Genomic DNA, 144,179 nt, shown 5'->3' with positions numbered 1-144,179 from the left:
CAGCAGATCTAGCAGTCTCCAGCAGATCTAGCAGACCCCTAGCAGATCAAGCAGTCCCTAGCAGATCTAGCAGACCTCCATCAGATCTAGCAGGCCTCCAGCAGACCTAGCAGGCTCAGCAGATCTAGCAGTCCCCAGCAGATCTAGCAGTCTCAGCAGATCTAGGAGACCTCTAGCAGATCTAGCAGTCCCCAGCAGATCTGGCAGACCTCGAGCTGATCTAGCAGTCCCCAGCACATCTAGCAGTCCCCAGCAGACCTAGCAGACCTCTAGCAGATCTAGCAGACCTCTAGCACCCCTCTAGCAGATCTAGCAGTCCCTAGCATATCTAGCAGACCTCTAGCAGGTCTAGCAGTCCTCAGCAGATCTAGCAGACCTCCAGCAGATCTAGCAATCTCGTGCAGATCTAGCAGACCTCTAGCAGATCTTGCAGTCGCAGCAGATCTAGCAGACCTCTAGGAGATCTAGCAGACCTCCAGCAGATCTAGCAGACCTCCAGCAGATCTAGCAGTCTCAGCAGGTCTAGCAGACCTCTAGCAGATCTAGCAGACCTCCAGCAGATCTCGCAGTCTCCAGCAGATCTAGCACCCCTCTAGCAGATCTCGCAGTCCCCAGCAGATCTAGCAGACCTCCAGCAGATCTAGCAGTCTCAGCAGATCTGGCAGACCTCTAGCAGACCTCCAGCAGACCTCCAGCAGATCTAGCAGTCCCCAGGAGATCTAGCAGACCTCTAGCAGATCTAGCAGTCTCAGCAGATCTAGCACACCTCTAGCAGACCTCCAGCAGACCTCTTGCAGACCTGTAGCAGATCTAGCAGTCTCAGCATATCTAGCAGACCTCTAGCAGATCTAGCAGTCTCAGCAGATCAAGCAGACCTCTAGCAGATCTAGCAGTCACAGCAGATCTAGCAGTCCCCAGCAGATCTAGCACTCTCAGCAGATCAAGCAGACCTCCAGCAGATCTAGCAGTCTCTGGCAGATCTAGCAGTCTCAGCAGATCTAGCAGTCTCCAGCAGATCTAGCAGTCCCCAGCAGATCTAGTATACCTCCAGCTGATCTCGGAGTCTCAAGCAGATCTAGCAGTCTCCAGCAGATCTAGCAGTCTCAGCAGATCTAGCAGACCTCCAGCAGATCTAGCAGTCTCAGAAGGTCTAGCAGACCTCCAGCAGATCTAGCAGTCTCAGCAGATCTAGCAGACCTCTAGCAGATCTAGCAGTCTCCAGCAGATCTAGCAGACCTCCAGCAGATCTAGCAGTCCCCAGCAGATCTTGCAGACCTCCAGCAGATCTAGCAGTCCCCAGCAGATCTAGCAGTCCCCAGCAGACCTAGCAGACCTCTAGCAGATCTAGCAGACCTCCATCAGATCTAGCAGACCTCTAGCAGTTCTAGCAGCCTCCAGCAGATCTGGCAGTCTCCAGCAGATCTAGCAGTCTCAGCAGATCTAGTAGACCTCCAGCTGATCTAGCAGACCACTAGCACTTCTAGCAGTCGCCAGCAGATCTAGCAGTCTCCAACAAATCTAGCAGGCCTCTAGCAGATCTAGCAGACCTCCATCAGATCTAGCAGACCTCTAGCAGTTCTAGCAGTCTCCAGCAGATCAAGCAGTCTCCAGCAGATCTTGCAGTCTCAGCAGATCTAGTAGACCTCCAGCTGATCTAGGAGTCTCCAGCAGATCTAGCAGACCTCTACAGACCTCCGGCAGACCTCTTGCAGACCTCTAGCAGATCTAGCAGTCTCAGCAGATCTAGCAGACTTCCAGCAGATCTAGCAGTCTCTGGCAGATCTAGCAGTCTCAGCAGATCTAGCAGTCTCCAGCAGATCTTGCAGTCTCAGCAGATCTAGCAGACCTCCAGCAGATCTAGCAATCTCCTGCAGATCTAGCAGAGCTCCAGCAGATCTAGCAGTCTCCAGCAGATCTAGCAGACCTCTAGCAGATCGAGCAGTCTCAGCAGGTCTAGCAGACCTCTAGCAGATCTAGCAGACCTCCAGCAGATCTAGCAATCTCCTGCAGATCTAGCAGAGCTCCAGCAGATCTAGCAGTCTCAGCAGATCTAGCAAACCTCTAGGAGATCTAGCAGTCTCAGCAGGTCTAGCAGACCTCTAGCAGATCTAGCAGACCTCCAGCAGATCTAGCAGTTTCAGCAGGTCTAGCAGACCTCTAGCAGATCTAGCAGACCTCCAGCAGATCTAGCAGTCTCAGCAGGTCTAGCAGACCTCCAGCATATGTAGCAGACCTCCAGCAGATCTAGCAGTCTCCAGCAGATCTAGCAGTCCCCAGTAGATCTAGCAGACCTCCAGCAGATCTAGCAGTCCCCAGCATATCTGGCAGAACTCCAGCAGATCTGCTTTACCCTTCCCCAATGACATCAAGTACCAGGATGTTTTATACACAGAATGAAATCCTTGATATTTTCTTGCAATGCAGATTCGATGTCACACAATGTCAGATATTTCAAAAGGTGGGTTTGTCTTGCTAGCTCCAGAGCCTTCAGACCGAGGTGTTCCCGAAGTGGTCCTTTTACTCACAAAGCATGTGTTCACCCTTGTTTTGCAGTACGGACAGCTGGATCTGTTGTTAACAAAACCAAGAAAAGATCCTTCCCAGGGGGAAATTAGTGACTCTCCTTTCCCAGTTGTTATTAACACTTTACCCCCAGCTTCAATCCCATATACATCAGGAATCCCAAAGGTGGGATCTGAGACCAGAACAAAATTAAAAGTTGCTTTCTGGGCCTCCTCTACTAATAAGGGCCGCTGATAAGCAAATTGTCCCTCACCTACTTACAGAATCTAATAACTTGGAACAATGCCCTATAGGATTTTTACTTCCAGTCCAGTCCTGGGTCAACACCCCATAGAGATGTACAAAAAGATCAAATGATTTGTCCATGTCAGGCAAATTTAAAACAGAGCATCAATCAACATTCTTTTTATTTATCAAATCACTCATCATCTTCTGGACTCCATTTAATATTACTATTGAGGGCTAATTTATCATATAAGACTTCTACCTCTTTTTTTTTCCCTCTCTATCCATAATCACCAGTACCCTTACAGCAGTTACCAACATTCTAGCTTTTGCTTTCTGTTTCTCTTCATCCCTACTTACAAACACCTTCTGAGCTTCACGTAGTAATTCCTCTAAACCTCTGTCTTGCCAATACTCAACCTTTTCCAATTTCTAATATCTGCCCATGGTTTTGCCACAAACTGTATCCTGAGAAGTATCACCCCATCTGCAGAACTGGGATCTATTCCAGATTAGAGCTGCAAACTTCTCTTTAATCTTACCATCCACTCCATAGGCGGCTTCCTCTGATGCTCACTATAGGCTTTATCAAAATTTCTGGGCACAGCTTCTTCAATTCCTTGTATTACTTCCCATGTTCTGTCTCCCTTGAAGCTGTTGATGGTCCCACTGAGGATCTTGATTAGGCCACTTCTGATTTCTTGGTGGCCCCCCGACTCTGATTTTACCTCTCCCATATTCTCATGCCAGCATGTCTTGCCTTTTCCTTGTCTTTGTCCTTAAATATGGGAACAGGGGTAGGGCGTGAAGCCCTAATCCAAACAGCAGCATATTCACCTTCTTCCCTACTAAAACATTTTTTCAAAGCTTGGCAAATCAAATCATCAAAAGATAAACCATTTTTTCTTTTCTTTCCCTTTTCTCAACTCATCATCCCAAAAATATAATATGATCCCTAACGTAGGGTTGGAAGGGTAAGGCCCAAAAAGCCTCCTCCCTCCCCCCTGTAAAGTAAAGGGAAAGAAAATTGAAGGGAAAGGGAAGAAAAACTCACAGCTGAATTAGCAAAGCAGTGGAGCTGAATATTTATAAAGCAATGTAGGATATGCAGGGGAATATATACAAATTTACAATATTTACAATATATACAAAGATATACAATGAAGTAGCACAGAAATGAGAGTTCCCCCCTCTGCTGAGGGGGTTCCCCACCTCCGCTCTTCCCTCTCTCCCCCTTTCCCCAGAGTGGGTTAGAAAGAGAGAGAGAAAGAGAAAAAAAGGGTAGAAGCTGTTGTGTTAATTGGAAAGCAGTTAATACAGGCCTTTATCGGTTTCAAGGACAAAGCCTTGGCCGAAAGCCCAGGAGCTGCAAGCTGCTGCCCGAAGGAGAAGCGGAAGAAAGACTGAAGATAAAGTGCTGGAATGCCCAGGATACCTCCTGCACTCCCAGTTCAGAAGGTGCTTCCTCCCACTCTACCAATGAAATTAGTTTAGATTGTTTTTTTTCATTTACCAACTTCCGTCCACCATATTCCCTTTCTTAAGGGGACAGCCCCAACCGGTGACAGTCCACCCCTTCTAAAGAATTTCATTGGCTGTTCATACTGTCCATCCAATCCAAAACGATATTTACAGTTCGTGAGTAAAGTTCATAATCCATTCCGGCTATGCTCAGATGTAGATGATTCAAAAGTCCAAGAAAATCAGACAATGAGAAAAATGGAAAACAGTTCATTTCTTCGCTGACGAAGCAAAGAAAAGGGAAACAGGGATTCTCAGGGTCTCTTAGTTGACTCAGAGCTCTCAGGGATCTCAGGGTTCGTGCACCATAGATTCCTCGTTGATTCTTCCTTTGGAAGCGATGTAGCTATACAATAGTTTGAAATTAACCTCTTTCAGCTAAAGTTAAATTTCTTTGTGGAATACACTGAATTTCACCATTCTCTTGCATTACCCAATAAGTCTGACCCAGACCTTCAGCTGAAACCACCCCTCGGACAGGTTTAGCCTCACCTGAGGGTGAAAATACCCAAACAGTTTTACCTAACAGATTCTTTTCTCTAACAACAGGAACTCTATCACCTTCTACTTTCCGTAGCAAATCTGAATGTGCAGGTCCAGCTCGGTTCACTGAACCTCTACTATTTACCAGCCAGGTTGCTTGTGCTAAATGTTTTTCCCAGTTTTTCAAAGATCCACCTCCCATGGCTTTGAGAGTGGTCTTCAACAAACCGTTGTAGCGTTCAATCTTCCCTGAAGCTGGTGCATAGTAGGGAATGTGGAATATCCACTCAATACCATGCTCTTTTGCCCAGTTCTTTACAAGGTTGTTCTTGAAATGAGTTCCGTTGTCTGACTCAATCCTCTCTGGAGTTCCGTGTCTCCACAGGATCTGTCTCTCCAGACCGAGAATGGTGTTGCGTGCAGTTGCATGTGGAACTGGATAAGTTTCCAACCATCCAGTGTTTGCCTCTACCATAGTAAGCACATATTGCTTACCAGAATGAGAACGTGGTAGAGTGATGTAGTCAATCTGCCAAGCTTCACCATACTTGTACTTGGACCGTCTGTCACCATACCACAAGGGCTTAAGTCGTTTTGCCTGCTTAATAGCAGCACAAATGTCACAGTCATGGATGACTTGTGTGATAGCATCCATGGAAATGTCTATGGATCTGTCACGAGCCCATTGGTATGTTGCATCTCTGCCTTGATGTGCTGACGAATCGTGAGCCCACCGAGCTGAGAATATCTCACCTCGGTGTTTCCAGTCGAGATCAAGATTAGAGTCCATGTCTACTTGAGAAACTCTTGCAGCTAGATCTGCCTGATGGTTGTGTTGCTGTTCCTCAGTACCTTTGCTCTTAGGAATGTGACCATCGATGTGTCTCACTTTCACTGGAATTCTCTCGATTCAATCAGCAATGTCCTGCCACAGGACGGCTGCCCAAATGGGTTTTCCTTTCCTCTGCCAACCACTCTTCTTCCAGTTCTTTAGCCAACCCCATAGAGCATTGGCTACCATCCATGAGTCGGTGTAGAGATAAAGTTTTGGCCATCTCTCATGTTCGGCTACGTCGAGAGCTAGCTGGACAGCTTTTACCTCTGCAAACTGACTGGATTCTCCTTCTCCATCCTTTGCCTCTGCAACTCGGCGTGTTGGACTCCACACTGCAGACTTCCACCTTCGCTTGTTCCCAACAAGACGACAGGAACCGTCTATCAACAAAGCATATTTCTTTTCATCATCAGAAAGGTCATTGTAAGGAGGAGCTTCCTCAGCACAAGTTACTTTCTCCTCTGGAGGTTTAGCACAGTTGATACCTTCAGGCCAACTAGAGATCGCCTCCACTAGACCAGGTCTTTCGAGATTTCCCATTCGATCTCTCTGTGTTATCAGAGCCATCCACTTAGACCATGTTGAGTCTGTGGCATGATGTGGTATGGAGAATTTGCCTTTGAACATCCAATTCAAAACTGGTAATCTGGGAGCTAAGAGAAGTTGTGATTCAGTTCCAATCACTTCAGAATATGCTTTTACTCCTTCATAGGCAGCTAGAATTTCTTTCTCTGTTGGAGTATAATTAGCCTCTGAACCTCTGTAACCTCGACTCCAGAAACCAAGAGGTCGTCCACGTGTCTCACCTGGAGCTTTCTGCCATAAGCACCAGGTTGGACCATTGTCACTTGCAGCCGTGTACAAAATGTTCTTAATGTCTGGACCATCTCGGACAGGTCCCAGACCCATTGCTTGAATTACCTCTTGCTTTATCTGGTCAAAGGCTGCTTGTTGTTCAGGTCCCCAGTGGAAATGGCTTCTCTTTCGAGTCACATCATACAGAGGTTTCACAATCTGACTGTATCCAGGAATGTGCAGTCTCCAAAATCCCACTATCCCCAAGAAACGTAAGGTCTCTTGCTTGTTTGTGGGATTTGCCATGGTAGAGACTCTATTTACCACATCCACTGGAATGTGTCGGCGTCCATCCTGCCATCGCACTCCCAGAAACTGAATCTCTGTGGTAGGTCCTTTCACCTTGTCTCGCTTGATGGCAAAACCTGCATTCAGAAGAATGTCAATGATTTTGTTACCTTTCTCGAAGACTTCTTCAGCAGTTTTACCCCAGACAATGATATCATCGATGAACTGGATGTGTTCTGGAGCACCGCCTTTCTCCAGAGCATCGTGGATCACGGCATGACAGATGCTTGAGCTGTGGATCCAGCCCATTGGCAGTCTGTTGAAAGTGTACTGGATTCCTCTCCAGGTGAAAGCAAACTGAGGCCTGCATTCCTCTGCTATGGGAATAGAGAAAAATGCATTAGCAATGTCTATGGTAGTGTGGTGGGTGGAAGGTAAGGCCGAGAAGCCTCCTCCCTTCCCCCTTGTAAGGTAAAGGGAAAGAAACTTGAAGGGAAAGGAAAAAAAAAAACCTCACAAGCTGAATTAGCAAAGCAGTGGAGCTATATTTACAAAGCAATGTAGGGAATGCAGGGGGAATATTTACAAATTTACAATATCTATAATATATACAAAGATATACAACAGAGCAACACAGAAATGAGAGTGGGCCCCCTCGGCAGAGGGGTCCCCCACCTCCGCTCTCCCCTCTCTTCCCCCCCTTTCCCCAGAATGGGATAGAAAGAGAAAGAAAAGAGAGGAAAAAAAAGTTAGAAGCAGTTTGTGTTAATTGGAAAGGAGTTAATACCGGCTGTTATCTGGTCTTCAAGGCCGAGGCCTTGGCAGAAAGCCCAGCACAGAAAGCTGCTGCACGGAGAAGAGGCGGAAGCAAGACTGAAGATAAAGAGCTGGAAAAACCCAGTATAGTCCCAGCTCAGAAGGTGCTTCCTCCCACTTTACCAATGAAATAGTTTAGACTATTCCTTCCGTTTACCAACTTCCGTCCACCATATTCCCTTTCTTAAGGGGGCAACGTCAACCGGCCACAGTCCACCCCTTCTAAACAATTTCATTGGCTGTTCACACTGTCCATCCAATCCAAAACGATATTTACAGTTCGTGAGTAAAGTTCATAGTCCATTCCGGCTATGCTCAGATGTAGATGATTCAAAAGTCCAAGAAAATCAGAAAATGAGAAAAATGGAAAACAGTTCATTTCTTCACTGATGAAGCGAAGAAAAGGGAAACAGGGATTCTCAGGGTCTCTTAGTTGACTCAGGGCTCTCAGGGATCTCAGGGTTCGTGCACCGTAGATTCCTCGTTGATTCTTCCTTTGGACGCGATGTAGCTGTACAACAGTTTGAAATTAACTTCTTTCAGCTAAAGTTAAGTTTCTTTGTGGAATACACTGAATTTCACCATTCTCTTGCATTACCCAATAAGTGTGACCCGGACCTTCAGCTGAAACCACCCCTCGGACAGGTTTAGCCTCTCCTGAGGGTGAAAATACCCAAACAGTTTTACCTAACAGATTCTTTTCTCTAACAACAGGAACTCTATCACCTTCCACTTTCCGTAGCAAATCTGAATGTGCAGGTCCAGCTCGGTTCACTGAACCTCTACTATTTACCAGCCAGGTTGCTTGTGCTAAATGTTTTTCCCAGTTTTTCAAAGATCCACCTCCCATGGCTTTGAGAGTGGTCTTCAACAAACCATTGTAGCGTTCAATCTTCCCTGAAGCTGGTGCATAGTAGGGAATGTGGAATATCCACTCAATACCATGCTCTTTTGCCCAGTTCTTTACAAGGTTGTTCTTGAAATGAGTTCCGTTGTCTGACTCAATCCTCTCTGGAGTTCCGTGTCTCCACAGGATCTGTCTCTCCAGACCGAGAATGGTGTTGCGTGCAGTTGCATGTGGAACTGGATAAGTTTCCAACCATCCAGTGTTCGCCTCTACCATAGTAAGCACGTATTGCTTACCAGAACGAGAACGTGGTAGAGTGATGTAGTCAATCTGCCAAGCTTCACCATACTTGTACTTGGACCATCTGTCACCATACCACAAGGGCTTAAGTCGCTTTGCCTGCTTAATAGCAGCACAAATGTCACAGTCATGGATGACTTGTGTTATAGCATCCATGGAAATGTCAATGGATCTGTCACGAGCCCATTGGTATGTTGCATCTCTGCCTTGATGTCCTGACGAATCATGAGCCCACCGAGCTAAGAATATCTCACCTCGGTGTTTCCAGTCGAGATCAAGATTAGAGTCCATGTCTACTTGAGAAACTCTTGCAGCTAGATCTGCCTGATGGTTGTGTTGCTGTTCCTCGGTAGCTTTGCTCTTAGGAATGTGAGCATCGATGTGTCTCACTTTCACTGGAATTCTCTCGATTCGATCAGCAATGTCCTGCCATAGGTTGGCTGCCCAAATGGGTTTTCCTTTCCTCTGCCAACCACTCTTCTTCCAGTTCTTTAGCCAACCCCATAGAGCATTGGCTACCATCCATGAGTCGGTGTAGAGATAAAGCTTTGGCCATCTCCCACGTTCAGCCACGTCGAGAGCTAGCTGGACAGCTTTTACCTCTGCGAACTGACTGGATTCTCCTTCTCCATCTTTCGCCTCTGCAACTCGGCGTGTTGGACTCCACACTGCAGACTTCCACCTTCGCTTGTTCCCAACAAGACGACAGCAACCGTCTGTGAACAAAGCATATTTCTTTTCATCATCAGAAAGGTCATTGTAAGGAGGAGCTGGTAATCTGGGAGCTAAGAGAAGTTGTGATTCAGTTCCAATCACTTCAGAAGATGCCTTTACTCCTTCATAGGCAGCTAAAATTTCTTTCTCTGTTGGAGTATAATTAGCCTCTGAACCTCTGTAACCTCGACTCCAGAAACCAAGAGGTCGTCCACGTGTCTCACCTGGAGCTTTTTGCCACAAGCACCAGGTTGGACCATTGTCACTTGCAGCCGTGTACAAAATGTTCTTAATGTCTGGACCATCTCGGACTGGTCCCAGACCCATTGCTTGAATTACCTCTTGCTTTATCTGGTCAAAGGCTGCTTGTTGTTCAGGTCCCCAGTGGAAATGGTTTCTCTTTCGAGTCACATCATACAGAGGTTTCACAATCTGACTGTATCCAGGAATGTGCAGTCTCCAAAACCCCACTATCCCTAAGAAACGTAGGGTCTCTTGCTTGTTTGTGGGACTCGCCATGGTAGAGACTCTATTTACCACATCCACTGGAATGTGTCGGCGTCCATCCTGCCATCGCACTCCTAGAAATTGAATCTCTGTGGTAGGTCCTTTCACCTTGTCTCGTTTGATGGCAAAACCTGCATCCAGAAGAATGTCAATGATTTTGTTACCTTTCTCAAAGACTTCCTCAGCAGTTTTACCCCAGACGATGATATCATCGATGAACTGGATGCGTTCTGGAGCACCGCCTTTCTCCAGAGCATCGTGGATCACTGCATGACAGATGCTTGAGCTGTGGATCCAGCCCATTGGCAGTCTGTTGAAAGTGTACTGGATTCCTCTCCAGGTGAAAGCAAACTGAGGCCTGCATTCCTCTGCTATGGGAATAGAGAAAAATGCATTAGCAATGTCTAGGGTAGCATACCATTTGGCCTCTTTGGATTCCAGCTCATACTGTAGCTCCATCATGTCTGGCACTGCTGCACTCATAGGTGGTGTCACTTCATTTAGGGCTCGGTAGTCTACCGTCAGACGCCAGTCTCCATTCTGCTTCCGCACAGGCCACACTGGACTGTTGAAAGGTGAATGAGTTTTGCTGACGACTTTCTGACTTTCCAACTGACGAATCAGATTCTGAATGGGCAACAAAGAGTCACGGTTGGTTCTGTATTGTCTGTGATGCACAGTCTGAGAAGCAACCAGCAATTTAATGTCCTGTATCTTATGTTGTCCCACAACTGCAGATTCATCAGAAAGTTCAGGTCTAGCAGACAGCTTCAATTTTTGTCCATCAATTTCTATTGAAGCTACTCCAAAAGCCCATTTGTAACCTCTAGGGTCCTTGAAACGCCCTTCTCTCAGAAAATCAATTCCCAAAATACAAGGTGCGTCAGGTCCGGTCACAACTGTATGCTTCCTCCATTGTTTACCAGTTAAACTTATGTTAACCTCTACCTTACTTAACTCTTGAGATCCACCAGTGACTCCCAGAATAGTTATGGACTCTGATCCCTGATAGTTTGATGGTATTATGGTGCACTGAGCTCCTGTGTCAACCAAGGCCCTGTACTTCTGAAATTGTGAAGTGCCAGGCCACTGGATGTACACATCCCAATAGATTCTGTTATCTCTGTTATCCCTCTCCTCCCCCTGGCGGGAGGCAGGGCACCCCTAGTTATGGGGAACATGCGCACATGTGCATTGCACATAGTTTGCAGGGTTATAACTTTGCATGTTATAACTGGAGCAACTGTTGGAGCTACTATGGTTGTTCTGGGGAACTGTGCAAATGCGCAAATGAGCACGGTATTCAGTGGATATTTGTCGTAGGGTTGGAAGGGTAAGGCCAAGAAGCCTCCTCCCTCCCCCCTGTAAAGTAAAGGGAAAGAAAATTGAAGGGAAAGGGAAAAAAACCTCACAGCTGAATTAGCAAAGCAGTGGAGCTGTATATTTACAAAGCAATGTAGGATATGCAGGGGAATATATACAAATTAACAATATTTACAATATATACAAAGATATACAATAAAGTAGCACAGAAATGAGTGTTCCCCCCCCCCCCTGCTGAGGGGGTTCCCCACCTCCTCTCTCCCCCTATTCCCCAGAGTGGGTTAGAAAAGAGAGAGAAAGAGAAAAAAAAGTTAGAAGCAGTTTGTGTTAATTGGAAAGGTGTTAATACAGGCCTTTATCAGTTTTTCAAGGCCGAAGCCTTGGCAGAAAGCCCAGGAGCTGCAAGCTGCTGCCCGAAGGAGAAGCAGAAGCAAGACTAAAGATAAAGTGCCAGAGTGCCCAGGATACCTCCTGCACTCCCAGTTCAGAAGGTGCTTCCTCCCAATCTACCAATGAAATTAGTTTAGATCGTTCTTTTCATATACCAACTTCCGTCCACCATATTCCCTTTTTTAAAGGCACAGCATCAACCGGTCACAATATTCCATATTCCCTACTATGCACCAGCTTCAGGGAAGATTGAACGCTACAATGGTTTGTTGAAGACCACTCTTAAAGCCATGGGGGGTGGATCTTTGAAAAACTAGGAAAAACATTTAGCACAAGCAACCTGGCTGGTAAATAGTAGAGGTTCAGTGAACCGAGCTGGACCTGCACATTCAGATTTGCTACAGAAGGTAGAAGGTGATAGAGTTCCTGTTGTTAGAGAAAAGAATCTGTTAGGTAAAACTGTTTGGGTATTTTCACCCTCAGGGGAGGCTAAACCTGTCTAAGGGGTGGTTTCAGCTGAAGGTCCGGGTCACACTTATTGGGTAATGCAAGAGAATGGTGAAATTCAGTGTATTCCGCAAAGAAATTTAACTTTAGCTGAAAGAGGTTAATTTCAAACTGTTGTATAGCTACATCGCGTCCAAAGGAAGAATCAATGAGGAAATCTACGGTGCACGAACCCTGAGATCCCTGAGAGCCCTGAGTCAACTAAGAGACCCTGAGAATCCCTGTTTCCCTTTTTCTTCACTTCGCCGGCAAAGAGACAAACTGTTTTCCGTGTTTCTCATTTTCTGATTTTCTTGGACTTTTGAATCATCTACATCTGAGCATAGCCGGAATGGACTATGAACTTTACTTACGAACTGTAAATGTCGTTTTGGACTGGATGGACAGTATGAACAGCCAATGAAATTTTTTAGAAGGGGTGGACTGTGACCGGTTGAGGCTGTCCCCTTAAGAAAGGGAATATGGTGGTCAGAAGTTGGTAAACGAAAAAGACGGATCTAAACTAATTTCATTGGTAGAGTGGGAGGAAGCACCTTCTGAACTGGGAGTGCAGCAGGGTATCTTGGGCTTTCCTGCACTTTTCCAGTTCAGTTCTGTCTTCCGCTCCTTCAGCAGCAGCAGCTGTTTCTGGGCTTTCCGCCAAGGCTTGACCTTGAAAACTGATAAACTGCAAGGCCTGTATTAACTGCTTTCCAATTAACACATAACTGCTTCTAACTTTTTTCTCTTTCCCTCTCTTTCTAACCCGATTCTGGGGAAAGGGGTAGAGAGGGGGGAGCGGAGGTGGGGAACCCCCTCAGCAGAGGGGGGAGCTCTCATTTCTGTGCTACTTTATTGTATATCTTTGTATACATTGTAAATATTGTAAATTCTGTAAATTCCCCTGCATTTCCCTGCTTTGTAAATATGCAGCATCCATTGCTTTGCTAATTCAGCTGTGAGTTTTTTTTCTTTCCCTTCAATTTTTCCTTCCCTTTACTTTACAGGGGGGAGGGATAAGGCTTTTTGGCCTTACCCTTCCAACCCTACGACAACAACCATGAAGCACAGAGATAGAGGAGGTTTTAGCTGGATTCTGGTTTGGCTGGCAGGTGAGGAGGTCTCACTGTGCATGGAGGACTTGAGGGTCCTCTAAAGCAGCTCCATCCTGGGGGAACAGGACCCTTCCTGCTTGCAGTGTGCTACTTCCTTACCCCAAGGCTTGTCACCAGACCCATACTGGGTGATGGAACATCTTCCCTGAAGCCCCCATGATGCTGATGTCCATAAGCTGACACACTCCTGACTTGTATCTCACCTGGGTGGGGAGGATGCCATGCTTGATCCCAGTGTTGTGTGTCCCTGTCCCAATCACACCAGCTGCTGTCACCTCAGAAACGGCTCATAAGCTGGGGGCAGATGAAGGGGATGGGTAAGAGCCTCGTCTGAGAGTGCATCCCACCATGGCAGGTGCTACATCATGTGGATGGCCTGCAGAGACCCCCAGGAAATGCTCCCCTACCCCAACAAGAAAGGTCTTCCACCCTTCAAGGTAGCCTGCAGCAATGGGTAGGTAGCTTTGGACCCCCAGACCATCACTTCTGGGGAGACATCCCAAAAGCACTGTCAGGGGAAGGGTCAGCTTAGTGGGTACAGTGAGAATAGAATAGGTGTGGGGATAGAGGTTGCCTTTGTCCAGCCTCCCACTCTAAGGCAGGATCAGCTACTCCATTATGGACCTGTGAAGGTCAGACCCTGAAGTAAACATCCCTCTTCTGCAGTAAAAGCCCTTCAAACAACTCCATTTTGCCATCTCCCAGAACCTGATCTGGGGCAGGGACAGAAGGAGGAGGCACAGAGAGGGGAGGAGGAGGCACAGGGATGGGAGGAGGTGGCACAGGGATGGGAGGAGGAAGCATAGGGAAAGGAGAAAGCACAGGGACTGGAGGGGGATGGGAGGAGGCACAGGGATGGGAGGAGGCACAGGGAGGGGAGGAGGCACAGGGAGGGGAGGAGGCACAGGGAAGGGAGAAGGCTCAGGGAAGGGAGGAGGCACAGGGAGGGGAGGAGGCACAGGGAAGGGAGAAGGCACAGGAAAGGGAGAAGGCTCAGGGAAGGGAGAAGGCACAGGGACGGTCCCATGCATGTGTCCCACTCACTTGGCCAGGGCCAGCCCATGCTTGCTCAGCTCCACATTCAGATCTGAGAGGAGAATCCCACCTTCCACTGTCACTTGTTGCTTCTCCTTGTCCACCTGCAAAGGATGGGTTGGGAGGAGAGAGGGGAAGGCCACACAGCTCAGAGGAGAAACACCCCACTGAGAACAACTCTGCTCTTACCAGAGTAGGTGATAATGTCCATACAGGAGAGCCACACACCACGAAGGACTTGCTCCATCCTGAGATGCCACCTCTCAGACCTTCAACCAACCCAAGCCTCCTCCACCCCAACGGTGCTGCTGGCTCCTGCTCCCGGTCCATACCCTGTTGCTCTGTGCTCTCCCTGGTCTCAGAGGTGTGTAACCTCTCCCAGGTGTTGATCAAGGCAAGAAGACCCTTCAAAGCTCTGCCCTCAGCAAATCTCTTCACTCTGGCCTCCTGCCTTGCTCAGGCAACTTCAGCCAGCCAGGAGCTATTCATCCTGCTTCTGACAGACAGAGCTGTCAGGGAGGGAGCAGCTCCTTAATGAATGATTGTTGCTAATTACAAGTAATGAATGGGCTGTCCCAGGGAGGTGGTGGAGTCACTGTCCCTGGAGGTGTTTCAGAGGGGATGGGACCTCGCACTTGGTGCCATGGTTTATTAGTCATGAGGTGTTGGGTGACAGGTTGGACTTGAGGATCTTTGAGGTCTTTTCCAACCTTATTGACTCTATGATTCTATGACCCAGCTCTCAGCATACACTTTCAGCATCAGGATGTCCTCATCTTCAGCCACACACAAACATGTACAAGGGAAGAAGTGGGGTGGGAATGTTGATCTGCTGCAGGGTCTGGAGGCTCCACAGAAGGATCTGGTCAGGCTATATAGATGGGCCAAGGCCAGTGGGATGAGGTTCAACAAGACCAAGTGTCAGGTCCTGCACTTGGATCAAAACAGCCCCCTGCAATCCTCCAGTCTTCAGGAAGTGGCTGGAAATTGCCCAGCAGAAAAGGACCTGGGGGTGTTGGTCAACAGGTGGCTAAAGATGAGCCAACATGTGCCCAGGTGGCCAAGAAGGCCACCAGCATCCTGGCTTGGATCAGCAATAGCATGGCCAGCAGGACTAGGGCTGGGATTGACCCCTGTACTAGGCACTGGTGAGGTCTTGCCCTGAATGCTGGGTTCACTTTGGGACCTCTCACTCCAAGGACTTTGAGGTGCTGGAACATGTGAAATTGTTGACTTGCTGGAAGGTGTCCAGAGAAGGGCAACAAAGCTGGGGAGGGGTTTGGAGCACAAGCCCTATGAGGAGAGACTGAGGGAGCTGGGGTTGCTGTTAAGCGAGCCTACCAGGGGACAGGCTCTGCTTGACCTGCTGTTCTGCAATAGGGAAGGGCTGGTGGGAGATGTGATCGTGGGAGGCTGCCTAGGGTGCAGTGACCACGAGATAGTGAAGTTTTCAATATGCAGGGAGATTGGGAGGAGCACCAACAGAACCTCCACCTTGGACTTCCGAAGGGCGAACTTCAGCCTATTTAAAAAACTTGTCTGCAAAGTCCCCTGGGTACCAGCCCTCATGAACCAAGGGGTTCAGGAGGGTTGGACCTACTTCAAACAGGAGCTCTTGAAGGCACAGGAATTGGCAGTTCCCATGTGCCGAAAGGCAAGCCGGCGGGGAAGGCGACCAGCCTGGATGAGCAAGCAGCTCCTGGAGGATTTAAGGGGGAAGAGGAGGCTGTATCACCTTTGGAAGGAGGGGAAGGCTTCTCGAGGTATGTTCAAGGAAGCTGTTAGATTATGTAGGAACAAAATTAGGGAGGCTAAGGCCCAGCTGGAACTGAAGCTGGCCACCTCAGTCAAAGACAATAAAAAGCATTTTTATAAATATATTAACAATAAGAAGAAGGGCAGGAAGAACCTGAACTCCCTAGTGGACCTGGAGGGGAACACAGTTACTGAGGATGAGGATAAAGCTGAGGTCCTGAACACCTTCTTTGCCTCAATGTTTAACAGCAAGGCAGGAGTTCAGGACGAGTGGTCTCCGGAGCTGGGCGTTGGGGTCGGGGAGCAGAGTAATACCCTGGAAATCCATGAGGAGTTAGTTCGGGACCTGCTGAGCCACTTGGATATCCACAAGTCCATGGGACCAGATGGGATCCATCCTAGGGTGCTGAGAGAGCTGGCGGATGTGCTAGCTAGGCCACTCTCCATCATTTTCCTCCAGTCCTGGCTCACTGGTGAGGTCCCAGATGACTGGAAACTGGCCAATGTGGTCCCCATCCACAAGAAGGGTCGGATGGAGGAATCTGGAAACTACAGGCCAGTCAGCCTGACCTCAGTGCCAGGGAAAGTGATGGAGCAGATTATCCTGGCAGCAATAACTGCGCACCTGAAGGATGGCCAAGGGCTCAGGTCCAGCCAACATGGATTCAGGAAGGGCAGATCCTGCCTCTCCAACCTGATCTCTTTCTATGATCAGGTGACCCGCCTGGTGGATGTGGGGAGGCCTGTGGATGTGGTCTACCTAGACTTCAGCAAGGCCTTTGACACCGTCCCCCACAGCAAACTGCTGACTAAGCTGTCAGCCTGTGGATTGGACCACTACACTCTGTGCTGGGTTAGGAACTGGCTGGAGGGCCGGGCCCAGAGAGTGGTCGTGAACGGTGCCGCATCCAGCTGGAGGCCAGTCACCAGTGGTGTCCCCCAGGGATCAGTGCTGGGCCCTGTCCTCTTCAACATATTCGTTGATGATCTGGATGAAGGGGTAGAGTCAGTCATCAGCAAGTTTGCAGATGACACAAAGTTAGGGGCAGATGTTAGTCAATTAGAGGGTAGAAAGGCTCTGCAGAGGGACCTCGACCGACTGGAAAGATGGGCAGAGTCCAATGGGATGGCTTTCAACAAGTCCAAGTGCCGAGTGCTGCACTTTGGCTATGGCAATCCCATGCAGAGCTATAGGCTGGGGTCGGAGTGGCTGGAGAGCTCCCAGACAGAGAGGGACCTGGGTGTGCTGATCGACAGCCACCTGAATATGAGCCAGCAGTGTGCTCAGGTGGCCAGGAGGGCCAATAGCATTCTGGCCTGCATTAGGAATAGTGTGGCCAGCAGGAGCAGGGAGGTCATAGTGCCCCTGTACTCTGCTCTGGTTAGGCCGCACCTTGAGTACTGTGTCCAGTTCTGGGCTCCTCAGTTTAAGAAGGACATTGAGACACTTGAGCGTGTCCAGAGAAGGGCAACAAGGCTGGTGAGAGGCCTTGAACACAAGCCCTATGAGGAGAGGCTGAGGGAGCTGGGATTGTTTAGCCTGGAGAAGAGGAGGCTCAGGGGTGACCTTATTGCCCTCTACAACTACCTGAAGGGTGGTTGTAGCCAGGAGGGAGTTGGCCTCTTCTCCCAGGCAACCAGCACCAGAACAAGGGGACACAGTCTCAAGCTGCGCCAGGGGAGGTTCAGACTCGAGGTGAGGAGGAAGTTCTTCACCGAGCGAGTCATTCGGCATTGGAATGGGTTGCCCAGGGAGGTGGTTGAGTCATCGACCCTGGAGGCGTTCAAGGGGAGATTGGACGTGGCACTTGGTGCCATGGTCTAGTCATGGGGTCTGCGGTGTCAGGTTGGACTCGATGATCCTCGAGGTCCTTTCCAACCTAAGTGATACTGTGATACTGTGATACTGCTTAGCCTGGAGAAGAGGAGGCTCAGGGGAGACCTTCTTGCTCTCTACAACTACCTGAAGGGAGGTTGTAGCCAGGTGGGGGTTGGTCTCTTCTCCCAGGCAACCACCAACAGAACAAGAGGACACAGTCTCAAGCTGTGCCAGGGGAGGTTCAGGCTGGATGTTAGGAAGAAGTTCTTCCCAGAAAGAGAGATTGGCCATTGGAATGGGCTGCCCAGGGAGGTGGTGGAGTCACCATCACTGGAGGTGTTTAGGAGGAGCCTTGATGGGGTGCTTGGTGCCATGGTTTAGTTGATTAGATGGTGTTGGTTGATGGGTTGGATGCAATGATCTTGAAGGTCTCTTCCAACCTGGTCTGGTCTATTCTATTCTATTCTATTCTATTCTATTCTATTCTATTCTATTCTATTCTATTCTAAATGAAGGACAATGAAGCTGGTGAAGGGTCCAGAGCACAGGGCTTGTGAGGAGCAGCTGAGGGAACTGGAGTTGTTCTACAATTCAGGACATGATCCACAGGCAACAAGGAAGAACTATTTCATTCCCAGTGTCATCAAATGGAGCAATCTCCCACAGGGATGCTTCCCACCAGACACTGAATCATAGAATCATTAGGCTTGGAAAGGACCTTAAGGATCAGCTAGTTCCACCCCCCCTGCCATGGGCAGGGACACCTCACACTACAGCAGGTTGCTCACAGCCACATCCAGCCTGGCCTTCAAAACCTCCAGGGATGAGGCTTCCACCACCTCCCTGGGCAACCTGTGCCAGTCTCTCACCACCCTCCTGGGGAAGAACTTCTTCCTGACATCCAATCTGAATCTATCCATTTCTAGTTTTGTTCCATGGACCAGAACCATCCTGCTGGGTCTGCCCAGCTGCTGTAGCTAAGGCACTTTTGCAGAGGTGACCCTTCCAAGTCCTCCTTCCCAACCAGCAGACCATGGTGTGATGAGGACAACATTCCATGGTGAAGTCCTCACTGAACACACATTGAGAAGGTATCACTTCTAACACACAAAGGACGAGTTCCCACTGGGGCAATGTGCATTCTACAGCCTTTCATGCTCTGGTTTGGGAAGACTCCTCTCTGTGAAGAGAAGTAAGAGGATCCCTAGCTGTTTGAGACATCTCCATTCAGCTCAGCCCATCCTTTCCTCCTACAGCATGATGTGTGCTGGGCTCCTCTTGCTTTATGTGGCTGCTTCTGCTCTGGTCTCCTCCCAGACCTTGTCTCAGGGACAGGTTGGACTTGATGATCTTTGAGGTCTTTTCCAACCTCATTGATTCTATGATTCTATGGTTCTCAGCATCCTTCCCTACCTCCCTCAGGGCCCCTGTGCATAGTCTCATCATGAGGGGATGACTGGGACCAGGTTGGGACCTCCCTCCAACCTCAGCTATCCACACAGAGCCACTCTGCCCAGGCCTGGCATGAAGGGGTGCAGCCAAAAGAACCATACCCAGGCAGGGGTTAACTCAAGGTGTCCCTAGGATGGTTTGGATGGGTCTTGGCTAGGGTGAACAGTTTCTTCCTGGTCATGGACAGCCCAGCTGGGGTTGGGCACCAAGCCCAGAGAAGATCATAGAAGCAATAAGGTTGGAAAAGACCTCAAAGATCATCAAGCCCAACCTGTCACCCAACACCTCATGACTACTCAACCATGGCACTAAGTGCCACGTCCAATCCCCTCTTGAACACCTCCAGGGATGGTGACTCCACCACCTCCCTGGGCAGCACATTCCAATGGCCAACAACTCTCTCTGTGAAGAACTTTCTCCTCACCTCAAGTCTAAACTTCCCCTGGAGCAGCTTGAGACTGTGAATGCCCCTGTCCCAGGTAGGCCTGGATCCAACATGCTACCCCATCAACACAACAGGGCAGGGGATGATTTATTCCCTTGCCACCTCCTATGGCCTTTCTTACTCTTGTTCTCTCCAGCCTCCTTCCCATGAGCAAACCCTCCACTTTCTACCCTCCTATCCAGGCTCCCTCTTCTGCCTTTCCCCCATCTCTAGGGTGGGTTCAACTCCCACTCAAAGAGCAGCCTCTCAAAACTGGCCAGAGCTCTCCAGGGGCACAGAAGGGGCTCTCCCAGCTGTGTCTGCAGCATCCTCCACCCCTTCCCCCACCACCTCAACCCTCCCCCTAAGGGCTGGGCAGGGCAGTAGATGGTTGGTGATAGTCCATCAGCCCGCCCAGTGAGGTGACATCGCCTGGGGCGAGGGCCATCAAGACGCTATCGCAGATAGCTCAGATAGCAGCAAGGACTTCCCAAGGCAAGGGGGAGGTGGGACTGCGCTGTCCCACATCATCCCCCACGGAGGTTAAAACCCAGAGCTGGGCTTTGAGCCTAGCAACAGAGGGAGGAAGACAGAGGAAAGGTTTCAAAAAAACACCCCAAACCAAGAAAATAGAGGAAACTGAAGATCCAGGGCTCTGGGCAGCCTGATCTAGATGAGCATGTCCCTGCTTACTGCAGAGGGGGTTGGACCGGGTGACCTTTGGAGGTCCCTTCCAAACCAGACCACTCTGTGATTCTATGACAAAACCTTCTCCTGCTCGGCAGGCAGAATCTACCCTGAGTTATCCAGGGAATGCCTTGGCTTTCCTCCACTCCCTCTTTTCCCAGGCACCTTTCCTGTTTCTCATCCTGGTTAGTAAATCCATATCAAAGGTGGTACAAAACCCTCACCATCCCGTCGGCCCTGCCCACACTGCACTGCTTGGACTACCCTTCCCACCCCAACCCCGGAGAAATGCCCCTTGGCTTTTCCTTACCATCCTGCCGGGCTCTCTGTGAGATGCTGCTGGAGTGAGGACTGTGACTGCTCTGGCCCCGAGGATGAGGGGCGATCCTGTCTGCCCCAAGGCTGTTCCTGACCTCTGGGTCATCAAGATAATGAATAACAGCACGGCCCTTGGGATATGCTCCGTTCCCTAGGGGAGGAGAGGGGCTGAGCGCTTTGCTCCGGCTGGGAGAGCAAGAGCCAGGCACAGATTTGAACCGGATTTGAACAGGCCAGTCAGTCTCACCTCTGTGCCTGGAAAGATCATGGAGCAGATCCTCCTGGAGGCACTACTGGCTCAGAAGAATAGTGAGGAGGTGATTTGGAACAGTCAGCATGGCTTTGCCAAGGGCAAATCCTGCCTGACCAACCTGGTGGCCTTCCATGAGCAGGTGACAAAATTAATAGATGAGGGGCAAGCAACTGATGTAATTTACCTGGACCTGAGCAAAGCCTTTGACATTGTCCCGCACCACATCCTGGTCTCCAAACTGGTGACACATGGGTTTGATGGGTGGACCACTAGATGGATAAGGAACTGGCTTGATGGCCGCACCCAAAGAGTGGCTGTCAATGGCTCCATGTCCCATTGGAGGCCAGTGACAAGCGGAGTCCCTCAAGGATCAGTCCTGGGACCTGTCTTGTTCAACATCTTTGTGGGTGACATGGACCAGTGGCATTGAGTGCACCCTCAGCAAGTTTGCTGATGACACCAAGCTGTGTGGTGCAGCAGACACACTGGGGGGAAGGGAGGCCATCCAGAGGGACCTTGACAGGCTGGAGAGGTGGGCACAAGCCAACCTCATGAAGTTCAACAAGAGCAAGTGCAGGGTCCTGCATCTGGGTCGAGGCAATCCCAGGCACAAATCCAGGCTGGGCAGTGAGTGGCTGGAAAGTAGCCCTGAGGAGACTTGGGGGTGCTGGTGGATGAGAAGCTCAACATGATCTCTCAGTGTGCACTTGCAGCCCGCAAAGCCAATCAGATCCTGGGCTGCATCAGGGGAAGTGTGGCCAGCAGGTCGAGGGAGGTGATCCTCCCCTTCTACTCAGCTCTGGTGAGACCCCACCTGGAGTACTGCGTCCAGTTCTGGAGCCCCTATTACAAGAGGGATGTGGACATGCTGGAACGTGTCCAGAGAAGGGCCACGAGGATGATTAGAGGGCTGGAGCACCTCTCCTATGAGGACAGACTGAAGGAGCTGGGGCTGTTCAGCCTGGAGAAGAGAAGGCTCTGAGGTGACCTAATTGTGGCCTTCCAGTATCTGAAGGGGGCCTACAGGAAGGCTGGGGAAGGACTTCTCAGAATCTCAGGTAGTGATAGGACTAGGGGGAATGGAATGAAGCTGGAGGTGGGGAGATTCAGGCTGAATGTGAGGAGGAGGTTCTTGACCATGAGAGTGGTGAAGCCCTGGAATGGGTTGTCCAGGGAGATGGTTGGGGCCCCGTCCCTGGAGGTATTTAAGACCAGGCGGGATGAGCCTCTGGCCAGCCTGATCTAGTGTGGGGTGTCCCTGCCCATGGCAGGGGGGTTGGAACTAGATGATCCTTGTGGTCCCTTCCAACCCTGACTGATACCATGATAATATGATACTCTGAACTGATACTATGATACTATGAAAACATACAACACTGGTATTTCCAGGTTCCCATACAGAGGTTCTGAGCCACCATCTCAGGTGATATCCCTGCAAGAGTTCACTTAATTACTTTCAATGGACCTGTAAGTATCATTGATTGTTTCAGGTTCTCTCAAAGCCAAGCTAAACACAAACAAAAGCTTTTTCCCAAACCAAGTACAATTATTATTTTTTTTTTGTGATCTCCTGACTCATGCTTCACCCCCCACTCACCACTGAGAAGTGAAGCCCTTGGTTGCCCTGGGGGGCATGCCCCTCCCTTCAACAAATGGTCCCACCAAGGGGGGAGCAGTGACCTCAGCCCTCTTTTTAGGCTCGGGCCAGCATTTCACAATGATTTCTAATTGCCTCATGGCTACCCCATTGTGGTGAAGGCAAATTATGCCCCAATACTGAATCTTGTCCCAGCATGTGGGCAAGTTCCCCCTCCTCCTGGAGGAAGACAAAAGCCAAGGCATTAGCCAGGCTTGAACGCACCCAGCGCATGCAGCGCTCGTGCTGACACCAAGTATGGGCATAATTCACGCTTTCTATAGGCTGAAGCCAGTTGCTTATGAGAGTGCCCATTGGTCAAGCCCAGCCTCGAGGAATCTATAAGTATTACCCCAGTTGGTGAACACATTCCCCCCCTCATTCACTTTGTCTCTGTGCTTGCTCGAGAGAGTAACTCTCGAGCTGCAGCCTTTGCCATTGAGCTTATTGTTGTTAGCTTCTGTTATACATGCACGCATACTGAAAGCCCGTGCATGGTGAGAAGCCCAGAGGGAGGACCTTCACTGAGCTTGAGGAGCTCAGCGTTGCTGCAGCCAGCCGTGCCGACCGGGAGAGCCCATCGTGCAACCGGAGGACTGGACTGACCCCCGAGGGTAAGATCTGCCCAGTTACCGGGGAGAAGGGACTCGATTGATGACCGAGCCCACGCATGCTTAGCCCCACCGTAGCGGGAGAGGAGCCGCCGAGTGCCGCTCTGAGCCCTGTGAATCCCAGGGAAAAGCAAAGCATTGTTTGTGCCTATACTGCACCGAACCCGGGACCACTACGAGAGTCCTGTTGCTCCTTTAAGCTCGGTAAAGAGAATCCGCCGCCTAACGCAGCCGCATTCTCTCCCCGAGGCTGTTTGCATCAGCCCCGAGAACCGCCGTGATCGGGCCGACCCCCGTAGCTTCGCCTGCTTCCGTCGTTCGAGCCCACCTACTGGCCACCGTCGTCCCGCCCTGCCGTGCGAGCCGACTTCTGAGGGCCGATCCCACGGACCGACCCCGACCAGGACCGATCCCTGTTGTCTGAAGGGGATTGAATATCGTCCACGTGCTTTGCACCCACTAGCACTCAGTTCAAAGTATCCGTGTCTAGCAGAGTAAGCGCTGATGCATAGAAAGATTGTAATATTGCTGTGTATAGCCAGAAGCCGCCCGCGTCCCGCCGAGTCTCCATCTAGTGGCCAAGCGGCGGAACTGCACCCTTCGTTATATAAATATAGAAAGGGTTTATAGATAGTTCAATTACGTTATAATCATAACACTAAGCCAGTTGTGGAATCTATTTCACGAATGTGCACTAGAACATGTATATAAGTTGGTGATTCATCGGTTATTAATAGTTTGATAATTAATAAAATAATATTTTTCATAATTCATAAATTCATATTCATAAATTTAATAACCTCTTCACCACACCCATCAACCACTTCTTTTGGAATACCTTTCTTCTGACCCACCCCCCACCAATATTGCCTGGTATTCAAGTGTTCTCTGCCCCTAGCCAGGTGCCTACTAGGAATACGGCGCATCTGGCCCTGGGGGCTTGGTGGGTGAATCATTTTCACATGTCTCAAGTCTCTAGTTTGAGTTTTTTTAATTTCCTCAGGGACACTATACTGCCTGGCATAATCTAGTAACTCCCTTCCCATGTCTTCCCATGTCCTGGAAGAAAGTGGGGGTGTCAGCTATATCTTTTTGGAGCTGGATACCTCTTATTTTAAGCAAGTCAGGGAGACCCCTGATCAAAGGAGTCATTCTGTTTGCATCCACCAGGAGAGAAAGGGGGGATTCAAAATTATGTTTTAGTTCTCTTTCATATATCATTTGCAGGCATGCAGCCTTTTGCACATTCTCCATTATCTGATTCATCCCTCCCTGCAGAACTGCAGGTTCACCTCTCTCCTTTGTATCAAATCCCCCTGCCCAATAGGCAGCTCGCTGGGTAAGGCTCCAGGGTTCACTCCTGTTTTTCGTAGTTAGAAACACATTATCACCCCAATAGCCCATGGCTTCAGCTTCTGTTAACATAATCTGATCACCTCCAGTTTTTGAAACTCGCCAGACATATTCCACCTCAGATTCCCCAGCAGAGCGTGCAAATGCTTTATGAATTTTGGCCAGCACAGTGTAGGAGAAAGGTGCATCTTTAGTTGTGACAGTGGGGGTAGTTTCCCCATCCTCATATAAAATTTCAATTTTAGTGAGAGGTCTGACATGCATAACAGCTTCCTTAGCTGTTGTCAGTTCTGCCCCAGGGTACATAGGGGCAGACTCCAGGTAATTTACACCCTCTTTTGAGTCCAAATACGAATTTTGCCTCCTCTCCTTCTCCAATTGAATTTTAAGATCTGCCACTACGTCTTTCAAAGTGGCAACATGGCTTTCTAGTGACAAAACTAAGTCCTGCAAAGAGGAAATAGTTTTATTCTCCTGCTCATGCCATTCCTCTTTCTCCTTCACTGAGGCGGCTAAACAGGCTCCTAAAATCACACAAATAAAACCTTTGCCTTTCCCGGCTTTTGCTCTTGCCACAATTCTATCAGCCACACTCTGGAAATTATGCCAATTTTCACGGGCCCAGTCAAGTACCTGTACAGATGGGTGGGCACCGTGAACTTCTAAAAGGTTAAAAAGGCTCTCACTCCAGGCCATCTCTTTTGTTTCACAAAGCATTTCTTAATAGGGCACTAAGTTTCATGGGGAATTCAGATCAAAACACTCTTCATACCAACAAAATCTTCCCTGGAAAAACGTACACTTTAAAAGGCTTACTCCAAAATAATCTTCTCCAGGAAAAATGCACAATAGATTTTTCAGGAGAGGTCACACACAAGAAAAAACAGCCAATCTGGGCTTCTCAAGGAAGTCACACTATTTCCCTGAGAGAACCCACACTTGCAAAAGCTTCTCAGCTTTTTGTTCCTCAAATTTTCTGTTACACCAGGACAAGAACCCTATGTTTCTTAGGGAAGAGTCACTCTGTTTCCCTGAGAGAACACACACCGGCAGAAGTCTCTCAACTTTTGCTTCAATACTGGGCTTCTCGGGGAAGCCACACTTTCCCCGAGAGGATACACACTTTACAAATATCACAAAATTGGGTTTCCCAAAACAGGGTACTGAGAATTCTCAGGGAGGTCACACTATAAAGTCAACATTTATACCCCAGATAATCTTCCCCGGGAAAGCACACACATTTAAAGCAGGGTACAGAGGATTCTCGAGGAGGTCACACTATAAAATCAACATTTATACCCCAGATAATCTTCCCCGAGAAAGCACACACATTTAAAGCTTTTGAGAACTCCCACACAGTCTCTCTGAAAATTTCGCTTTGTCCTTCTCCGGCCACTTCCCTCTCGGGAGAGTGAAAACACGAATCTGGACTCCACACTCACTTCGTACTCAAAGTATGTCTCAGACACACACACACATTTCGGGGTTCTCAGAATTGCAATAGTCTTGCTGTGATACTTTCACTGCACGGGAATCCTGCTGACTACACCAAATTAATGTCTCGGTCCGGAGAGGGAAAGAGACTCAGTTCTTTTTGAATATTCCTGTGATGTGAAATTAGAGGCACAAACGAGGCCAAAATATCAACAGATAGACCATTTATTGCATAAATAAAGTGGAAATAAGAAGGGGAGAGAGAGAAAATAGAGAGGGAGAGAGAGAAGAGAGAGAGAAGAGGAAAGGAATTATATTACCACACCCCTCACCCCCCCCAAGACAGTTTGAGTCTGTGGAGGAAAGGTGCTGCAGGAGATGTTGGGTTTGTAGAGAAACGGTGCTGAGGCTTTGGCTGGAGAAGAGATGTGGTCCTCTGGGCAGCCCCTTCAGCTCCATGAGTTGCAGCAGGCGGAACTTAGGACATGGAGAGCTTCTTCCAGGCTCCAAGGCCTCTTTTCTCCGGAGCAGCATTGTCCCGGGCTTTTCCTTCTCAGCGGCATGGTCCGTCTCCTGTGTTTTCCTTCATCTCCGTTTTTCTCCTGTGCTTTTCTTCTCTTAATCATCCAGTCCGGGGGACACAGTCCCCCACATTTTTCTTCTATGAGCCAGTAGTTGCTCAAGTCTTTTATACAGATTTTAGTCCTTAGGTATGTATCCAAGTATTGTCCCTCAGGAATTCAGGGGCCAGGAAATCATCCTTAGGTAAATGTCCAGGTATTGTTCCCCTGGAAATCTTTCTGTGCATTTCTGTGTGTTTGGGCAAGGGTCTGGATGGGGGGGGGGGGCTTCCACCTCCTCAATCTCCATCTACATGCCCCCACATTCATTACACATCAGGAAACAGGTGGTGAATCCATTGTGTCACCCTTTCCAGGGTACTTGATGGGTGGAGATTATCTTGTCCTGAAGGCATGATGGCTGGGTCCTTGGGTAATTGTTGTAGGCCAGCTGCAGTCCAGTGTTATCATGATGCAATCACAAGGTGTTTTGCATCCAGGATTGGTAGACAGGATTCCTACATGATCTTTGCACCTTCCTTCCAGTGGCTCTGCCCAACACATATCATCTGGGCAAGCAGCAAGTGATTTTATCTTTGTTGAGTCACACCAGGAGAGCCAACTTTTAGTCTCTCATAGGGGAGGTTTAGACTCGAGGTGAGGAGAAAGTTCTTCACCGAGCGAGTCGTTAGTCATTGGAATGGGCTGCCCAGGGAGGTGGTGGAGTCACCGTCCCTGGAGGTACTCAAGAGGGGATTGGACGTGGCACTTGGTGCCATGGCCTAGTCATGAGGTCTGTGGTGACAGGTTGGACTCGATGATCCTCGAGGTCTCTTCCAACCTTAGTTATACTGTGATACTGTGATACTGTGACAAAAAGCAGCAATTTGCAGGAGCTCTGCAGCGCTCCGTGGCTGCTCTTTGGTGATAAGCAAACCCTCCTCATTAAGGGAGGGATGATAAGGAGATTGCTGAGCCAGCTAACTGGGGCAAGGTGACCTTCCAGGAGCACGGTGGGAGCAGGGAGCCGCTGCTGTGGGCAGCTGCCTTCACATTGCTGCGAGATGCTCTTGGAGACCCAGCTCTGGCAGCACAGCCATGAATTCAGGGGCAGGGGAATAGCTTCTTAAGTACAAAGCAGGAGCTGTGCAGATTGCCAAAGGCCTGACAGCAGCTGTTTCCACAGGGCTTCACTTCCACCTTCAAAGCTCTTTGACCTCCTCGACCAGCCCAGATCCCTGCTGCTGTTTTCCTGGCTGCAATGCAGAACATTAATGAATAATCCTCCACCACACCTTCAAGCCTAGCTTGGCTGGGGTGAGACACCTCCACAGCTGCCCAGCCACCAGCTCGGTGGCCAAGTGCTGTGCAAAGGTCACCAAAAACCTCCCCATAAAATCCCCTCAAGGGATTATTCATTAACAGAGAAGGGTGAGAGGGCTACAGTGCGTGCTGTGGTCTGGCTGGTGTTATTCCAAGCAGCCAAGACAGGGATGGGAACTGGGAAAGGTTCCTCACTGCTCCCTCAGTGGGAACCTCTGTAGCTGATGGCACCAAGCTGGAATTTCCTACCTTTGCAGCTGCTCTCTTCACTGTCACCTCTGCACCACAAAGAGCCAGTGCCCTCAGATTGTAGTGAGCTGCCAAATCAGAATCATGGAATTGCTTATAGACCTTTCAGGTCCTCAAGTCCAGCCATTAACCCAAGGGGACAATCACCTCCCCTGCTGTGTCCTCCAACATCGAATCATTGAACCATTTGGGCTGGAAGAGACTTTTAAGCTCATCAAGTCCAACTGTTAACCCAGCACAGCCAGCTCACCACTAAACCATGTCCCTCAGCACCACATCTACACAGCTTTTCAAGCCTTACAGGGATAGGGACTCCAACACTGCCCTGGGCTGCCTGTTCCAGGGCTTGTCAGCCCTTCCCATAAAGAAATTGTTCTTCCAGTCCAACCTAAACCTCCCCTGATGCAAATTGAGGCTAATTCCTCTCATCCTATCACTTGTTTCTTGGGAGAAGGGATCAACACCCATCTAGCACCAACCTCAAATCAGGGAGATTTAGAGAGCGAGAAGGTCTCCCTTGAGCCTTCATTTCTCCAGGTTAAACAGCCACAGCTCTTCCCATGGATGATAGACCATGTTGGTCTTCCATGGGTGATAGGTTGGACTTAATGATCTCAAAGGTATTTTCCAACCTGGTTAATTCTATCCCATCCCATCCCATCCCATCCCATTCTATTCTATTCTATTCTATTCTATTCTATTCTATTCTATTCTATTCCATTCTATTCCATTCTATTCTATTCCACTCCACTCCACTCCACTCCACTCCACTCCACTCCACTCCACTCCACTCCACTCCATTCCACTGCTCCTCACAAGACCTGTTCTCTAGACCCATCACCAGCTTTGTTGCCTTTCTTTGGACACTCTGAAGCACCTCAGTGTCCTTCCTGTGGTGAGGGGCCCAAAATTCAACCCAGGATTCAAGGTGCAACCTCACCAGTGTCCAGCACAGAGGAATAAGCCCCCTTCAGATACTGGAAGGCCACAATAAGGTCTCTTCAGAGCCTTCTCTTCTCCACACTGAACAGCCCCCAGCTCTCTCAGTCTGTCTCCATAGCATAGGAGCTCCAGCCCTCTGATCATCCTTGTGGCCCTTCTCTGGACACATTCCAGCATGTTCATATCTTTCTTCTAGTAGGGGCTCCAGACTTGGACACAGTACTCCAGGTGGCTGCAACTGGGGGGCTGCCAGACCTTGTACCTCCTTACAGTTATGATGAAACTGAGTTAAGATTCTTTTGAGTCTTGAGAGCCATTTGAGCAGGGTCTCAGGCCAGAGATCAGGTGGAAAGGTTTTTTTTTGCCTTCTTTCTTCTCCATTTAAGAGTGAAATAGTTTCAATTTCATTATGAGCAGCTTTTATGCTTTTACTTCTCTATCTCCAAGGGCTATTTCTTCCTCTTTTTTTTTTTTTCCCCTCTGAGTTAATTGCTTCCTTTCTTAAATGGGACAGTGAACAATGTCTGGAGGAGGAGAGGACATGACCAAAGTTGAAACCTGCACAGGAACAGGGAGAGGTTGTCCTTTACTATTCCCTACCAGGCACAACCAGAGTCCCACCACGTCCTCCCTGCAGCTCAGCATCCCTGTGGCCAGCACCCCTGGGTGCCTCACAGCTTTGGAGGGAGAAGATGAGAAAACTCATCACAATTCCAGGGGTTGATTTGGTCCAGGGGACAAGCAGAGGTGGTCACCTTGTGCCACCCTTATGTTTGGCTCCCCAAGGCAGAGCAGATGCTGTGGCCTGAGGCATGTTGACCACAGAGTGACCTTCACCATTAGCCAGAGTGTTCTCCCTCTTTCTGAGGCTGAAATAATAACCCTGGAACACAGCTGGAGCCATCCCAGAGTGCAGGGATGGGCTGGGTTGAAATTTAACCTGGTGCTGTGAAGTTTGGTGGATGCAATTCTGCAACCCTGTACCCAAACAATGTGGGGCAAAGGGAGCACTCCCCATTGCTGCAAGAGCTGCACCCCAATGTGTGTTTGCATGAGCACTGAAGAACTGCCACCTTGGACTTTTTTTTACCTGGACCTGAGCAAAGCCTTCAACACTGTCCCGCACCACATCCTGGTCTCCAAACTGGTGGCACATGGGTTTGATGGGTGGACCACTAGATGGATAAGGAACTGGCTTGATGGCCGCACCAAAAGAGTGGCTGTCAATGGCTCCATGTCCCAGTGGAGGCCAGTGACAAGCAGAGTCCCTCAAGGATCAGTCCTGGGACCTGTCTTGTTCAACATCTTTGTGGGGGACATGGACAGTGGCATTGAGTGCACCCTCAGCAAGTTTGCTGATGACACCAAGCTGTGTGGTGCAGCAGACACGCTGGAGGGAAGGGAGGCCATCCAGAGGGACCTTGACAGGCTGGAGAGGTGGGCACAAGCCAACCTCATGAGGTTCAAAAAGAGCAAGTGCAGGGTCCTGCATCTGGGTTGAGGCAATCCCAGGCACAAATACAGGCTGGGCAGTGACTGGCTGGAAAGCAGCCCTGAGGAGAGAGGCTTGGGGGTGCTGGTGGATGAGAAGCTCAACATGAGCTCTCAGAGTGCACTTGCAGCCCACAAAGCCAATCAGATCCTGGGCTGCATCAGGAGAAGTGTGGCCAGCAGGTCGAGGGAGGTGATCCTCCCCCTCAACTCAGCTCTGGTGAGACCCCACCTGGAGTACTGTGTCCAGTTCTGGAGCCCCTATTACAAGAGGGATATGGACGTGCTGAAATGTGTCCAGAGAAGGGCCATAAGGATGATCAGAGGGCTGGAGCACCTCTCCTATGAGGACAGACTGAAGGAGCTGGGGCTGTTCAGCCTGGAGAAGAGAAGGGTCCGAGGTGACCTAATTGTGGCCTTCCAGTACCTGAAGGGGGCCGACAGGAAGGCTGCATGTCGTAGGGTTGGGGGAAAGTCCAGGCCTTCCCCCCCCCACTGTGAGTAGAGGGAAGAAAATTGAAGGGAAAGAAAAAAAACTCACAGGTGAATTAGCAAAGCAGGGGGTGCTGTATATTTACAAAGCCGTTTAGGGAAACGCAGGGAAATACGTACAGAATTTACAGTATTTACAATATATTCAGAAATATACAACAAAGTAGCACAGAAATAAGAGAGTTCCTCCCCCTCTGCTGAGGGGGTTCCCCACCTCTGCTCCCCCTTCTCTCCCCCTTTCCCCAGAAAGGGTAAAAAAGAGACAAAAGAGAAAAAAAGAGCAGTGATTAATTAGAAGCAGTTAGGCCGTTATGTGTTAGAAAGTTCTTATCTCTTCCCAAGGCTGAGTCTGGCCGAAAGCCCAGAAGCAGCGAGCTGCAAGCCACCGGAGGAGGGGAAGACAGACTGACCAGAAAAGTGCAGGAATACGCAGGATACCCTCCTGCACTCCCAGTTCAGAAGGTGCTTCCTCCCACTCTACCAATGAAATTAGTTCAGATCCGTCTTTTCATTTACAAACATCCGATTACAATATTCCCTTTCGTAAGGGGACAGCCTCAAAAGGTCACAGTCCACCCCTTCTAAACAATTTCATTGGCTGTTCATACTGTCCATCCAATCCTAGACGATATTTACAGTTCGTAAGTAAAGTTCATAGTCCATTCCGGCTATGCTCAGATGTAGATGATTCAAAAGTATAAGAAAATCAGACAATGAGAAAAATGGAAAATAGTTTGTCTCTTCACCGGTGAAGCGAAGAAAAGGGAAACAGGGATTCTCAGGGTCTCTTAGTTGACTCAGGACTCTCAGGGTTCAGGCACCATAGATTCCTCGTTGACTCTTCCTTTGGATGCGAAGTAGTTGCACAACAGTTTGAAATCAAACTCTTTCAGCTAAAGTTAAATTTCTCTGTGGAATACACTGAATTTCACCATTCTCCTGCATTACCCAATAAGTGTGACCCGGACCTTCAGCTGAAACCACCCCTCGGACAGGTTTAGCCACTCCTGAGGGTAAAAATACCCAAACAGTTTTACCTAACAGATTCTTTTCTCTATCAACAGGAACTTTATCACCTTCTACCTTCTGTAGCAAATCTGAATGTGCAGGTCCAGCTCGGTTCACTGAACCTCTACTATTTACCAGCCAGGTTGCTTGTGCTAAATGTTTTTCCCAGTTTTTCAAAGATCCACCTCCCATGGCTTTGAGAGTGGTCTTCAACAAACCGTTGTAGCGTTCAATCTTCCCTGAAGCTGGTGCATAGTAGGGAATATGGAATATCCACTCAATACCGTGCTCTTTTGCCCAGTTCTTGACAAGGTTGTTCTTGAAATGAGTTCCGTTGTCTGACTCAATACTCTCTGGAGTTCCGTGTCTCCACAGGATCTGTCTCTCCAGACTGAGAATGGTGTTGCGTGCAGTTGCATGTGGAACTGGATAGGTTTCCAACCATCCAGTGTTTGCCTCTACCATAGTAAGCACGTATTGCTTACCAGAACGAGAACGTGGTAGAGTGATGTAGTCAATCTGCCAAGCTTCACCATATTTGTACTTGGACCATCTGTCACCATACCACAAGGGCTTAAGTCGTTTTGCCTGCTTAATAGCAGCACAAATGTCACAGTCATGGATGACTTGTGTGATAGCATCCATGGAAATGTCTATGGATCTGTCACGAGCCCATTGGTATGTTGCATCCCTGCCTTGATGTCCTGACGAATCATGAGCCCACCGAGCTAAGAATATCTCACCTCGGTGTTTCCAGTCGAGATCAAGATTAGAGTCCATGTCTACTTGAGAAACTCTTGCAGCTAGATCTGCCTGATGGTTGTGTTGCTGTTCCTCAGTAGCTTTGCCCTTAGGAATGTGAGCATCAATGTTTCTCGCTTTCACTGGAATTTTCTCGATTCAATCAGCAATGTCCTGCCACAGGACGGCTGCCCAAATGGGTTTTCCTTTCCTCTGCCAACCACTCTTCTTCCAGTTCTTTAGCCAACCCCATAGAGCATTGGCTACCATCCATGAGCCGGTGTAGAGATAAAGCTTTGGCCATTTCTCATGTTCAGCCACGTCGAGAGCTAGCTTGACAGCTTTTACCTCTGCAAACTGACTGGATTCTCCTTCTCCATCCTTCGCCTCTGCAACTCGGCGTGTTGGACTCCACACTGCAGACTTCCACCTTCGCTTGTTTCCAACCAGACGACAGGAACCGTCTGTGAACAAAGCATATTTCTTTTCATCATCAGAAAGGTCATTGTAAGGAGGAGCTTCCTCAGCACGAGTTACTTTCTCCTCTGGAGTTTTAGCACAGTTGATACCTTCAGGCCAACTTGAGATCACCTCCACTAGACCAGGTCTTTCAAGATTTCCCATTCGAGCTCTCTGTGTTATCAGAGCCATCCACTTAGACCATGTTGAGTCTGTGGCATGTTGTGGTATGGAGCCTTTGCCTTTGAACATCCAATTCAAAACTGGCAATCTGGGAGCTAAGAGAAGTTGTGATTCAGTTCCAATCACTTCAGAAGATGCTTTTACTCCTTCATAGGCAGCTAAAATTTCTTTCTCTGTTGGAGTATAATTTGCCTCTGAACCTCTGTAACCTCGACTCCAGAAACCAAAAGGTCGTCCACATGTCTCACCTGGAGCTTTTTGCCTGTGGCCGGTTGACGTTGCCCCCTTAAGAAAGGGAATATGGTGGACGGAAGTTGGTAAACGGAAGGAATAGTCTAAACTAATTTCATTGGACGAGTGGGAGGAAGCACCTTCTGAACCGGGAGTGAAGTGGACATTTGCACGACTTTTCTGTCAGTCTTGCTTCCGCCTCTTCTTCAGGCAACAGCTTTCTGTGCTGGGCTTTCTGCCAAGGCTTCGGCCTTGAGGCCGATAAGATACCAGGCCTGTATTGACTCCTTTCCAATTAACACAAACTGCTTCTAACATTTTTTTTCCTCTCTTTTCTTTCTCTTTCTATCCCATTCTGGGGAAAGGGGGGGAGAGAGGGGAGAGCGGAGGTGGGGGACCCCTCTGCCTTGAGGGGGGTCACTCTCATTTCTGTGTTACTCTGTTGTATATCTTTGTATATATTGTAGATATTGTAAATTTGTAAATATTCCCCTGCATTCCCTACATTGCTTTGTAAATATAGCTCCACTGCTTTGCTAATTCAGCTTGCGAGTTTTTTTTTCCTTTCCCTTCAATTTTTTTTTCCCTTTTACTTTACAAGGGGGAATGGAGGAGGCTCCTTGGCCTTACCCCTTCCAAACCCAATACATTGCCACAAGCACCAGGTTGGACCATTGTCACTTGCAGCCGTGTACAAAATGTTCTTAATGTCTGGACCATCTCGGACAGGTCCCAGACCCATTGCTTGAATCACCTCTTGCTTTATCTGGTCAAAGGCTGCTTGTTGTTCAGGTCCCCAGTGGAAATGGTTTCTCTTTCGAGTCACATCATACAGAGGTTTCACAATCTGACTGTATCCAGGAATGTGCAGTCTCCAAAATCCCACTATCCCCAAGAAACGTAAGGTCTCTTGCTTGTTGGTGGGATTTGCCATGGTAGAGACTCTATTTACCACATCCACTGGAATGTGTCGGCGTCCATCCTGCCACCGCACTCCCAGAAACCGAATCTCTGTAGTAGGTCCTTTCACCTTGTCTCGTTTGATGGCAAAACCTGCATTCAGAAGAATGTCAATGATTTTGTTACCTTTCTCAAAGACTTCCTCAGCAGTTTTACCCCAGACGATGATATCATCGATGAACTGGATGTGTTCTGGAGCACCGCCTTTCTCCAGAGTATCGTGGATCACTGCATGACAGATGCTTGAGCTGTGGATCCAGCCCACTGGCAGTCTGTTGAAAGTGTACTGGATTCCTCTCCAGGTGAAAGCAAACTGAGGCCTGCATTCCTCTGCTATGGGAAGAGGGGAAAATGCATTAGCAATGTCTATGGCAGCATACCATTTCGCCTCTTTGAATTCTAGGTCATACTGTAGCTCCATCATGTCTGGTACTGCTGCACTCATAGGTGGTGTCACTTCATTTAGGGCTTGGAAGTCTACCATCAGACGCCAGTCTCCATTCTGCTTTCTCACAGGCCACACTGGACTGTTGAAAGGTGAATGAGTTTTGCTGATGACTTTCTGACTCTCCAACTGACGAATCAGATTCTGAATGGGCAACAAAGAGTCACGGTTGGTTCGGTATTGTCTGTGATGCACAGTCTGAGAAGCAACCGGCAATTTAATGTCCTGTATCTTATGTTGTCCCACAACTGCAGATTCATCAGAAAGCTCAGGCCTAGCAGACAGCTTCAATTTTTATCCATCAATTTCTACAGATGCTACTCCAAAAGCCCATTTGTAACCTCTAGGGTCTTTGAAATGCCCTTCTCTCAGAAAATCAATTCCCAAAATACAAGGTGCGTCAGGTCCGGTCACAACTGTATGCTTCCTCCATTGTTTACCAGTTAAACTTATGTTAACCTCTACCTTACTTAACTCTTGAGATCCACCAGTGACTCCCAGAATAGTTATAGACTCTGATCCCTGATAATTTGATGGCATTATGGCGCACTGAGCTCCTGTGTCAACCAAGGCCCTGTACTTCTGAAATTGTGAAGTGCCAGGCCACTGGATGTACACATCCCAATAGATTCTATTATCTCTGTTAACCCTCTCCTCCCCCTGGCGGGAGGCAGGGCACCCCTAGTTATGGGGAACATGCCCACATGTGCATTGCGCACAGTGTGCAGTGTTATAGCTTTGCATGTTACAACTGGAGCCATTGTTGGAGCTACTAGAGTTGTTCTGGGGAACTGTGGAAGTAGCAGCTACCCTTCTGGTATTGCTACCTCGGGTTCTGCCACTTTGCAATTCTCTCAGTCTCCTGAAAAGATTAGAAGTTGGTTGGCCATCCCACCAGTTCATATTCTCACCAAACTGATCATGCAGAGTCATCCTAATAATTCTATGTGACTGCCTTGGTGGTCTGTTTTGATCTGATCTGTTTTGGAATGACCTCCTTGGAGGACGTCTATTCCTCACAGATGAAACTTGTATCCACCTGGAGGAGGAATTGTAATTATCCTGCTGTGCCAATTGGGATATGGAATTTCTAAACTCATCCTTTAACTCTCTTATGCAATTCCATATATCACTGGACATAGTTTTAATGGCCGAAACCAAAGAAACACGTGTCATGCTATCCTCCAATTGTCTCATTTGATCACTGAATTGGCCAATCGTAGGAGAAGCTCCACCATAATTTCTTGACACAATTCTGCTTGCCAGAATGTTTGCATAATTAGAAGGAGCAAGTTTGATGAGCTTTTTAGCAACACCAATACCCACAGGAATGTCATCAGGATTCAGAGTTTCATGTTCACTATAGAGTAGCTCTCCACCATCAAATTCTCTCAAGCGCTTAATTCCCTCATCTAGGGATCCAGGGTTAAGGATTCCATGGAAGATCATCTCGGGAAGGGTATCTCAGGGCAACCGCCATTAAAAGGCGTATCCACAGATTAACCTTACCGAGAGCCCTTCCTAGATGTCTATCTATTCCATTATCCCTCGAGAGAGTTCCTAACTGAGCTGCTGACTTGTCTACAACTGTTAGAGCTGGAGCACCTGCATCATAGCACCTACTAAGCCAAGGTAGAACTGGCTCCTTATCTGTCCTGGTGTAATCTTTACGGACATTTCTTATCTCTTCACGGGGTGACGAACACTCAGTTGTGTCATCTTGTAGCTCCTCCCCCTCAACTGGTTGCCCTAATAATAATAATAAGTCCTGGTTAGGAAAGCCAAAGCAGAGTTTGAGTTGAATCTAGCCAGGGAGATTAAAGGGAATACTAAGAACTTTTACAGGTATATTAATGGGAAGAAGAAGACTAGGGAAGGTGTGGGCCCCCTCAGAAAGGAAAATGGTGACATGGTCACATGTGATGAGGAAAAGGCTGAGGTACTTAATAACTTCTTTACCTCAGTCTTCACTGCAAGGGCCTCTAGCCACACTCCTGATGTTATGGAAGTCAAAGCCAGGGACGGGGAGGAAGAACTGCCCATTGTAAGTGCAGATCAGGTTCGTGATCATCTGAAGAACCTGAAAGTGTTCAAGTCCATGGGACCCGACGGGTTACACCCACGGGTACTGAGAGAACTGGCAGATGAGGTTGCTAAACCCCTCTCTATTATATTTCAAAAGTCATGGCAGTCTGGGGAAGTCCCCACAGACTGGAAAAGGGGAAACATTGTCCCCATCTTCAAAAAGGGCAAGAAGGAGGAACCAGGGAACTACAGGCCAGTCAGTCTCACCTCTGTGCCTGGAAAGATCATGGAGCAGATCCTCCTGGAGTCACTACTCGCTCAAAAGAATAGTGAAGAGGTGATTGGGAACAGTCAGCATGGCTTTGCCAAGGGCAAATCCTGCCTGACCAACCTGGTGGCCTTCTATGAGCAGGTGACAAAATTAATAGATGAGGGGCGAGCAACTGATGTCGTTTACCTGGACCTGAGCAAAGCCTTCGACACTGTCCCACACCACATCCTGGTCTCCAAACTGGTGACACATGGGTTTGATTGGTGGACCACTAGATGGATAAGGAACTGGCTTGATGGCCGCACCCAAAGAGTGGCTGTCAATGGCTCCATGTCCCAGTGGAGGCCAGTGACAAGTGGAGTCCCTCAGGGATCAGTCCTGGGACCTGTCTTATTCAACATCTTTGTGGGGGACATGGACAGTGGCATTGAGTGCACCCTCAGCAAGTTTGCTGATGACACCAAGCTGTGTGGTGCAGCAGACACGCTGGAGGGAAGGGAGGCCATCCAGAGGGACCTTGACAGGCTGGAGAGGTGGGCACAGGCCAACCTCATGAAGTTCAATAAGAGCAAGTGCAGGGTCCTGCATCTGGGTCGAGGCAATCCCAGGCACAAATACAGGCTGGGCAGTGACTGGCTGGAGGGTAGCCCTGAGGAGAGAGACTTGGGGGTGCTGGTGGACAAAAAGCTCAACATGAGCTCTCAGTGTGCACTTGCAGCCCGCAAAGCCAATCAGATCCTGGGCTGCATCAGGAGAAGTGTGGCTAGCAGGTCGAGGGAGGTGATCCTCCCCCTCTACTCAGCCCTGGTGAGACCCCACCTGGAGTACTGTGTCCAGTTCTGGAGCCCCTATTACAAGAGGGATGTGGAGGTGCTGGAACGTGTCCAGAGAAGGGCCACGAGGATGATCAGAGGGCTGGAGCACCTCTCCTATGAGGACAGACTGAAGGAGTTGGGGCTGTTCAGTCTGCAGAAGAGAAGGCTCCGAGGAGACCTAATTGTCGCCTTCCAGTATCTGAAGGGGGCCTACAGGAAGGCTGGGGAAGGACTTCTCAGGATATCAGGTAGTGATAGGACTAGGGGGAATGGAATGAAGCTGGAGGTGGGGAGATTCAGGATGGATGTGAGGAGGAGGTTCTTCACCATGAGAGTGGTGAAACCCTGGAATGCGTTGTCCAGGGAGGTGGTCGAGGCCCCGTCCCTGGGGGTGTTTAAGAGCAGGCTGGATGAGGCTCTGTCTAGCCTGATCTAGTGTGGGGTGTCCCTGCCCATGGCAGGGGGGTTGGAACTAGATGATCCTTGTGGTCCCTTCCAACCCTGAATGAAACTATGAAACTATAATCCTCCTGTCATTTTCTCAAGGATCTCTTTAAGCTGAGAACCACCTTTGCCAGCTCCTTTCCTATCTTCATCTCTATCCTGTTTTGCTCTCACTAAGTCAGCTAGATCTTTAAAACAAATCTTCTCTTCCTCCTCAGCAGGATTTCTTAGAGTGGAGGGTCCGTCACCAGGATCAGTCTCCCACGCTTCTTCTACATCATCTTTGGTCTTTCCACTTCTAGTCTTTAAAACAGCCACCTTAACTGGAGCTGTGTTTGAATTTTCAGCCACCTTAATAGAAGCTGACAGGTCCTGAGATAAATCATCTGCTGGGGCAGTGACTTCCGGTCCCACCGAGAGAGTGGGTGGAAATGATGTTGCTCCGTTAATGGCCGACAGAGAAGAAGAAGGAGGAGAACGAGTAGGCGCCATGTTGATACCAGCTGCCGCCCTTGGCAGCTTGCCAGAATCAGCAGCAAAGTCATTTAGGGCTGCCTTTCCAATTAACTTCTTAGCTTTCTTTTTTACTGAGACAGATTCTCCACACTCTTCATCACTAGATGTCTCTGGGACTGATCCAGAGCTACGCCGTTTCCTCTTTGATCTAGTTTTAATAACAAAACAAGCTCTGGATATCTTTCTCTCTCGCCGCAAAGAGTACAATGAATACACATTAGTTATCACCAGCAGCAGAGTTATACACATCATATAAATCACCTTTGGATCCCAGCCATCACCTAAAGTTTCTCTCTCCTCCGGCGGAATCTTAAAACCCTTTATCTCAATTGGGAGAGTGGTGGAGGTAACATTTCTGTATCTCGCTCGCCATAAGAAATCCACGCATTTTCCATACCATAATCTAACTCTATACATAACCCACAGATAAATTGTCCGCACCAAATATTTACCCAGGTAATCCAAAATCAAACCCAAACAATATCTGTAAACCAGAGCCCCAAAAATTGAAAAGAATAATCGCTCTACAAACCACAACACCTTCATGTTTGCTAATTCAGCTAGAAAACACTAAATCAATCAAGTAATAAATTAACCTAATTATCTGCTGCATGTTGTGTAAGCCAAGAAAATAAAGAATGTCATAAGGTTGGTGGAAAGTCCAGGCCTTCCTCCCCCCCACCGTGAGTAGTGGGAAGAAAATTGAAGGGAAAGAAAAAAAACTCACAGGTGAATTAGCAAAGCAGGGGGTGCTGTATATTTACAAAGCCGTTTAGGGAAACGCAGGGAAATACGTACAGAATTTACAGTATTTACAATATATTCAGAAATATACAACAAAGTAGCACAGAAATAAGAGAGTTCCTCCCCCTCTGCTGAGGGGGTTCCCCACCTCTGCTCCCCCTTCTCTCCCCCTTTCCCCAGAAAGGGTAAAAAAGAGACAAAAGAGAAAAAAAGAGCAGTGATTAATTAGAAGCAGTTAGGCCGTTATGTGTTAGAAAGTTCTTATCTCTTCCCAAGGCCGAGTCTGGCCGAAAGCGCAGAAGCAGCGAGCTGCAAGCCACCGGAGGAGGGGAAGACAGACTGACCAGAAAAGTGCAGGAATGCCCATGATACTCTGCTGCATCCCCAGTTCAGAAGGTGCTTCCTCCCACTCTACCAATGAAATTAGTTTAGATCTGTCTTTTCATTTACAAACATCCGACTACAATATTCCCTTTCTTAAGGGGACAGCCTCAAACGGTCACACTGGGTAAGGACTTTTCAGGATCTGAGGTAGTGATAGGACTAGGGGGAATGGAATGAAGCTGCAGGTGGGGAGATTCAGGCTGCATGTCAGGAGGAGGTTCTTCACCATGAGAGTGGTGAGGCCCTGTAATGGGTTGTCCAGGGAGCTGGTTGGGGCCCCGTCCCTGGAGGTGTTTAAGACCAGGCTGGATGAGGCTCTGGCCAGCCTGATCTAGTGTGGGGTGTCCCTGCCCATGGCAGGGGGGTTGGAACTAGATGATCCTTGTGGTCCCTTCCAACCCTGACTGATACTATGATACTATGATACTATGACTTGCAACAGGCAGACTTTGGCCTGTTTCAGAGCCTGGTTGACATAGTCCCTTTGGAGGCAAACCTGAAGGGCTAAGGAGACCAGGAAGGCTGAAAAGTGTTCAAGAAGAAAGTGTCCAGGGCTGTCCCCAGGGGCTGAAAGACAACAGTAGAGAAGGCAGCTGTGAGAAAAGGGGAACAAATGACAGGGCAAGAGGAAATAGCCTCAGGTTGAGCAGGGGAGGTTTAGACTGGATGTTATAAGAATCATTTTCTTCACTGAAAAGGCTCTCAATCACTGGAACAGGCTCCCCAGGGAAATGATTGGATCAGCACCACTGGAGGTGTTAAAAACACACAGAGATATGGTGCTGGGGGACATGGATTAGCAGTAGACTTGGTAGAGCTAGAGAATGTTGGACTTGTTGATTCTGAAGGCACTTTCCAACCCAAAGGGTTCTATGAATATATGATTCTAAACCTCCCCTAGAGTAATTTGAGGCCATTTCCTCTTATTCTATCACTTGCTCCTTGGGAGAACAGACCAACCCCCACCTTGTTCCAACCTCCTTTCAGGTAGTTGTAGAGAGCAAGAAGGTCTCCCCCGAGCCTCCTCTTCTCCAGGCTCAACAACCCCAGCTCCCTCAGCCTCTCCTCACAGGGCTGTGCTACAAACCCCTCCCCAGCTTTGTTGCCCTTCTCTGGACACCTTCCAGCAACTCAAAATCTTTCCTAAACTGAGGGACCCAGAACTGGACACAGGGCTCAAGGTGTGGCCTAACCAGTGCTGAGTCCAGGGGCAGAATGACCTCCCTGCTCCTGCTGGCCACACTGTTCCTGATGCAGGCTCCTCACAAGACTTGTGCTCTAGACCTTTCACCATCTTTGTTGCCTTTCTTTGGACACACTCCAGGACCTCAAAGTACTTCTTGCAGTGAGGGCCCCAAAACTGAACCCAGCATTCAATGTGTGGTCTCACCAGCACCCAGTCCAAGTGGACATCTTGCTTGAGCACTACAAAATGGAATGGAATGGGAATGGAATAGAAATAGAAATAGAAAAGAATTAACCAGGCTGGAAAAGACCTCAGAGATCATCGAGTTCAACCAATTATCTAACACCATCTAATCAACTAAACCATGTGTGACCGTTTGAGGCGGTGCCTTTAACAAAGGGACACCATGGCTGAATGTTTTATAAACAAGACAGGTCTAAACTAATTTCATTGGTGGAGAAGCAGAAGCACTGCCTTAGGTTTTAATTCCCAGTGAGACTGGTCTCACTCAGTCTTGCACTCTTCCCCCCTCCTTCCCGCAGCTCACAGCTTCTGGGCTTTCGGCCAGACTGACCTTGGAGCAGATAAGGCCTCTTCTAACACATAACTGCTTTTAATTAACAATTGCTCTTTTTTTTCTCTCTTTCTAACCCTCTTTGGGGAAAAAGGGGAGAGAAGGGAGTACAGGGGGAAACCCTTCCTTCTGGCGGAGGAGGGGAATCTCATTGCTGTGTTACTTTGTTGTATATTTCTATATATATTGTAAATACTGTAAATTATGTACATATATATATATCCTGCAGCCCCACTTGTAAATATAGCACATTCCTTTGTTAATCTGGCTGTGGTTTTTTTTTTCCTTTCTTTCAATTTTCTTCCCTTTACTTCCGGGGGGGGAGAAGGCCTGGCCTTCCCCTCAACCCTCGATATTTTTTTTCTTGGCTTCCCAATGTGCGGCAGATAATTAGCTTAATTTATTGCTTTACTGTTTTACTGTTTTACTGATTTATTGTTTTATAGCCGGATTAGCAAACATGAAGGTGCTGTGGATATTGGATCATTTATTTTTTTCAATTTTTGGGGCTCTGGTTTACAGATATTGTTTGGGTTTGATTCTGGATTACCTTGGTAAATATTTGGTGCGGACAATTTATTTATGGTTTATGTATAGAGTTAGACTATGGTATGGAAAATGTGTGGATTTCTTGTGGCCAGCGAGATACAGAAATGTGACCTCTAGCACTCTTCCGATTGAGATAAAAGGGTTTAAGATCCCAGTGGAGGAAAGAGTAACTTTAGGTGATGGCTGGGATCCAAAGGTGATTTATCTTATGTGTATAATCCTGCTGCTGGTGATAACTAATGTGTATTCGCTGTATTCTCTGCGTCGGGAGAGGAAGGTATCCAGACCGTGTTTTGTTATTAAAACTGGATCAAAGAGAAAATGGCATGGCTCTGGGTCAGTCCCAGAGACATCTAGTGATGAGGAGTGTGGAGAATCTGTGTCAGTTAAAAAGAAAGCCAAAAAGTTAATTGGAAAAGCTTCACTGAATGGTTTTGCCGATTCTGGCAAGCTGCCAGGGGTGGCGGCCGATATCAACATGGCATCTCCTCCTTCTCCTCCTCCTGTTTCTCCTTCGGCCATTAACTGGGCAATGTCATTTCCGTCTTCTTGCACCGTGGGACCAGAAGCCACTGCCCCAGCAGCTGATTTATCTCAGGACCTGACAGCTTCTGTTAAGGTGGCTGTAAATTCAAACACCGCTCCAGTTAAGGTGGCCGTTTTAAAGACTAGAAGTGGAGAGACCAAAGCTGATCCAGGAGTTTATGGAGGAGCAGAGCAGGAGACTGATCCTGGTGAGGGACCCTCTACTAGAAAAGATCCTGGTGAGGGACCCTCTACTAGAAAAGATCCTGCTGAGGAGGAAGAGAAGATTTGTTTTAAAGATTTAGCTGACTTAGTGAGAGCAAAACAGGATAGAGATGCAGCTAGGACAGGAGCTGGCAGAGGTGGTTCTCAGCTTAAAGAGAACCTTGAGAAAATGACAGGAGGATTATTAGAACAACAAGTTGAGGAAGAAAAGCATGGTATATCCGAGTGTTCCTCTCCAAGGGAAGAATTGCAAAATGTCCGTAAAGATTATACACGAGCAGATAAGGAGCCAGTTCTAGCTTGGCTTAGTAGGTGTTATGATACAGGTGCTCCAGCTCTAACAGTTGGAGACAAGTCAGCAGCTCAGTTAGGAACTCTCTCAAGGGATAATGGAATAGATAGACATCTAGGCAGGGCTCTCGGTAAGGTTAATCCGTGGATACTCCTTTTAATGGCGGTTGCCCTGAGATACCCTTCCCGAGATGATCTTCCATGGAATCCTAAACCCTGGACTACCATAGATGAGGGAATTAGGCGCTTGAGAGAATTTGCTGTTAGAGAGATACTCTATGGTGAACATGAAACTCTGAATCCTGATGACATTCCTGTGGGTATTGGTCTTGCTAAAAAGATAATCAAATTTGCTCCTTCTAATTATGCAAACATTCTGGCAAGCAGAATTGTGTCAAGAAATTATGGTGGAGCTTCTCCTACGATTGGCCAATTCAGTGATCAAATGAGACAATTGGAGGATAGCATGACATTGGGGTCGGAGTGGCTGGAGAGCTCCCAAACAGAGAGGGACCTGAGCGTGCTGATCAACAGCCACCTGAATATGAGCCAGCAGTGTGCCCAGGTGGCCAAGAGGGCCAATGGCATCCTGGTCTGCATTAGGAATAGTGTGGCCAGCAGGAGCAGGGAGGTCATTGTGCCCCTGTACTCTGCTTTGGTTTGGCTGCACCTTGAGTCCTGTGTCCAGTTCTGGGCCCCTCAGTTTAAGAAGGACATTGAGACACTTGAGCGTGTCCAGAGAAGGGCAACAAGGCTGGTGAGAGGCCTTGAACACAAGCCCTATGAGGAGAAGCTGAGGGAGCTGGGATTGGTTAGCCTGGAGGAGAGGAGGCCCAGGGGTGACCACATTGCCCTCTACAACTACCTGAAAGGTGGTTGTGGCCGGGAGGGGGTTGGTCTCTTCTCCCAGGCAACCAGCACCAGAACAAGGGGACACAGTCTCAAGCTGCGCCAGGGGAGGTTTAGACTCGAGGTGAGGAGGAAGTTCTTCACCAAGCGAGTAATTCGTCATTGGAACGGGTTGCCCAGGGAGGTGGTTGAGTCATCGACCCTGGAGGCGTTCAAGAGGAGATTGGACGTGGCACTTGGTGCCATGGTCTAGTCATGGGGTCTGTGTTGATAGGTTGGGCTCGATGATCCTCGAGGTCCTTTCCAACCTAAGTTATACTGTGATACTGTGATACTGAATGGTGAAGCTTGGCAGATTGACTACATCACTCTACCACGTTCTTGTTCTGGTAAGCAATACGTGCTTACTATGGTAGAGGCAAACACTGGATGGTTGGAAACCTATCCAGTTCCACATGCAACTGCACGCATCACCATTCTCAGTCTGGAGAGACAAATCCTGTGGAGACATGGAACTCCAGAGAGGATTGAGTCAGACAATGGAACTCATTTCAAGAACAACCTTGTAAAGAACTGGGCAAAAGAGCACGGTATTGAGTGGATATTCCATATTCCCTACTATGCACCAGCTTCAGGGAAGATTGAACGCTACAATGGTTTGTTGAAGACCACTCTTAAAGCCATGGGGGGTGGATCTTTGAAAAACTGGGAAAAACATTTAGCACAAGCAACCTGGCTGGTAAATAGTAGAGGTTCAGTGAACCGAGCTGGACCTGCACATTCAGATCTGCTACAGAAAGTGGAAGGTGATAGAGTTCTTGTTGTTAGAGAAAAGAATCTGTTAGATAAAACTTTTTGGGTATTTTCTCCCTCAGGAGTGGCTAAACCTGTCCGAGGGGTGGTTTCAGCTGAAGGTCCGGGTCACACTTATTGGGTAATGCAACAGAATGCTGAAATTCAGTGTATTCCACAAAGAAATTTAACTTTAGCTGAAAGAGTTTGATTTCAAACTGTTGTGCAACTACTTCGCGTCCAAAGGAAGAGTCAACGAGGAATCTATGGTGCACGAACCCTGAGAGTCCTGAGTCAACTAAGAGACCCTGAGAATCCCTGTGTCCCTTTTCTTTGCTTCGTCGGCGAAGAGACAAACTGTTTTCCGTTTTTCTCATTTTCTGATTTTCTTGGACTTTTGAATTATCTACATCTGAGTGTAGCCAGAATGGACTATGGACTTTGCTCACGAACTGTAAATATTGTCTTGGATTGGATGGACAGTATGAACAGCCAATGAAATTGTTTAGAAGGGGTGGACTGTGACCGTTTGAGGCGGTGCCTTTAACAAAGGGACACCATGGCCGAATGTTTTATAAACAAGACAGGTCTAAACTAATTTCATTGGTGGAGAAGCAGAAGCACTGCCTTAGGTTTTGATTCCCAGTGAGACTGGTCTCACTCAGTCTTGCACTCTTCCCCCCTCCTTCCCGCAGCTCACAGCTTCTGGGCTTTCGGCCAGACTGACCTTGGAGCAGATAAGGCCTCTTCTAACACATAATTGCTTTTAATTAACAATTGATCTTTTTTTCTCTCTTTCTAACCCTCTTTGGGGAAAAAGGGGAGAGAAGGGGGTACAGGGGAAAACCCTTCCTCCTGGTGGAGGAGGGGAATCTCATTGCTGTGTTACTTTGTTGTATATTTCTGTATATATTGTAAATACTGTAAATTGTGTTCATATATCTATATCCTGCAGCCCCGCTTGTAAATATAGCACATTCCTTTGCTTATCCGGCTGTGTTTTTTTTTCCCTTTCTTTCAATTTTCTTCCCTTTACTTCCGGGGGGGGAGAAGGCCTGGCCTTCCCCTCAACCCTCGACACCATGGCACCAAGCACCCCAGCCAGCCTCTTCCTAAATGTTGGAGAAAACGGCGAGGAAAGCCCGCAGCAATCAATATGATTGATAATCAAGCTTCAACTTTATTGTTCAAACGCATGGCTTATAAAGCATCTCAGCTAAATATGCACAAGTGTCATCATTCCATTGGCTATTAGTCATGGGTTACATTATAATATCCAGCCTACTTGCAGTTAGGTCTACGTGCAATTTCACAAGCTCCTCTCTAATTAGTTCTTTGTTTTACTTATACTTTGTTTCACATGCTGTTGTCTTGTAAGCAGCTGCAAGCACAGCCACAAAGCTATGGTGACCTTGCTGCATCAGCACACCAGGTAACTGTGAGCAGTAAACAACAAGATAGAGTCCGGCCTACACACTTTGTTCAAGCAGTTGTTCCATAGAACCATGTCCCTGAGATTCAAGCCATTCCTCAACACCTAAACACCTCCAGTGATGGTGACTCCACCACCTCCCTGGGCAGCACATTCCAGTGGCCAATCTCTCTGGGAAGAACTTCTTCCTAACATCCAGCCTGAACCTCCCCTGGCACAGCTTGAGACTGTGTCCTCTTGTTCTGGTGCTGGTTGCCTGGGAGAAGAGACCAACTCCCTCCTGGCTACAACCTCCCTTCAGGGAGTTGTAGACAGCAAGAAGGTCTCCCCTAAGCCTCCTCTTCTCCAGGCTAAACAATCCCAGCTCCCTCAGCCTCTCCTCACGGGGCTGTTCTCAAGGCCTCTCCCCAGCCTCGTTGCCCTTCTCTGTCCTCGGTGATCAGAGCAACACCTCCTGGGGCATGTGTCAATCCCCTGCCCTTCATGCTTACTGACCTTTGGGAGGTTTGTGCAGCCAACAGCCATCAGCAAGAACAAAGCAAGGCAGTGTGTGTGTGTGGGGGGGGGGTGTCCATCGTGCTAGCAGTGCCAGAATCAGAGACTACAGGGTTCTGCCCCTGCTTTAGCTGTTCTAAGCCATTCCCCCATCCTGTACACCCACTCCTGGCTGGGTCATGGCCACATTGCTGGCTGCCACTGTCACCCACCCACTCAGAGCAGCTCAGTCACCACTCCCCTAGGGACAGTGTGGCTCTTCTTTTCCAGACCCTTATTTTCTGTTGGTCTCAAAGGTTTGGATTGGTAGAGCAGGAACTAATGAGCATCCCTTCAAAACCAAACCCAGGCTTCTGAGATCTTCCCCTTCAGGAGCTGCCCTTCACACCAGGACTTTGGGAGATCACTTTGCACTGGTTAAGCCACACCTTGAGTCCTGTGTCCAGTTCTGGGCCCCTCAGTTTAGGAAAGATGTTGAGTTGCTGGAAGGTGTCCAGAGAAGGGCAACAAAGCTGGGGAGGGGTTTGGAGCACAGCCCTATGAGGAGAGGCTGAGGGAGCTGGTGTTGCTTAGCCTGGAGAAGAGGAGGCTCAGGGGAGACCTTCTTGCTCTCTACAACTATCTGAAGGGAGGTTGTAGACAGGCAGAGGTTGGTTTCTTCTCCCAGGCAGCCAGCACCAGAACAAGAGGACACAGTCTCAAGCTGCACCAGGGGAGGTTTAGGCTGGAGGTTAGGAAGAAATTCTACACAGAGAGAGAGATTGCCCCTTGGAATGGGCTGCCCAGGGAGGTGGTGGAGTCACCATCCCTGGAGGTGTTCAGGAGGAGACTTGATGGGGTGCTTGGTTGCATGGTTTAGTTGATTACATAGTGTTGGGTGATAGGTTGGACACGATGATCTCAAAGGTCTCTTCCAACCTGGTTTATTCTATTCTATCATAGAATCAATCAGGTTGGAAAAGACCTCAGGGATCATTAAGTCCAACCTATTACCTAATACCCAACACCTCCTGACAACTAAACCCTCCAAGCCTTTTTTGAACACCTCCAGGGACAGTGACTCCATTACCTCCCTGGGCAGCACATTCCAATGGCCAATTACTCTTTCTGGGAAGAACTTTCTCTTCATCTCGAGCCTAAACTCCTCCTGGCACAACTTGAGACTGTGTCCTCTTGTTCTGGTGCTGGTTGCCTGGGAGAAGAGACCAACCCCCACCTGGCTACAACCTCCCTTCAGGTAGCTGTAGAGAGCAAGAAGGTCTCCCTTGAGCCTCCTCTTCTCCAGGCTAAGCAAATTCTTAGCTGCTGGGATCAGGAGTTTGAAACCCACCTTGAGGTTTTCCGGACATTTTATTTTCACATTTAAATGCTGAGAGAGAAGCAGGGCAGAGCCATGGTGTGTGGTGCAGACACCCTGGAGAGGGTTTAGCTTCTCAGTATCCTGAGGGATGCAATCCCCTCTTCTTTCACTTCCTCTGAGACTGCTGAGAGCAGATTTGAGCTGCAAAACCAAACAGCCCAGAGGAGCTTGGTCTGCTGCCAGATGCATTGCTTCATTTCATCCACGGTGCTGGGGTCTGGCCACTTGGGTGCTCTGCAGCAGCAGCAGCTGGGGCCATCACTCACATCTACAGCTGGAGGATTTAACCTGGCCATAAACCTCCTGAGAAATGCAGCAAGGCCCCAAAGGAAACCAGGCTGGGACTCTGCAGCTCTCCTGATGCTGTTTGCTCTCCCAGACTTGTCAGTATTAAAGTCTGCTTTGGCTCAGGTGGTTCCCTGGGTCCCCACTCTGTGGCTGGTGGGATGTCTCCATCCTGACCAGTTGTCTTGGGCTAACTCCAGCCCACCAGACTGTGTGGGCATCTGAGCTTGCTGAAGGTGCTGAGGATGTGTGTGTGTGAGGATCTGTGCACCCCAGGGATGGAGGATGGATGCACCCTAATGGCCAAGGCCATGTGCACCTGGAGAGCTCAAGCACATGTGCACCTCAGGGACAGAGGAAGAATGCACCCAGGGACCAAGGACATAGGCACCATGGAAGAGACATTTAAGGTCACTAAGTCCAACCATTAACCCAGCACTGCAAGGTCACCACTAAACCATGTCCCTCAGCACCACAGCTACACAGCTTTCCATTCCCTCAAGGGATGTGGACTCCAACACTGCCCTAGGCAGCCTGTTCCAAGCCTTGAAAACCTGTCTGGGGAAAAAAAGTGTTCTTCATGTCCAACCCAAACCTCTGCTGGCACAACTTGAGGCCATTTCCTATTTTCCTATCACTTGTTCCTTAGGAGAAGACACCAATGCCCATCTTGCTCCAACCTCCTGTCAGGGAGCTGTCTCCCCTGAGTCTCCTTTTCTCCAGGCTAAACAACCCCAGTTCCCTCAGCTGGTTCTCACAAGCCTTGTGCTCTAGACCCTCCACCAGCTTTATTCCCTTTCTTTGGACACACTCCAGTACCTCAAAGTCTTTCTTGCAGTGAGGGGCACAAAACCTAATCCAGGGTTCAAGGTGCAGCCTCCTTAGTGCCCAGTACAGAGGATCAATTCCTGCCCTGGTCCTGCTGACCACACTATTGCTGATCCAAGCCAGGATGCTGCTGGCCTTCTTGGCCACCTGAGCACACTGCTGGCTCATTTTCAGCCAGCTGTCAACCAACACTCCCAGGTCCTTTTCTGCTGGGCAGTTTCCTGCCACTCTTGAATGTGTCCAGAGAAGGGCAACGAGGCTGGGGAGAGGCCTTGAGCACAGCCCTATGAGGAGAGGCTGAGGGAGCTGGGATTGCTTAGCATGCAGAAGAGGAGGCTCAGAGGAGACCTTCTTGCTGTCTACAACTACCTGAAGGGAGGTTGTAGCCAGGAGGGGGTTGGTCTCTTCTCCCAGGCAACCAGCACCAGAACAAGAGGACACAGTCTCAAGCTGTGCCAGGGGAGGTTCAGGCTGGAAGTTAGGAAGTTCTTCACAGAAAGAGAGATTGGCCATTGGAATATGCTGCCCAGGGAGGTGGTGGAGTCACCATCCCTGGAGGTGTTCAAGAGGGGATTGGATGTGACACTTGGTGCCATGGTTTAGTAGTCATGAGGTGTTGGGTGATAGGTTGGACTGGATGATCTTTGAGGTCTCTTCCAACCTGGTTGATTCTATGATTCTTCCCCAAGCCTAAAGAGTCACAGGGGGCTCTTGTGACCCAAGGGCAGGACTCAGCCCTTGTCTTGTTGAACCTCATCCGACTGGCCTCAGCTCATTGATGCAGCATGGCCATCGTGCCACAGAGCTGACTGGCTGATGCAAAAACCCTCATCTGATTGTTAAAATAAGCATGAATTCCTCTGCTCTTCCCATGACTGAGGTGGGTGTCTGGTGCAGTGCTGGTCACAACCAAAGCCTTGCAACCGCCAAGAGTGGGGTGGAAACATCACTTTGCGCTGTTAGAAGCCTTCAAACACCTCTTAAAATCACACCCACATACCATTGCCATGGGACAGTCTGGTTTGGCAGCACTTGCCTGGCTTTCTGGGCCGGGTTCCAGGGCGGGTGCTTGGCTGCAGCTCCCAGACACCTGGGAATGGCCTTCTTGGTTTTTATATTTCAGCAGCAGAGGCCAAAACAACTTCAAATCCTGCTCCTAAGCCAGAAGACACAGTGAGGATGACAGAACCAGGATTATTCATAACTCCAGGACTGAGGGAGCAGCTTTAAACCTCTCACTACCCACCCAGGGGCTGTTGTTTTCCTTCTCCTCTTTCCCCATCCCAAATCCACGCAACTACTTATTCAGGGATGCAAAACATTCCCATGGGCTCCCTGGCAGAGCTGGAAAGAGCTGAGAGGAGGGATGAAGCCAGACAAACCACAAAGCCCCAGCTCAAAATAGCTAAGGGCTGAGGAGAGCTGGGGGCGGGGGGGGAATACCAAGTGTGTTTGCCCAAATCCTTACACCGAGCTGGATGTCTCTGTCTAACGTTTGCTGGGGCCAGGAGAAGGGCTGGGAGCTCAGGAGAAGGCAGCTCAGCTCTGGCATCATGGGGACAAGTGATGGGCAAGAGGCAGCAAGATTCAGGAGAGACAGAGATCTGCTGGAGAGAGTCCAATGGAGAGTGACAAGGATGATTAAGGGACTCAAACATCTCTCCTATGAAGGAAGACTGAGAGACCTGGGGCTGTTTAGTCTGGAGAAGAGAAGGCTGAGAGGGCATCTTGCTAATGTCTATAAATATCTGAGGGGTGGGTGTCCAGTAACAGGACAAAGAATTAGAATTAGAATTAGAATAAACCAGGTTGGAAGAGACCTTCAAGATCATCGCGTCCAACCTATCATCCAACACCACCCAATCAACTAAACCATGCAACCAAGTGTTGTCGGGCAAGAGGGGACATGGGTCCCAGGAACACCTGTGCAATTCAGGCCTTGAAGAATTCTCTGTTGATAATATACTGGCGGAGTAGGAGATGTGAGAAAGTGCTGATTGCTTGGTATGCTGAAGTCCAGCTGCCCCTGAGATGGGAGGCAAGCAAGATAAGGAGGAGGCGAGATCTGGGAAAGAGAGCAATTAGGCCGGATGGAAGAATTCCACAGAGTTGTGAAAACAATGATGTAACCTTTTAGAGAGCAACCAATAATATGTTGCCAAGTGGGCATAATTATAGCAAACTGTATATAAGATGTGTCTGATGCTCAATAAAGTGGAATCCGCTGATCAAATTGGTCGAATAAGCGGCCCCCTTCTTGCAGTAAGTGGCGCTCGAACACGGGACCCTAATGAAGACAAACGTTAGGGTTTAAGAAGTTCTTCGGGACGTTGGGAGATTCGCAGTAAGCCGGGAGGCAAGAAGACGGCCGGCCCGGGATAGCAGTACCGGAGGCTGCAAGAAAAGGGAAGACAGCCTTGAAGCCGAAGACGCTGTAGAGCCGGAAACTGCTTAAACGAGGACTGTGCGCACAGGTATTAACGTTTAAATACGGTTATGGATAGGCAGGCAGCGTATGATTTATTTATATGCTTTTTAGAAAAGCGACAGTGTAAGTTAAATTTTACAAAGGAGTTGGTGCCGCTGTTAAGCTATGCAGGAGAGTTAGGATATTTTAAGGACCCAAATGAGGTGTTTGAAAGAGTGCAGTGGAAAAAGTCTGGACAAGACTTGTGGCTGCATGGCTTAGATGATGAAAAACGAGCAAAGGAGTGTGGAAAATGGTGGAAGATGGTTATGACAGCATTGGATCAGCATCGTGCTGAGCAAATGGCAGTTTATCAAGCCAGGGTACGACTAGATTATACGGACCCAAATGGAGCAAGTGTTACACATGCTGGGTTGCCTTTGTCAGAAGAGGTTCAGGATTATTTAAGAAAGGAGAAGGCTGCGTGTGTAAAAGGGTTAGGTGGCAGAGTCGAATTACAATCTGTAACACAGGACTCTGCTGAGGAGCCTTCCCCGTATCTTTTAGCTGAGCAAATTGTACAGGAGAAGAAAGTAGGTGAGGGAGAGAAGACAAACAGGGCGATAGATCCTGGAGGTAGTGTTAAAGATCATGCAAGAAAGCACACAGAGTATTGGCGAAAGGTTGCAGAGCACTTAAACGCCGAAGGAGATCAGGAAGGGCTTAGCCGGCTGGCTGCTTCACATCAAGTTCTTCCAGTAATGTATACACAGGTCCCTGGGGAGCAAAATGTTTTTCAGGCTGATGTAACCCAATTGCCATGGAAATTGTTATCTCAATTAAGACAGACTGCGAGTCAATTTGGGGTTCAATCTGAACCAGCTAGACAGATGATTGATTTTATTTATATGAACTATAATATGTTACCTAGAGATTCTTATAATGTTATGAAGCTGATCCTAACAGAATCTCAATTTATGACATTTTTGAATGAGTGGGAACACCTAGCTAGACAATCAGCTGGAGTACAAAGACAGCAAAACGATCCATTATTTGATGTAACAGTAGATCAGTTGTGTGGAACGGGACAGTATGAGAGACCAGAGTTACAGGCACTTTTACAGCCGCCTGTTTTGCAAGCATCAGCCCAGATAGTGAGGATGGCTTTTGACAAGCAGAAGGATGGAAATGCAAATCCTCACTATATGGGAATTAAGCAAGGTAGACAGGAACCTCTTGGTGAATTTGTGGATAAGTTGCTTGCCGCACTTAGAGCAGCAAGCGTAGGAGAAGGTATCCGAGAGGCAATTTTAAGGCAGTGTTTAATGCAGAATGGGAACCAGCAGACGCAGCAGCTTATTACATCAGCAGATCCTAGATGGACGGTAGCCGAATTGTTGCAGAGGGCTCAGGACTTGCCAAGCAATCCGATGGCCATGTTGACGGAGGTGATTGATAAGGGATTACAAAAACAGGCTGAGGTGTTGTCAATGACAATGACAAAACAGCTTGAGCATAGTCAACAGGTTATGGCAGCCTTAGTACCTTTGCGCACAGACTCGAAAGGGCAAGGCCGACCCTATAAGCAGTCATCAGACGAAATACAGTGTCATCGAAAAGCGTAAGGCGGAGATATCGTCTAAAGTAATGCCTGGACTTTTGGCCCATAGATCCGCTTTAGGGCATTTCCCTAGCGGAGATAGTTATTTTGATGAAGCTTGTTGGAGAGAATACAGGAACAAGTTGTGGGACTTGGTTATAGATGGTCATAAAACTGCTATAAAGCTGCAAAAGTCGTGGCGAGAATGCATGAACTGTGTTAAAACCTACGAACTGAAACAGCGAATGGCTGCTGCAGTTAGAGCAACTTTGTCAGGACGAGATGCAGCGCCAGGTGTATCTGAGTTGCAGCTGAAAGATGTGTCTGAGAACTGTCGACCGATCGACCGGGGCCGCCCCCGATACATCTTGCGGCGACCACACCGCGTTTACCAGCCGTCACCACTGCCGTTTGCACACAGCGGGGAACCTTCCTCTGACATCGCCAGCGACGGCTCGGACTCGGAAGACAATACCGGCAGCGAGGAATTCAAACAGCGCCGACTTTGCTTTACAGCCCCTCTTAGAAAAAATGGAGCGCTTGGAGGCTCGCGGTTACAGCGTTCCTGCCACCGCACTCCTCCCGCGAGCCCTGCCGGCCCCCGCGGATACCGACGGCTCCGACCAAGGCGGTACCGGCTGACGCACCACCGACACCGACAGCACCGACAGTAGCAGCGGAGCAGTTGCCACGGCAGCAGCCCCCACCCCTTTCCCCCGCAGCGGCTTTAGCCGCACTACTCTGTTTTGATTTAAAGCAACAGTACTCATTTTGTCATTTCTGATTGTAACGTCTTTCAGAGATTTGTTATTTAGAGTTTTGTTAAGTTTTTCTAATAAGCATAATGAATAAGTAAGCATTTGGTATTTATAAGTACTTAGTACATAGTAATTGCAGTAAGGTGTATGCACTTAGTTAAGAGTTCAAATTGTAAGATTTTCTTTTGGTTCGAACCTTCTTAGTTGTCTGCCTAGGCATTTCAAAGGAGCTCCATGTAATATAGTTAAGGAATGTATAAACAGCTTTTAATTTTGGAAAGTGTTTTTTAGTTAATGTAACAATTTTATTTCTTTTTAGACACTGATTTGCTGGATTAATTTTAACATAGTTTTTTAAGGTTTTAAGGATTTTTAGTATTAGCATAAGTTAAGGTTTGTAGTAAATAGGTATTAATTTTAACAACTATTCCTTCACTAATGTGCAGAAGAACCAAGACTGAGAGGAAACAGCATTTCCCATGAAGTCGAACATCGATCACAATAACTGTTATGATAATCTGGGGTCAAAAGCATCAATCAAAAAAAAAAAAAAAAAAAAAAAAAAAAATTTGTCCTGAATGCTGAATTTGAAAATAGGCAGTTTGGACTGGTAAATACAGAAAACCTATTTTGTGGTGAGAAAAAGGATTTAAATCCCCATGGAAAATTATTGAAAGGGATTGGCATAAGTGGGAAATAAAGACTAGAGAAATTTTAGTTGGGAAATCTCAGGAATAATTAAAAGGATTAGTAAAAGGAAAAGTAAGAGACATAAGATTTTGAAGGAAGAGGAATTGAAATAACAAAAGCACAATGGGAAATGGTAAACAAACTAACCAAGGAAATAGAGAAGAGACTCCAAATGGAATTTTGAAGTGGGTTAAGGAGTTAAAAAATCTGTAGGGCTCCTGAAGAATGTAACTGCTGCCGAGAAGAAAATACACCCGGCTGCTGGTTGCACCCCAGCAGGCCGAGGAGGCAGAGTTCACATATACTTGGTGGAGCCTAATTTTGATCCTAACCCTATTTGTACATAAGTAGTCCAATCGAAATCAAAAACCACATTCCCATGTGTGGAATCTTGATCAGACCAGAGAGAAAAGACTTGAACTTGAAAAAGCAATGGTAAATTTTTCTGCTACAGTTGAAATCATGGTAAATGCAAGCACAGATGCAATAAAAGCACAGCAAATTGAAATCAATAGTCTCTCGAAAATATCTACTCAGAATAGATTAGCTTTGGATTTTTCATATGTAAAGGAAGGGGGTGTATGTGTAGTCATAAATGTAAGTTGTTGTAGTTATGTTAATCTAGATAAACGAGTGGAAACAGATTTACAGGCGATTGTAAACCACAATCAGATATTACATCAGATTTCTTTAGAAGATACTTCTTGTGGATTTAAAGAAATATGGGATAAATTAACTTTCTGGTTACCAGATCTAAATTGGCTTAAACATTTGTTTGTAATATTGTTGGAATAATTGTAATATTACTATGCATAATACTCTGCAATTGTTGTTACAAAATACTAAGACCTTTAAGTAAGATTGTTTATGCCAATACGTTACAAGCAAATGGTTATGATCAGAATGTGATCAGAACAGATGAACTTAATTATGATCCAATTAAGAAGGTTCTGAAATATCTGGAAATTTTAACACAAATCAATGGTGACAAAAAAAAAAAAGGGGGGAATTGTGATGAATATACTGGTGATTTGTGTCAAAATAGTAAGACTTAGAGTGCACTGGGATTAAGGGTCAGGATCTTGTGAGGCCTGTTTAGAGGGTAAAGAGAAAGAAACCTCTCTTGCATACTTGCAAGGACACTGCCTGGTTAATTGGAGACACCACGGCTGAGAAGGAGCTGTCTTAAAGATAAACATTCAGAACTGGGAATTTGTTTTCTTCAGATAAGAAGCCTGCACAATTGAGCATGTGTGAAAGTGGATGCTTTGACCCTTACCACACTGAATGTAGGGAGAAGGGATTTGACCACCTATTCTAAGACTATCATATGCCTCCCTTCTATTTAGCATAAGTTTGCTTATATAGATGATGAAACTATATAAGATGAAGAAAACTATTGTAAGGTTGCTTTTTGGGTGAAGTTGGTACCAATAAGAGATTAGTATTACTAGGATGACCAAAACCACATTATTATGGGTAATTTTATATTGGGCAAAGCAATGAAGCTCTTTTGCTCTTGCTGATTGCCTGCAAGTTTTCTGTCTGTGAAGCTAGAGCCTGGCCAGATCTACCTTTACAGATTAAAGAAATCTTGCTACCATTAAACAAATTATGATTTTTGACCATCCTAGAGAAAATAAAGATGCAACATAACAGGTAATAATGAATTGATTGAACTTTTTCAGACATGTCTGATAGGGATACCCAGACTTAATGTAAATATGTTTGTTAATTATAGTAGTAAGTTTTAAGGTTCTTAGGTATTATTGTACTCATTTTGATTATTGTTAAACTTGTTTATAATTGTATTATGCAAAGTGTTCAAAGAATAACTTCCAAGGCCTTACTTGCACAAAAGAAAAACGGGGGAATTGTTGTCGGGCAAGAGGGGACATGGGTCCCAGGAACACCTGTGCAATTCAGGCCTTGAAGAATTCTCTGTTGATAATATACTGGCGGAGTAGGAGATGTGAGAAAGTGCTGATTGCTTGGTATGCTGAAGTCCAGCTGCCCCTGAGATGGGAGGCAAGCAAGATAAGGAGGAGGCGAGATCTGGGAAAGAGAGCAATTAGGCCGGATGGAAGAATTCCACAGAGTTGTGAAAACAATGATGTAACCTTTTAGAGAGCAACCAATAATATGTTGCCAAGTGGGCATAATTATAGCAAACTGTATATAAGATGTGTCTGATGCTCAATAAAGTGGAATCCGCTGATCAAATTGGTCGTTAAAGCGGCCCCCTTCTTGCAGTAACCAAGCACCCTGTCAAGTCTCCTCCTGAACACCTCCAGTGATGGTGATTCTACCACCTCCTCGGGCAGCCCGTTCCAATGGGCAATCACTCTCTCTGTGTAAAACTTCCTCCTGACCTCCAGCCTAAACCTCCCTGGAGCAGCCTGAGACTGTGTCCTCTTATTCTAGTACTGGTTGCCTGGGAGAAGAGACCAACCTCTGCCTGTCTACAACCTCCCTTCAGGTAGTTGTAGACAGCAATAAGGTCACCCCTGAGTCTCCTCTTCGCCAGGCTGAGCAACCCCAGCTCCCTCAGTCTTTCCTCATAGGGCTTGTGTTCCAAACCCCTCACCAACTTTGTTGCTCTTCCCTGGACTTGTTCCAGCAAGTCAACATCCTTCCTAAACTGAGGGGCCCAGAACTGGACACAGGACTCAAGGTGTGGCCTAACCAGTGCAGTGTACAGGGGCAGAATGACCTCCCTGCTCCTGCTGGCCACACTGTTCCTGATGCAGGCCAGGATGCTGTGGTAATGGTTGTGACAGGCAGTGTGAGCAATCTGGCAGTGTAGGCCTAGAGCCTGACATGGTGGTAGGCCGTGCCCAGCATGAGTGCGGAAGTGGCTTGCAGTACAGCAGAACAGTGCTGTGCCCGCTCTGTGTAACCAAAGCAGGGCACTGGTAGCCATAAACATAGAGAGTTATCTTGGAATGACAGGACACACACGTATATCAACAATCCCGCGTGTTAACCAATAATCCACAGTAGTACAGTGTGTGGTCACTCGTGAGGGGCCAATGAAGCCATGCCAGCAATGCCCCCCAAGCTTATATAAGTTGTAAAGTTTTTCTTAATACGCACTTCTTCTGCGCACTTCTTACTAGCCTGTCAGCTCTACTGTCTGCTTTGCACTATGCTTGCTTTATAACGGAACAATGATGAAGCAATAAAGGAACAATACTAGATCATATTGATCAGCCGTATTAGTTCCAATCTCTGTCGTCCCCAGAACTGGCGCCCGAACTCGTGATTTGGGATCCTCGGCCTACAATGCTGATCGATTCAGCATAAAGAGGTACATCCGAGCGATACGGAAAGCCAGCCGAACAGCACTGCCCCGGTGCTGAAAAAATTAGCAGCGCGCGCTCGAAAAGGAAGTGAATCTCCCCAGGATCCGGTGAGCGGCCGGGGGAGGACATGGGGTCAGCACTTAGTAAAGAAGAAGAGGCTGTGCTGAAAGTCCTCCAAGATATCCTCTCTATGAGAAGTATTACTTATGATTCTGGGACTTTGAAAGGGCTATTAGCCTGGGCCCGGGATCACGGTCTAATCCCCACAGTACATGAAGCTTTTACTTCCGAAGCATGGGACAAAATTGGAGCCCGGCTGTGGGATGAGGTGTCTCAGGGCTCGAAAAGGGCCTTTCGCTATGGCACCTTGTGGCGAACGGTTACAGATACACTGCAATCGTTAAAAGCAGAAAAATCTGCTCTCGATTCGGCTGCAGCGGCGTTAGTTGAAGCCAGGACGAAAAAGGGAGACGCGGAACCTTCCGCACCCCCCCACACCCCCCCCTCCCTACATCGTCTGCCGCCCCGACAGCCCTCTCGCCACAATCGCAAAATAAATTACCGGCTACGCGTTCTTCTGCACAAACTGCTACTCCTTTATTACCTGCTTCTGGCAAAGAAAGATCTTTTACCACTGCGTCAGTAGCGACAGAAAAAAATTCCGACCCGACTGAGGAAACGCCCACAGACAAGATGGAGGTCGTTGCGCGCCAAAAAATGCAGAAAGAAGACGCCATGTCCGCCATCTTGGTGCACGCATTGCGTTCAGCAGACGCCACGCCTGACGTCCGTCCCAAGCAGCAAAAAAGCAACAAAAAGGCAGTAAAGTCTGTGGCTCGGCGTGCTCGATCCTCATCATCGTCATCTTCCTCCAATGCCGCCAGCAACAGCTCAGATTCAGAAGACGAATGCACCGATAGCAGGAAGCCGAACAGCGTCAGCGCCATTCTGCAGCTTCTCCTGGACAGGATGGATCACTTGGAGGCTCGTGGTTGCGGCACTTCTGCGACCGCGCCCGCCCCGGCCCCGGCGCCCGCCGCAGTCCCGGCCCCAGCGGTCCCGCCAGTCTCGGCTGCCCTCGCGGTCCCAGCGGTCCCGACCAACGCGACCCGGACCGACGCACCACCGATAACACCACCGACCGTAGCGGCGGCGGCGGCGGCGATTTCCGCCCCGGCAGCCCTGACGGCCGTCGCCGCCCCGGTAGCAGTCACCGCAGCAGCGACTTCGGCGGCCCCAACAGCCCTAGCGGCGCTCCCTCCTGCAACGGCTCCTCCAGCAGCGGCCCCCCCAGCGCCTTTGGCCGTTGTACCCTTCTCGCCTCGTTCATCTCAGTCATTATCGAGGGACGACACCATCACGACCGAAAACCAGCTCGTATTACGACGGGCCGATAATGTGCGGGATGGGGAGGTGGGAGGATCGGGAATCGACCCAATATTGGGTCAGTGGAGAGCTATTGTGCAAAATGCAGCTACAGAGGGATTGATTGTAGATTTTCCTGCATGTGCATATCCAGTAGTACTGCAAGGTCAAGACAGAGTATGGCAATCTGTGGATTGGAAACTGCTAAAAGAAGCTAGGCAGGCTATAACTACTTATGGTCTGAAGTCAGGCTATACCTCTGCCATAGTCGATCAGTTGTTCTCAACACATTTGCTAACGCCCTTCGATACACGCATGTTGGCAAATACCTTATTAACACCACATCAGCGCTTACAATTTCTCGATAAGTGGCAAACTGCCTGCACTGCCGCGGAAGCCACACCCCGGCAGCCAACAGACCCCTTACACGGTGTCACTCTTAATCAACTCATTGGGACAGGAGACTTCATTAGAACAGATCGGCAAATACGACTCCCTGATCAGGTCCTGCAGTTAAGCCAGGATCTAGCGATCAGAGCTTGGTGGAAAATCCAGGACGATAAGTCCAGCCCTACATTTTTCTCCATTCGGCAGGGCCCCACAGAGTCGTTCGGTTCCTTCATAGATAGGTTGCACACAGCAGTAAACTCTAATCCAGACTTGAGTGCCGACATGAAGACTAAAATGATGGACATTCTGGCATTTGATAATGCCAACGACAAAACTAAGCAGGCTCTAAGCACTGTACCGAGAGGTGCTTCTACCGCACAGTTGCTGGATGCAGCAGAATGAATGATGCACCAGCACATGGCTACCTATTTGGCCACAGCCGTACAGGCAGTCGCAAAATCAGCACCAAAACCACTCAAAAAAGGCAAATACCACGTTGGTAAACGACATAATCCTGGGAAATTTCGGCAGCCAAAATCTAGTTACTCGACTGCTGTGCAGCCTCGAAGGTTCTGTGCTCATTGCCAAAGTCCTACTCATTCTACCCAAGATTGTCGCAGGCAGGGAAACTTCTCTCGCAGCGCGAATGCACCCCGCGCGACGACACCAAATCAGGGTGCTTGGACCACCACCCCGCGGCCACCTCCAGCAGCGGCGGAAGAATAGTGAAGAGGTGATTGGGAGCAGTCAGCATGGCTTTGCCAAGGGCAAATCCTGCCTGACCAACCTGGTGGCCTTCTATGAGCAGGTGACAAAATTAATAGATGAGGGGCGAGCAACTGATGTCGTTTACCTGGACCTGAGCAAAGCCTTCGACACTGTCCCACACCACATCCTGGTCTCCAAACTGGTGACACATGGGTTTGATGGGTGGATCACTAGATGGATAAGGAACTGGCTTGATGGCCGCACCCAAAGAGTGGCTGTCAATGGCTCCATGTCCCAGTGGAGGCCAGTGACAAGTGGAGTCCCTCAGGGATCAGTCCTGGGACCTGTCTTATTCAACATCTTTGTGGGGGACATGGACAGTGGCATTGAGTGCACCCTCAGCAAGTTTGCTGATGACACCAAGCTGTGTGGTGCAGCAGACACGCTGGAGGGAAGGGAGGCCATCCAGAGGGACCTTGACAGGCTGGAGAGGTGGGCACAGGCCAACCTCATGAAGTTCAATAAGAGCAAGTGCAGGGTCCTGCATCTGGGTCGAGGCAATCCCAGGCACAAATACAGGCTGGGCAGTGACTGCCTGGAGGGTAGCCCTGAGGAGAGAGACTTGGGGGTGCTGGTGGACAAAAAGCTCAACATGAGCTCTCAGTGTGCACTTGCAGCCCGCAAAGCCAATCAGATCCTGGGCTGCATCAGGAGAAGTGTGGCTAGCAGGTCGAGGGAGGTGATCCTCCCCCTCTACTCAGCCCTGGTGAGACCCCACCTGGAGTACTGTGTCCAGTTCTGGAGCCCCTATTACAAGAGGGATGTGGAGGTGCTGGAACGTGTCCAGAGAAGGGCCACAAGGATGATCAGAGGGCTGGAGCACCTCTCCTATGAGGACAGACTGAAGGAGTTGGGGCTGTTCAGTCTGCAGAAGAGAAGGCTCCGAGGTGACCTAATTGTCGCCTTCCAGTATCTGAAGGGGGCCTACAGGAAGGCTGGGGAAGGACTTCTCAGGATATCAGGTAGTGATAGGACTAGGGGGAATGGAATGAAGCTGGAGGTGGGGAGATTCAGGCTGGATGTGAGGAGGAGGTTCTTCACCATGAGAGTGGTGAAACCCTGGAATGCGTTGTCCAGGGAGGTGGTTGAGGCCCCGTCCCTGGGGGTGTTTAAGAGCAGGCTGGATGAGGCTCTGTCCAGCCTGATCTAGTGTGGGGTGTCCCTGCCCATGGCAGGGGGGTTGGAACTAGATGATCCTTGTGGTCCCTTCCAACCCTGAATGAAACTATGAAACTATGAAACCTGGCAACAGCAGTAGACGTTACCCTTGAGTCCACAGATGTTGCTGTTGTCGACTCAGATCAACATGGTCCTTTGGGTCATGGACTTTGTGCTCTGTTAATTGGTAGATCGTCTACCTCTAGATAGGTTATCTTTATAGTTCCTGGCCTAATAGATTCTGACTATGAAGGTGTTATAAAAATTATGCTTTACACTATTGCCCCTCCTGTTAGTATTCCTGCTGGAACAAAAATTGCTCAACTAATTCCATTTGAATCTCGAGTGCCTGTAGCTTCAGACAGGGTTCGAGGACAAGGAGGCTTTGGTTCCACTGGCATGCCTAATATTTTATGGGCTTTAGATATCCAAAAGGGTAAACCTGAAGAGGTTGTAACCATCAGACACCCTTATGGGCAAACTGTACAGCTTTCAATGCTTGTGGATACTGGAGCTGATGTTACCATCATACCTCGTCATAGGTGGAATACTCAGTGGCCATTACTCATGGCAAATTCTGGAGTTATGGGTGTAGGAGGTGTGCAAACAACCTGGGTCAGCAAAGAGCCTCTGCAACTTACTTTTCAGGATGGCAAGTCAATCACTTTAAGACCATATGTGCTAACCCTACCAGTCGCTTTATTGGGCAGAGATGCCTTAAGTCAGCTGGGAGCACGACTTGTTACTGATCCTTTTTTGTAGTGGCAGCTGGTCAGCAGCCAACCCTCAAATTAAAATGGAAAACAGATGAACCAGTATGGGTGGAGCAGTGGCCGCTCAGACAAGATAGGCTGCAAATTGTCAAGACCCTAGTGCGGGAACAATTGCAATTAGGGCACATAATTCCATCCACTAGTCCATGGAACACCCCAATTTTTACCATTCCAAAAAAATCTGGTAAATGGCGTTTACTACATGATCTGAGAGCAATCAATTCGATCATGGAGGAGATGGGTGCCTTACAACCTGGCCTCCCTACTCCTACCATGATCCCCCAAAATTGGGATTTGATCATCATTGATCTAAAGGATTGCTTCTTCACAATTTATTTACATCTGGAGGATTCAGAAAGGTTTGCATTCACTGTTCCATCAGTTAATAAGGCAGAGCCCGCCCAACGATATCAATGGGTAACCTTGCCTCAAGGCATGAAGAATTCTCCCACCCTGTGCCAAATGTATGTGGCCTGGGCCTTGTCCCCATTTAGACAGATTCATCATGACTTTCTCATTTACCACTACATGGATGACATCCTAATCGCAGGAAAAGAGTTAGATCCTAAGACGATATTGTCTGAGCTTCAACCCATGTTGGAAGCTAGAGGCTTGAAGATAGCACCTGAAAAAATTCAGCAATCAGCCCCCTGGAAATATCTGGGGTGGATAATTAATCAAGCCACCATTCGGCTGCAAAAAGTTACACTAACTACTAAAATCTCTACTCTAGCAGATGTTCAGAAACTGTTAGGTGACATTCAGTGGCTGCGACCTGTCTGTGGTATAACCAATGATGACATAGCACCTTTAATGCCTCTTTTAGGATCTTCAGTGCATGCAAATGACAGCAGACACCTTGATGAGTGTCAGCAAAATGCACTGCAAAAAATACTTGATAAAGTGCTTCATGCTTCTACTTGTCGCATCCTAGAAGACGAGGCATTATCCCTCTTAATAATTAACCGTAGCAATGGACAAAAACATATGGCAGGAGTTATTTGTCAACCCTGCAAGGAATCATTGAACATCATCGAATGGATATTTTTGTCATATACACCAGACAAAACCGTACTTTCTCAAGACAAAATTTTTGCTCGGTTGATTATTAAGGGCAGGCGTCATATTATTGACATCAGTGGAAATGATCCTGATCCAATCTTCCTGCCAGTAGCTCAAGAATACCTTTGTTGGTTGTTGGAAACATCCACTCCCTTTCAAATTGCAATTTCTGATTATTTGGGTCGCATTAGTGTACATCCACCCGCTAGTAAGTTATTACCCTTTTTGCAGAACCAAGAAATCTCTTGCAAACCGCTAATATCTGCAAGACCTGTAGATGGTGATACGGTATTCACAGACGCGGGCCGGAAGTCTCATCGTGCCGCAATCACCTGGAATAGAATAGAATAAACCAGGTTGGAAGAGACCTTCAAGATCATCACGTCCAACCTATCACCCAACACCACCTAATCAACTAACCCATGTAATCATGCCATCAGGTCAATGGCATTCACGGCTTATACAAGGCCAGCCAGGAGATTCTCTCCAAACCTTAGAGTTAGCAGCCGTTGTTCAGGTATTTCATGACTGGAAATCACAACCAGTCAACATTGTTTCTGATTCTCTTTATGTGGTAGGGATTGTCACTAGGCTAGAAGGTGATATGGTGAAATCTTTAAAAAACGAACGCCTGTATCACCTGTTAATACAACTCCTATCACTGTTGAATCATCGTGCGCACTCATATTTCATCACGCACATCCGCAGTCACCAGCAATGTGGTGGCTTAGCCATTGGGAATAATAGAGCGGATATGCTGGTGGCTCCGGCCTGGGCTGGTCCACCTACCAACATTTTTCAACAGGCAGCGTTATCTCATGGATTTTTTCATCAGTCCGCTAAGATGCTAGTGCGTCAATTTGGCATTCCTCATTCTGATGCGCAAGGCATTGTTCAATCTTGTTCGTCTTGCCAACAGGCCACCTGTGGCATGGGCCTTGGAGTGAATCCAAGAGGACTACAAGCCCTCGAATTATGGCAAATGGATGTCACTCATCTTTCAGAATTTGGTCGTCTACGCTTTGTGCATGTGGTTATAGATACCTTTTCTCATGCCATGTGGGCCACAGCACAGTCTGGGGAATCTGCTAAACATGTTATTAAGCATATGCATGCAGCTATTGCAGCCTTGGGGGTACCACAAACCCTTAAGACTGACAATGGTCCTGGCTACACCTCTCGCCGTTTCAATCGTTTTTGTGCGAATTGGGGCATCCACAGAATCGCAGGCATCCCACACTCCCCTACTGGACAGGCCATTGTTGAGCGTGTTCATGGAGTGTTGAAATCGCTGTTGCAGAAACAGAAAGGTGGAGAGGAACTTGACAGCCCTCATGAACGCTTAGCAAAAGCAGTATATGTTATGAATTTCTTACGGCTCACACAAAACTGACAAGAGCCCCCCATAGTGATTCATAACAATTCCCTTCACTCAGGCCGTAAACCCTTATCATCAAAGGTTCTGGTTCGATACCGCAATCCAGCGACAGGAACCTGGGAAGGTCCAGTAGAACTCTTAACAATGGGCCATGGTTATGCTTGTGTTCTGACAGATGCTGGTAGCCAGTGGATCCCCAGCAGGTGGATTCAACCATGGAAGGAGGAATTGCCAGAAGCAGCTCATACCTCTGCCACTTGAGTGCAATTATAGTATTAGTTGGTTCAAATTCATTTTTCCTTTTTATGTTTGTGTGGATTGATGTTTGGCTAATTTAGGCTGATTCATTAGGTATTAGGATAATGACCTTAGGTCTTCCAAAGATTTTCCTTTGGTTTATGGTTTTCTTTTCCCTTATAGTTCCTTTTCTGCGTGCCATGGCATTTTAGGAGATCTCCATAGAATATAGGACATAGATGAATATTGTGTTAAATGATTTTTTCATGTTAAGGATTTTGGTTTTAGTTAGCCTACCATTCCTTTTATTGTCCTTTTAGGTATTGAAGTTTTAAGGATTTTTGGTAGTAGCATAAGTTAAGTTAAGAGGTTAATATAAGGATATCATAGAATATAAGTGTTCCTTTGTGTTCATAGTAATTAAAAAATAAGGTTGTTAAGATAATAAGGTTGTTAAGATAATAAGATTGTTAAGATAATAGGATTGTTAAGATACGTATGATTAAGTAAAATATAACATAGATAAGGATTGTTAGAATAAGTATGACTAAGTAGAATACAAAATAGAAAAATAAGAATAACAAATAATATACAAAAACAAACAAAAAATGAAAAAATAAAAGAAATTAACAAAAATAAAGAAAAAAATAACAAAAAAATAGATAAAGATAAGTTAACAAAACATGTATATAGTAGAGTTGACAACAAAATATATAGTGAAGTTTAGAAATGAACAAATATATGATAAAAAATACAAACAAAACAACAATGACAAAATGAATAAAGAGTAACAAATAATATAGAAAATCTAATGAAGAAACATGATACAAATAAGTAGTTACAAAAATTGAAATAACAAGCAATTAAATAATACCAACGAATATAGCTAAGTACCATCAAGATTATAATGAAACAACAAATATGCAACAGACAAGCACAAAACCTTAACAGAGCCAATAACAAAATCAACTGCAAACTAAGTCCGAACACGAGAAATTAAAAAAAAAAAATAAAAAAAGGGGGAAAGGAGAGAATACCCCATAGCAAAAAAAAGGTTTTGATGGTAACCCTAGAAATGCTGTAACCCTAGAAATGTCCTAACCCTAGAAATGCTCTAACCCTAGAAATGCTCTAACCCTAGAAACATCAGTTTTCTCACCGCAAGATAGCACAACCATCATGAAAATGACAAGCAGCAAACCTACCTAGCACTGACCTCAACAACTCCTACAATAATCCAAGATGTCAGCAGGAAGCATCTAGCTTAGATTTGAGTGTAACACCTAAGAGATTCATGTCATCAGGATGAGTAGAAAGGCATCATTGTGGTTAGTTTAGCTTAAAATAATGAGTACTCAGAATGTCATCTACAACCCACTGATGGAGCCTTTTTCACTCTCACTGCTTGCCTGCAAAGCAGTTTTCCCCTATCTGTGAAGAAGAAGTCTGGCCAACTTCATCTTCATGGATTGAGGAGAGTCTTGTTAACCCTAAACAGCTTGTGACTCTTAAGCATCTTGGAAAAATAAAGATGTGACTTGCCCATAAAGTAGATTGCAGAGGATCGTGCTGAGGATTAACATGCTGTATTTGTGAACCGCTTGTGCCTTGATCTTTGTACACAATGTGCTCAGACCTGACTGGGTCTTTACTGCTGATGTTTCTTTTGTTTTCATTGCTTTTGTGCCTTATAGCTGACAATGCTGTTAATGCTGTTTCCTTTAATGTATGCAATGATTGACTTATGCTGTATGGGATGGGAATAGTTCCCGTGACCAGATTGCTCACAAAAACAAAAAGGGGGATTTGTGGTAATGGTTGTGACAGGCAGTGTGAGCAATCTGGCAGTGTAGGCCTAGAACCTGACATGGTGGTAGGCCGTGCCTAGCATGAGTGCGGAAGTGGCTAGCAGTACAGCAGAACAGTGCTGTGCCCGCTCTGTGTAGCCAAAGCAGGGCACTGGTAGCCATAAACATAGAGAGTTATCTTGGAATGACAGGACACACACGTATATCAACAATCCCGCGTGTTAACCAATAATCCACAGTAGTACAGTGTGTGGTCACTCGTGAGGGGCCAATGAAGCCATGCCAGCAATGCCCCCCAAGCTTATATAAGTTGTAAAGTTTTTCTTAATACGCACTTCTTCTGCGCACTTCTTACTAGCCTGTCAGCTCTACTGTCTGCTTTGCACTATGCTTGCTTTATAACGGAACAATGATGAAGCAATAAAGGAACAATACTAGATCATATTGATCAGCCGTATTGGTTCCAATCTCCGTCGTCCCCAGAGGATGCCATTGGCCCTCTTGGATGCCTGGGCACACTGCAGGTTCATGTTCAGCCTGCCATCGACCAGTACCCCCAGGTCCCTCTCTGCCTGGCCGCTCTCCAGCCACTCTGACCCCAGCCTGTAGCACTGCATGGGGTTGTTGTGGCCAATGTGCAGAACCTGGCACTTGGATGTGTTAAATCTCATGCTGTTGGATTCTGCCCATCTGTCCAGCCTGTCAAGGTCCCTTTGCAGAGACTCTCAACCCTCCAGCAGATCAACTCCTGCCCCCAGCTTGGTGTCGTCAGCAAATTTACTGATGATGGACTCAATGCCCTCATCCAGATGTGGTGAAGAGGTTATTAAATTTATTAATATGAAATATGAATTATGAAAATATAATTTTTAATAATTATAAAACTATTAATAACCGATGAATCACCAACTTATATACATGTTCTAGTGAATGTTCGTGAAATAGATTCCACAACTGGCTTAGTGTTATGATTATAACGTAATTGAACTATCTATAAATCCTTTCTATATTTATATAATGAAGGGTGCAGTTCTGCCGCTTGGCCACTAGATGGAGACTCGGCGGGACGCGGGCGGCTTCCTTCAGACAACAGGGATCGGTCCTGGTCGGGGTCGGTCCGTGGAATCGGCCCTCAGAAGTCGGCTCGCACGGCAGGGTGGGACGACGGTGGCCAGTAGGTGGGCTCGAACGATGGAAGCAGGCGAAGCTACGGGGGTCGGCCCGATCACGGCGGTTCTCGGGGCTGATGCAAACAGCCTCGGGGAGAGAATGCGGCTGCATTAGGCGGCGGATTCTCTTTACCGAACTTAAAGGAGCAACAGGACTCTCGTAGTGGTCCCGGGTTCGATGCAGTATAGGCACAAACAATGCTTTGATTTTCCCTGGGATTCACAGGGCTCAGAGCGGCACTCAGCGGCTCCTCAGAGCGGCACTCGGCGGCTCCTCTCCCGCTACGGCGGGGCTAAGCATGCGTGGGCTCAGTCATCAATCGAGTCCCTTCTCCCCGGTAACTGGGCAGATCTTACCCTCGGGGGTCAGTCCAGTCCTCCGGTTGCACGATGGGCTCTCCCGGTCGGCACGGCTGGCTGCAGCAACGCTGAGCTCCTCAAGCTCAGTGAAGGTCCTCCCTCTAGGCTTCTTAACGATGCAGACGCTTCCAGTATGCGTGCATGTATAACAGAAGCTAATAACAATAAGCTCAATGGCAAAGGCTGCAGCTCGAGAGTTACTCTCTCGAGCAAGCACAGAGACAAAGTGAATGAGGGGGCAACGTGTTCACCAACTGGGGTGATACTTATAGATTCCTCGAGGCTGGGCTTGACCAATGGGCACTCTCATAAACAACTGGCTTCAGCCTATAGAAAGCGTGAAGCTAGAATTATGCCCATACTTCGTGTCAGCACGAGCGCTGCATGCGCTGGGTGTGTGCAAGCCTGGCTAATGCCTTGGCTTTTGTCTTCCTCCAGGAGGAGGGGGAACTTGCCCACATGCTGGGACAAGATTCAGTATTGGGGCATAATGTGCCTTCACCACACCAGATCATCAATAAAGATGTTAAAGAGGACGGGGCCCAGCACTGATCCTTGGGGCACACCACTGGTGACTGGCCGCCAGATGGATGTGGCACCATTCACCACCACTCTCTGGGCTCGGCCATCCAGCCAGTTCCTAACGCATCGCAGTGTGCTCCCGTCCAAGCCATGGGCTGACAGCTTGGCCAGCAGTTTGCTATGGGGGATGGTGTCAAAGGCCTTGCTGAGGTCCAGGTAGACTACATCCACAGGCCTCCCCACATCCACCAGGCGGGTCACCTGATCATAGAAGGAGATCAGGTTGGTCAGGCAGGACCTGCCCTTCCTAAATCCATGCTGGCTAGGCCTGATCCCTTGGCCATCCTGTAAGTGCTGTGTGATTGCACTCAGGATGACCTGTTCCATGATCTTGCCTGGCACTGAGGTCAGGCTGACAGGCCTATAATTCCCTGGCTCATCCAACCGGCCCTTCTTGTGGATGGGCACAACATTGGCCAGCTTCCAGTCCTCTGGGACCTCGCCAGTGAGCCAGGACTGCTGGAAAATGATGGAGAGTGGCTTGGCCAGCTCATCTGCCAGCTCTCTCAGCACCCTAGGATGAATCCCATCTGGTCCCATGGACTTGTGGGGATCCAAGCTGCTAAGGAGAGTTCCAACCACCGCCTCATGGAACATAGGGAAACTGTGCAGATCCCTGGCTCCTTCTGCCAGCTCTGCAGGCCAGCTGTCTGGAAGACGTTCTGTCCTTCTAGTAAAAATTGAGGCAAAGAAGGTGTTAAGTATCTCTGCCTTTTCCTTATCCTTTGATACAACATTTCCCTCCATGTCAACCAAGGAGTGGAGGTTGTCCTTGCCCTTCCTCTTGCTATTAATATATTTATAGAAGGACTTTTTGTTGTCCTTCACAGTAGAGGCCAGTTTAAGCTCCAAATGTGCTTTTGCCTCCCTAATTTTCTTCCTACATGATTTGGCAACATCCTTAAACATTCTGTGGGTTGCCTCCCCTCTCTTCCAAAGGTGATACACCCTCTTTTTTTCCCTTAGTTCCATTAAAAGTTCATTAACCATCCAGGCTGGCCGTCTGCCCCGGCGGCTCATCTTCCGGCACATTGGCACATAGAGGGGAAGCAGGTGACCCGGTGGGGAAGGTGCTGGATCTGCTGAATAACAGGGCAGGATCAGTCTCTCACCGTCCTGTCCTTGGCAGAGAGTGCCCAGTGCCAGTTGGGTCTCATATTGCAGTACCAGTTCAGAGGGCCCCTGGGAGAGAGGGGAATGGGGCAGGGGGGTTGGTGCTGGGGCTCAGCTGCTGACAGCACCATCACACTGCCCACCACATGGCCAGCATGGGAAGAGCCTGCAAGGAGAAAACAGCCTCCCCCTGGCAGCTCCATGCCTTCCTGGGCTTACAAAGCAAGGCCAAGGTGGGTTGTGGGATCCCCCTGCTGCAGGGGTGTAGCAGGTTGACAGAGAAGGCCTAGCTCTCCCTCCCCCACAAAGAGGAAAAAAAACACAGCTAACTCAGTCAGAGAAGCAAAAGGGATGCTATATTTACAAGCAATGTGAAAATGCAGGTTGTATATATATACAATATATACAGTATTTATATACAATATATACAGTATTTATGTTGCAGTTTGAGCTGGGTGGCCCCCTGCAATGTTTACTTCCTGTGTCCAGAAGTATCACAGTATCACAGTATCACAGTATCACAGTATCACTTAGGTTGGAAAGGACCTCGAGGATCATCGAGTCCAGCCTATCAACACAGACCCCATGACTAGACCATGGCACCAAGTGCCACGTCCAATCTCCCCTTGAACGCCTCCAGGGTCGATGACTCAACCACCTCCCTGGGCAACCGGTTCCAATGACGAATGACTCGCTCGGTGAAGAACTTCCTCCTCACCTCGAGTCTGAACCTCCCCTGGCGCAGCTTGAGACCGTGTCCCCTTGTTCTGGTGCTGGTTGCCTGGGAGAAGAGGCCAACCCCCTCCTGGCTACAACCACCCTTCAGGTAGTTGTAGAGGGCAATGAGGTCACCCCTGAGCCTCCTCTTCTCCAGGCTAAACAATCCCAGCTCCCTCAGCCTCTCCTCATAGGGCTTGTGCTCAAGGCCTCTCACCAGCCTTGTTGCCCTTCTCTGGACACGCTCAAGTGTTTCGATGTCCTTCTTAATATGAGGGGCCCAGAACTGGACACAGTACTCAAGGTGCGGCCTAACCAGAGCAGAGTACAGGGGCACTATGACCTCCCTGCTCCTGCTGGCCACACTATTCCTAATGCAGGCCAGGATGCTATTGGCCCTCCTGGCCACCTGGGCACACTGCTGGCTCATATTCAGGTGGCTGTCGATCAGCACCCCCAGGTCCCTCTCTGTCTGGGAGCTCTCCAGCCACTCCGACCCCAGCCTATAGCTCTGCATGGGATTGCCGTAGCCAAAGTGCAGCACTCGGCACTTGGACTTGTTGAAAGCCATCCCATTGGACTCTGCCCATCTTTCCAGTCGGTCAAGGTCCCTCTGCAGAGCCTTTCTACCCTCTAATTGACTAACATCTGCCCCTAACTTTGTGTCATCTGCAAACTTGCTGATGACTGACTCTACCCCTTCATCCAGATCATCAACGAATATGTTGAAGAGGACAGGGCCCAGCACTGATCCCTGGGGGACACCACTGGTGACTGGCCTCCAGCTGGATGTGGCACCGTTCACGACCACTCTCTGGGCCCGGCCCTCCAGCCAGTTCCTAACCCAGCACAGAGTGTAATGGTCCAATCCACGGGCTGACAGCTTAGTCAGCAGTTTGCTGTGGGGGACGGTGTCAAAGGCCTTGCTGAAGTCCAGGTAGACCACATCCACAGGCCTCCCCACATCCACCAGGCGGGTCACCTGATCATAGAAAGAGATCAGGTTGGAGAGGCAGGATCTGCCCTTCCTGAATCCATGTTGGCTGGACCTGAGCCCTTGGCCATCCTTCAGGTGCGCAGTTATTGCCTCCAGGATAATCTGCTCCATCACTTTCCCTGGCACTGAGGTCAGGCTGACCGGCCTGTAGTTTCCAGGTTCCTCCATCCGACCCTTCTTGTGGATGGGGACCACGTTGGCCAGTTTCCAGTCATCTGGGACCTCACCGGTGAGCCAGGACTGGAGGAAAATGATGGAGAGTGGCCTAGCTAGCACATCCGCCAGCTCTCTCAGCACCCTAGGATGGATCCCATCTGGTCCCATGGACTTGTGAATATCCAAGTGGCTCAGCAGGTCCCGAACTAACTCCTCATGGATTTCCAGGGTATTACTCTGCTCCCCGACCCCAACGCCCAGCTCTGGAGACCACTCGTCCTGAACTCCTGCCTTGCTGTTAAAAATTGAGGCAAAGAAGGTGTTCAGGACCTCAGCTTTATCCTCATCCTCAGTCACTGTGTTCCCCTCCAGGTCCACTAGGGAGTTCAGGTTCTTCCTGCCCCTCTTCTTATTGTTAATATATTTATAAAAATGCTTTTTATTGTCTTTGACTGAGGTGGCCAGCTTCAGTTCCAGCTGGGCCTTAGCCTCCCTAATTTTATTCCTACATAATCTAACAGCCCAGAGGGATGGACACAGGAAATTATGTAGTATTTCCTACCACAATCCTTTGCACCACTATAAGATCCAGTGTGGAGTCTAGCACGCTCTCTTTTCTTCCTCCTCCGTCAGCCGGTAACTGGGGGAGATGTCTCCTGGTTTTGGGCCTGGCTAGGCCCAAGGCCATGGGGGGGATGGGCAATCTCAGATCTGGCCAGCTGAGACTAGCCTAGCAGTGGGAGGGGGAAGAAGGAGCCCTGGGGGTCTTGGGTGTACCCTCAGGTGGGGATGGGATCTCTCTGGGTCTGTTTTGGGATTTTTTTTTATCACTGTGCATTTGCTTTCCTGTAAATGTTCACTGCTTTCTATTTAAACTTTCCATCACTTTTGTAATCCGTTTGTCTGAGTGTTTATTGTTGCCAGGGGTGGGGAAGGGGGCTGCCTCAACCCAGCACAATTTACAATATATATACAGAAATATAGTTTCATAGTTTCATAGTTTCATAGTTTCATTCAGGGTTGGAAGGGACCACAAGGATCATCTAGTTCCAACCCCCCTGCCATGGGCAGGGACACCCCACACTAGATCAGGCTGGACAGAGCCTCATCCAGCCTGCCCTTAAACACCCCCAGGGACGGGGCCTCGACCACCTCCCTGGACAACCCATTCCAGGGTTTCACCACTCTCATGGTGAAGAACCTCCTCCTCACATCCAGCCTGAATCTCCCCACCTCCAGCTTCATTCCATTCCCCCTAGTCCTATCACTACCTGATATCCTGAGAAGTCCTTCCCCAGCCTTCCTGTAGGCCCCCTTCAGATACTGGAAGGCGACAATTAGGTCACCTCGGAGCCTTCTCTTCTGCAGACTGTACAGCCCCAACTCCTTCAGTCTGTCCTCATAGGAGAGGTGCTCCAGCCCTCTGATCATCCTCGTGGCCCTTCTCTGGACACGTTCCAGCACCTCCACATCCCTCTTGTAATAGGGGCTCCAGAACTGGACACAGTACTCCAGGTGGGGTCTCACCAGGGCTGAGTAGAGGGGGAGGATCACCTCCCTTGACCTGCTAGCCACACTTCTCCTGATGCAGCCCAGGATCTGATTGGCTTTGCGGGCTGCAAGTGCACACTGAGAGCTCATGTTGAGCTTTTTGTCCACCAGCACCCCCAAGTCTCTCTCCTCAGGGCTATCCTCCAGCCAGTCACTGCCCAGCCTGTATTTGTGCCTGGGATTGCCTCGACCCAGATGCAGGACCCTGCACTTGCTCTTATTGAACTTCATGAGGTTGGCCTGTGCCCACCTCTCCAGCCTGTCAAGGTCCCTCTGGATGGCCTCCCTTCCCTCCAGCGTGTCTGCTGCACCACACAGCTTGGTGTCATCAGCAAACTTGCTGAGGGTGCACTCAATGCCACTGTCCATGTCCCCCACAAAGATGTTGAATAAGACAGGTCCCAGGACTGATCCCTGAGGGACTCCACTTGTCACTGGCCTCCACTGGGACATGGAGCCATTGACAGCCACTCTTTGGGTGCGGCCATCAAGCCAGTTCCTTATCCATCTAGTGGTCCACCAATCAAACCCATGTGTCACCAGTTTGGACACCAGGATGTGGTGTGGGACAGTGTCAAAGGCTTTGCTCAGGTCCAGGTAAACGACATCAGTTGCTCGCCCCTCATCTATTAATTTTGTCACCTGCTCATAGAAGGCCACCAGGTTGGTCAGGCAGGATTTGCCCTTGGCAAAGCCATGCTGACTGTTCCCAATCACCTCTTCACTATTCTTTTGAGCGAGTAGTGACTCCAGGAGGATCTGTTCCATGATCTTTCCAGGCACAGAGGTGAGACTGACTGGCCTGTAGTTCCCTGGTTCCTCCTTCTTGCCCTTTTTGAAGATGGGGGCAATGTTTCCCCTTTTCCAGTCTGTGGGGACTTCACCAGACTGCCAGGACTTTTGAAATATAATAGAGAGGGGTTTAGCAACCTCATCTGCCAGTTCTCTCAGTACCCGTGGGTGTAACCCGTCGGGTCCCATGGACTTGAACACTTTCAGGTTCTTCAGATGATCACGAACCTGATCTGCACTTACAATGGGCAGTTCTTCCTCCCCGTCCCTGGCTTTGACTTCCATAACATCAGGAGTGTGGCTAGAGGCCCTTGCAGTGAAGACTGAGGTAAAGAAGTTATTAAGTACCTCAGCCTTTTCCTCATCACAGGTGACCATGTCACCATTTTCTTTTCTGAGGGGGCCCACACCTTCCCTAGTCTTCTTTTTCCCATTAATATACCTGTAAAAGTTCTTAGTATTCCCTTTAATCTCCCTGGCTAGATTCAACTCAAACTCTGCTTTGGCTTTCCTGACCAGGACTCTTGCTGCTCGGGCAGCTTCCTTGTATTCCCCCTGTTCTACCTGTCCTTCCCTCCACTTCCTGTAGAGTTTCCTTTTAAGTAATAGTGTGTCCAGTAGCTCCTTGCCCATCCAGGCAGGCCTCCTAGCATTCTTACCTGCTTTTCTCTTTGTTGGTACACAGAGCTCCTGGACACAGAGGAGGTGGTCCTTGAATACTGACCAGCTGTCCTGGGTCCCTCTTCCCTCCAGGGCTTTGTCCCAGGACACTTTGGCTAGCAGATCCCTGAAGCGATCAAAATCTGCATGCCTAAAGTCTAGGGTCATGAGCTTGGAATACTTCCTCCTGATTGCCCTGAGGATGTTAAATTCAACTGCTTCATGGTCACTGCAGCCAAGGCCGTCTATGAGCCTCACATTGCTTACCAGCCCTTCCCTGTTGGTGAGAACAAGGTCCAGCATAGCACCATTTCTTGTTGGTTCCTCCACCATTTGGAGGAGGAAGTTGTCTTCTATGCAGTCCAGGAACATCCTGGATTGCTGGTGCCTTGCTGTGTTGTCCCTCCAGCAGATGTCCGGGTGGTTGAAATCACCCATGAGGACCAGGGCTTGTGACCTGGAAGCTGCTTCTATTTGCCTATGGAGGGCCTCATCTGCTTGGATCTGCTGGTCAGGTGGCCTGTAGGAGACCCCCACAGTAATATCTTCTTCCCCTGTCCTGCCTTTAATTTTGACCCATACACTCTCAACTAGCTCATCATCCCTCCCCAGTTGGAGCTCCAATGATTCCAACTGGCTATTGACATAGAGGGCAACACCTCCTCCTCTCCTTCCCTGCCTATCCTTCCTAAAGAGTTTATATCCATCTATGCCTACATCCCAGTCATGGGATTCATCCCACCAAGTTTCAGTAACAGCCACTATGTCGTGGCATCCCAGCAGCACAGTGGCACTTAACTCATCCTGTTTATTGCCCAAGCTGCGCGCATTCGCATAGAAGCACTTCAGCTGGGCTGGCCCTGTCCTCCTCTTGTGCCAAATCCCCTCGGTTTCCACAGAATGTCCTGGTGGATCATTCGTGGCTTGCCTCAGGGTAGCAAGTTGAGAGCCCTTACCAGCTCTCCTTCTCTCTACTGCTGGTGAGCTGCCCCTCTGTTTGTCACCAGCCAGCAGGAGACTATTAACCCCATCCCCCTTCAAATCTAGTTTAAAGCCCTATCAATGAGCCCTGACAATTCCTGCCCCAGGATTCTTATCCCACTCTGGGACAAGTGTGTCCCATGAGTTGTTTTCAGCTCAGGTGCCTTGAAAACCAATCCATGATTGTGGAACCCAAAGCCCTGTCGATGGCACCAGCCCCTGAGCCATGAATTGATCTGTCGGCCCTTCCTCAGTGTGTCCTCATCCATTGCTGACGTTAGAGGGATGGCAGAGAACACGACTTGAGCCCCTGATCCCTTTAGCATTTGCCCTAAGGTAATATACAGCAAAGAAAAATACAGGAACGAAACTCCCTCCTCCGGACAGAGGAGGGTTCGCCCCCTGCACCCCGCTCTCTCCCCCTACCTCCCTTTTTTCCCAAAAAAGGGTTAGAGAGAGAAAAGGCAGTTATTAAGGGAGAAAGGTCTTATTAGGCCTCATGTGAATTAATGCTTATCTGTTATCTAAGGTCAGGATGAGGAATAGGCAGAGATACTTAACACCTTCTTTGCCTCAGTTTTTACTAGAAGGGCAGAATGTCTTCCTGACAGCTGGCCTGCAGAGCTGGCAGAAGGAGCCAGGGAGCTGCACAGTTTCCCTATGTTCCATGAGGCGGTGGTTGGAACTCTCCTTAGCAGCTTGGATCCCCACAAGTCCATGGGACCAGATGGGATTCATCCTAGGGTGCTGAGAGAGCTGGCAGATGAGCTGGCCAAGCCACTCTCCATCATTTTCCAGCAGTCCTGGCTCACTGGCGAGGTCCCAGAGGACTGGAAGCTGGCCAATGTTGTGCCCATCCACAAGAAGGGCCGGTTGGATGAGCCAGGGAATTATAGGCCTGTCAGCCTGACCTCAGTGCCAGGCAAGATCATGGAACAGGTCATCCTGAGTGCAATCACACAGCACTTACAGGATGGCCAAGGGATCAGGCCTAGCCAGCATGGATTTAGGAAGGGCAGGTCCTGCCTGACCAACCTGATCTCCTTCTATGATCAGGTGACCCGCCTGGTGGATGTGGGGAGGCCTGTGGATGTAGTCTACCTGGACCTCAGCAAGGCCTTTGACACCATCCCCCATAGCAAACTGCTGGCCAAGCTGTCAGCCCATGGCTTGGACGGGAGCACACTGCGATGGGTTAGGAACTGGCTGGAGGGCCAAGCCCAGAGAGTGGTGGTGAATGGTGCCACATCCAGCTGGCAGCCAGTCACCAGTGGTGTGCCCCAAGGATCAGTGCTGGGCCCTGTGCTCTTTAACATCTTTATTGATGATCTGGATGAGGGCATTGAGTCCATCATCAGTAAATTTGCTGACGACACCAAGCTGGGGGCAAGAGTTGATCTGCTGGAGGGTAGAGAGGCTCTGCAGAGAGACCTCGACAGGCTGGACAGATGGGCAGAATCCAACGGCATGAGATTTAACACATCCAAGTGCCGGGTTCTGCACATTGGCCACAACAACCCCATGCAGTGCTACAGGCTGGGGTCAGAGTGGCTAGAGAGCAGCCAGGCAGAGAGGGACCTGGGGGTGCTGGTTGATGGTAGGCTGAACATGAGCCTGCAGTGTGCCCAGGCAGCCAAGAGGGCCAATGGCATCCTGGCCTGCATCAAGAACAGTGTGGCCAGCAGGAGCAGGGAGGTCATTCTGCCCCTGTACACTGCACTGGTTAGGCCACACCTCGAGTACTGTGTCCAGTTCTGGGCCCCTCAGTTTAGGAAGGATGTTGACTTGCTGGAACGAGTCCAGAGAAGAGCAACAAAGTTGGTGAGGGGTTTGGAACACAAGCCCTACGAGGAGAGGCTGAGGGAGCTGGGGCTGCTTAGCCTGGAGAAGAGGAGACTCAGGGGTGACCTTATCACTCTCTACAACTACCTTTAAAGGAGGTTGTAGACAGGCTGATGATGGTCTCTTCTCCCAGGCACCCAGTACCAGAACAAGAGGACACAGTCTCAGGCTGCGCCAGGGGAGGTTCAGGTTGGATGTTAGGAAGAAGTTCTATACAGAAAGAGTGATTGCGCTATGGAATGGGTTGCCCGGGGAGGTGGTGGAGTCACCGTCATTGAAGGTGTTCAGAAGGAGACTTGATGGGGTGCTTGGTGCCATGGGTTAGCTGTTTGGGTGGGTTGGATTGGTTGATGGGTTGGACGCGATGATCTTGCAGGTCTCTTCCAACCTGGTTTGGTTTATTCTAATAAAGGTTTACTCTAACTCTGGCTAGTTGCCTAGAAGCAGGCAAGCTGGAAAGGGAGAAGGAAAGGAACTGAGAAAAATTCCAACTGCACTAAAACTTAAGGCTGCATTCTACCAATCTACCAATGAAATTCGTTTAGACCTGTCTTTGCTTACAAAACATTCAGCCAGAGTGTCCCAGCACTGTCCCTTTCTTAAAGGCACAGCCTCAAATGGTCACAAGGGGGTAGCCCAGGAGCGCTTCCCACAGCCTCCTGCCAGCCTTACCTGTAGTACTGCAGCTCGGGGCCATGAAGGATCTGGCTGGCAGGGGGGTTTTCTGGGAAGCCCACCAGCAGCCCCCCTGCAAGAAGAGGCACAGTGTTGCCCACCCCATAACCTCCTCACCCTGCAGCATCCCCACCCTGCAGTCCCCCCAGTACCTCATTCCTGGACTGCATGGAAGTTGAGCGGGAAGGGCAGGCGGTCCTGTGGAGAAAGGGGGTCAAGGGATGCAGGAACTGACCATGCAGCCCTGGGCCATGGAGCTGGGAGCCAGCACTGGGTATCACTGCAGCCCATGGGATGCAGGAACTGACCATGCAGCCCTGGGCCATGGAGCTGGGAGCCAGCACTGGGTATCACTGCAGCCCATGGGATGCAGGAAGCCTCTGTGCACACCTGGGGCACACAGCTGGGAGCAGGCACCAAGAATCACTGCAGCCCACAGGATGCATGAAACAACCACACGGCCTTGGGACACCGTTGGGAGCAGCTGGCAGGGCTGGCACAACAATGCCAGGGCTGGGATGTCCCGCTCCAGGTGGCACAGCTTTCTAGAGGCCTTCTCAATCCCTACTCAAGGTCAGCTTTAAGTTCAAAAGAGGTGCAGGCCCTGCAGCACTGCTGGTAAGAATGCATTCACTCTGGTGCCTACTGATGGCTGACTGAATGCAGGCTTTGCCACTGGAAAGGGATGGCAGAATGGAATGGAATGGAATGGAATGGAATGGAATGGAATGGAATGGAATGGAATGGAATTAACCAGGTTGGAAGAGACCTTTGAGATCATCGAGTCCAACCTATCACCCAACACCATCTAATCAACTAAACCACGGCACCAAGCACCCCAGCCAGTCTCTTCCTAAACACCTCCAGTGATGGTGACTCCACCACCTCCCTGGGCAGCACATTCCAATGGCAAATCACTCTCTCTATGAAGAACTTCTTCCTAACATCGAGCCTAAGCCTCCCCTTGGCACAGCTTGAGACTGTGTCCTCTTGTTCTGGTGCTGGCTGCCTGGGAGAAGAGACATATCCCCACCTGGCTACAACTTCCCTTCAGGTAGTTGTAGACAGCAAGAAGGTCTCCCCTGAGCCTCCTCTTCTGCAGGCTAAGCAACCCCAGCTCCCTCAGCCTCCCCTCACAGGGCTGTGCTCCAAACCCCTCCCCAGCTTTGTTGCCCTTCTCTGGACACCTTCCATCAAGTCAACATCTTTCCTATACTGAGGGGCCCAGAACTGGACACAGGACTCAAGGTGTGGCATAAACAGTGCTGAGTCCAGGGGCACAATGACCTCCCTGCTCCTGCTGGCCGCACTGTTCCTGATCCAGGCCGGGATGCCCTTGGCCTTGGGGACAGGCTGGGAGTGGTGTTTTCTTGTGGAGTTCAGCATGGGGATGAGGTCTGGTGGTGGGGGACCACAAGCCATTTGAAGCTGAGGTGACACTGAGAGCACCATGGTGTGGTACCAGGGGGCAGGTGATGCCCAGCCACGAGCTGGGGAGCTGTGTGTTAATACTGAGCCACAACAAAGCAATGCAGCCAAGGTCAGCAGAGCCAGCAGAAGCCAGAAGCTAGCATCTGCTAAGTGTCAAAAAGAGAGCAAGTTAGTGTAGAAAACTAACTTTACGGTAGATGTTCCAAGAAGACCTTTTTGTGGCCTTCCAGTATCTGAAGGGGACCTACAGGAAAGCTGGGGAAGGACTTTTTAGGGTGTCAGGGAGTTATAGGACCAGAGGCAACAGAACAAAACTAGAAATGGGTAGATTCAGATTGGAAGTGAGGAAGAAGTTCTTCCCCAGGAGGGTGGTGAGACACTGGCACAGGTTGCCCAGGGAGGTGGTGGAAGCCTCATCCCTGGAGGTTTTGAAGGCCAAGCTGCATGTGGCTGTGAGCAACCTGATGCAGTGTGAGGTGTCCCTGCCCATGGCAGGAGGGTTGATACCGGATGATTCTTGAGGTCCCTTCCAACCCCAACAATTCTGTGATTCTCTCTCTGTCCAATGGGATTGGTTAGATCTGATCCTTCTTTTCCTTTGTACACCCAACAGCGATTCTTTTACCTTCTACCACTTTCCATTCATGATCTTTGGAAAATGTTCCCAGGCACAGCCTGAAACTACCACACTCAGTCAGAGCCTCCTCTAAGGAACAGCAGGGCTTGGAGAGGACACCAGGGGATGAAGCCCTCTGCTGCCACCTCAGGCCCATCCTCAGCCCCAAACCTACCTCCTGCCGTGTGGAGCGGATCAGGACCTTCAGGGTGTGGCCAATGTCCTTCTCAAGCTCTGCTTCTGCAATGCCCTCCATGAAGAAGAAGCATAGGTGACACCAGCCCCTTAGCCAGGGCCCCATCCCACACCAAGGTCAGACTCTGCCACCCAGCAGGATAGAATAGAATGGAGTTAACCAGGTTGGAAAAGATCTTTGAGATCATTGAGTCCAACCTATCACCCAACACCATCTAATCAATTAAACCATGGCACCAAGCACCCCAGCCAGTCTCTTCCTAAACACCTCCAGTGATGGTGACTCCACCACCTCCCTGGGCAGCACATTCCAATGGCCAAACACTCTTTATAGAATAATAGAATAATAAACCAGGTTGGAAGAGACCTTCAAGATCATTGCATCCAACCCATCAACCAATCCAACCCACCTAATCAACTAAACCATGGCACCAAGCACCCCATCAAGCCTCCTCCTGAACACCTCCAATGATGGTGACTCCACCACCTCCCCGGGCAGCCCATTCCAATGGGCAATCACTCTTTCTGTATAGAACTTCTTCCTAACATCCAACCTGAACCTCCCCTGGTGCAGACTGAGACTGTGTCCTCTCGTTCTGGTACTGGCTGCCTGGGAGAAGAGACCAACCTCGGCCTGGCTACAACCTCCCTTCAGGTAGTTGTAGAGAGTAATAAGGTCACCCCTGAGCCTCCTCCTCTCCAGGCTAAGCAACCCCAGCTCCCTCAGCCTCTCCTCGTAGGGCTTGTGTTCCAAACCCCTCACCAACTTTGTTGCCCTTCTCTGGACTCATTCCAGCAAGTCAACATCCTTCCTAAACTGAGGGGCCCAGAACTGGACACAGTACTCGAGGTGTGGCCTAACCAGTGCAGTGTACAGGGGCAGAATGACCTCCCTGCTCCTGTTGGCCACACTGTTCTTGATGCAGGCCAGGATGCCATTGGCCCTCTTGGCTGCCTGGGCACACTGCAGGCTCATGTTCAGCCTACCATCAACCAGTACCCCCAGGTCCCTCTCCACCTGGCTGCTCTCCAGCCACTCTGACCCCAGCCTGTAGCTCTGCATGGGGTTGTTGCAGCCAATGTGCAGAACCCGGCACTTGGATGTGTTCAATCTCATGCCCTTGGACTCTGCCCATCTGTTCAGCCTGTCGAGGTTCCTCTGCAGAGCCTCTCTTCTTCCTAACATCCAGCCTAAACTTCCCCTGGCACAGCTTGAGACTGTGTCCTCTTGTTTTCGTGCTGGTTGCCTGGGAGAAGAGACCAACCCCCACCTGGCTACAACCTCCCTTCCGGTAGTTGTAGACAGCAAGAAGGTCTCCCCTGAGCGTCCTCCTCTCCAGGCTAAGCAACCCCAGCTCCCTCAGCCTCCCCTCACAGGGCTGTGCTCCAAACCCCTCCCCAGCTTTGTTGCCCTCCTCTGGACACCTTCCATCAAGTCAACATCTTTCCTATACTGAGGGGCCCAGAACTGGACACAGGACTCAAGGTGTGGCCTGACCAGTGCTGAGTCCAGGGGGACAATGACCTCCCTGCTCCTGCTGGCCACACTGTTCCTGATCCAGGCCGGGATGCCCTTGGCCTTGGGGACAGGCTGGGAGTGGTGTTATCTTGTGGAGTTCAGCATGGGGATGAGGTCTGGTGGTGGGGGACCACAAGCCATTTGCAGCTGAGGTGACACTGAGAGCACCATGGTGTGGGTGCTAGGGGGCAGGTGATGCCCAGCCACAAGCTGGGGAGCTGGGGACTTGGACAGGGGCACATCCCCATATCTGGGGGAGGTCTGATCCCCAAAAGAGAGGCGAAGGGTAAAAACTGTGGTCCTGGACTCACCGGTTCCTGGAAGTAGAATTGGTAATTGAAGGTGGGAATGGACTTCATCTTCTCCACGATGTCCACAGAGGGGTCAGCAGGTCGGTAGGGAGTGTTCAGCGAGGCCATAGCTCTAGGGCACCATGGAAGGGGAGGACAGAGACAGTGCCACTCTCATGCTTGGCATGCCCCATGCAAGGCGGGGCTTTGAAGGAACAGAAGAGGACCTGGGGTGCCCTCTGGGAGGGACCTGGGGTGAGGGCAATGGGCCCAAGGACCCACCTCACCCTCTCAGGGTAGAAGAGAGCCATGTTCCAGACCACAGCACCGCCCCAGTCATGCCGAATCAGCACCATCTGTGGGATGCCCTGTAGGGAGGGGGCTGTGAGTCTGGGACCCCCACAGCTACACCCCAAAAGCAGCACCCAAGGGGCCATTTGCCTGCTTCAGAAGCAGAAGAGATCAGAAAAACCACTTTGGTTTGGGTTCTCCCTTTCCCACTCCCAGACCCAAGGAAGAAGCAGTACCTGATCCCTCGGAGCCATTTTGCACAGGGGAGGTTTAGGTCGGTGTAGAGATAAAGCTTTGGCCATCTCTCACGTTCATCTACGTCAAGAGTTAGCTGGACAGCTTTTACCTCCTGCTTTCAATTAACAACTGCTCCTTTTCTCTCTTTCTAACCCTCTCTGGGGAAAAAGGGTAGAGAAGGGGGTACAGGGGGGGAACCCTCCTCCTGGTGGGGGGGAGGGGAATCTCATTCCTGTGTTACTTTGCTGTATATTTCTGTGTATATATTGTAAATACTGTAAATTGTGTGTGTGTATATATATATCCTACAGCCCCTAAAAACCGCTTGTAAATATAGCACGTTCCTTTGCTTATCTGGCTGTGATTAGCTGTGGGGTTTTTTTTCCTTCACTTACAGGGGGGGAGAAGGCTGAGGCCTTCCCCTCAACCCGCGACAGTCGGACATGAGGAACAATTTCTTCCCCAGAAGTGTTGTCAAGGCCTGGAACAGGCTGCCCAGGGCAGTGGTGGAATTGAAAAGCCATGGAGATGTGGTGCTGAGGGACATGGTTGAGTGGTGACCTGGCAGTTCTGGGTTAACAGTTGGACTCCCATGATCTTGAAGGTCATTTCCAACCCAAACAACTCTGTTACTCTAATTTGCTCTGACGTATTTAATCCTTTCAGTGAGACCTGGACAGGCTGAGGAGTTGGGAGATGGGAAACATCATGAAGTTCAATAAGGGAAAGCATAGGGTCCTGCCCCTGGGGAGGAATAACCCCTGCACCAGGACAGGTTAGGGGTTGACCTGCTGGAAAGCAGCTCTGCAGAGAAGAACCTGGGGGTGCTGATGCACATCAAGTTCACCATGAGCCAGAAATGTGCCCTTGGAGCCAAGAAGGTCACTGGTTTCCCCACTCCTCTGCCCTAGGGAGGCCACATCTGGAGTCTGGGGTACAGTTCTGGGCTCCCCAGTTCAAGAGGGACAGGGAACTACTGGAGAAAGTCTGGTAAAGGCTATGAAGATGCTGAAGGGACAGGAGCATCTCTGTGAGGAGGAATGGCTGAGAGACCTGGGGCTGTTTAGCCTGGAGAAGAACAGCCTGAGAGGGGATCTTCTCAGTGCTGATCAATATCTAAAGGGCAGGAGTCAAGAGGATGGGGCCAGACTCTTTTCAGAGGTGCCCAGGGACAAGACAAGGGGCATCAGGCACAAACTGGAACCTAGGAAGTTCTGCTGCATAGAATAGAATTAACCAGGTTGGAAGAGACCTTTGAGATCATGGAGTCCAACCTATCACCCAGGAAAATCCTCTTTCCTGTGAGGGTGATGGAGCCCTGAAAGAAGCTGCCCAGAAAGGTTGTAGAGTCTCCTCTGAAGAGATTCCAAATCCACCTGGAATTGATCCAGGGCAACGTGCTCTGGGTGGGCCTGCTTCAGCGGGGGGGGTTGGCCTAGATGACCTCCAGAGGTCCCTTCAACCCCCACCGGGCAGGGGCTCTGTAAACACCTCCAGTACCTGGAGCCTCCAGAGGAAAGGGTTTTGCTCTGCTTCATGTCTGGAGGCTGCTCATCCCTTGGGATCCCCTGTACCTGTCCCCCCTCTGCAGTGCCCAACAAATCCAATTAGAGCCCTGCTGCCCACGAGGCAGCAGCCTGCTCCTAATTAGCTGATATTTAGAAGCCTAATTAAAACTCCCTCCTGGCGGATGTGGCTCCGGACCAGCTGTGTGCTCACTGCCCTCAGACAACATCTCAGACCCAACACAAGGGTGGGCAGAGGCTTTTGGAGGCTCTCCCAGCATCTCCCATCCCTGGTGTGGGTGCCCACAGGGCTGCTGGGTTTCCTCCCACAGGCCCTGGCCATCCTGAGCCACTCAGCATCTCCTGCATCCCAGATAGAATCAAATCACGTCACAAAATCAGACTGCTTTGGGTTGAAAGCGACCTTTAAAGGTCATCTAGTCCAACACCTCTGCAGTCAGCAGGGATGCCTTCAACTAGAGCAGGCTGCTCAGAGCCCCAGCCAGCCTGACCTGGAATGGTTCCAGGGATGGGGCATCTACCACCTCTCTGGGCAACCTGGGCCAGGGTCTCACCATCCTTATAGTGGAGTCCCATCTACATGGGATGCTGCAACCTCTCACTCCAACCACAATGGCTCCTCACACAAAGGACCTCTGCAAAACCTCAAGGGCTGCTTTTTCCTTCTCATTTCTGGAGTCATTTATCTTTCAACACTTGTTTTTTTTTTTACTTGTTCCCTTGGAAGCCATTTTTTAAGGAAAAAGGCCTGGAGCTGTTGGCATTTGAATGCTGTGCCTCATTCTCCTCCACATCATCTCTTCTAAAAGGCACAGAAATCAAGCCCAACCCCTCACCAGGATAGGAATGAAACCCACAACCCTCACAGTGGATCAGATGCTGACATGATGTCGGATATGAGCCATGTTGAGGGGCAGTGCTGGTCCCCTGGACACCACAGCCACCTGGGAGCTGCTGCAGTTGGGGCTTAAGGGGGATGAGGGAGATGCAGTCCTAACCAAACCTCAAAATGTGCCACCAGCCTGTCTCCCCATCCTCAGCAAGGACATAAAGTCCAGGAGAAGGTGACACAGAGCTGAAGACCCTCCCAGGGATGAGTTCTTCTCATTGGCAGTGGGTTGGATGAACATGCCCACCACCATAATCCCACCCAGGGGGCCTGGTGCTACCCCAAGGGGTTTTGATCAGTCACCAGGGAGCTCAGATGTCCCTGCCTGGTAAGGAAGGAGGTGAATAGCAGCAAGTGGGACATAGGCCCAAACCTTGCCAAGAAGGAGAGACCCATCATGGGATGTTCCTTACCAGTTTGTCCAGGAAAACCACCAGGTCCTGGGGAAAGGAGAGAAGGGGTCAGATCCTTTATTAGAATAAACCTTTATTAGAATAAACCAAACCAGGTTGGAAGAGACCTTCAAGATCATCGTGTCCAACCCATCAACCAATCCAACCCACCCAAACAGCTAACCCATGGCACCAAGCACCCCATCAAGTCTCCTTCTGAACACCTTCAATGACGGCGACCCCACCACCTCCCCGGGCAACCCATTCCATAGCGCAATCACTCTTTCTGTATAGAACTTCTTCCTAATATCTAACCTGAACCTCCCCTGGCGCAGCCTGAGACTGTGTCCTCTTGTTCTGGTACTGGGTGCCTGGGAGAAGAGACCATCATCAGCCTGTCTACAACCTCCTTTAAAGGTAGTTGTAGAGAGTGATAAGGTCACCCCTGAGTCTCCTCTTCTCCAGGCTAAGCAGCCCCAGCTCCCTCAGCCTCTCCTCGTAGGGCTTGTGTTCCAAACCCCTCACCAACTTTGTTGCTCTTCTCTGGACTCGTTCCAGCAAGTCAACATCCTTCCTAAACTGAGGGGCCCAGAACTGGACACAGTACTCGAGGTGTGGCCTAACCAGTGCAGTGTACAGGGGCAGAATGACCTCCCTGCTCCTGCTGGCCACACTGTTCTTGATGCAGGCCAGGATGCCATTGGCCCTCTTGGCTGCCTGGGCACACTGCAGGCTCATGTTCAGCCTACCATCAACCAGCACCCCCAGGTCCCTCTCTGCCTGGCTGCTCTCCAGCCACTCTGACCCCAGCCTGTAGCACTGCATGGGGTTGTTGTGGCCAATGTGCAGAACCCGGCATTTGGATGTGTTAAATCTCATGCCGTTGGATTCTGCCCATCTGTCCAGCCTGTCGAGGTCCCTCTGCAGAGCCTCTCTACCCTCCAGCAGATCAACTCTTGCCCCCAGCTTGGTGTCGTCAGCAAATTTACTGATGATGGACTCAATGCCCTCATCCAGGTCATCAATAAAGATGTTAAAGAGCATGGGGCCCAGCACTGATCCTTGGGGCACACCACTAGTGACTGGCTGCCAGCTGGATGTGGCACCATTCACCACCACTCTCTGGGCTCGGCCCTCCAGCCACTTCCTAACCCATCGCAGTGTGCTCCCATCCAAGCCATGGGCTGACAGCTTGGCCAGCAGTTTGCTATGGGGGACGGTGTCAAAGGCCTTGCTGAGGTCCAGGTAGACTACATCCACAGGCCTCCCCACATCCACCAGGCGGGTCACCTGATCATAGAAGGAGATCAGGTTGGTCAGGCAGGACCTGCCCTTCCTAAATCCATGCTGGCTAGGCCTGATCCCTTGGCCATCCTGTAAGTGCTGTGTGATTGCACTCAGGATGACCTGTTCCATGATCTTGCCTGGCACTGAGGTCAGGCTGACAGGCCTGTAATTCCCTGGCTCATCCAACCGGCCCTTCTTATGGATGGGCACCACGTTGGCCAGCTTCCAGTCCTCTGGGACCTCGCCAGTGAGCCAGGACTGCTGGAAAATTATGGAGAGTGGCTTGGCCAGCTCATCTGCCAGCTCTCTCAGCACCCTAGGATGAATCCCATCTGGTCCCATGGACTTGTGGGGATCCAAGCTGCTAAGGAGAGTTCCAACCACCTCCTCATGGAACATAGGGAAACTGTGCAGCTCCCTGGCTCCTTCTGCCAGCTCTGCAGGCCAGCTGTCAGGAAGACATTCTGCCCTTCTAGTAAAAATTGAGGCAAAGAAGGTGTTAAGTATCTCTGCCTTTTCCTCATCCTTTGTTACAATGTTCCCCTCCGTATCCACCAAGGAGTGGAGGTTGTCCTTCCCCTTCCTCTTACTATTAATGTATTTATAGAAGGACTTTTTGTTGTCCTTCACAGTAGAGGCCAGTTTAAGCTCCAAGTGTGCTTTTGCCTCCCTAATTCTCTTCCTACAAGACCTAGCAACATCCTTAAACATTCTGTGGGTTGCCTCCCCTCGCTTCCAAAGGTGATACACCCTCTTTTTTTCCCTCAGTTCCATTAAAAGTTCATGAACCATCCAGGCTGGCCATCTGCCCCGGCGGCTCATCTTCTGGCACATTGGCACAGCCTGTCCCTGAGCCTTCAACAATTCTTCATTGAAGTAGGTCCAGCTCTCCTGGACCCCTTTGTTTTTAAGGGCTTTATCCCAAGGAACCCTCTGAATTAGTTCCTTGAGTAACCCAAAGTCTGCCCTCCGGAAGTCCAGAGTGGAGGTCTTCTTGCTGCCCCTCTTGGCTTGACCAAAAACCGAGAATTCAATTATCTCGTGGTCACTGGACCCCAAACACCCTCCAACCACCACATCACCCACCAGTCCTTCCCTGTTGGTGAAGAGGAGGTCAAGCATAGCCTTGCCCCTGGTAGGCTCTCGCAGCACCTGGGATAAGAAGCTGTCCTCCATGCATTCTAAAAACCTTCTAGACTGTCTCCTCTCTGCTGTGTTGAGTTCCCAGCAGATGTCAGGCAGGTTGAAGTCGCCCATGAGAACAAGGTCCGGAGATCTTGAGACAGCTCTAAGCTGCCTATAGAATGCTTCGTCAACATCTTCCTCCTGGTTGGGTGGTCTATAACAGACTCCAACCAGGGTGTCTGCCCTGCTGGTCTTCCCTCTAATTCTTATCCACAAGCATTCAACCCGATCGTCCCTAATCTCCATCTCAATGGCATCTAGTGCCTTCCTGATGTAAAGGGCCACCCCTCCACCCCTTCTTCCTCGCCTGTCTCTCCTGAAGAGCTTGTAACCGTCAATTGCAGCGCTCCAGTCGTGTGAGTCGTCCCACCACTTCTCTGTGATGGCAACTATATCATAATTTTCCTGCTGCATCAAGGCTTCCAGCTCCTCCTGTTTGTTACCCATGCTTCGTGCATTAGTGTACATGCACTTCAGCTGGGCTGCTGGTTTCACCTCCGACTCTAGCTTGTCGCCCCCAGACTCTTGTCTGAGAGGACTCTTTTCAGCCCCTTCCCCCTTCAAAACTAGTTTAAAGCCCTGTCGATGAGACCCGCCAGTTCCCTACCCAGGATCTTTTTATCTTTGGGGGACAGTCCATTCTCATATACAGTGACCTTTCCCCTTCTCTGGGACAGATGTACTCTATCTGTTGCCAGCTGGTCTGGTGCAGTGGAAAGTTTCCCAATATCAAAAAACCCAAAATTCTTTTGACTGCACCAGCCTCTAAGCCATTTGTTAACTATAGCTGCTGACCTGTTCCTTACTGTATTCCCTCCTGCAGTTAAGGGTATTGATGAAAAAATTATTTGTGCCCCTGACCCCTCAACCAGGTCTCCCAGGGCCCTGAAGTCATCTTTGATAGCCCTGGGAGTTCTGGTTGCAACATCATCATTCCCTAACTGCATAACTAGTAAGGGGTAGTAGTCAGAGGGCTGTACCAGTTTAGGCAGCCTACTGGTAACATCATTAACTTGGGCTCCTGGCAGACAACAGAGTTCCCTATGAGATGGGTCAGGCCGACATATAGGGCCCTCCATTCCCCTCAGAAGGGAATCACCAATAACAATTACCCTCCTCTTTTTATTGAGGGAACAGGTCCTGATGCCAGCAGAAGACTGTTTGACCTTAGGCTGCTTTGCCTTAGGCTGTTTAATCTTAGGCTGCTTAGCCTTAGGGAGAACCCCAGATGGTGTGTCCTCCGGCATCAGGACCACCTCACCCTCAATTTCCAGTGCTCCATATCTGTTTTCTAAGAGCAGCGGGGAAGGTGAGGGGAGGCAAGGAGGTTTAACTTTGCGTCTTTTGAGAGTAACCTGCGTCCATTCACCTCTGCTTTTTGAATAACCAGCTTCTGCTGGGGGAGCCTGCAGAGCCTGCTTACTCCGATTCAACTCTTTCCTCTTCTGATTCTGATTCACCTCTTTCCTCCTTTGGTCCATCTCCTTCCTCCTCTGGTTCATCTCTTTCCTACATTTCCTTACATTTCTAAGGCTAGCAAACTTATCCCTCAGTCTGGCCACCATATTAAGCAGATAGTCAACCTGCTCACACCTTATACAAGAGTTGCCCCCACTACCCTGCGTCGCAAGGGCCAGGCTCCAGCATTCTCTACAGCCAGATACCTGGACAGCTACCTGCTTCTGTTCTACCTCGGTCTGGGTTGACACTGATTTTTTTAGGGAGATTTTGCTGCGAGTTACAACCATGGCTGTCCCTGGCCACAGCACCTACTGCCAATTTAAAAACAAAAACAAAAACAAAAACAAACAAAAAAAAAATTTAAAAAAAAAAAAAAGGGTGGCGCGTGAGCGTACAAGAGAATACGGGCTGCCCGACGAAGTGAACCCCCCGAGCCGCAGCAGAGCCTTTTAAATTCAGCCGCTCCCGCCGCTGGAATCACGAGTCTGACCACGTGAAAGAGCGGCTGCTCCTTCCCCGCGGCAAAACTCGGCAGCGATGGCGATTCCCGCAGCCCGAAAAGGAGAGCAGTGGCTGGTCCCCGGCGGTTGCTGGTCTGGGTGCTGTCTCGAGGAAGCTGCTCGACGAAGCTGCTGAGGACCATGCCCTACCAGGCTGAAGCACTCTCCCCTCCCACACTCATCCTGCCCAGGTTTGTAACTTGCAGCTTCTCACCTTGCAGATCTGCTCCTGGGAATATTCTTTGATATCTGCATGGAAGACACAACCACCATCATTTTAACCTCCACACATTTCTACTGATGTCTTTTGCACCTGTCTAAGCTGACAGGGCTGCAGGAGCAGCAGAACAGCTTCCACCCACCAGGAAAGGACTCCTCCAACCATTCCCTCCTAGGTCTTGGTTTTGGGGTTGGCAGCTCCAGCCCTGTATGACTCCCATCCCACCTACAGTTCAATAAACCCAGCTCACCTGGTGGGGCTGTGGACTCCCCATAGCCCTTCATCTCCAGCCAAAGCTGGGATCTAGAACAGATAAGAACAGCCTCCAAAGGATGCAGGCACCCCTTGGACCTCCCTCTGCCCTGCTGCCAGCACCCATCTGCCCACTCCAGTATGGCTGGAGACATCTCCAGGAGAGAAGACATGGACTGGTGACCATGGTGACCATGACAGACCATGGGATCACACCCAGATCCCATGGTCTATCCTCCTCCTCATCTCCTCCATCACCTAGTAGCGCCAGGAGAGCCAGGACTCAGGGAAGCCATGGCAGAGGCAGACCACAGGGCCATGTCCCACCTCCACAAAGTGCAGCTGGACACCAGGCTGGAAGGGATAGAGAACCCTCATCAGATGGGGGTGGCATGGCTCCACCCTGCAACCCTCCACCCACTGCTGGTCACCAGGTGTGGGAGCCCACCACCCACTCCAGAACAACCTCCTGAAGCCACATTTTGACTCATGGAGTGGATGGAGAAGACCTGAATCATGGAAGAGCTCAGCATCCCTCATCAAGAGTAGCCCCATGAAGGAGGATGGACAACCTAACAAGCCACCCCTCAGCTGGCACATCCTTGCAAGGGACTCAAGACCCTCCCCAGGATTCCTGTCTTCCCTCTCCTCTCTCCCCCCTCAAGCTTGAGGACAGCTTGCCACCCTTTGTCCTACCCTGATGGGCACGTATCCATGGGTCACAGCAGCTGGGTCACACACGGTTGGCAGGGGCTCCTCTTGTGTGAGAAGCAGTGGGGTGAGGAGCACAGGGTGAGCAGCTCCTGAGCAAGCCTGGAGCTCCATGGGTTACCCCCTCCAGCCTGCTGCTAGTGGCACACCCTGGAGTTTGAGATGGACATGGGGGATGAGGTTATTTGGGGCCAGGGAGGGTGTACAGAAGATCACAGCCCCCATCCCATTCACTTCCTGCAGGTCCTGTGCCAGAACCACATCACAGCAAGGCCCAAAAGAACAAAGCCCATTGTGGCCGGTTGACGTTGCCCCCTTAAGAAAGGGAATATGGTGGACGGAAGTTGGTAAACGGAAGGAATAGTCTAAACTAATTTCATTGGGAGAGTGGGAGGAAGCACCTTCGGAACTGGGAGTGAAGTGGACATTTCCACGACTTTTCTGTCAGTCTTGCTTCCGCCTTTTCTTCGTGCAGCAGCTCTGCCTGTGCTGGGCTTTCTGCCAAGGCCTCGGCCTTGAAGACAGATAAAGGCCGGTATATTAACACCCTTCCAATTAACACGAACTGCTTCTAACTTTTTTTTCCTCTCTTTTCTTTCTCTTTCTATCCCATTCTGGGGAAAGGGGGGAGAGAGGGGAGAGCGGAGGTGGGGAACCCCTCTCTGTCCGAGGGGGGTCACTCTCATTTCTGTGTTACTCTGTTGTATATCTTTGTATATATTGTAGATATTGTAAATTTGTAAATATTCCCCTGCATACCTTACATTGCTTTGTAAATATAGCTCCACTGCTTTGCTAATTCAGCTTGTGAGGTTTTTTTTTCCTTTCCCTTCAATTTTTTTTTCCCTTTTACCTTACAAGGGGGAAGGGAGGAGGCTTCTCGGCCTTACCCTTCCAAACCCACCACATTTTTTTTATTAGCGTACCCAACGTGTGGCAGATAATTAGTTTAATTTATTATTTGATTGATTTAGTGTTTTCCAGCTGAATTAGCAAACATGAAGGTATTGTGGTTTGTGGAGCGATTGTTCTTTTCAATTTTTGGGGCTCTGGTTTACAGATATTGTTTGGGTTTGATTTTGGATTACCTGGGTAAATATTTGGTGTGGACAATTTATATGTGGGTTATGTATAGAGTTAAATTATGGTATGGAAAATGTATTAATATCTTATGGCCAGTGAGATACAGGAATGTTACCTCCACCACTCTCCCAATTGAGATAAAGGGTTTTAAGATTCCGCCTGAGGAGAGAGTAACTTTAGGTGATGCCTGGGATCCAAAGGTGATTTATTTCATGTCTATAATTCTGCTGCTGGTGATAATTATCGTGTATCTCCTGATTTCTTTACGGCGAGAGAGAAAGGTGTCCAGAGCTTGTTTTGTTATTAAAACTAGATCAAAAAGAAAACGCCGTGGCTCTCGATCAGTCCCAGAGTCATCTAGTGATGAGGACTGTGGAGAACCCGTGTCAGTTAAAAAGAAGGCTAAAAAGTTAATTGGTAAAGCAGCTCTAAATGACTTTGCTGATTCTAGCAAGCAGCCAAGGGCATCGGCTGGTATCAACATGGCACCTACTCCTTCTCCCACTCCTTCTCCTTCTTCTTCTTCTCCATTGGCCATTAACGGAGCAACATCACTTCCACCCACTCCCTCAGTGGGACCGGAAGTCACTGCCCCAGCAGCTGATTTATCTCAGGACTTGTCAGCTTCTATTAAGGTGGCTGTAAATTCAAACACAGCTCCAGTTAAGGTGGCTCCTTTAAAGACTAGAGGTGCAAAGGGCAAATATGGAGAAGAAGAGGAGTTGGAGACTGATCCTGGTGAGGGGCCCTCTACTCTAAAAGATCCTGCTCAGGAGGAAGAGAAGGTTTGTTTTAAAGATCTAGCTAACCTAGTGAGATCAAAGCAGGATAGAGATGAAGTTAGGAAGGCAGCTGGCAAAGGTGGTTCTCAGCTTAAAGAGATCCTTAGGAGAATGACAGCAGGATTTTATGGGCAAAGAATTCAGGGAGATGAAGATGAAGATGATATTACGGACTGTTCTTCGCCCCGCGAGGAATTGCGAAATGTCCGTAAAGATTTCACCAGGGCAGATAAGGAGCCAGTTCTAGCTTGGCTTAGTAGGTGTTATGATACAGGTGCTTCAGCTCTAAGAGTTGGAGACAATTCAGCAGCTCAGTTAGGAACTCTCTCAAGGGACAATGGAATAGATAGACATCTAGGCGAAGCTCTCGGTAAGGTTAATCTGTGGATACGCCTTTTAATGGCGGTTGCCCTGAGATACCCTTCCCGAGATGATCTCCCATGGAATCCTAAACCCTGGACTACCATAGATGAGGGAATTAAGCGCTTGAGAGAATTTGCTGTTAGAGAGCTACTCTATGGTGAACATGAAACTCTGAATCCTGATGACATACCTGTGGGTATTGGTCTTGCTAAAAAGATCATCAAACTTGCTCCTTCTAATTATGCAAACATTCTGGCAAGCAGAATTGTGTCAAGAAGTTATGGTGGAACTTCACCTACGGTTGGCCAATTCAGTGATCAAATGAGACAATTGGAGGATAGCATGACACGTGGTTCTTTGGTTTCGGCCATTGAAATTTTGTCTGGAAAAATTGAGAATTGCATGAAGGATCTGAAAGATTCCATATCCCAATTGGCACAAAAGGATAATTTCAATTCTTCCTCCAGGTGGGTACAAGTCTCATCAGTGAGGAATACACGTCCTCCAAGGAGGTCATTCCAAAACAGGACATTCCAAAACAGGTCATTCCAAAACAGACCACCAAGACAATCACGTAGAACTATTTGGATAACTCTGCGTGATCAGTTTGGTGAGAACATGAACCGCTGGGATGGCCAACCAACTTCTAATCTTTTCAGGAGACTGAGGGAATTGCAAAGTGGCAGAACCCGAGGTAGCAATACCAGAAGGGTAGCTGTTACTTCCACAGTTCCCCAGAACAACCATAGTAGCTTTAACAGTGGCTCCAGTTATAATATGCAAAGTTATAACCCTGCACAATATGTGCAATGCACATGTGCGCATGTTCCCCATAACTAGGGGTGCCCTGCCTCCCGCCAGGGGGAGGAGAGGGATAACAGAGATAATAGAATCTATTGGGATGTGTACATCCAGTGGCCTGGCACTTCACAATTTCAGAAGTACAGGGCCTTGGTTGACACAGGAGCTCAGTGCACCATAATACCATCAAATTATCAGGGATCAGAGTCTATAATTATTCTGGGAGTCACTGGTGGATCTCAAGAGTTAAGTAAGGTAGAGGTTAATATAAGTTTAACTGGTAAACAATGGAGGAAGCATACAGTTGTGACCGGACCTGACGCACCTTGTATTTTGGGAATTGATTTTCTGAGAGAAGGGCGTTTCAAAGACCCTAGAGGTTACAAATGGGATTTTGGAGTAGCTTCTATAGAAATTGATGGACAAAAATTGAAGCTGTCTGCCAGACCTGAACTTTCTGATGAATCTGCAGTTGTGGGACAACATAAGATACAGGACATTAAATTGCCGGTTGCTTCTCAGACTGTGCATCACAGACAATACAGAACCAACCGTGACTCTTTGTTGCCCATTCAGAATCTGATTTGTCAGTTGGAGAGTCAGAAAGTCGTCAGCAAAACTCATTCACCTTTCAACAGTCCAGTGTGGCCTGTGCGGAAGCAGAATGGAGACTGGCGTCTGACGGTAGACTACCGAGCCCTAAACGAAGTGACACCACCTATGAGTGCAGCAGCACCAGACATGATGGAACTCCAGTATGAGCTGGAATCCAAAGAGGCCAAATGGTATGCTACCATAGATATTGCTAATGCATTTTTCTCTATTCCCATAGCAGAGGAATGCAGGCCTCAGTTTGCTTTCACCTGGAGAGGAATCCAGTACACTTTCAACAGGCTGCCAATGGGCTGGATCCACAGCTCAAGCATCTGTCATGCAGTGATCCACGATGCTCTGGAGAAAGGAGGTGCTCCAGAACACATCCAGTTCATCGATGATATCATCGTCTGGGGTAAAACTGCTGAGGAAGTCTTCGAGAAAGGCAACAAAATCATTGACATTCTTCTGAATGCAGGTTTTGCCATCAAGCGAGACAAGGTGAAAGGACCTACCACAGAGATTCAATTTCTGGGAGTGCGGTGGCAGGATGGACGCCGACACATTCCAGTGGATGTGGTAAATAGAGTCTCTACCATGGCAAGTCCCACAAACAAGCAAGAGACCCTACGTTTCTTGGGGATAGTGGGATTTTGGAGACTGCACATTCCTGGATACAGTCAGATTGTGAAACCTCTGTATGATGTAACTCGAAAGAGAAACCATTTCCACTGGGGACCTGAACAACAAGCAGCCTTTGACCAGATAAAGCAAGAAGTAATTCAAGCAATGGGTCTGGGACCTGTCCGAGATGGTCCAGACATTAAGAACATTTTGTACACGGCTGCGAGTGACAATGGTCCAACCTGGTGCTTGTGGCAAAAAGCTCCAGGTGAGACACGTGGACGACCTCTTGGTTTCTGGAGTCGAGGTTACACAGGTTCAGAGGCTAATTATACTCCAACAGAGAAAGAAATCTTAGCTGCCTATGAAGGAGTAAAAGCATATTCTGAAGTGATTGGAACTGAATCACAACTTCTCTTAGCTCCCAGATTACCAGTTTTGAATTGGATGTTCAAAGGCAAGGGCTCCACACCACATCATGCCACAGACTCAACCTGGTCTAAGTGGATGGCTCTGATAACACAGAGAGCTCGAATGGGAAATATTGAAAGACCTGGTCTAGTGGAGGTGATCTCAAGTTGGCCTGAAGGTACCAACTGTGCCAAACCTCCAGAGGAGAAAGTAACTCGTGCTGAGGAAGCTCCTCCTTACAATGACCTTTCTGATGATGAAAAGAAATATGCTTTGTTCACAGACGGTTCCTGTCGTCTTGTTGGAAACAAGTGAAGGTGGAAGTCTGCAGTGTGGAGTCCAACACGCCGAGTTGCAGAGGCGAAAGATGGAGAAGGAGAATCCAGTCAGTTCGCAGAGGTAAAAGCTGTCCAGCTAGCTCTCGACGTGGCTGAACGTGAGAGATGGCCAAAGCTTTATCTCTACACCGACTCATGGATGGTAGCCAATGCTCTATGGGGTTGGCTAAAGAACTGGAAGAAGAGTGGTTGGCAGAGAAAAGGAAAACCCATTTGGGCAGCCAACCTGTGGCAGGACATTGCTGATCGAATCGAGAGAATTCCAGTGAAAGTGAGACACATCGATGCTCACATTCCTAAGAGCAAAGCTACTGAGGAACATCAACACAACCATCAGGCAGATCTAGCTGCAAGAGTTTCTCAAGTAGACATGGACTCTAATCTTGATCTTGACTGGAAACACCGAGGTGAGATATTCTTAGCTCGGTGGGCTCATGATTCGTCAGGACATCAAGGCAGAGATGCAACATACCAATGGGCTCGTGACAGATCCATAGACATTTCCATGGATGCTATCACACAAGTCATCCAGGACTGTGACATTTGTGCTGCTATTAAGCAGGCAAAACGACTTAAGCCCTTGTGGTATGGTGACAGATGGTCCAAGTACAAGTATGGTGAAGCTTGGCAGATTGACTACATCACTCTACCACGTTCTCGTTCTGGTAAGCAGTATGTGCTTACTATGGTAGAGGCAAACAATGGATGGTTGGAAACTTATCCAGTTCCACATGCAACTGCACGCAACACCATTCTCGGTCTGGAGAGACAGATCCTGTGGAGACACGGAACTCCAGAGAGGATTGAGTCAGACAACGGAACTCATTTCAAGAACAACCTTGTAAAGAACTGGGCAAAAGAGCACGGTATTGAGTGGATATTCCACATTCCCTACTATGCACCAGCTTCAGGGAAGATTGAACGCTACAACGGTTTGTTGAAGACTACTCTCAAAGCCATGGGAGGTGGATCTTTGAAAAACTGGGAAAAACATTTAGCACAAGCAACCTGGCTGGTAAATAGTAGAGGTTCAGTGAACCGAGCTGGACCTGCACATTCAGATTTGCTACGGAAAGTAGAAGGTGATAGAGTTCCTGTTGTTAGAGAAAAGAATCTGTTAGGTAAAACTGTTTGGGTATTTTCACCCTCAGGAGAGGCTAAACCTGTCCGAGGGGTGGTTTCAGCTGAAGGTCCGGGTCACACTTATTGGGTAATGCAAGAGAATGGTGAAATTCAGTGTATTCCGCAAAGAAATTTAACTTTAGCTGAAAGAGGTTAATTTCAAACTGCTGCACAGCTACATCGCGTCCAAAGGAAGAACCAACGAGGAATCTACGGTGCACGAACCCTGAGATCCCTGAGAGCCCTGAGTCAACTAAGAGACCCTGAGAATCCCTGTTTCCCTTTTCTTCGCTTCGTCGGTGAAGAAATGAACTGTTTTCCATTTTTCTCATTTTCTGATTTTCTTGGACTTTTGAATCATCTACATCTGAGCATAGCCGGAATGGACTATGAACTTTACTCATGAACTGTAAATATCGTTGTGGATTGGATGGACAGTATGAACAGCCAATGAAATTGTTTAGAAGGGGTGGACTGTGGCCGGTTGACGTTGCCCCCTTAAGAAAGGGAATATGGTGGACGGAAGTTGGTAAACGGAAGGAATAGTCTAAACTAATTTCATTGGGAGAGTGGGAGGAAGCACCTTCGGAACTGGGAGTGAAGTGGACATTTCCACGACTTTTCTGTCAGTCTTGCTTCCGCCTTTTCTTCGTGCAGCAGCTCTGCCTGTGCTGGGCTTTCTGCCAAGGCCTCGGCCTTGAAGACAGATAAAGGCCGGTATATTAACACCCTTCCAATTAACACGAACTGCTTCTAACTTTTTTTTCCTCTCTTTTCTTTCTCTTTCTATCCCATTCTGGGGAAAGGGGGGAGAGAGGGGAGAGCGGAGGTGGGGAACCCCTCTCTGTCCGAGGGGGGTCACTCTCATTTCTGTGTTACTCTGTTGTATATCTTTGTATATATTGTAGATATTGTAAATTTGTAAATATTCCCCTGCATACCTTACATTGCTTTGTAAATATAGCTCCACTGCTTTGCTAATTCAGCTTGTGAGGGTTTTTTTTCCTTTCCCTTCAATTTTTTTTCCCCTTTTACCTTACAAGGGGGAAGGGAGGAGGCTTCTCGGCCTTACCCTTCCAAACCCACCACACCCATCCCTCCTGACTGTGCAGAATGGGGCCAGGATTCCCAGGAGAGCAGGGCTAGTGAAGACCCAGAGAACCTCTACATGCCTGGACACCTGAGAGCTCCTGCAGCTCTTTCAGCACAGTCCTCGTGTCCCTGACGAGGATGGTGGCCATGCCCATCTCCCAGGCCAGCTTCAAGTTCTCCCCAAGGTCATCCAGGAAGATCACCTGGAGATAGAATCATAGAATCAATTAGGTTGGAAAAGACCTCAAAGATAATCAAGTCCAACCTGTCACCCAACACCTCATGACTACTAAACCATGACTTCAAGTGCCACATCCAATCCCTTTTTGAACACCTCCAGGGATGGTGACTCCATCACCTCCCTGGGCAGCACATTCCAATGGCAAACAACTCTCTCTGTGAAGAACTTTCTCCTCACCTTCAGTCTAAACCTCCCCTGGCACAGCTTGAGACTGTGTCCTCTTGTTCTGGTGCTGGCTGCCTGGGAGAAGAGACCAACCCCCTCCTGGCTACAACCTCCCTTCAGGTAGTTGTAGACAGCAAGAAGGTCACCCCTGAGCCCCCTCTTCTCCAGGCTAAGCAACCCCAGTTCCCCCAGCCTCTCCTCATAGGGCTGTGCTCCAAACCCCTCCCCAGCCTTGTTGCCCTTCTCTGGACACGTTCAAGTGTCTCAATGTCCTCCTTAAACTGAGGGGCCCAGAACTGGACACAGTACTCGAGGTGTGGCCTAACCAGGTCCACAATGACCTCCCTGCTCCTGCTGGCCACTGTTCCTGATACAGGCCAGGATGCTATTGGCCTTGTTGGCCACCTGGGCACACTGCTGGCTCATGTTCAGCCTACTCTCAACTAGTACCCCTAGGTCCCTTTCTGCCTGGCTGCTCTCCAGCCACTCTGACCTCAGCCTGTAGCACTGCATGGGGTTGTTGTGGCCAAAGTGCAGCACCCAGCACTTGGACTTGTTGAATGCCATCCTGCTGGACTCTGCCCCTCTGTCCAGCCTGTCAAGGTCCCTCTGGAGAGACACAGTGAGAGAGCCAGGCTCAGCACCCTGGGCAAGGGAAGACACTGGCTCTGGTCAAGAGGGATGCTCCAGGCCCTGGCATGGGGGAGTGGTTGTACCTCCTGCAGCTTGGCCTGCAGCACCTTGAGGGCGTAGGAGTAGATCCTGGGGTCCAGCTTCTGCACCCCGAGGTGGCAGGACTCGATGACCAGGTTGAAGTATTGCTGCAGCAGGTTCACCAGCGTGGCCATGAAGAGGCGCCCGCTGCTGTCATCCACCCAGTTGTTGGTCAGGACACAGGTCTTGAATCCTAAGGGAGGGCAGAGCAAGCAGCGCTGCTCCAGCTCTCTGCACAGCCTTTGGCTTCACCTCCTCTCCTCAGCCACGTTCCTCAGACCTTCCCCACCCTGCTTTTGGAGGCTCTGTCCAAACCAGGACACCCCAGTGAGAGATTAAGGCATGCAGGAGCTCGTGCCAAATTTGTGCTTCCAAGGTTGTAGAATCACAGAATCAATTAGGTTGGAAAAGACTTCAAAGATCATCAAGTCCAACCTGTCACCCAACACCTCATGACTACTCAACCATGGCACCAAGTGCCACATCCAATCCCCTCTTGAACACCTCCAGTGATGGTGACTCCACCACCTCCCTGGGCAGCACATTCCAATGGCCAACAACTCTCTCTGTGAAGAGCTTTCCACCCAACACAAGTGGAAGATGAGCCAGAGTTTGGGCATACCCAGATTCTGAGGACTGAGCTGGACCCCCATGGTGGAACTGACCAAGGCTCCTCATGGTAGGACCAATCAGGGAGCCCCTTGGTGGGATTGAAGCCTGTGGTGGGCTCAGCCAAGTGGGACAAATCAGGAACCCAATGGTGGGACCAACCAAGATCTCGGGCTGGGATCAATTAGGGATCTCTGTAGTGGGATTGACAAGGGACCTGATAGTGGGACCAACCAGGGACCCCAAGACACCTGCTAGGTAGGGGAGCAGCATCCTTCCCCCAGAGCCCCCCATCACCCACCATTCCTCTACAGCACCCTGGCTGCCTGCAGAAGGGGAGTATTGACTGTTCCCTTGGCTGACATGTCCTCAAAGGCTCTGGTGATGGAGAAGGTGGATGACAAGGTGATGCCCATGGCAGAGGCATGCTGCTGGCAGCCCTGCTCCATCTCCAGAAAGAGCTGGAAAACATCCACACAGGCATTCAACTGAGCCTCTCAACACAAAGCACAGCCCATCTAGGAGCCTGCTCCCCTTTGCCTCTTCCCAAGCCCCAGCCAAGCTCCACCTGAGCCCTGACCAAGTCCTGCCCGAGGCTCATCCAAGCCCTATCCAAGCTTTCCCAGAGGCCCATCTGTGCTCTATCCAAGCTCCATCTGAGCCCCTTTCAAGCCCCACCCAAGTTCCATTCCAAGTCCCATCCAAGCCCCATCCAAGCCACCAGCGATGCTCTGTGGTGGGTACCCCAGGGCTAACCTGGAACAGAGTGATCTGTCCCTTCATCACTTTGGCATAAGGACTGTTGGAGCCACCAGCAAGCAGGACACTCCGCAAGAAATTCCTGCCAGGCAAAGAAGGAGAGGTCAGTTGGAGGGGGACCATGCCACTGAGGGAGTTTTGGGGTGTGCTGTGAGGATGGAGAGCTCCATCATGGAAAACAGAGAATCATAGAATAATTTAGGCTGGAAAAGACCTCCAAGGTCATTGAATCCAACTGTCACCCCAGCACGTCCAGGTCACCACTAAACCATGCCACTCAGCACCACAGCTACACAGATGTTCAAACCCTCCAGGGATGGGGACTCCATCACTGTCCTGGGCAGCCTATTCCAGGCCTTGACAATCCTCTCAGGGAAGAAATTTTTCCCCAAGTCCAACCTAAACCTTCCCTGGCACAACCTAAGTCTGTTTTCTCTTGTCTTGTCACTTATTCCTTAGAAGAAAAGCCCAACCCCCATCTCACTCTAACCTCCTTCCAGGGAGCTGTACAGAGCCAGAAGGTATGCTCTCAGCCTCCTTTTCTTCAGAGTAAACAACCACAGCTCCTTCAGCAGCTCCTCAAAAGATTTGTGCACTAGACACTTCACCAGATTTGTTGCCTTTCTTTGGACACACTCCAGCCCCTCCATGTCTTTCTGTGGGTGAGGGGCCCAAAACTCAATCCAGGATTCAAGGTGGAGCCTCACCAGTGCCCAGTACAGGGGGACAATCCCTGCCCTAGTCCTGCTGACCACACTATCACTATACAAGCTAGGATGCTGTTGGTCTTCTTGGCCACCTGGGCACATGCTGACTCATCTTCAGCTGGCATTTGATCAACACCTCTGTGGCAATGCCAGCGACAAGCAGTGTGAGCAATCTGGCAGTGTAGGCCTAGAGCCTGACATGGTGGTAGGCCATGCTCAGCATAAATGCAGAGCCAGTTAGCAGTGGAGCAAAACAGTGCTGTGCCTGCAGCATGTAACTAAAACAGGACACTGGTAGCTATAAACATGGACAGTTATCTTGGGACAACAGGACATGCACCTGCATCAACAAACCTTGCGTGTCGTTAGTAGTTGGACCAATAATCTATAGTAGTGCAATGTGTGGTCACTCATAGGGAACCAATGAAGCCATGCCAACAAGGCACTCCAAGTTTATATAAGTTGTAGAAGTTCCCTTGCTACGCACTTCTGCCTTTACTGTCTCTTCTTCTTCTACACAATTAACTGTGCTATACTCTCACTATAGGCCTGCACCATAGGCCTGCAATACTGGAACAATAAAGGAACAATACTCGATCATATTGGTCAGCCGTATTGATTCCAATCTCCGTCGCCCATATCTGGCACCCAAACATACATGGATTCGCGGGATCCACGGAGTACGATACTGATCAACTCAGCATAAAGAGGTACGTCCGAGTGATACAGAAAGCTGGTCGACATAGCACTGCCCCGGTGCTGGAAAAATTAGCAGTGCATGCTCAAAAAGGAAGTGAATCTCACCCTGGCCCAGTGAGCGACCGGAGGAGGGGCAAGGGGCAGCACGCCACCACAGAAGAGGCTGTGCTAAACGCCCTCCACCTATCCTCTCCGTGAGAGGTATTACTGGCAATTCTGGGATCTTAAAAGGGCTATTAGCCTGGGCCCAGAATCATCCCCACGGCAATTAAGCTTTTACTTCCAAAGCACGGGACGAAATTGCAACCCAGATGTGGGATGAGGTGCTACATACTTAAAAAAGAAGCTTTTCGCTATAGCACTGTGTGACGGATCATCACGTACACTGCAATCGAAAAAAGCAGAGCAGTCTACTCCCGATTCAGCTGCTGCGGCATTTGGTTCTAACCGAGACAAAAAAGGGAGACTCGGAAGGCACCCCCCGCCCTCCACCCCCCTCCTCTCTCCCTGCACATCGTCTGCCGCTCCGTCAGCATCCTCCTCACAATTTCAATTGCCCGCTACTCCTTCTACACGAATCGCGGCTCTCTTATTACCGTCCTGCCACGTCAATAGCGGCAGAAGCGAATCCTGATTGAACTGATAATGCGTGCGAAATCAAAATGGAGGTCACTACGTATGAAGAATTAGAGAGAGGAGACGCCACGTCCGCCATCTTGGTGAGCACACCATCTTTATTAGACACCACCACAGCCGTCTGCACCCAGCAGAGAAACCCATAAAAAAGCGGCAAAACCTGTGGCTCGGCGTTTCCGATCCCCTTCATCAACATCTTCCTCTGATACCGCCAGCGACGGCTTGGACTTGGAAGACAAGAGGACTGATGCTGGGAGGCCGGACAGTGCCGACTCTGCCCTACAACTCCTCTTAGGAAAAAAAAAAATAATGGAGCGCTTGCAGGCTCGTGAGTGCAGCATTCTTGCGGCCACACCCCTCCCGCGGTTCCCACCCCAGCAGTGCTCATCCCGGCAGCCCTCAGCCCGGCGGCGCCCACCCCAGCAGCGCCCCACACCCCGGCAGTTCTCCTGGCACACCTCCTGCCACCCCCCATGGCCCCCACGAGTACCGGCAGCTCCAATAAAGGCGGCATCGACTGACACACCGCCAATACCAGCACTGACACCGGCAGCGGCTGCCCCCACGGCGGCGGCAGAAATGGACCCTTCCCCCCAGCGGTTTCAGCTGCGCTACACCCCCCCTGCCTCCTACATTCCAGACATTATCAGCAGAGTATAGCACTCTGACGGAGGTTCCAATTGAGTCCTGATGGGGCGATCGGGAGGTGGGAGGGACAGGGAACTGTCCCGCTGCACTGGTGGAAAGGTATTGTGGGAAACGTAGTCACAGATGGAGAATCTGTAGAAGGTTAACAATGACTATGGTAATCTCTGGACTGACAATGCTAAAGGAAGCTAGACAAGCCATAGCTACCTATGGGCTACAGTCAGGATACACAACTGCTCAGTTGTTTTCAACACATTTGTTAAACCCTTTTGACACACATATGTCAGCAAATGGTGTTTATTACGTAGTCTGAGAGCGATCATGGAGGAGATGGGTGCCTTACAACCAGGCCTCCCAACTCCCAGTCCCCACAAATTGGGACCTGATTATTATTTATTTGAAGGATTGTTTTCTTTACAATTTGCTTACACACGGAGGATTTAACAAAGTCTGCATCTACTGAGTCATCGATTAAGGCAGACTCCACCCACTGATATCAATGGGTAGCCTCAAGGCATGCCAGAATTCTCTGGCACTCTCTTCCCACTTAGATAGACTCATTGTGACTTTCTCATCTATAAGTCTATGGATGATATTCTGATTGCAACAAAAAAGTTACATCCTAAGACAGTGCTCTCTGAGTTTCAGCCCCTGTCAGCAAGCAGAGACTTGAAAGTCACACTGCCTCAGGCCTTGCAACTTCTCAATTAAGTGGCAATTCACTTGCAAATGCCTTGGAAGCCACGCCCCGGCAGACAGCAGACTCTTTATAAGGTGTCACCACTAACCGTCTCATTGGGGTGAGACTTTTTCCAGATCATATCAGCAATTGCAGCTTCCTGATAAGGCTTTTCAATTAAGTCAGGATTTAGTGATCAAAGAGTGGTCCAGAATCCAGGACAATAACTCTGATCCTATGCTTTTCACTACTCAGCAGGGTCTAACAGGGCCACTTGGTTCCTTTGTCGATACCTTACATACGGCATTCAATATTAATTCAGACCTGACTCACAATATGAAGGTGAAAATGCTGGATATTTTGGCATTTGACAATGCTAATGAAGAAACTAAACAGGTTCTCAGCATTTTATCAACAGGTGCCACTGTCTCATGACTGCTGGATGCCACAACGAATGAAGCATCGACAAACAGCAATGTATCTAGCCACGGCCATAGAAGCAGTCTTGAAACCACCAGCACGACCACCGCACAAAGGAAACAACCTGGGTGGAAATCATCATGCTTCTGAGCAACCTAGGTACCTTAAATCAAAGTGCCTGACTGCTGGGCAGACTCGAAAGTGTCACAGACCTAATCATTTTACTCCAGACTGTGGCAGGCAGGGAAGCTGCTCCTGCAGCATGAATATACCCCGCGCGATGACACCAAACCAGGGTGCTTGGACTGCGCCCCCTTCCCCCCCTCAGCCCCCTCCGGCAGCGCATAGCGGACCTGACAACAGCCGCATATCACTTTTAATCCACAAAGCATTGTTGAGTTCAATTGGCACGGTCCTTTGGGTCACAGACCCTATGCTCTGTTAATTGGCAGATTGTCTACCTCTAGACAGGGCATCCTTATAATTCCTGGTTCAATACATTCTGATTATGACTGGGCTATGAAAATTATGCTCTATACCATTGCCCCTCCTGTTAGCACTCTTGTTGGGACAGAAATTGCTCAGCTAATACCATCTGAGTCCCGAGTGCCTAAAACTTCTAACAGGATCCAAGGGCAAGAAGGCTCGGGTTCCACCGATATGCCTAATACCTTATTAGCCCTAGAAATCCAAAAGGGAATACTGGAACAGATTGTAACTGTCAGACACCCTTGTGGACAAATTATACAATTTTCAATTATTATGGATACTGGAGATGATGTCATCATTATACCTAGTCATAAATGGAATGGTCACTAGCCATTGCTCATGGCAAATGTTGAAGTCATGTGTTTAAAAGGTATCCAAACAACCTGGGTTAGCAAACAGCCAGTGCAATTAGCTTTTAACTATGGCAAATCAATCACTGTAAGACCATATGTGTCCCCAGACTCATCTAATGAGTCCCCAGAAGGAGGAGGTAATTTTTTTTGGTAGATATGGGAGCAGAAAATTGATTATACAAAAGACTCCTAAGACTCCTAAGAGGGTTGAGAAGGAAAAAACCCAGCAACAGTAATTGAAGCTAAAGGGGAACCTTTTAAGGTGCTCCTGCTTGAAACTATAGAAATAGAATCTGGAAAAGGATTTGTTTAAATGATTTGTAAGTTGTTTCAGAGACTGAATACACTCTCTTGGGAGAGATCTTTTTTTGTTTTGTCAACAACAGATTACAGCTGTCCGGACTGCAGAAAAAGGGTGGATGCATGTGTCGCGAGTGAAAGGACAGTAACCTCTGAGCCTGGAGAGATTAGAGTGACTCTACAGAGAAAGCAAAACTGACATCAGCATGAATTCCACACCACTTATACAGATGATTGGAAGTATCTCCGAGACTGCAGTTAGTGCTGACAGATAAGTACTAGATGCAATACTGTAACATCTCAGTCTGAAAGCTCTGGAACTTACAAGACAGACCCACCTCCTGAAATACATGCAATAGCGTGTGATATTGAATCTGTGTTGCAAGAGAACATTGAGGAATATCCCCATTTCATTCTGTGTATAAAGCATCATAGAACTCATGGGGGATGGGTAACTTGTAAATGTTTTAAATGTTGTAAGAAATGGTCTTGTATCTCTTATAATTGAGGAGTATTTTGTCCTGAATGCTGTAACTGTAAAACTGTAAAAGTAGGCCCAAAAATAGGCAGTTTGGATTGATAAATATAAAGATCTTATTTTGTGGTAACGAAAAAGGATTTAAATCCCCATGGAAAATTCTTGAAAGGGATTGGCATAAGTGGGAAATAAAGGCTAGAGAAATTTTTAGTTAGGGATACCAAGAACGATTAGAATAGAATAGAATAGAATGGAATGGAGTAGGCCAGGTTGGAGGAGACCTTCGGGATCGTCGCATCCGGCCTATCAACCAATCCAACCCACCTGATCAACTGGGCCATGGCACCAAGCACCCTATCGGGTCTCCTCCTGGGCACCTCCAGTGGTGGTGACTCCACCACCTCCACGGGCGGCCCATTCCAGTGGGCAATCACTCTCTCTGTGTAGAACTTCTTCCTGGCATCCAGCCTGAACCTCCCCTGGTGCAGCCTGGGACTGTGTCCTCTTGTTCTGGTGCTGGCTGCCTGGGAGAAGAGACCAACCTCTGCCTGTCTACAACCTCCCTTCAGGTAGTTGTAGAGAGCAAGGAGGTCACCCCTGAGTTTCCTCTACTCCAGGCTAAGCAACCCCAGCTCCCTCAGCCTCTCCTCATAGGGCTTGTGTTCCAAACCCCTTACCAACTTCATTGTCCTTCTCTGGACACGCTCCAGCAAGTCAACATCCTTCCTAAACTGAGGGGCCCAGAACTGGACACAGTACGCAAGGTGTGGCCCAACCAGTGCAGTGTACAGGGGCAGAATGGCTTCCCTGCTCCTGCTGGCCACTCTATTCCTGATGCAGGCCAGGATGCCATTGGCCCTCTTGGCTGCCTGGGCACACTGCAGGCTCATGTTCATCTTACCATCAACCAGCACCCCCAGGTCCCTCTCTGCCTGGCTGCTCTCCAGCCACTCTGACCCCAGCCTGTAGCACTGCATGGGGTTACTGTGACCAATGTGCAGAACCCAGCACTTGGATGTGTTAAATCTCATGCCGTTGGATTCTGCCCATCTGTCCAGGTCCCTCTGCAGAGCCTCTCTACCCTCCAGCAGATCAACTCCTGCCCCAGCTTGGTGTCATTTGCAAATTTGCTGATGATGGACTCAATGCCCTCATCCAGATCGTCAATAAAGATGTTAAAGAGCATAGGGCCCAGCACTGATCCTTGTGGCAAACCACTGGTGGCTGGCCACCAGCTGGATGTGACACCATTCACCACCACTCTCTGGGCTTGGCCCTCCAGCCAGTTCCTAACCCAGCTCAGCGTGCTGCTGTCCAAGCCAGGGGCTGACAGCTTGGCCAGGAGTTTGCTGTGGGGGACAGTGTCAAAAGCCTTGCTGAGGTCCAGGTAGTCTACATCCACAGGCTTCCCCACATCCACCAGGCAGTCACCTGATCATAGAAGGAGATCAGGTTTTTTAAATTGAAAGGGCTAGTAGAAGGAAAAAAGTAAGGAAGACATAAGAAAAATTATTGTAGAGGATTTTGAGGGAAGAGGAATTGAAATAACAAAAGCACAATGGGAAATGGTAAACAAGCCAACTGAGGAAGTAGAGAAGAGACTCCAAATGAAATCTTAAAAGTGGGTTAAGGAATCTGTGGGGCTCCTGAAGAATGTAACTGCTGCCAAGAAGACATAACACCTGGCTGCTGTTTGCACCCAGTAGGCTAAGGAGGCAGAGTTAACATATACTGGTGGAACCTAATCTTGATCCTAACCCTATTTTTGTATAAGGAGTCCAATCAAAATCAAAGACCATGTTCCCATGTGTGGATAAATTCTCTTCCAATATTAGTAATGACAGGTAGGTTGAAAGGCCATTATGGAGCTAAGATTATAACATCATCTGAAGTAAAGGTATGAGAACAGAACACTTATCTGCAGTTGTTGAAAGGGAACACAGTCAGCTCAGTCAGTGGAGCATGAGACTCTTAATCTCAGGGTCGTGGGTTCAAGCCTGCATCAGACAGGCAGTAGTGTCCTTTTACTGTTGGATATGTTCCCAGCTACCTGAGAATTCAGCACACAGGTTTCCTTTGATAGGGACAGTCTTTCCTGATGTAACAGAAATACAAAAAAGCATTCCAAAAGCCCAGCAACTTGAGGATTGTACCGAGATTCCACAATCTCAGTTAAGGGGGAGATTACAATTTGAAGAACCCTTGGATGTAAATATACCTGTACCTTGTATCCAGCGATGTTGGAAGACAACTATAGGCAGGAATAAAGGGGAAATAGGACTGACCCTGGATGTGGGAATGTAATTTTTATAGGACAGTAATCAAAGTGTTCACAATTTATTAGTTAGGAAGAAGGGAATATGGGGAGCCATGATCAGACCAGAAAGAAAGAACACATACCTAAAAGATGGCTGATACCTATTGGGTCAGGATGGTATTGGATATGTGGTAAAAATGCTTATAAGGTATTACCCTTAGGCTGGTAAGGAAGATGTGCTATAGGACTGGCCTATCCTCATATCTTTATAGTAAATCAGCCACAGGAATTACTCAGGAGCTTTGCAAGAAGAACCAAGAGGGGAGCAAATCCACTACCAACCAGGCATAACAAGTTTCATAGTTTTGCTAGGAGGTTTCTACCTTGGCTTGGGGTTAGTGAACCTTAAAAAGCGATGGTAAATTTTTCTGCTACAGCTGAAATTATGATGAATGCAAGCATAGATGCAATAAAAGCTCAATAGCTTGAAGTCAATAGTCTCTCAAAACAGGTTAGCTTTGGATTTCTTACATGTTGTATGTGTAGACATAAATGTAAGCTGTTGTAGTTATGTTAATCTGTAGTTTTGTTAAGTGATTGTACATCACAATCAAATATTACATCAGATTTCTTTGGATTATACTTCTTCTGGATTTAAAGAAATATGGGATAAGTTAACTTCTTGCTTATCGAATATAAGTTGCTTTAAACAACTGTTTGTAATACCTGTTGGAATAATTGTAATACTGATCTGTGTAATTCATTGTAATTGTTGTTTAAAAATGGTAAGACCTTTAGGTAAAATTGTTTATGCCAGTAAGTTACAAGCATATGGTTATGATCTGAAGGTGATCAAAATAGAGGAACTTAATTATGATCCAATTAAGAAGGTTCTGAAATATCTGGAAATTTTACCACAAATCAATGGTGACAAAAAGAAAATGGGGGATTGTGATGAATATACTGGTGATTTGTGTTAAAATTGTAAGACTTAGAGTGCACTGGGATTAAGGGTCAGGATCTTGTGAGGCCTGTTTAGAGGGTAAAGGGAAAGAAACTTATCTTGCAGACTTGCAAGGATACTGTCTGGTTAATCGGAGACATCACAGCTGAGAAGGAGCTGTCTTAAAGATAAACATTCAGAACTAGGAATTTGTTTTCTTCAGATAAGAAGCCTGCACAATTGGGCATGCGTGAAAGTGGATGCTTTGACCCTTACCACACTGAATGTAGGGAGAAGGGATTTGACCATCTATTCTAAGACTAATTATCATATGCCTGCCTTCTATTTAGCATAAGTTTGCTTATGTAGATGATGTAACTATATAAGATGAAGAAAACTATTGTAAGGTTGCTTTTTGGGTGACGTTTTGTACCCTCACATGCCCAACCGGTTGCTTTGCTTGCTTTTATTGCTTTTATTGCCTTTTTACAATCTTTTAGTGCCAATAAACCTGTTACCAAAAACTTTTACCTGGAGTCATCTATAACATTAACCCTTCCAGTTGCTCTATTGGGCTGAGATGCCTGAAGACAGCTAGGCGCAAAACTCGTTACTGCTCCTTCTCTGTAGTGGCTACTAGTCAGCAACCAACCCTCAAATTAAAATGGAAAACACATAATCCAGTATGGGTGGAACAATGGTCGCTCAGACATGATAGGCTGCAAGTCATTAAGACCCTAATACAGAAACAATAGCAACTAGGGTACACCTTGCTAGCCACCCTCAACCCACCCCTTAGCTAAGGTAATGTCTTTATATTTCCTTCTTAGACATAGACTAGAAAAAATACAAAAAATGCAAAAGAAAAGGTAAACAAAAAGGTAACAAGTGCAAAGAAAAAAATTAAACACAGAAATATATAACAAAAGCACAAAAACTGTGGATACAAAACTTAGAGTACTGTCATAGGGTTGGAAGGGAAAGGCCGGGCCTTCTCCTCCCCCCGTAAAGTGAAGGGAAAGAAAGTTGAAAGGGAAAAAAACCTCACAGCCGGATTAGCAAAGGGGTGGGTGCTGTATATTTACAAAGCAGTTTAGGAAATGCAGGTTTATGCACAGAATTTACAGTATTTACAATATGTACAGAAATATACAACAAAGTCACACAGAAATGAGGGTTCCCTCCTCTGCTGAGGGGGGTTCCCCACCCCTGCTCCCCCTTCTCTCCCCCTTTCCCCAGAGAGGGTTAGAAAGAGAGAAAAAGAGAAAATTAATTAAAAAGCAGTTATGTGTTAGAATGTTAAAGAGTGTCTTATCTGCTCCAAGGTCAAGCCTGGCTGAAAGCCCAGAAAACTGCGAGCTGCAAAGGAGAAAGCAAAGTGCAGGAATGCCCAGGATTCTCTGCTGCACTCCCAGTTCAAAAGGTGCTTTCCCCCAGTCTACCAATGAAATTAGTTTAGATCTGTCTTTCATTTACAAACATCCGACCACAATATTCCCTTTCTTAAGGGGACAGCCTCAAACAGTCACAAGTACTAAATAACAGAATAGTAATAAAAAAGAAGAGCAACAAGAAAAACAAAATATTAAAAGCAAAATATGACACACTGAAAAATCATAAAGATTACTAACAAAAAATAGCTATTAACAAAAAACCATAAGAATTGTTAGCAAAAAATAAAAATGGGGATTATCAAGACTACTAGATTAAAACAAAAAAAAAATTAAGAAAATTAGAATGAAAAATTATAATAAAAAAGAATTAATAGAAAAGAAGGTTAAAAAACATAATAAAAAAGCAAAAATCCAAATTAAAATAGAAGACAGATTAAATAAAAGAAACATGCAAAATAAAACTAAATACAATAAAGAATATAAGATCAAAAATCAAAGATTAAACACTAGATACAAGAAAAAAAAAGAAAGAAAAAAAAACAAATTGAAAATAAAAAATTTATTAGAATAACAAATTAAAATACAGATTCAAAAATTGCAACAACAATAAAAATTATAATAAAGAGGGCAAAAAAAGAAATAAATTTAAAAATTACAAAAAGTAAGTTAAAAATAATAATAAAAATTTAAAGAACAAAGAAAAATTAAAATACAAAATAACAAAAATTAATTATAAAAAAAAATAAATATCAAAATTAGATTAAAATTAACACAACAAAGTTAACAAAAAATAATTTAAAAGTTCAGATAAAAAAATAATAAAATGCAATGAAGGAAAAAAAGCACACATTAAAACAGTATAAAAATCATTTAAAAGCAAAAATTAAAATTAAAGATTAAACAAAATAACTAGATTAAAAGTAAAAATATTAAACATCTAAAAATAATAAATTCAGAACAGAAAATAATAACTAAAAATGAAATAAAATAACAAAAATAAACAACAAATAAATAATAAAAGAAATGCATTCAAAATAAAATATGAAATGACTCAAATTAGAATTAAAAATAAAAATAAAAATAATTTTTAAAAAATTAAATTAAAAGAAATTACAGAATTAAACAAAAACAATTGCAAACATGTAAAAATTAATAAATATTAAACTTAGAAAAAAATATAATTAAATCAAACAAAAATGAAATAGATTTATTGAAAGTAGATTTCAAAATATTAAAGAAATGAAGCAAAAATTAATTACAAAGTTAAAAATAGCTCACATTAAAAACAAACAAAAAAAAGTCAAAACTAGTTACAAAATATGTGGAATCATAGACTCGTGGAATGAGTCAGGGTTGGAAAGAACCACAAGGATCATTTAGTTCCAACCACTGCCATGGGCAGGGACATCTCACACTGGATCAGGCAGGCTAGAGCCTCGTCCAGCCTGGTCTTAAACACTTCCAGGCATGGGGCCTCGGCCATCTCCTTGGGCAACCCATTCCAGGGCTTCACCACTTTCACGGTGAAGAATTTCTTCTTCACATCCAGCCTGAATCTTCCCATCCCCAGCCTTGTTCCATTCTCCCTTGTCCTGTCATCTCCTGACATGCTAGGATGTCCCTTCCCAGCATTCTTGTAGGCTCTCTTCAGATACTGGATGGCTGTGGCCGGTTGACGTTGCCCCCTTAAGAAAGGGAATATGGTGGACGGAAGTTGGTAAACGGAAGGAATAGTTTAAACTAATTTCATTGGACGAGTGGGAGGAAGCACTTTATGAGCTGGGACTATACTGAGTTTCTCCAGCACCTTATCTTCAGTCTTGCTTCCGTTTTTGCTCCGTGCAGCAGCTTTCTGTGCTGGGCTTTCTGCCAAGGCCCCGGCCTTGAAAACCAGATAACAGGCCTGTATACTAACTCCCTTCCAATTAACACGAACTGCTTCTAACTTTTTTTCCTCTCTTTCCTTTCTCTTTCTATCCCATTCTGGGGAAACGGGGGGGAGAGAGGGGAGAGCGGAGGTGGGGGACCCCTCTCTGCCGAGAGGGGTTACTCTCATTTCTGTGTTACTCTGTTGTATATCTTTGTATATATTGTAGATATTGTAAATTTGTAAATAATCCCCTGCATTCTCTACATTGCTTTGTAAATATAGCTCCACTGCTTTGCTAATTCAGCTTGTGAGGTTTTTTTTTCTTTCCCTTCAATTTTTTTTTCCCTTTTACTTTACAAGGGGGAAGGGAGGAGGCTTCTTGGTCTTGCCCTTCCACCCACCACATTTTTTTTTATTGGCGTACCCAACGTGCGGCAGATAATTAGTTTAATTTATTATTTGATTGATTTAGTGTTTTCTAGCTGAATTAGCAAACATGAAGGTATTGTGGTTTGTGGAGCGATTATTCTTTTCAATTTTTGGGGCTCTGATTTACAGGTATTGTTTGGGTTTGATTTTGGATTACCTGGGTAAATATTTGGTGCGGACAATTTATATGTGGGTTATGTATAGAGTTAAATTATGGTATGGAAAATGTATTAATTTATTATGGCCAGTGAGATACAGGAATGTTACATCCACCACTCTCCCAATTGAGATAAAGGGTTTTAAGATTCCGCCTGAGGAGACAGTAACTTTAGGTGATGCCTGGGATCCAAAGGTGATTTATTTCATGTGTATAATTCTGCTGCTGGTGATAACTAATGTGTATTCTCTGTATTCCTGGCGGCGAGAGAGAAAGGTGTCCAGAGCTTGTTTTGTTATTAAAACTAGATCAAAAAGGAAACGCCGTGGCTCTCGATCAGTCCCAGAGTCATCTAGTGACGAGGACTGTGGAGAACCCGTGTCAGTCAAAAAGAAGGCTAAAAAGTTAATTGGTAAAGCAGCTCTAAATGACTTTGCTGATTCTAGCAAGCAGCCAAGGGCATCGGCTGGTATCAACATGGCACCTACTCCTTCTCCTACTCCTTCTCCTTCTTCTTCTTCTCCGTCGGCCATTAACGGAGCAACATCACTTCCACCCACTCCCTCGGTGGGACCGGAAGTCACTGCCCCAGCAGCTGATTTATCTCAGGACCTGTCAGCTTCCATTAAGGTGGCTGTAAATTCAAACACAGCTCCAGTTAAGGTGGCTCCTTTAAAGACTAGAGCTGCAAAGGGCAAAGATGGAGAAGAAGAGGAGCTGGAGACTGATCCTGGTGAGGGGCCCTCTACTCTAAAAGATCCTGCTCAGGAGGAAGAGAAGGTTTGTTTTAAAGATCTAGCTAACCTAGTGAGATCAAAGCAGGATAGAGATGAAGCTAGGAAAGCAGCTGGCAAAGGTGGTTCTCAGCTTAAAGAGATCCTTAGGAGAATGACAGCAGGATTTTATGGGCAAAGAATTCAGGGAGATGAAGATGAAGATGATATTACGGACTGTTCGTCACCACGGGAGGAATTGCGAAATGTCCGTAAAGATTTCACCAGGGCAGATAAGGAGCCAGTTCTAGCTTGGCTTAGTAGATGTTATGATACAGGTGCTTCAGCTCTAACAGTTGGAGACAAGTCAGCAGCTCAGTTAGGAACTCTCTCAAGGGACAATGGAATAGATAGACATCTAGGCGAAGCTCTCGGTAAGGTTAATCTGTGGATACGCCTTTTAATAGCGGTTGCCCTGAGATACCCTTCCCGAGATGATCTTCCATGGAATCCTAAACCCTGGACTACCATAGATGAGGGAATTAAGCGCTTGAGAGAATTTGCTGTTAGAGAGCTACTCTATGGTGAACATGAAACTCTGAATCCTGATGACATTCCTGTGGGTATTGGTCTTGCTAAAAAGATCATCAAACTTGCTCCTTCTAATTATGCAAACATTCTGGCAAGCAGAATTGTGTCAAGAAGTTATGGTGGAGCTTCTCCCACGGTTGGCCAATTCAGTGATCAAATGAGACAATTGGAGGATAGCATGACACGTGGTTCTTTGGTTTCAGCCATTGAAACTCTGTCTGGAAAAATTGAGAACTGCATGAGAGAGTTAAAAGATGAATTTAGAAACTCCATATCCCAATTGGCGCAAAGGGATAGTTTCAATTCTTCCTCCAGGTGGGTACAAGTCTCATCTGTGAGGAATACACGTCCTCCAAGGAGGTCATTCCAAAACAGGACATTCCAAAACAGGTCGTTCCAAAACAGACCACCAAGGCAATCACGTAGAACTATTTGGATAACTCTGCGTGATCAGTTTGGTGAGAACATGAACCGCTGGGATGGCCAACCAACTTCTAATCTTTTCAGGAGACTGAGGGAATTGCAAAGTGGCAGAACCCGAGGTAGCAATACCAGAAGGGTAGCTGTTACTTCCACAGTTCCCCAGAACGACTCTTATGGCTCCAACAGTGGCTCCAGTTATAACATGCAAAGTTATAACCCTGCAAACTATGTGCAATGCACATGTGCACATGTTCCCCATAACTAGGGGTGCCCTGCCTCCCGCCAGGGGGAGGAGAGGGATAACAGAGATAATAGAATTTATTGGGATGTGTACATCCAGTGGCCTGGCACTTCACAATTTCAGAAGTACAGGGCCTTGGTTGACACAGGAGCTCAGTGCACCATAATACCATCAAATTATCAGGGATCAGAGTCTATAACTATTCTGGGAGTCACTGGTGGATCTCAAGAGTTAAGTAAGGTAGAGGTTAATATAAGTTTAACTGGTAAACAATGGAGGAAGCATACAGTTGTGACCGGACCTGACGCACCTTGTATTTTGGGAATTGATTTTCTGAGAGAAGGGCGTTTCAAAGACCCTAGAGGTTACAAATGGGCTTTTGGAGTAGCTTCTATAGAAATTGATGGACAAAAATTGAAGCTGTCTGCCAGACCTGAACTTTCTGATGAATCTGCAGTTGTGGGACAACATAAGATACAGGACATTAAATTGCCGGTTGCTTCTCAGACTGTGCATCACAGACAATACAGAACCAACCGTGACTCTTTGTTGCCCATTCAGAATCTGATTCGTCAGTTGGAGAGTCAGAAAGTCGTCAGCAAAACTCATTCACCTTTCAACAGTCCAGTGTGGCCTGTGCGGAAGCAGAATGGAGACTGGCGTCTGACGGTAGACTACCGAGCCCTAAATGAAGTGACACCACCTATGAGTGCAGCAGTACCAGACATGATGGAGCTACAGTATGAGCTGGAATCCAAAGAGGCCAAATGGTATGCTACCATAGACATTGCCAATGCATTTTTCTCTATTCCCATAGCAGAGGAATGCAGGCCTCAGTTTGCTTTCACCTGGAGAGGAATCCAGTACACTTTCAACAGACTGCCAATGGGCTGGATCCACAGCTCAAGCATCTGTCATGCAGTGATCCACGATGCTCTGGAGAAAGGCGGTGCTCCAGAACACATCCAGTTCATCGATGATATCATCGTCTGGGGTAAAACTGCTGAGGAAGTCTTCAAGAAAGGTAACAAAATCATTGACATTCTTCTGAATGCAGGTTTTGCCATCAAACGAGACAAGGTGAAAGGACCTACCACAGAAATTCAGTTTCTGGGAGTGCGGTGGCAGGATGGACGCCGACACATTCCAGTGGATGTGGTAAATAGAGTCTCTACCATGGCAAGTCCCACAAACAAGCAAGAGACCCTACGTTTCTTAGGGATAGTGGGATTTTGGAGACTGCACATTCCTGGATACAGTCAGATTGTGAAACCTCTGTATGATGTGACTCGAAAGAGAAACCATTTCCACTGGGGACCTGAACAACAAGCAGCCTTTGACCAGATAAAGCAAGAGGTGATTCAAGCAATGGGTCTGGGACCTGTCCGAGATGGTCCAGACATTAAGAACATTTTGTACACGGCTGCAAGTGACAATGGTCCAACCTGGTGCTTGTGGCAAAAAGCTCCAGGAGAGACACGTGGACGACCTCTTGGTTTCTGGAGTCGAGGTTACAGAGGTTCAGAGGCTAATTATACTCCAACAGAGAAAGAAATCTTAGCTGCCTATGAAGGAGTAAAAGCATCTTCTGAAGTGATTGGAACTGAATCACAACTTCTCTTAGCTCCCAGATTACCAGTTTTGAATTGGATGTTCAAAGGCAAAGGCTCCACACCACATCATGCCACAGACTCAACCTGGTCTAAGTGGATGGCTCTGATAACACAGAGAGCTCGAATGGGAAATCTTGAAAGACCTGGTCTAGTGGAGGTGATCTCAAGTTGGCCTGAAGGTATCAACTGTGCTAAACCTCCAGAGGAGAAAGTAACTCGTGCTGAGGAAGCTCCTCCTTACAATGACCTTTCTGATGATGAAAAGAAATATGCTTTGTTCACAGACGGTTCCTGTCGTCTTGTTGGAAACAAGCGAAGGTGGAAGTCTGCAGTGTGGAGTCCAACACGCCGAGTTGCAGAGGCGAAAGATGGAGAAGGAGAATCCAGTCAGTTCGCAGAGGTAAAAGCTGTCCAGCTAGCTCTCGACGTGGCTGAACGTGAGAGATGGCCAAAGCTTTATCTCTACACCGACTCATGGATGGTAGCCAATGCTCTATGGGGTTGGCTAAAGAACTGGAAAAAGAGTGGCTGGCAGAGGAAAGGAAAGCCCATTTGGGCAGCCAACCTGTGGCAGGACATTGCTGATCGAATCGAGAGAATTCCAGTGAAAGTGAGACACATCGATGCTCACATTCCTAAGAGCAAAGCTACTGAGGAACAACAACACAACCATCAGGCAGATCTAGCTGCAAGAGTTTCTCAAGTAGACATGGACTCTAATCTTGATCTCGACTGGAAACACCGAGGTGAGATATTCTTAGCTCGGTGGGCTCACGATTCGTCAGGACATCAAGGCAGAGATGCAACATACCAATGGGCTCGTGACAGATCCATAGACATTTCCATGGATGCTATCACACAAGTCATCCATGACTGTGACATTTGTGCTGCTATTAAGCAGGCAAAACGACTTAAGCCCTTGTGGTATGGTGACAGATGGTCCAAGTACAAGTATGGTGAAGCTTGGCAGATTGACTACATCACTCTACCACGTTCTCGTTCTGGTAAGCAGTATGTGCTTACTATGGTAGAGGCAAACACTGGATGGTTGGAAACTTATCCAGTTCCACATGCAACTGCACGCAACACCATTCTCGGTCTGGAGAGACAGATCCTGTGGAGACACGGAACTCCGGAGAGGATTGAGTCAGACAACGGAACTCATTTTAAGAACAACCTTGTAAAGAACTGGGCAAAAGAGCACGGTATTGAGTGGATATTCCACATTCCCTACTATGCACCAGCTTCAGGGAAGATTGAACGCTACAACGGTTTGTTGAAGACCACTCTCAAAGCCATGGGAGGTGGATCTTTGAAAAACTGGGAAAAACATTTAGCACAAGCAACCTGGCTGGTAAATAGTAGAGGTTCAGTGAACCGAGCTGGACCTGCACATTCAGATTTGCTGCGGAAAGTAGAAGGTGATAGAGTTCCTGTTGTTAGAGAAAAGAACCTGTTAGGTAAAACTGTTTGGGTATTTTCACCCTCAGGAGAGGCTAAACCTGTCCGAGGGGTGGTTTCAGCTGAAGGTCCGGGTCACACTTATTGGGTAATGCAAGAGAATGGTGAAATTCAGTGTATACCACAAAGAAATTTAACTTTAGCTGAAAGAGGTTAATTTTGAACTGCTGTACAGCTACATCGCGTCCAAAGGAAGAATCAACGAGGAGTCTACGGTGCACGAACCCTGAGATCCCTGAGAGCCCTGAGTCAACTAAGAGACCCTGAGAATCCCTGTTTCCCTTTTCTTCGCTTCATCAGTGAAGAAATGAACTGTTTTCCATTTTTCTCATTTTCTGATTTTCTTGGACTTTTGAATCATCTACATCTGAGCATAGCCGGAATGGACTATGAGCAGCCAATGAAATTGTTTAGAAGGGGTGGACTGTGGCCGGTTGACGTTGCCCCCTTAAGAAAGGGAATATGGTGGACGGAAGTTGGTAAACGGAAGGAATAGTTTAAACTAATTTCATTGGACGAGTGGGAGGAAGCACTTTATGAGCTGGGACTATACTGAGTTTCTCCAGCACCTTATCTTCAGTCTTGCTTCCGTTTTTGCTCCGTGCAGCAGCTTTCTGTGCTGGGCTTTCTGCCAAGGCCCCGGCCTTGAAAACCAGATAACAGGCCTGTATACTAACTCCCTTCCAATTAACACGAACTGCTTCTAACTTTTTTTCCTCTCTTTCCTTTCTCTTTCTATCCCATTCTGGGGAAACGGGGGGGAGAGAGGGGAGAGCGGAGGTGGGGGACCCCTCTCTGCCGAGAGGGGTTACTCTCATTTCTGTGTTACTCTGTTGTATATCTTTGTATATATTGTAGATATTGTAAATTTGTAAATAATCCCCTGCATTCTCTACATTGCTTTGTAAATATAGCTCCACTGCTTTGCTAATTCAGCTTGTGAGGTTTTTTTTTTCTTTCCCTTCAATTTTTTTTTCCCTTTTACTTTACAAGGGGGAAGGGAGGAGGCTTCTTGGTCTTGCCCTTCCACCCACCACAATGGCCATCATCAGGTCACCTCGAGCCTTCTTTTCTGGTAACTGCAATCATCGCAATAAACAACGGCGGAAGAATCAAGACCATGAGGACACAGCATTTCCCATGCAGTCGAACATCGATCACAATAACTGTTATGACAATCTGGGATCAAACAGCATCACTCAGAAGAATGTACCACAGCATCATGTGAATTAGGACTGAATATTGTGGTTGCTTGATAACTTTGTATTCTCTCTTGTTAACTAAGTGTGCCTCTGAATGTAGACATCCTAGAGGATAAAGTTTCATCTTTACATTTTGCTTAGTAGAGATTATTAACAAAAAAAAAAAAAAAAAGGGGGGGGGGGAAGAGAGAATACCCCATAGCAAAAAATTAGATCGTGGCAACCCTAGAAATGCTGTAACCCTAGGAACATCAACCCTGGAAAGTGCTGTAACCCTAGAAACATCAACTTTGCAAAGTGCTGTAACCCTCTCACCACAAGACAGCACGAACATGGCACAACTGTCATGACAATGACAATCAGCAAACCTGCTTAGCACTGACCTCAATGACTGTCACGATAATCCAAGATGTCAACAGAAAGCATCTAACATAACTGAGTGTCGTGACTGCTTTACTGTTGTGTGAACATTAAGAGATCAGAATTACTAGGATGAGCAAAAACACATTATTCAGTGTAATTTTATATTGGGCAAAGCAATGAAGCTCTTTTTGCTCTTGCTGCTTGCCTGCAAGTTTTCAGTCTGTGAAGCTCTACCTTTACAGATTAAAGAAATCTTGCTACCATTAAGCAATTCATGATTTTTGACCATCCTAGAGAAAATAAAGATGCAACATAATCCTAAAGCAGATTGCAAGGGACAGTGCTAAGGATTGCATTTTTGCCTCAATCTCTGTGTGCAATGCATTCAGGCATAATCAAGTCTTCTCTGTCAATAAGAGGAGTGAAATGTAAAGATCGGAACTGTTAAGATCTAAATTCTTCTTTACAATGTCTGTTATCTTTGACCATGTATTATGCCAACTCTGTTAGAGCATTGTAACTAGTTCAACTTAAGCTTTGTGCCTTTTATGGGTTACATCAGTCTGTTAGACATGCTGCACTACAGAACTCTTGCTTTTGCTATACAGCTTAGCTTTACCTTGCTTGCTTCTGTGTTTGCAGTAGCATCTTGTATGGGATGAGAAGAACTCCCATGACCAGATTGCTCACAAAAACCAAAAGGGGGATTTGTGGCAATGCCAGCGACGAGCAGTGTGAGCAATCTGGCAGCGCAGGCCTAGAGACTGACATGGTGGTAGGCCATGCTCAGCATAAATGCAGAGCCAGCTAGCAGTGTAGCAAAACAGTGCTGTGCCTGCAGCATGTAACTAAAACAGGACACTGGTAGCTATAAACATGGACAGTTATCTTGGGACAACAGGACATGTACCTGCATCAACAAACCTTGCGTGTCGTTAGTAGTTGGACCAATAATCTATAGTAGTGCAATGTGTGGTCACTCATAGGGAACCAATGAAGCCATGCCAACAAGGCACTCTGAGTTTATATAAGTTGTAGAAGTTCCCTTGCTACGCACTTCTGCCTTTCCTGTCTCTTCTTCTTCTACACTTTACTGTGCTATACTCACACCATAGGCCTGCACCATAGGCCTGCAACACTGGAACAATGAAGGAACAATACTTGATCATATTGGTCAGCCATATTGATTCCAATCTCCGTCGCCCATACACCTCCAGGTCCAGGTTTCAGCAGGCAGTTTCCAAACACCCCGCCCCAAGCCTGGAGCATTCAAGGGGTTGCTGTGACCCAAGTGCAGAACCCAGCAGCACTTGGCCATTTTGAATTATACCCTCTTCAGCCTGGCCTGGTCAGATCCCTCTGTAGAGCCTCCAACCCTCCAGCAGATCATTACTTCCTCCCAACTTGGTGTCATCTGCAAACTTACTGAGGGTGCCCTGGATGCCCTCATCCAGATAATTTGTAAAGACCTGAAGGAGAACAGGCCCCAGTACTAAGCCCTGGGAAACACCACTTGTGACCAGCTGCCAGCTGGATTTAACTCCATTCACCACCACTCTGTGGGGCCAGGCATCAGTCAGATTTTACGCAGTGAAGAGTCCACCCACCCAAGCCATGAGCAGCCAGTTTCCCCAGGAGGGTGCTGTGGGACACAGTCTCAAAGGCTTTATTAAAGTCCAGGTAGTCACATCCATACCTTTCCCCCCACCCACTAACAGGTCATCTTGTCACAGAAGGAGATCAGGGTGGCCAGGCAGGACCTGCCTTTCCTAAACCCTTGCTTGACTGGCCCTGAGCACCAAGATGCCCTGCACATGGTGTGATCGTCAGCCAGGCCCAGAGCATCACTTCACAGCCACCATCGCTGCCCATTCATTCCTCCTGGCAGCTTAATTCCTTCACCCCACAGATAAATGAGCAGGGAGTTGTGCCAGCAATCGAAAACAAGGCACTGGGTAGGCAGAAGCTGGAGGAAAATCATTTTTCCCCCATCAGAAGATGACAAAAAGGCCTCCTCAGGCAGCAATAAAACAAGATCTCAGCTGCTGGCCTCAGGGTAAAGCTCTCTTCTGAGTCAATAAAAAGGTTGCTTGGTCAAAAATAAAGCAGCCTCACCTCTTCCAGCAGGATTGCTGTCAGTTTGACTTTAACTGTAAAGCAAAAATAAGTTGGATGGCCTTGATATAAAGTGGGAATTTATTGCTCCAGCTGCTCTGTGTCCTCCAGCATTCAGCTGTTTAATGTTTTTTCTGTTGCTCCCTGCTTGGTTTTGAGCACCCAAGTGCTGCTGGGAAATCCCAAGGCATTGGGTGGCTGTTTGCCTTCACTTGGGGGTTTAGTAATTCCCAAATAATTCATATTACATGGGGCAAAGGACTCCAGAGGCTGTCTGGGACCTGCTGTGGAGTTCAGTCCTTTGGGTTTCGTCAGCTCCAGCTTGTGCGCAGGGTTGTGCCTGGTCCAAGCGATGCAGCAAGGATGGTCTTAATTAATTACCCTGCTTAATTAATCTCAGAATCCCAGCATGATGGGGGCTGGAAGGGACCTCTGGAGATGATCTAGGCCAATCCCCCTTGCTGAAGCAGGCTCACCCCACAGGAGGTGGCCCAGGATCACATCCAGGCAAGTCTGGGATCTCTCTAGGGATGAAGAATCCACAACCCTTCTGGGCAGCCTGGTCCAGGCCTCCAGCACCCTCACAGGACAGAAATTTTGCTTCAAGTTCAGATGAAATTTCCTGGATTCCCCTTTGTACCTGCTGCCCTTTGTCTTGATGCTGGCCACCACTGAAAAAAGCATGTGTCCATTGTCCTGACACCCACCCTTTAGCTATTGATTAGCATTGAGAAGATCCCCTCTCAGGCTGCTCTTCTCCAGGCTAAACAGCCCCAGGTCTCTCAGCCTTTCCTCCTCACAAAGATGCTTCAGTTTCCTCAGCATCTTCATGGCCTCTGATGGACTCTCTCCAGTAGTTCTCTGTCTGTCTCGAACTTGGGAGCCCAGAACTGGACCCAGGACTCCAGATGTAGCCTCACTAAGGCAGAACAGAGGGGGAGAAGAACCTTCCTCAACCTGCTGGCCACACTTTACTGAAAACACCCCAGGAGACCATTGACTTTCTTGGCCACAAAGCCACATTGCTTGTCCAACAGCACCTCCAGGTCCTCCTCTGCAGAGCTGCTTTCCAGCAGGTCAACCCCTAACCTATGCTGGTGCAGGGGTTATTCATCCTCAGGGGCAGGACCCTACACTTGTCCTTGCTGAACTCCATGAGGTTCCCCTCTACCCAGCTCTCAGCCTGTCCAGGTCTCACTGAATGGCAGCACACCCTGATGGGGTGTCAGCCACTGCTCCCAGCTTGGTTTCATCAGCAAACCGGCTGAGGGCCACGTTGAATGAGGCATTGAGCAATCTGGTCTAGTGGAAGGTGTCCCTGCCCATGCCAAAGGGGTTGGAACTCGATGATCTTTAAGGTCCCTTCCAACCCAAACCATTCTATGAACTACTGATGAACATGCTGAAGAAGACTCACTACGGACCAGCTGCTCTCCTTACTGCTTCTGCCAACCCTCCCTAAGGTGATCCTGTTTCTCACAGGGTTAGTTCGAACCACTGACCTGCATCCCAAACCCGAGAGAGCCCCCACCCCTTCTCCCCCGAGTTAACACCCCATATCCAGAACCCCCCTCCCACGCATGGACCCCACATCCAGGCAGTAGGTCCCTAGCCTGCACCCCATGTACACAGAGGGACTCCCAGCCTGCTCCCACATTCTAAACAGGGGGTCTCCACCCCGCACCACACATCCAGCCTTTTCCTTGCGCTACGACTACCCGCGTTGCGCAAACCCCGTGCGGGCAGCGGCCGTACACACAGTATTACCGCCTCGTCTCTACGTGTCTCCGACCAAGCCCCCTGCCGCTGGAGCGCGGGCGGGCGAGAGCCGCCTGGCGGGGCCGAGACAAATCGAACTGTGCCGGGCAGTACCTGGGCAGGGCGCTGTCCTGCTCTAAAAAGCCCAGGAAGTACTGCAGGCCAGGCCCGAAGAGCACACCGCCAAGGTCAAACAACACTACCCGCCGCGCCATGGCTGCCTCTCCTCCGCTAACGACGGGACTCGAACTCGCAGTCCCGGCCCCGCCAACGCACAGGGCCCTCGGCAGACCTCGCCGCGCCCCTCGCCACGCCCCTGCCCGGGCGCCGCGCTGGGTCCTAGCGCCGGCCGGGCGTCACCTCTCACCCCGTGCCCCTTTTCACCCGGCTGTTGCCCGTGATCTGATCTCCTATTAGCAGGGACCCCAGGACGCCGCTCCGCAGCACCCATTGACACCCCCCCTGCCAGCACTCAGAAGTGGTGAGGAGCAGGGTTCCACAGGCTGCAGGTATCTGCACACGTGTGCACAAGTGTGCACACATGTTCACATGTGCAAGCCCGTGTACGTGCAGGAACACATGCACACATATGTGCACATATATCGAGTCACAGAATTGTTTCACTTGGGAGAGACCTCTAAGATCATCGAGTCTGACCATTGACCTAACACCACCATGACCATTAAACCATGTCCTGAAGTGCCATGTCCACGGGTTTACAGTATCACAGTATAACTACGGTTGGAAGAGACCTTGAGGATCATCGAGTCCAACCTATCAACACAGACCCCATGACTAGACCATGGCACCAAGTGCCACGTCCAATCCCCTCTTGAACACCTCCAGGGATGGTGACTCCACCACCTCCCTGGGCAGCCCATTCCAATGACGAATAACTCGCTCGGTGAAGAACTTTCTCCTCACCTCGAGTCTAAACCTACCCTGGCACAGCTTGAGACTGTGTCCTCTTGTTCTGGTGCTGGTTGCCTGGGAGAAGAGGCCAACCCCCTCCCGGCTACAACCACCTTTCAGGTAGTTGTAGAGGGCAATGAGGTCACCCCTGAGCCTCCTCTTCTCCAGGCTAAACAATCCCAGCTCCCTCAGCCTCTCCTCATAGGGCTTGTGCTCAAGGCCTCTCACCAGCCTCGTTGCCCTTCTCTGGACACGTTCAAGTGTTTCGATGTCCTTCTTAAACTGAGGGGCCCAGAACTGGACACAGTACTCAAGGTGCGGCCTAAGCAATGCAGAGTACAGGGGCACAATGACTTCCCTGCTCCTGCTGGCCACACTATTCCTAATGCAGGCCAGGATGCCATTGGCCTTCTTGGCCACCTGGGCACACTGCTGGCTCATGTTTAGGCGGCTGTCGATCAGTAGCCCCAGGTCCCTCTCTGTTTGGGAGCTCTCCAGCCACTCTGACCCCAGCCTGTAGCTCTGCATGGGATTGCCATGCCATGCCATTTCTTGAACACCTCCAGGGATGTGACTCCACCACCTCCCTGGGCAGCCTGTTCCAATGCCTGACCACTCTTCCTGTAAAGAAATTTGTCCTGATATCCAACCTAAACCTCCCCTGGCACAATTTGAGGCCATTTCCTCTCATCCTATCACCTGATGCTAGAGAAAAGAGACTGACCCCCACCCTTACTATAACCTCCTTTCAGGGAGCTGAACAGAGCAATGTCTCCTCTCAGCCTCTTCTTCTCCAGAACAAATAGCCCCAGACACCAGCTTTGTTGCCCTTCTCTAGTCGGGCTCCAGCACCTCAATGTCCTACTTGGAGTGAGCGGCCCAAAACTGAATGCAGTATTCCAGCTGTGGCCTCAGAAGTGGCGCAATCACTTCCCTACTCCTGCTGGCCACAGAACTGCTGATCCAAGCTAGGATGCTTTTGGCCTTCTTGGCCACCTGGGCACACTGCTGGCTCATCTTCAGCTGGCTGTCAACCAGCAGCCCCAGGTCCTTTTCCTCTGGGTACCCTGCCCAGCCACCCTGCCCCAAGCCGGTAGCAATGCATGGGGTTGTTGTGACTGAAGTGCAGGACCTGGCACTTGGCCTTGTTAAACCCTCCTACAGCTGACCTCAGCCTATACATCCAGCCCATCTGGATCTCTTTGCAGAGCCTTCCTACCCTCAAGCACATCAGTGCTCCTCCCCCCACCCTTCCCCACCTGCAGGGTGCCCTCAATCCCCTCCTCCAGATTCACTAATCATTGGTAAACGCAGGTGTGCACACCGATGTGCACACAGGCACAGATGCACGTGTAAATATGCATGTGCACAAGCATGCACATGAAACATACATGCAGACACATGTGCAGGCACACATACACACATGTACACGTATCTGTGCACCTCTGTGTGTGTGCTGTGCATTGCTGCACAGCACCAGGCACATTCACAGAATCATAGAATCAATAAGGGTGGAAGAGACCTCAAAGATAATCAAGTCCAACCTGTCACCCAACACCTCATGACTACTCAACCATGGCACCAAGTGCCACATCCAATCCCCTCTTGAACACCTCCAGGGATGGTGACTCCACCACCTCCCTGGGCAGCCCATTCCAATGGCCAACAACTCTCTCTGTGAAGAGCTTTCTCCTCACCTCCAGCCTAAACCTACCCTGGCACAGCTTGAGACTGTGTCCTCTTGTTCTGGTGCTGGTTGCCTGGGAGAAGAGGCCAACCCCCTCCCGGCTACAACCACCTTTCAGGTAGTTGTAGAGGGCAATGAGGTCACCCCTGAGCCTCCTCTTCTGCAGGCTAAGCAACCCCAGCTCCCTCAGCCTCTCCTCATAGGGCTGTGCTTGAGGCCTCTCCCCAGCCTCGTTGGCCTTCTCTGGACACACTGAAGAGTCTCAATGTCTTTCTTAAATGGAGGGACCCAAAACTGGACACATTGCTGAGGATGTCTTGCATGGATGGCTAGGCATGTGTGTGAACCTGCATGTGTGTGTGCATTGAGGCTGTGTGCACAGCACCAGGCATGTGCAGGCACATTCAGCGTGTGTGCGAAACGCTCACTGTGTGTGTGTACTGCTGAAGCATGTGTGTGAATGTTCATGCTGTGTGTGCACACATAGCATGTATGTGAGCTGCTAGGAATGTGTGTGCACGCTCAGCATGTGTGGGCGCACTCAGCACATGGGTGCACACTCACCATGTGTGCACACTGGGCATGTGGGTGCACACTTAACACATGGGTGCACACTAGGCACATGGATGCACCCTCAGTACATGGATGCACACGGGGCACGTGTGTGCACACATAACACATGCATCCACACTCACCATGTGTGCACACTCAGCACATACAAAGCATTTTGTGTGCCCCAGCAGGCAGCTCTGTGGGCACCAAACATGTACACATCTGCTCAGCATGTGTCTGCATGCCCAGCACCTCACCTGCCCCTATCACCCACCCTGAACCCCTCCCAGGGGCAGCCCCGGGGGGAGAACACGCAACCCTCCCGTGCCCCCCGCACCAGCCTTGGCACGTCCGTGTTCATGCCCGCTCCTGTGCCATGTACGTGCCTGCATGTCCCCGGCCCCGCCTCGGGGAGCCGTGCCGTGCCGGCCGCATCACCGAGCGGTGAGTGGGACAGAGGGGTCTGGGGAGCAAGGGCTTGGGGGAGGTGCTGTTTCCAACCCAGTCCCAGTCCCCTGCCTCAGTTTCCCCACTTGCAAACCACAGGAATGCTGTTCAGAGCTTTGGAGGGGGGGGAAACTGGGAGAGGGGGAACATAACTGCCCCCCTGTCCGGTGCGACAGAGCTGGCACAACTGGACTTACTAGGCAGACTACTGAGGAGGTGTAGGACGACGGAGATTGGGAATCAATACGGCTGACCAATGTGATCGAGTATTGTTCCTTTATTGTTCCAGTGTTGCAGGCCTATGGTGCAGGCCTGAGGTGCAGGCCTATGGAGCAGGCCTGTAGTGCAAGTATAGCACTGTAAAGTGTAGAAGAAACAGGAGACAGGAAAGGCAGAAGTGCGTAGCAAGGCAACTGCTACAACTTATATAAGCTCGGAGTGCTCTGTTGGCATAGCTCCATTGGTTCCCTATGAGTGACCACACATTGCACTATTACAGATTATTGGTCCAACTACTAATGACACAACAAGGTTGTTGATGCAGGTGCATGTCCTGTTGTCCCAAGATAACTGTCCATGTTTATAGCTACCAGTGTCTTGTTTTAGTTACATGCTGCAGGCACAACACTGTTTTGCTACACTGCTAGCTGATTCTGCATTTATGGCCTACCACCATGTCAGGCTCAAGGCCTGCACTGCCAGATTGCTCACACTGCTCGTCGCTGGCATTGCCACAAATCCCCCTTTTGGTTTTTGTGAGCAATCTGGTCATGGGAGTTCTTCTCATCCCATACAAGATGCTACTGCAAACACAGAAGCAAGCAAGGTAAAGCTAAGCTGTGTAGCAAAAGCAAGAGTTCTGTAGTGCAGCATGTCTAACAGACTGGTGTAACCCATACAAGGCACAAAGCTTAAGTTGAACTACTTACAATGCTCTACAGAGCTGGCATAATACATGGTCAAAGATAACAAACATTGTAAAGAAGAACTTAGATCTTAACAGTTCCGATCTTTACATTTCACTCCTCTTATTGACAGAGAAGACTTGATTATGCCTGAATGCATTGCACACAGAGATTGAGGAAAAAATGCAATCCTTAGCACTGTCTCTTACAATCTGCTTTAGGATTATGTTGCATCTTTATTTTCTCTAGGATGGTCAAAAATCATGAATTGTTTAATGGTAGCAAGATTTCTTTAATCTGTAAAGGTAGATCTGGCCAGGCTCTAGCTTCACAGACAGAAAACTTGCAGGCAAGCAGCAAGAGCAAAAAGAGCTTCATTGCATTGCCCAATATAAAATTACACTGAATAATGTGTTTTTGCTCATCCTAGTAATTCTGATCTCTTAATGTTCACACAACAGTAAAGCAGTCACAACACTCAGTTATAAGTTAGATGCTTTCTGTTGACATCTTGGTTTATCGTGACTGTCGTTGTGGTCAGTGCTAAGCAGGTTTGCTGATTGTCATTTTCATGACATTTGTGCCGTGTTCGTGCTGTCTTGCAGTGAGAGGGTCACAGCACATTGCAAAGTTGATGTTTCTAGGGTTACAACACTTTCTAGGGTTACAACATTTTCTAGGGTTGATATTTCTAGGGTTACAGCATTTCTAGGGTTGCCATGAGCTAATTTTTTGCTATGGGGTATTCTCTCTTTTCCCCCTTTTTTTTTTTTTTTTTTGTTAATAATCTCTACTAAGCAAAATGTAAAGATGAAACTGTATCCTCTAGGATGTCTACATTCAGAGGCACACTTAGTTAACAAGAGAGGATACAAAGTTATCAAGCAACCACAATATTCAGTCCTAATTCACACGATGCTGTGGTACATTCTTCTGAGTGATGCTGTTTGATCCCAGATGATCATAGCAGTTGTTGTGATCGATGTTCGACTGCATGGGAAATGCTGTGTCCTCGTGGTCTTGATTCTTCCGCCGTTGTTTGTTGCGATGATTGCAGTTACCAGAAAAGAAGGCTCGAGGTGACCTGATCGTGGCCATCCAGTATCTGAAGAGAGCCTACAAGAATGCTGGGGAGGGACATCCTAGCATGTCAGGAAATGACAGGACTAGGGAGAATGGAACAAGGCTGGGGATGGGAAGATTCAGGCTGGATGTGAAGAAGAAATTCTTCACTGTGAAAGTGGTGAAGCCCTGGAATGGGTTGCCCAAGGAGATGGCCGAGGCCCCATGCCTGGAAGTGTTTAAGACCAGGCTGGACGAGGCTCTAGCCTGCCTGATCCAGTGTGAGATGTCCCTGCCCATGGCAGTGGTTGGAACTAAATGATCCTTGTGGTCCTTTCCAACCTTGACTCATTCCACGAGTCTATGATTCCACAGATTTTCTAACTAATTTTGAGTGTTTTTTGTTTGTTTTTAATGTGAGCTATTTTTAAATTTGTAATTAATTTTTTGCTTCATTTCTTTAATATTTTGAAATCTACTTTCAATAAATCTATTTCATTTTTGTTTGATTTCATTATATGGATTTATGGGGGTTTTTATTATTTTTTACGTTTCCAATTGTTTTTATTTAATTTTTTAATTTATTTTAATTTCAATTTTGATTTTGTAAATTATTTTTATAGTTTTTTCTTTTTAATTCTAACTTGAGTTGTTTCACGCTTTATGTTGAATGTATTTCTTGTATTATTTATTTTGTTTCTTTTTGTTATTTTATTAAATTTTTAGTTATTATTTTCTATTCTGAATTTATTATTTTGATATGTTTAATATTTTGACTTTTAATCTAGTTCTTTTGTCTAATATTTAATTAATTTCAAATTTTGTTTTTAAATTTATTTCTATACTGTTTTAATGTGGTTTTTTCTTCATTGCATTTTATTTTTTTTATCTGCACTTTTTAATTATTTTTTGTTAACTTTTTTTTGTTTGTTAATTTTAATCTAATTTTGATATAATTTTATTAAATTAATTTTTGTTATTTTGTATTTTAATTTTTCTTTGTTCTTTAAATTTTTATTATTATTATTTTTAACTTACTTTTTGTCATTTTTAATTTATTTCTTTTTTACCTTCTTTATTATAATTTTTATTTTCTTATTGTAATTTTTTAATCTGTATTTTAATTTGTTATTCCAATCGATTTTTTCTTTCAATTTATTTTATTTTTGTAATTTCTATTTTTTTCTTTTTATCTAGTGTTTAATCTTTTATTTTTTATCTTATATTATTTATTGTAATTATTTTTTATTTTCCATGTTTATGTTATCTAATCTATTTTCTATTCTAATTTTAATTTTTACTTTTTTATTATATATTTTAACCTTTTCTATTAATTCTTTTTTATTATAATTTTTCATTTTAATTTTCTCGGTTTTTTCTTTGTATAATTTTTTGTTTGTTTTAATTTAGTAGTCTTGATAATCCTTATTTTCATTTTTTTGCTAACAATTCTTATGTCTTTTTTTTTGTTAATAGCTATTCTGTGTTAGTAATCTTTATGATTTTTCAATGTGTCATATTCGGGTTTAATATTTTTTTGTTGTTGTTGTTCTTTTTTTTTTTTTTTATTACTATTCTGTTATTTAGCACTCTATGTTTTGTATCCAGAGTTTTTGTGCTTTTGTTATATATTTCTATGTTTTTTTTTTTTACCTTTTTTTTTTTTTGCTTTTTTTTATTTTTTGTATTTTTTTTCTAGCCTATGTCTAAGAAGGAAATATAAAGACATTACCTTAGCTAAGGAATACTTTTTTTAAAATTAATACCTATTTACTACAAGTCTTAACTATATTACATGGAGCTCCTTTGAAATGCCATGGCACACAACTAAGAAGGTTCGAACCAAAAGAAATCTTACAATGTGAACTCATTACTAAGTACTTACACCTTACTGCAATTACTATGTACTAGGTATCTGTAAAAACCAAATGCTTACCATTCATTATGCTTACCAGGAAAACTTAGCAAATATCTAAATAACAAATCTCTTAAGGACATTGCAATCAGAAATGGAGAAATTAGCACTGTAACTTTAAATCAGAGCAGAGCTTTGGTTGGCAAGAGTAGTACTAGAAAATCCTCCCTTTTCTGGGGGTGGGGGTAGGGGTGGGTGGCTAGCAAGGTGTGACCTAGTTGCTATTGTTTCTGTATTAGGGTCTTAACGACTTGCAGCCTATCGTGTCTGAACGACCATTGTTCCACCCATACTGGATTATGTGTTTTCCATTTTAATTTGAGGGTTGGTTGCTGACTAGTAGCCACTACAAAGAAGGAACGGTAACAAGTTTTGCTCCTAGTTGACTTAAGGCATATCAGCCCAATAGAGCAACTGGAAGGGTTAACATGTATGGTCTTACAGTGATTGATTTGCTGTAGTTAAAAGCTAATTGCACTGGCTCTTTGCTAACCCAGGTTGTTTGGATACCTTTTAAACACATGACTTCAACATTTGCCATGAGCAATGACTAGCGACCATTCCATTTATGACTAGGTATAATGATGACATCGTCTCCAGTATCCATAATAATTGAAAATTGTATAATTTGTCCACAAGGGTGTCTGACAGTTAAAATCTGTTCCAGTTTTCCCTTTTGGATTTCTAGGGCTAATAAGGTATTAGGCATATCGGTGGAACCTGAGCCTTCTTGCCCTTGGATTCTGTTAGAAGTTTTAGGCACTCGGGACTCAGATGGTATTAGCTGAGCAATTTCTGTCCCAACAAGAGTGCTAACAGGAGAGGCAATGGTATAGAGCATAATTTTCATAGCCCAGTCATAATCAGAATGTATTGAACCAGGAATTATAAGAATGCCCTGTCTAAAAGTAGACATCTGCCAATTAACAGAGCACAGGGTCTGTGACCCAAAGGACCATGCCAATTAAACTCGACAGCGCTTTGTGGATTCAAAAGGAGATATGCGGCTGTTGTCAGGTCCGCTGTGCGCTGCCAGAGGGGGCTGGGGGGATGGAGGGGGGAAGGGGGAGGGGCGCGGTCCAAGGACCCTGGTTTGGTGTCGTCGTGCGGGGTATGTTCACGCTGCAGGAGCAGCTTCTGCGACGGTCTCGAGTAAAATGATTAGATTTGTGACCCTTTCGAGTCTGTCCAACAGTCAGACACTTTAAGGTACCTAGGTTTCTCACAGGCACAATGATTTCAGGACTGCTTCTATGGCCGTGGCTAGATACATTGCTGCTTGTCGATGCCTTCATTCGTTGTGGTCCTGCAGTCATGAGGCAGTGGCACCTGTTGATAAAATGCTGAGAACCTGTTTAGTTTCTTCATTAGCATTGTCAAATTCCAAAATATCCACATTTCTACCTTCATATCGTGAGTCAGGTCTGAATTAGTATTGAATGCCGTATGTAAGGGATGGTATTGACAAAGGAACCAAGTGTCCCTGTTAGACCCTGCTCAGTAATAAGAAACACAGGATCAGAGTTATTGTCCTGGATGGTGGACCACCCTTTGATCACGACATCCTGACTTAATTGCAAAGCCTTATCAGGAAGCTGCAATTGTTGATAAGATCTGGCAAAGATCTCGCCCCAATGAGATGGCTAATGGTGACACCTCGTAGAGTCTGCTGGCTGCCGGGGCATGGCTTCTCAGGCATTTGCAAGTAAATTGTCAGTTAATTGAGGAGTTGCAAGGGCTAAGACGGTGTGACTTTCAAGTCTGCTTGCTGCTGAAACTCAGACAGCACTGTCTTACCATGTAACCTTTTTGTTGCAATCTGAATATCATCCATAGACTTATAGATGTCACAAGTCTATGTCACAATGAGTCTATCTAAGTGGGAAGAGAGTGCCTTGAGGATTCAAGCATGCCTTCAAGCTACCCATTGATATCGGTGGGTGGAGTCTGCCTTAATCGATGACTCAGTAGATGCAGACTTTGTTAAATCCTCCGAGTGTGAGCAAATTGTAAAGAAAACGATCCTTCAAATGAATAATAATCAGGTCCCAATTTGTGGGGACTGGGAGTTGGGAGGCCAGGTTGTAAGGCACCCATCTCCTTCATGATCGCTCTCAGACCTCGTAATAAACACCATTTGCTGACATACGTGTGTCAAAAGGGATTCCTCAGAAAGGAAAATGGTGACATGGTCACAAGTGATGAGGAAAAGGCTGAGGTACTTAATAACTTCTTTACCTCAGTCTTCACTGCAAGGGCCTCTAGCCACACTCCTGATGTTATGGAAGTCAAAGCCAGGGACGGGGAGGAAGAACTGCCCATTGTAAGTGCAGATCAGGTTCGTGATCATCTGAAGAACCTGAAAGTGTTCAAGTCCATGGGACCCGACGGGATACACCCACGGGTGCTGAGAGAAATGGCAGATGAGGTTGCTAAACCCCTCTCTATTATATTTCAAAAGTCATGGCAATCTGGTGAAGTCCCCACAGACTGGAAAAGGGGAAACATTGCCCCCATCTTCAAAAAGGGTAAGAAGGAGGAACCAGGGAACTACAGGCCAGTCAGTCTCACCTCTGTGCCTGGAAAGATCATGGAGCAAATCCTCCTGGAGTCACTACTTACTGCAAGAAGGGGGCCGCTTTAACGACCAATTTGATCAGCGGATTCCACTTTATTGAGCATCAGACACATCTTATATACAGTTTGCTATAATTATGCCCACTTGGCAACATACTATTGGTTGCTCTCTAAAAGGTTACATCATTGTTTTCACAACTCTGTGGAATTCTTCTATCCAGCCTAATTGCTCTCTTTCCCAGATCTCGCCTCCTCCTTATCTTGCTTGCCTCCCATCTCAGGGGCAGCTGGGTTTCAGCATACCAAGCAATCAGCACTTTCTCACATCTCCTACTCTGCTACTATATTATCAACAAAGAATTCTTCAAGGCCTGAATTGCACAGGTGTTCCTGGGACTCATGTCCCCTCTTGTCCGACAACAATTCCCCCGTTTTTCTTTTGTGCAAGTAAGGCCTTGGAAGTTATTCTTTGAACACTTTGCATAATACAATTATAAACAAGTTTAACAATAATCAAAATGAGTACAATAATACCTAAGAACCTTAAAACTTACTACTATAATTAACAAACATATTTACATTAAGTCTGGGTGTCCCTATCAGACACGTCTGAAAAAGTTTAATCAATTCATTATTACCTGTTATGTTGCACCTTTATTTTCTCTAGGATGGTCAAAAATCATAATTTGTTTAATGGTAGCAAGATTTCTTTAATCTGTAAAGGTAGATCTGGCCAGGCTCTAGCTTCACAGACAGAAAACTTGCAGGCAATCAGCAAGAGCAAAAGAGCTTCATTGCTTTGCCCAATATAAAATTACCCATAATAATGTGTTTTTGCTCATCCTAGTAATACTAATCTCTTATTGGTACCATTTGTTGATGTTTTCAATCGAAAATGAAAATGCATGTTGTGTTGTTATGAATTTTGATTTTCCCTCTAGGTGTGTAAAATTATAGCAAACTGGTGAGATAACATATAAATCCCTTCTCCCTACATTCAGTGTGGTAAGGGTCAAAGCATCCACTTTCACGCATGCTCAATTGTGCAGGCTTCTTATCTGAAGAAAACAAATTCCCAGTTCTGAATGTTTATCTTTAAGACAGCTCCTTCTCAGCTGTGATGTCTCCAATTAACCAGACAGTGTCCTTGCAAGTCTGCAAGAGAGGTTTCTTGCCCTTTACCCTCTAAACAGGCCTCACAAGATCCTGACCCTTAATCCCAGTGCACTCTAAGTCTTACAATTTTAACACAAATCACCAGTATATTCATCACAATTCCCCCCTTTTTTTTTTTTTTTTTTTGTCACCATTGATTTGTGTTAAAATTTCCAGATATTTCAGAACCTTCTTAATTGGATCATAATTAAGTTCATCTGTTCTGATCACATTCTGATCATAACCATTTGCTTGTAACTTATTGGCATAAACAATTTCACCTAAAGGTCTTACCATTTTAAAACAACAATTACAATGAATTACACAGATCAGTATTACAATTATTCCAACAGGTATTGCAAAGAATTTTTTAAAGCAACTTATATTCGATAAGCAAGAAGTTAACTTATCCCATATTCCTTTAAATACAGAAGAAGTATCATCCAAAGAAATCTGATGTAATATCTGATTGTGGTTTACAATCGCCTGTAAATCTGTTTCCACTCGTTTATCTAGATTAACATAACTACAACAACTTACATTTATGACTACACATACACCCCCTTCCTTAACATATAAAAAATCCAAAGCTAATCTATTCTGAGTAGACATTTTCGAGAGACTATTGATTTCAATTTGCTGTGCTTTTATTGCATCTGTGCTTGCATTTACCATGATTTCAACTGTAGCAGAAAAATTTACCATTGCTTTTTCAAGTTCAAGTCTTTTCTCTCCGGTCTGATCAAGATTCCACACATGGAATGTGGTTTTTGATTTCGATTGGACTACTTATGTACAAATAGGGTTAGGATCAAAATTAGGCTCCACCAAGTATATGTGAACTCTGCCTCCTCGGCCTGCTGGGGTGCAACCAGCAGCCGGGTGTATTTTCTTCTCGGCAGCAGTTACATTCTTCAGGAGCCCTACAGATTTTTTAACTCCTTAACCCACTTCAAAATTCCATTTGGAGTCTCTTCTCTACTTCCTTGGTTAGTTCGTTTACCATTTCCCATTGTGCTTTTGTTATTTCAATTCCTCTGCCTTCAAAATCTTATGTCTCTTACTTTTCCTTTTACTAATCCTTTTAATTATTCCTGATATTTCCCAACTAAAATTTCTCTAGTCTTTATTTCCCACTTATGCCAATCCCTTTCAATAATTTTCCATGGGGATTTAAATCCTTTTTCTCACCACAAAATAGGTTTTCTGTATTTACCAGTCCAAACTGCCTATTTTCAAATTCAGCATTCAGGACAAATTTTTTTTTTTTTTTTTTTTTTTTTTTTTTTGATTGATGCTTTTGACCCCAGATTATCATAACAGTTATTGTGATCGATGTTCGACTTCATGGGAAATGCTGTTTCCTCTCAGTCTTGGTTCTTCTGCACATTAGTGAAGGAATAGTTGTTAAAATTAATACCTATTTACTACAAACCTTAACTTATGCTAATACTAAAAATCCTTAAAACCTTAAAAAACTATGTTAAAATTAATCCAGCCAATCAGTGTCTAAAAAGAAATAAAATTGTTACATTAACTAAAAAACACTTTCCAAAATTAAAAGCTGTTTATACATTCCTTAACTATATTACATGGAGCTCCTTTGAAATGCCTAGGCAGACAACTAAGAAGGTTCGAACCAAAAGAAAATCTTACAATTTGAACTCTTAACTAAGTGCATACACCTTACTGCAATTACTATGTACTAAGTACTTATAAATACCAAATGCTTACTTATTCATTATGCTTATTAGAAAAACTTAACAAAACTCTAAATAACAAATCTCTGAAAGACGTTACAATCAGAAATGACAAAATGAGTACTGTTGCTTTAAATCAAAACAGAGTAGTGCGGCTAAAGCCGCTGCGGGGGAAAGGGGTGGGGGCTGCTGCCGTGGCAACTGCTCCGCTGCTACTGTCGGTGCTGTCGGTGTCGGTGGTGCGTCAGCCGGTACCGCCTTGGTCGGAGCCGTCGGTATCCGCGGGGGCCGGCAGGGCTCGCGGGAGGAGTGCGGTGGCAGGAACGCTGTAACCGCGAGCCTCCAAGCGCTCCATTTTTTCTAAGAGGGGCTGTAAAGCAAAGTCGGCGCTGTTTGAATTCCTCGCTGCCGGTATTGTCTTCCGAGTCCGAGCCGTCGCTGGCGATGTCAGAGGAAGGTTCCCCGCTGTGTGCAAACGGCAGTGGTGACGGCTGGTAAACGCGGTGTGGTCGCCGCAAGATGTATCGGGGGCGGCCCCGGTCGATCGGTCGACAGTTCTCAGACACATCTTTCAGCTGCAACTCAGATACACCTGGCGCTGCATCTCGTCCTGACAAAGTTGCTCTAACTGCAGCAGCCATTCGCTGTTTCAGTTCGTAGGTTTTAACACAGTTCATGCATTCTCGCCACGACTTTTGCAGCTTTATAGCAGTTTTATGACCATCTATAACCAAGTCCCACAACTTGTTCCTGTATTCTCTCCAACAAGCTTCATCAAAATAACTATCTCCGCTAGGGAAATGCCCTAAAGCGGATCTATGGGCCAAAAGTCCAGGCATTACTTTAGACGATATCTCCGCCTTACGCTTTTCGATGACACTGTATTTCGTCTGATGACTGCTTATAGGGTCGGCCTTGCCCTTTCGAGTCTGTGCGCAAAGGTACTAAGGCTGCCATAACCTGTTGACTATGCTCAAGCTGTTTTGTCATTGTCATTGACAACACCTCAGCCTGTTTTTGTAATCCCTTATCAATCACCTCCGTCAACATGGCCATCGGATTGCTTGGCAAGTCCTGAGCCCTCTGCAACAATTCGGCTACCGTCCATCTAGGATCTGCTGATGTAATAAGCTGCTGCGTCTGCTGGTTCCCATTCTGCATTAAACACTGCCTTAAAATTGCCTCTCGGATACCTTCTCCTACGCTTGCTGCTCTAAGTGCAGCAAGCAACTTATCCACAAATTCACCAAGAGGTTCCTGTCTACCTTGCTTAATTCCCATATAGTGAGGATTTGCATTTCCATCCTTCTGCTTGTCAAAAGCCATCCTTACTATCTGGGCTGATGCTTGCAAAACAGGCGGCTGTAAAAGTGCCTGTAACTCTGGTCTCTCATACTGTCCCGTTCCACACAACTGATCTACTGTTACATCAAATAGTGGGTCGTTTTGCTGTCTTTGTACTCCAGCTGATTGTCTAGCTAGGTGTTCCCACTCATTCAAAAATGTCATAAATTGAGATGCTGTTAGGATCAGCTTCATAACATTATAAGAATCTCTAGGTAACATATTATAGTTCATGTAAATAAAATCAATCATCTGTCTAGCTGGTTCAGATTGAACCCCAAATTGACTCGCAGTCTGTCTTAATTGAGATAACAATTTCCATGGCAATTGGGTTACATCAGCCTGAAAAACATTTTGCTCCCCAGGGACCTGTGTATACATCACTGCAAAAGCTTGATGTGAAGCAGCCAGCCGGCTAAGCCCTTCCTGATCTCCTTCGGCATTTAAGTGTTCTGCAACCTTTCGCCAATACTCTGTGTGCTTTCTTACATGATCTTTAACACCACCTCCAGGATCTATCGCCCTGTTTGTCTCCTCTCCCTCACTTACTTTCTCCTCCTGTACAATTTGCTCAGCTAAAAGAGACGGGGAAGGCTCCTCAGCAGAGTCCTGTGTTACAGATTGTAATTCGACTCTGCCACCTAGTCCTTTTACACACGCAGCCTTCTCCTTTCTTAAATAATCCTGAACCTCTTCTGACAAAGGCAACCCAGCATGTGTAACACTTGCTCCATTTGGGTCCGTATAATCTAATCGTACCCTGGCTTGATAAGCTGCCATTTGCTCAGCACGATGCTGATCCAATGCTGTCATAACCATCTTCCACCATTTTCCACACTCCTTTGCTCGTTTTTCATCACCTAAGCCATGCAGCCACAAGTCTTGTCCAGACTTTTTCCACTGCAATTTTTCAAACACCTCATTTGGGTCCTTAAAATATCCTAACTCTTCTGCATAGCTTAACAGCGGCACCAACTCCTTTGTAAAATTTAACTTACACTGTCGCTTTTCTAAAAAGCATATAAATAAATCATACGCTGCCTGCCTATCCATAACCGTATTTAAACGTTAATACCTGTGCGCACAGACCTCGTTTAAGCAGTTTCCGGCTCTACAGCGTCTTCGGCTTCAAGGCTGTCTTCCCTTTTCTTGCAGCCTCCGGCACTGCTATCCCGGGCCGGCCGTCTTCTTGCCTCCCGGCTTACTGCGAATCTCCCAACGTCCCGAAGAACTTCTTAAACCCTAACGATTGTCTTCATTAGGGTCCCGTGTTCGAGCGCCACTTACTGCAAGAAGGGGGCCGCTTTAACGACCAATTTGATCAGCGGATTCCACTTTATTGAGCATCAGACACATCTTATATACAGTTTGCTATAATTATGCCCACTTGGCAACATACTATTGGTTGCTCTCTAACAGGTTACATCATTGTTTTCACAACTCTGTGGAATTCTTCTATCCAGCCTAATTGCTCTCTTTCCCAGATCTCGCCTCCTCCTTATCTTGCTTGCCTCCCATCTCAGGGGCAGCTGGGTTTCAGCATACCAAGCAATCAGCACTTTCTCACATCTCCTACTCTGCTATTATATTATCAACAAAGAATTCTTCAAGGCCTGAATTGCACAGGTGTTCCTGGGACTCATGTCCCCTCTTGTCCGACAACAACTACTCGCTCAAAAGAATAGTGAAGAGGTGATTGGGAACAGTCCGCATGGCTTTGCCAAGGGCAAATCCTGCCTGACCAACCTGGTGGCCTTCTATGAGCAGGTGACAAAATTAATAGATGAGGGGCGAGCACCTGATGTCATTTACCTGGACCTGAGCAAAGCCCTCGACACTGTCCCGCACCACATCCTGGTCTCCAAACTCGTGACATGTTGTCGGACAAGAGGGGACATGGGTCCCAGGAACACCTGTGCAATTCAGGCCTTGAAGAATTCTCTGTTGATAATATACTGGCGGAGTAGGAGATGTGAGAAAGTGCTGATTGCTTGGTATGCTGAAGTCCAGCTGCCCCTGAGATGGGAGGCAAGCAAGATAAGGAGGAGGCGAGATCTGGGAAAGAGAGCAATTAGGCCGGATGGAAGAATTCCACAGAGTTGTGAAAACAATGATGTAACCTTTTAGAGAGCAACCAATAGTATGTTGCCAAGTGGGCATAATTATAGCAAACTGTATATAAGATGTGTCTGATGCTCAATAAAGTGGAATCCGCTGATCAAATTGGTCGTTAAAGCGGCCCCCTTCTTGCAGTATGTGGCGCTCGAACACGGGACCCTAATGAAGACAAACGTTAGGGTTTAAGAAGTTCTTCGGGACGTTGGGAGATTCGCAGTAAGCCGGGAGGCAAGAAGACGGCCGGCCCGGGATAGCAGTACCGGAGGCTGCAAGAAAAGGGAAGACAGCCTTGAAGCCGAAGACGCTGTAGAGCCGGAAACTGCTTAAACGAGGTCTGTGCGCACAGGTATTAACGTTTAAATACGGTTATGGATAGGCAGGCAGCGTATGATTTATTTAAATGCTTTTTAGAAAAGCGACAGTGTAAGTTAAATTTTAAAAAGGAGTTGGTGCCGCTGTTAAGCTATGCAGAAGAGTTAGGATATTTTAAGGACCCAAATGAGGTGTTTGAAAGAGTGCAGTGGAAAAAGTTTGGACAAGACTTGTGGCTGCATGGCTTAGGTGATGAAAAACGAGCAAAGGAGTGTGGAAAATGGTGGAAGATGGTTATGACAGCATTGGATCAGCATCGTGCTGAGCAAATGGCAGCTTATCAAGCCAGGGTACGATTAGATTATACGGACCCAAATGGAGCAAGTGTTACACATGCTGGGTTGCCTTTGTCAGAAGAGGTTCAGGATTATTTAAGAAAGGAGAAGGCTGCGTGTGTAAAAGGGTTAGGTGGCAGAGTCGAATTACAATCTGTAACACAGGACTCTGCTGGGGAGTCTTCCCCGTCTCTTTTAGCTGAGCAAATTGTACAGGACAAGAAAGTAGGTGAGGGAGAGGAGACAAACAGGGCGGTAGATCCTGGAGGTAGTGTTAAAGATCATGCAAGAAAGCACACAGAGTATTGGCGAAAAGTTGCAGAACACTTAAATGCCGAAGGAGATCAGGAAGGGCTTAGCCGGCTGGCTGCTTCACATCAAGCTTTTCCAGTGATGTATACACAGGTCCCTGGGGAGCAAAATGTTTTTCAGGCTGATGTAACCCAATTGCCATGGAAATTGTTATCTCAATTAAGACAGACTGCGAGTCAATTTGGGGTTCAATCTGAACCAGCTAGACAGATGATTGATTTTATTTACATGAACTATAATATGTTACCTAGAGATTCTTATAATGTTATGAAGCTGATCCTAACAGCATCTCAATTTATGACATTTTTGAATGAGTGGGAACACCTAGCTAGACAATCAGCTGGAGTACAAAGACAGCAAAACGATCCATTATTTGATGTAACAGTAGATCAGTTGTGTGGAACGGGACAGAATGAGAGACCAGAGTTACAGGCACTTTTACAGCCGCCTGTTTTGCAAGCATCAGCCCAGATAGTAAGGATGGCTTTTGACAAGCAGAAGGATGGAAATGCAAATCCTCACTATATGGGAATTAAGCAAGGTAGACAGGAACCTCTTGGTGAATTTGTGGATAAGTTGCTTGCCACACTTAGAGCAGCAAGCGTAGGAGAAGGTATCCGAGAGGCAATTTTAAGGCAGTGTTTAATGCAGAATGGGAACCAGCAGACGCAGCAGCTTATTACATCAGCAGATCCTAGATGGACAGTAGCCGAATTGTTGCAGAGGGCTCAGGACTTGCCAAGCAATCCGATGGCCATGTTGACGGAGGTGATTGATAAGGGATTACAAAAACAGGCTGAGGTGTTGTCAATGACAATGACAAAACAGCTTGAGCATAGTCAACAGGTTATGGCAGCCTTAGTACCTTTGCGCACACTCGAAAGGGCAAGGCCGACCCTATAAGCAGTCATCAGGCGAAATACAGTGTCATCGAAAAGCGTAAGGCGGAGATATCGTCTAAAGTAATGCCTGGACTTTTGGCCCATAGATCCGCTTTAGGGCATTTCCCTAGCGGAGATAGTTATTTTGATGAAGCTTGTTGGAGAGAATACAGGAACAAGTTGTGGGACTTGGTTATAGATGGTCATAAAACTGCTATAAAGCTGCAAAAGTCGTGGCGAGAATGCATGAACTGTGTTAAAACCTACGAACTGAAACAGCGAATGGCTGCTGCAGTTAGAGCAACTTTGTCAGGACGAGATGCAGCGCCAGGTGTATCTGAGTTGCAGCTGAAAGATGTGTCTGAGAACTGTCGACCGATCGACCGGGGCCGCCCCCGATACATCTTGCGGCGACCACACCGCGTTTACCAGCCGTCACCACTGCCGTTTGCACACAGCGGGGAACCTTCCTCTGACATCGCCAGCGACGGCTCGGACTCGGAAGACAATACCGGCAGCGAGGAATTCAAACAGCGCCGACTTTGCTTTACAGCCCCTCTTAGAAAAAATGGAGCGCTTGGAGGCTCGCGGTTACAGCGTTCCTGCCACCGCACTCCTCCCGCGAGCCCTGCCGGCCCCCGCGGATACCGACGGCTCCGACCAAGGCGGTACCGGCTGACGCACCACCGACACCGACAGCACCGACAGTAGCAGCGGAGCAGTTGCCACGGCAGCAGCCCCCACCCCTTTCCCCCGCAGCGGCTTTAGCCGCACTACTCTGTTTTGATTTAAAGCAACAGTACTCATTTTGTCATTTCTGATTGTAACGTCTTTCAGAGATTTGTTATTTAGAGTTTTGTTAAGTTTTTCTAATAAGCATAATGAATAAGTAAGCATTTGGTATTTATAAGTACTTAGTACATAGTAATTGCAGTAAGGTGTATGCACTTAGTTAAGAGTTCAAATTGTAAGATTTTCTTTTGGTTCGAACCTTCTTAGTTGTCTGCCTAGGCATTTCAAAGGAGCTCCATGTAATATAGTTAAGGAATGTATAAACAGCTTTTAATTTTGGAAAGTGTTTTTTAGTTAATGTAACAATTTTATTTCTTTTTAGACACTGATTGGCTGGATTAATTTTAACATAGTTTTTTAAGGTTTTAAGGATTTTTAGTATTAGCATAAGTTAAGGTTTGTAGTAAATAGGTATTAATTTTAACAACTATTCCTTCACTAATGTGCAGAAGAACCAAGACTGAGAGGAAACAGCATTTCCCATGAAGTCGAACATCGATCACAATAACTGTTATGATAATCTGGGGTCAAAAGCATCAATCAAAAAAAAAAAAAAAAAATTTGTCCTGAATGCTGAATTTGAAAATAGGCAGTTTGGGCTGGTAAATACAGAAAACCTAT

The 144,179-nt window shown here is 47.7% G+C and overlaps 1 protein-coding gene across 1 annotated transcript; it reads right to left on the bottom strand.

Annotated features, from left to right (window-relative positions):
• Positions 1–70,529: 70,529 nt before the first annotated feature.
• On the bottom strand, positions 70,530–124,793 carry EPHX2 (epoxide hydrolase 2). The gene is given in 16 exon segments (XM_068142912.1): positions 70,530–70,611; positions 76,589–76,596; positions 78,892–79,022; positions 80,970–81,210; positions 82,986–83,097; positions 83,247–83,332; positions 86,321–86,347; positions 90,947–90,981; positions 91,203–91,255; positions 91,419–91,558; positions 91,901–91,976; positions 99,207–99,328; positions 100,248–100,438; positions 101,156–101,315; positions 101,611–101,695; positions 124,667–124,793. Coding segments are annotated over 16 exon segments (1,650 nt in total). The 5' UTR covers positions 124,768–124,793.
• Positions 124,794–144,179: the final 19,386 nt, after the last annotated feature.

The sequence above is a fragment of the Melanerpes formicivorus genome, unplaced genomic scaffold (genome assembly GCF_026170545.1).
Source record: "Melanerpes formicivorus ecotype bairdi unplaced genomic scaffold, bMelFor1.0.p_v2 SCAF_9, whole genome shotgun sequence".
NCBI classification, from domain to species: domain Eukaryota; kingdom Metazoa; phylum Chordata; class Aves; order Piciformes; family Picidae; genus Melanerpes; species Melanerpes formicivorus.
The sequence above is the reverse complement of the archived record's forward strand: the minus strand, read 5'-3'. Positions and strand labels throughout refer to the sequence as shown.